At 41.1% G+C, this 144,179-nt stretch overlaps 2 protein-coding genes and 1 pseudogene across 8 annotated transcripts; 1 reads left to right on the plus strand and 2 right to left on the minus strand.

The window, feature by feature from the left end:
* Positions 1-20,472: 20,472 nt before the first annotated feature.
* On the minus strand, positions 20,473-21,938 carry gnrh3 (gonadotropin-releasing hormone 3). Of its 3 annotated transcripts, none has more exons than XM_014154459.2 (4): positions 21,699-21,938; positions 21,367-21,509; positions 21,009-21,089; positions 20,473-20,701 (listed from the first exon to the last, which is right to left on the minus strand). In XM_014154459.2, the coding sequence occupies exons 2-4, from the start codon at positions 21,502-21,504 to the stop codon at positions 20,672-20,674; spliced, it is 249 nt and encodes an 82-aa protein (XP_014009934.2). In that variant the 5' UTR covers positions 21,505-21,509; positions 21,699-21,938; the 3' UTR covers positions 20,473-20,671. The 3 variants fall into 3 exon arrangements, with proteins under 3 accessions (XP_014009934.2, XP_014009933.2, NP_001117139.1); XM_014154458.2 differs by having other exon boundaries at positions 21,367-21,521; NM_001123667.1 differs by having other exon boundaries at positions 20,480-20,701; positions 21,695-21,734.
* Positions 21,939-23,339: 1,401 nt separating this feature from the next.
* On the minus strand, positions 23,340-80,928 carry LOC106577029 (protein tyrosine phosphatase receptor type E). 5 transcript variants are annotated; one of them, XM_014154690.2, is made up of 22 exons: positions 80,676-80,928; positions 80,536-80,591; positions 54,719-54,866; positions 40,708-40,779; positions 40,431-40,524; positions 39,959-40,023; positions 39,230-39,366; positions 38,959-39,049; positions 37,671-37,747; positions 37,506-37,542; positions 37,234-37,331; positions 36,561-36,680; positions 36,260-36,423; positions 35,550-35,685; positions 35,310-35,459; positions 35,094-35,187; positions 34,799-34,875; positions 34,565-34,699; positions 27,289-27,414; positions 26,907-27,058; positions 25,714-25,849; positions 23,340-25,512 (listed from the first exon to the last, which is right to left on the minus strand). In XM_014154690.2, exons 4-22 carry the CDS (start codon positions 40,772-40,774, stop codon positions 25,438-25,440), a joined length of 2,031 nt encoding a protein of 676 aa, XP_014010165.1. In that variant the 5' UTR covers positions 40,775-40,779; positions 54,719-54,866; positions 80,536-80,591; positions 80,676-80,928; the 3' UTR covers positions 23,340-25,437. The 5 variants fall into 5 exon arrangements, with proteins under 5 accessions (XP_014010165.1, XP_014010166.1, XP_014010162.1 ...); XM_014154691.2 differs by having other exon boundaries at positions 54,719-55,012; XM_014154687.2 differs by having other exon boundaries at positions 80,536-80,846.
* A 34,459-nt stretch (positions 80,929-115,387) lies between these two features.
* Positions 115,388-116,400, plus strand: LOC106577076 (DDB1- and CUL4-associated factor 7-like; annotated as a pseudogene).
* The last annotated feature ends 27,779 nt before the right edge of the window (positions 116,401-144,179 follow it).

A 144,179-nucleotide genomic window follows, 5' to 3' on the forward strand; every position in this document is an offset into this window, starting at 1 on the left:
GTTATTGAAAGGAGCACTCTTGGTGGAGCTAAATGTCAACCATCAACTTTTTCTCTGCTATGAACTTAATGTAATTAAGCCTGTTATTGTAAAACTGCCAGCTTCCCTTCCAAATCAACTTTAATGTACTTAACAAGACGTCAACTTCTGACAATTCTGCTTCTGATGTCTCTGCTGGCAATTTTTCTGTCAAATTTTCGATATAAGCCTAGCTAGAACATTATGTATGAGGGAGAGGGGCCCGGAGTGAGAGGAAGTAGATGAGAGAGAGGGAAAGAGAGAATGAGAGAGAGAGTAAAACGATAAAATATACAGACCACAAATTCCAATTGGCTATACTTAAACTCTTTAACATCATCCTTGGCTCTGGCATCTTCCCCAATATTTGGAACCAAGGACTGATCAACCCAATCCACAAAAGTGGAGACAAATTTGACCCCAATAACTACCGTGGGATATGCATCAGCAGCAACCTTGGGAAAATCCTGTGCATTAAAATTAACAGCAGAATCGTACATTTCCTTACTGAAAACAATGCACTGAGGAAATCAAAAATTGCCTTTTTATCAAATTACCGTACGACAGACCACATATTCACCCTGCACACCCTAATTGACAAACAAACGAACCAAAACAAAGACAAATTCTTCTCATGCTTTGTTGATTTTAAAAAGCTTTTGACTCAATTTGGTATGAGGGTCTGCTATACAAATTTATAAAAAAAACACACATTTCTTTCCACGGGTCTGTGGGGTGAGACAGGGAGGCAGCTTAAGCCCCACCCTCTTCAACATATATATCAACGAATTGGTGAGGGCACTAGAACAGTCTGCAGCACCCGGCCTCACCCTACTAGAACCTGAAGTCAAATGTCTACTGTTTACTGATGATCTGGTGCTTCTGTCCACAACCAAGGAGGGCCTACAGCAGCACCTAGATCTTATGCACAGATTCTGTCAGACCTGGGCCCTGACAGTAAATCTCAGCAAGACAAAAATAATGGTGTTCCAAAAAAGGTCCAGTTGCCAGGACGACAAAAACTAATTCCATCTAGACACCGTTGCTCTAGAGCAGGTATTCCCAAACTGGGGTACGTGCAATGCCGTCGGGGGCACGGCAAATAATGTTTCTTTTGGCTTTTTTTTCTTCACATGTTCAAACAGTTCATTTATATTTTCCAACGGGGCTATACATTTGGGTGAGGTTTTCTTCTCACCTGAGTAGCCTCGTTTCACTGCCAAAAATAAAATTAAACCATCTAGTGTTCAGCAAAACAACAACACAAATACAGGTAGCCTAGTCAAATAATTAACATCCAAACACATTAACCATTACTCTCTCACAGGAATTCCACTAACGGTCCGTATGTAGCCAAATGTAGCTACTGCTCATGTTGGTATCTGTACTGATGGCACAAAAGCCATGACAGGGAGACATAGTGGAGTGGTAACACGCATGCAAGCAGTTGCTCCCGACGCCACTTGGGTACACTGCAGCATCCACCGAGAGGCTCTTGCTGCCAAGGGAATGCCTGACCGCTTGAAAGACGTTTGGACACCACAGTGAGAATGGTTAACTTTGTTAAAGCAAGGCCCCTGAACTCTCGTGTATTTTCTGCACTATGCAATGATATGGGCGGCGACCATGTAACGCTTTTACAACATACAGAAGTGCGCTGGTTATCAAGGGGCACGTTTTTTTAAATTGAGAGACGAGTTTAAAGTTTTCTTTACTGACCATAATTTTCACTTGTCTGACTGCTTGCATGATGACGAGTTTCTCACATGACTGGCCTATCTGGGTGATGTTTCTTCTCGCCTGAATGATCTGAACCTTGGATTACAGGGACTCTCCGCAACTATTTTCAATGTGCGGTACAAAATTGAGGCTATGATTAAGAAGTTGGAGCTCTTCTCTGTCTGCATTAACATGGACAACACACAGGTCTTTCCATCATTGTATGATTTTTTTTGTGTGCTTACGGACAATGTCAAATATGATATAGTGAAGCACCTGAGTGAGTTAGGTGCGCAATTACGCAGGTACTTCCCAAAATGGATGACACAAACAACTGGATTCGTTATCCCTTTCATGCCCTGTCTCCAGTCCACTTACCAATATATTTGAACAAGAGCGCTTCATCAAAATTGCAACAAGATGTTCTATGAAAATTGAATTAAATCAGAAGCCACTACCAGATTTCTGGATTGGGCTGCACTCAGAGTATCCTGCCTTGGCAAATCGCGCTGTTAAGACACTGATGCCCTTTGCAACCACGTACCTATGTGAGAGTGAATTCTCAGCCCTCACTAGCATGACAACTAAATACAGGCACAGACTGTGTGTGGAAAATGATTTAAGACTGAGACTCTCTCCAATAAATCAAATCAGATCAAATCAAATTGTATTTGTCATATGCCCCGAATACAACAGGTGTAGACCTTACAGTGAAATTGTTACTTACAAGCCCTTAACCAACAATGCAGTTTTAAGAAAATACAAAAAAAGTAAGAGATAAGAATAACAAATAATTAAAGAGCAGCAGTAAATGGTGGGGCTATATACTGGGGGTACCGGTACAGAGTCAATGTGTCAATGTGCGGGGGGTCACCAGTGTCGAGGTAATTGAGGTAATTATGTACATGTAGGTAGAGTTATTAAAGTGGCTATGCATAGATAATAACAGAGAGTAGCAGCAGTGTGGGGGGGGGCAATGCAAACGTCTGGGTAGCCATTTGATTAGCTGTTCAGGAGTCATATGGCTTGGGGTAGAAGCTGTTTAGAAGCCTGTTGGACCTAGATTTGGAGCTCCGGTACCGCTTGCTGTGCGGTACCGGAGCTTTTTATACGTAAGATGGTTAAATAAAGAGCAAAATTATTGATTATTATTATATTATTACTTGTGCCCTGGTCCTATAAAAGCTCTTTGTCACTTACCACGAGCCGGGTTGTGACAAAAACTCACACTCATTCTTCTGTTTAATAAATGTATCATATAGTGTGTGTGTGGCAGGCTTACAATGATGGCAAAAAACGACATTTGAGAGGGGGTACGCAGCTGTAAGTTGAATGTTTGAAGGTGTACGGGACTATAAAAAGTTTGCGAACCACTGCCCCAGAGCACACAAAAAACAATACATACCTCGGCCTAAACATACCGTAAGTGCCACAGGTAACTTCCACAAAGCTGTGAACGAGCTGAGAGAAAAGGCAAAAAGGGCCTTCTATGCCATCAAAAGGAAAATAAAAGTTTACATACCAATTAGGATCTGGCTAAAAATACTTGAATCAGTTATACAAGCCTACCAGACAAGCTAAATTACTTCTATGCTCGCTTCGAGGCAAGCAACACTGAAACATGCATGAGAGCATCAGCTGTTTTGGACGACTGTGTGATCACGCTCTCCGTAGCAGATGAGAGTAAGACCTTTAAACAGGTCAACATTCACAAGGTCGCAGGGCCAGACGGATTACCAGGACGTGTACTCCGAGCATGCACTGACCAACTGGCAAGTGTCTTCACTGATATTTTCAACCTGTCCCTGACTGAGTCTGTGATACCGACATGTTTCAAGCAGACCGCCATAGTCCCTGTGTCCAAGAACATTAAAGTAAAAGTAACCAGCCTAAACTGACCTGTACGACTCATGTCTGTAGCCATGAAGTGCTTTGAAAGGCTGGTCATGGCTCACATCAACACCATAATCCCATAAACCATAGACAGCACTCCACACTGCCCTTTCCCACCTGGACAAAAGGAACACCTATGTGAGAATGCTATTCATTGACTACAGCTCAGCGTTCAACATCATAGTGACCTCAAAGCTCATCACTAAGCTAAGGACACTGGGACAAAACACCTCCCTCCGCAACTGGATCCTCCTGTACTCCCTGTTCACTCATGACCGCATGGCCAGGCATGACTCCAACACCATCATTAAGTTTGTCGATGACACAACATTGGTAGGCCGACAACGATGAGACAGCCTCTAGGGAGGAGACCTGGCCGTGTGGTGCCAAGACAACAACCTCTCCCTCAATGTGATCAAGAAATAGGAGATGATTGTGGACCGAGCACGCCCCCATTCTCATTGACTGGGCTGTAGTGGAGCAGGTTGAGAGATTCAAGTTCCTTGGTGTCCACATCAACAACAAACTATCATGGTCCAAACACACCAAGACAGTTGTGAAGAGGACACGACAAAGCCTATTCCCACTCAGGAGACTGAAAAGATTTGGCATGGGTTCTCAGATCCTCAAAATGTTCAACAGCTGCATCATCGAGAGCATCCTTCAGTTCTGACTTAGAATATGTGGACAACTATAAATACCTAGGTGTCTGGTTAGACTGTAAACTCTCCTTCCAGACTCATATTAAGCATCTCTAATCCAAATTCACAACAAAGCCTCTTTCACTCATGCTGCCAAACATACCCTCATAAAACTGACTATCCATCCGATCCTTGACTTCGGCGATGTCATTTACAAAATAGCCTCCAACACTCTACTCAGCAACGTGGATGCAGTCTATCACAGTGCCATCTGTTTTGTCACCAAAGCCCCATACACTACCCACCACTGCAACCTGTATGCTTTTGTTGTCTGGTCCTCACTACATATTTGTTGCCAAACCCAGTGGCTCCAGGTCATCTATAAGTCTTTGCTAGGTAAAGCTCCGCCTTATCTCAGTTCACTGGTCACCATAGCAACACCCACCCGTAGCACACACTCCAGCAGGTATATTTCACTGGTCATCCCCAAAGCCAACACTTCCTTTGGCCGCCTTTCCTTCCAGTTCTCTGCTGCCATTGACTGTAACGAATTGCAAAAATCACTGAAGTTGGAGACTTATATCTCCCTCACTAACTTTAAGCATCAGCTGTCAGAGCAGCTAACCGATCGCTGCAGATGTACACAGCCCACCTGTAAATAGTTCATCCAACCAACAACCTACCTCATCCCCATATTTGTTTTTGTTTTTCTGCTCTTTTGCACACCAGTATTTTTACCTGCACATCTATCACTCCAGTGCTAATTGCTAAATTGTAATTACTTTGCCACTATGGCCTATTTATTGCCTTACCTCCTTACTTCATTTGCATACACTGTATACAGATTTTTCTATTGTGTTATTGACTGTACATTTGTTTATCCCATGTGTAACTATGTGTTGTTGTTTTTGTCGCACTGCTTTGCTTTATCTTGGCCAGGTCGCAGTTGTAAATGAGAACTTGTTCTCAACTGGCCTACCTGGTTAAATAAAGGTGAAAAAAAACAAAAAAACGAATCTTGACTGGTTGCATCACTGCCTGGTATGGCAACTGCTTGGCCTCCGACCACAAGGCACTACAGAGGGTGGTGCGTCTGGCCTGGGGCAAAGCTCCCATCCATCCAGGACCTCTATACCAGGCGGTGTCAGAGGAAGCTCCTAAAATTGGCAAAGACTCCAGCCACATAGACTGTTCTCTCCGCTACCACGGCAAGCGGTACCTGAGAGCCAAGTCTATGTACAAGAGGCTTCTAAACAGCTTCTACCCCCAAACCATATGACTCCTGAACAGCTAATCAAATGGCTACCCAGACTTTTGCACCCCCCCACCACGCTGCTGCTACTCTCTGTTTATTATCTATGCATAGTCACTTTAATTCTACCTACATATACATATTACCTCAATTACCTCGACTAACCGGTGCCCCCACACATTGACTCTGTACCGGTACCCCCTGTATACAGCCTCGGCATTTTTATTTTACTGCTGCTCTTTAATGAATTATTTGTTACTTTTATTTGTATTTTTATTCTTAACTATATTTTACTCAACACTTATTTTTCTTAAAACTGCATTGTTGGTTAAGGGCTTGCAAGTAAGCATTTCACTGTAAGGTCTACAGTTGGGTCTACACCTGTTGTATTCGCCGCATGTGACAAATAAAATTTGATTTGATTTGAGAACCCATTGCCCTTTATGGTTGTGAGGTCTGGGGTCCACTCACCAAACAATAATTCACAAAATGGGACAAACACCAACTTGACTCCGCATTAATTTTTTTTCCTTTTTTATATAACGTTTATGTAACTAGGCAAGTCAGTTAAGAACAAATTCTTATTGACCATGACGGCCTACCCCGGCTAAACCCGGACGACGCTGGGCCAATTGTGCACCTACAGAATTCTACAAAAAATATTCTCTGTGTACAACGTAAAACACCAAATAATGCACGCAGAGCAGAATTAGGCCGATACCAGCTAATTATCAAAATCTAGAAAAGAGACGTTAAATTCTACAACCACCTAAAAGGAAACAATAACCTTCCATAACAAAAGCCACCACCTACAGAGAGATGAACCTGTAGAAGAGTTTGCTAAGCAAGCTGGTCATGGGGCTCTGTTCACAAACACAAACAGACCCTACAGAGCCCCAGGACAGCAACACAATTAGACCCAACCAAATCATGAGAAAACCAGAAGATAATTACTTGACAAATTGGAAAGAATTAACAAAAAAAACTGCGCAAACTAGAAGGCTATTTGGCCCTAAACAGAAAGTACACACTGGCAGAATACCTGACCCCTATGACTGACCCAAACTTAAGGAAAGCTTTGACTATGTACAGACTCAGTGAGTATAGCCTCACTATTGAGAAAGGCCGCCGTAGGCAGACCTGGCTCTCAAGAGAAGACAGGCTATGTGCACTCTGCCCACAAAATGAGGTGGAAATTGAGCTGCACTTCCTAACCTCCTGCCAAATGTATGACCATATTAGAGACACATATTTCCCTCAGATTACACAGATCGACACAGAATTTAATTATTTTTTTTGATAAACTCTCTTATCTGTTGGGTGAAATACCACAGTGTGCCATCACAGCAGCAAGATTTGTGACCTGATACCACAAGAAAAGGGCAACCAGTGAAAAACAAACACCATTGTAAATACAACCCATATTTATGTTTATTTATTTTCCCTTTTGTACTCCTACTATTTGCACATAATATGACATTTGTAATGTCTTTATTCTTTTGGAACTTTTGTGAGTGTAATGTTTAATGATCATTTATATTGTTTATTTCACTTTTTTTATTATCTAGTTCACTTGCTTTGACAATGTTAACATATGTTTCCCATGCCAATAAAGCCCTTAAATTGAAATTGAGAGAGTCAGAGTGTGTGTGTGTGAGAGAGAGAGAGAGAGAGAGAGAGAGAGAGAGAGAGAGAGAGAGAGAGAGAGAGAGAGAGAGAGAGAGAGAGAGAGAGAGAGAGAGAGAGAGAGAGAGAGAGAGAGAGAGAGAGAGAGAGAGAGGAGCGAGAAGAGCCTGGACCTGCTAGAGCAGTACTGCCAGACCTGGGCCCTTGCAGTAAACCCCAAAATGACTAAAATAATGATTTTCCAGAGAAAATTCAGATCTCAGGGAATTAGAAAGACCAGAAGATCCAGATCTCAGGGAATTAGACCAAAGTTCTCAACTGGTACAAAATATATAGAGTACTGCACACACTACAATTACTTAGGTTTAAAAATAAGCTCAACTGGACACCTTAATGAGGCAGTGAATGAACTGAGAGAGAAAGCATGCAGGGCATTCTATGCCATTAAAAAACTAATTCAAATTGAAATACCTATTAAAATTTGGCTAAAATGAATTAAATGTGTCATTGAACCAATTGCACTTCATGGCAGCGAGGTGTGGGGTCCACTTGCAAAGCAAGATTTCACCAAATGGGACAAACACCCATTGAAACCCTGCATGCAGAGTTCTGTAAGATTCTCTTACATTTCCAGAGAAAAACTACAAACAATGCATGCAGGACAGAATTAGGCCAATATCCACTAACAATAAAAACTCAAAAAAGACCAATAAAGTTTTGGAAACATCTAAAATACAGTAATGCCCTCATTTCATTACCAAGCTGAGCAAAGAAAAGAGTCCCCTCATCCAGCTGGTCCTGGGGCTGAGTTCACCAACCTGTTCTACTAACACACTGAAGCCTCAGGACCAGAACATCCAATCAATTAGAATAAACCAAATTACAACACAGTCAAAACAAAACTACATTACTTATTGGGAAACACAAGCACAAGCACAAGCACAAGGCAAAATGCAGTGCTATCCGGCCCTAAATCGACAGTACACCGTGGCAAACTATTTGACCATGATTACTGATCAAAACCTTAGAAAAACCTTGACAAAGTACAGGCTCAGTGAGCACAGCCTTGCCATTGAGAAGGGTAGACACAGGAAAACCTGGCTCCCTGTAGAGGAAAGGCTGTGCAACCACTGCACAACAGCAGCACCTGAGACAGAGCTGCATTTCCTGCCAAAATGTCAAAAATATAAAACAATTAGAGAGTGTCTTTTCCCCAAATTTGAAACCCTTATTCAAGGTTTCAAAGACCTCTCTGATGAGAATAGGCTATCCGTCCTGTTGGGGGAGGACGCAGAGAGTTGTGTGTTGGCAGCGCACTGCATTGCTGCCTGCCATAAAATGAGGGACAGTGTCTGACAGACCAACCAACCTGCACATGTCCTCTATGCTCATTGTTCAATGTATGGTTATTTTGACCCTTGGTTATTGTTGTTACTGTTTTCCCGTTGACAATTTTCATTCTTATTATTTTAATATTGTAAATATCCAAAGTAAGCTTTGGCAATACTATGTACATTGTTACGTCATGCCAATAAAGCAAATTGAATTGAATTGATAGAGAGAGAGAGAGAGAGAGAGAGAGAGAGAGAGACAGAAAGAGCGAGAGAGAGAAAGAGAGAGAGAGGGAGAGGGGGGAGAAATTATAAAGAGTGAGCAAGAGAGTTGTTGGAGAAACAGAGGGGGCAACCAGATTACCCAGCACACCTTGCTCACGCTCACATCAAAGCGGTACCCCCATCTGCCCGAGGCACAGTCCATCCCCCATGTCACTCCACACATCCTCCTGTTCATGTTGAATAATTGACAGATCTGTTTTACATGCTCAGCATTTGCTAGGACATGGCAGTGTGACTCCGAATGGGGCATGACTGGCTCCATCAGGGCACGGGGTAGACTGACTTCATTACAATGGAGGCATACTAATACTCTATGGGGCTGAATTCAATCAAACTTGCACTGGGGAAAGGTTGTTGTTACCATAGGAAGAGTAATACAAAAAATAAAGGTTACTTTGATTATGATAACAATTATTTGACAGGGCCCAGAAACATAAAAACTTATTTTACTTATAAAGTGCAGGTTTGATTGAAAAAACACAGAAAATATTTTATTCTTGGCATTTTAACATCATAGATTTAGCCGGTGGTAACTTGTGGAATCGACACATGCTGGAATATGGTTTTAACCAATCAGCATTCAGGATTAGACCCACCCGTTGTATAATGTGTACTTATTAATGATTGTACTGAACTTTTTGGCTGTCTCACAACAAAGACAGAATGTCCATGTATCGAAAAGCACAAAGACTCCCCTGCTATCTGAAGGGGATGACTGTGTTTGTGCCAGGACAATCTCTGAAGTCATATAAGCCATTAGCAGTCTGTCAAGACAGGTCTCTTTCAGGGTCTCTTAATACCAGTTAGAAAGTTTAGCGGAATCCCGTTGACTTTAGTGCAGTACTAGTTTCAAAAACTGGAATGCAACAGTGGATAAGTCGTTTTTGGCGTGCACGAAACAATACCACAATGCTAAGAAAATGATGGTTTAATAAAAGATTAGACTTGTTTCAACTGCTTAGAGGGAGAAAATGTGACCATCATAATTGTGTGATAGAGGGAATTAATCTAAAATCCAAGCTTTGTTGTTATTACTGTGAAACCAAATAGCATAGTTATATCCTGGGAATATGGACTTTAGGATTGAGATAGACAACTGCGTACACAGTACTCAGATCTTTTTTCCCCCTCAAGACAGCGAGGGAAGCCCTGACTGTTCATTTTGATCCTTTACCTTGACCCATGAAGTGTGTCGCCACCACCCTGAGGGTTTGGCTCAGCCCAACCTTTCCCACAGCCCCCTGGGAATGATCATCTCAGTGTGGGCGTTTACTACGGGCGCCAGACACAACACCATTAGCCACAACCCTACTGCTGCTCATTAGGACCCCGATCGATAGAGGCGACCAAAGAGATCGCCACCGCTGCGAAACCACCAGCCAGCTATATCACTGTTCAGAGTTATTATTGTAAACAGGAGTGTCCAAGACTTAGGGCTGTAAATGAGGAAGGTTGACTTGAGTAAGTGAATGACTGTAGCTACCTTAATGAGAATATATACACTACTCTTGTGTGTTATGGTCTGCAAAAGTGTATTGGCACCCTGCAATAAAAGATGGAAGTAATAAGTAGGTGTACTGGTCTCCTGTCTTGTTTATGGGCTTGGTATGTCACATCGTTAGGAAAAGAGAAAACTAGGCTGAGATTTAATGTGTTCGCACATTGTGGACAATGCGCCAATTAAAGGTAATTTCCGATTGAGCTGAAATATGCAGTGTTTACCATGCATGTCGACAGGGTTATATGGATTGAATCCTGGCCCTAGTGAGAGTGCCCAGGACAGTAGTCTAATAATCCCTGGGAATATATGGATTTCATATGCCATGAACAAAGTGTTTGTAAAATTATCATTGGAGATTATTATTTTTTCATGATGATTTGAATTATTATTGTTACAATGGCAGTCATTTGTGTATTTCCAATGGTAACATCAAATGTTCAGAGATACCGGTCCACAAGGTGCCAGTAAGAAGAAAATGAACTACCTAGTAGCTTTATAAAATAATGATTATAGGATCTGTTTTGTATTAATTTCTCTATTTATTTTTCTTTAACTGAGAGCTGTGGACCTATTACTCACAGGAAGTAGTAGATAAAATAAGCTGATCCTGTATTCAGCTGAGAGGTGAATCATATTGAGGCAAAATTGTGAAACTAAGAAAAAGGGGAGATGTATTGATTTTTGGTGGAGCCAGGGAAAGAAAAGAGAGGGAATAAAGAAGTGCTCTTTGGCCGATGTGTCCAAATGATGTCCAGTGGGAGCTGCTTAATGGTGGTGGAGGGGTGAGGGGTGGATAAGGGGGTGCGGTGGGGGTGACGAGGCAGGTGCCTACCCTGACTAAGGCATGGAACTGCCCTCAGGCTAGGGCTAATGGTATTGGCTGAGCTTACTATAAGCAGCTCTCTCCTAATGGCCAACTATGAGTGTGCCACAGGACAGACAGGTATTGATTGGTTCAAATGCTCTTGAGTTGACAACAGCGAAAGTGAAAACCTTTCAGGCATATATAAACTCCCAGCAAATTATGTCATGCAAGGTAATTAAAAACAAGAGCTTAGAGTACATACACTCATTAAAAGTGCATATAATCTTTCATCTATCACATACACACACACACACAAACACGTACGTACGCACACACCATACACATTCTCTCTGTCCTGAATTAATTTGTCTTGTTTAAAATGAACGTCCTCTACTTTTTCACACTGACATCCTAGGTTACCAAGCTATCCTTGAAGAAGTTACATTTGCCATCTGTGAGAACCTTGAGAAAACAAGCACTCTAATACAAATAATTAAAAAGCAAATTGTGTTTTTTTATTTGATGAATGTGTATTCCTTTTATACTCAAACAGTTATGGATTGTTCCACATATTGTAGTGAGTTGGCATAGCGTATCTCTTTGAAAAACAAGCAGTATACAGGTAGGCTTATATTGTACATGGAACAATAACATATATGTTTGCTTTGTTGCCCCCCCCCCCCCCCCACACACACACAAAAAAATGCTGTGTACAAGCTTTTCTCTTATTCACAAGGGGCACTTTCCAGACTGCTTGAAGCGTCTGCTTTGATTGCATAATTCCCCAGAGAAGAACAACACAAAACAAAAATACTGACTGAATTCAGACCTATAATATACCGAACAAATAACAAACCAGCTCTACTCTTCGAATCCATGGTTCCTAAAGAGAAGGAATTGGAAACTAAATTCTAACTTGAAAGCTTTGCTCATTCTGAAAGCACTGGAGAATAATCACGTGATCCAAACTTTCCCCCCCTCTGAAAAGCATATAGGCCATAACCCAGACTGTCTGTTGCCTAATAGGATCAACACTGTGATACAAGCCAATAGGATAGAAAGCTCCACTATTACTGTAAGTCGCCTTCCTAATGTCACATGTCACATCAAGACAATTTAGCAGATCAAAATATTGGGAATAGTTTGGTTTCTGGGAAACAAAACCACACCAATTTGTTTTGCTGATGCAAGATGTGCTCATGTAGGATAAAATGTAAAATATACATATATACAAAATATACATATCCATGTATGGTTTCCTCTGAACTTTCTCTATGTTGTTCTGGGAGTTGATATTTGTTTAAAAATGGGTGGACGGGGACACAATCAGACTGTGTTGTGTGAATGTATCTCACTAAAATGATTAGATAGAACATTTTGAAAAAATCTTACTCATTCTAAGGATAAAGCTTTTCTAAAAGCAGCAGTTTGCTCGTTTTCCATTAAATGCTCTTTCTCTGGCTGTTTGTGGCATACAGTGGAGTGCACTAGCTACATCGCTACTTTTTTCTTTACAGGGGCCCCTGGGCTCCCCAAGCAATAGGAGTAAATTGGAGTGCACCTGTTCCAGCTCCAAGATAAGCCATCTCCAGGGGCTTTGCTCTGAGTAAAATGAAGTGAGTGAAGAATACACAGAATATCACAGCATTAACCCACCAAGGTGAAGTTGCAGCCACTCTGGGGAATGGGCTCGTTTTGCACAACACCCAGTGAAATAATATCATCCATAAAGTCCAATGCTAGACTGGAAGAATGGTCTGTTCTCAGAGCACAGCGAATAGAGCTGTGTTTAGTGTTCTGAGCAAGGCATTCTGTTTTTCTTTCTATTGGCAAGCTGAAGTTGCAACCTCTGGTATAGTGGTAACAGTTTGGGTAATTTGAAACACGTTGGGACATAGAATCAACATACAACATCTCTAATGGTGAAATATTAATAAAAAAATGGTTCACATCTCTCATATTTCTGTACTAATACAAAATATATTCAAATGGGTTTCATTAGCTGTGCAAGGTCAACTGAGAAACGTGTCAGTGGATCTCGCCTTTTCTTCTCAGCAGCCTAGCTGCATGAGCTACCTCTAGAACTCCTTTCTTACAAGAAATAAAAGCTAGAACCCCAGTGTGCTATCTGAAGACCAATGGCCACAGATGGCTAGTATACAAAAAACACACTGTTGGTCCACACATAAAAGGAATGGATAATTAGAGGCCAGAATGTAATTCATCACTGCATACTGTATGTTTGATAATCCCATTCATTTTGTCTCCATATCCCCCTCCCCTATTAGCATCCCCCTCGCCCTCACCCCAGCACGGTTCCCCCCCCCCATCTTTGTTCCACTATAACACATTATCATTGTGTGGCTAATTGCATGGCTTGCCTTGAAGTCGGGTTGGAGACTCGTGATCTGGAGTTGAAACGTGGACAGGGATTCTGTCTTCCCTCACAGCTTGCAATATACTGCTAATTGCTGTGTAGCGACGGGCTAAAACATACTTAGGGGACATGCCATAGAGGCCAGCGTAGGTGGAAGAGTCTTGGGAGGAAGGTTTATGGCATGGGCCCAGTGTTAGATGTGGTGGGTCATGGGAATTGGTGTACCCAAATTATCACGTAAGTACTGTTACTGTTATGACCCATCTCTGAAAGGATCTAAGCGTGGTTTGGCCCTGGCATGGGGGCAGCCACACAGTCAGTAAGGGTAATCAAGCCAGGCACAGAGCTTCCCTCTAACAGTACAGGGACATTATCTAATCTCTGGTCCAAAGGCTGGCATTTCAAGATGAAAAGATGAAAGAGTGGGCAACAAGAGAAGGATATGTCTCAAAAGTACGAGGTCACCAGAATATACTAATGTTTCATTCAAAAAAGTTCATGTGATGATGATATCCCCCTTAATTCAGATTACATCATCAGTTCTACAGTACATTATTAACTTATACCCTCCAATGAGTCACAGCTTATAATGGGCATTAGGAAATGAAAAGCTGCACACGGTGGTAACAATGCCTCAAACACCTCAAACACCTCATCCGCTGTTAAGTGATCTCATACCATATATAGGAACTCTGGCACTACAGCTTGTTCTTAAACCTCATATTCCATTTGTCTAAAAGAGATTTCAAAATCAAACAAAATGAATTGTATTGTTATTTACAGTATACAGTACATCACAATCGTTTTGGGTCAATTCCTTCCACATTCTGCATGTTTCATGTCTGATCTACAGTGCATTTGGAAAGTATTCAGACCTCTTGACTTTTTCCACATTTTGTTGTTACAGCCTTATTCTAAAATGTATTTAAAAAAAACATCTCATCAATCTACACACAATACCCCAAAAAACAGGTTTTTTAAAATATATGCAAATGTATCACATATAAGTATTCAGACCCTTTACTCAGTAATTTGTTGAAGCACCTTCGGCATCGATTACAGCCTCGAGTCTTCTTGGGTATGACGCTAGAAGCTTGGCACACCTGTATTTGGGGAGTTTCTCCCATTCTTCTATGCAGATCTTCTCAAGCTCTGTCAGGTTTGATGGGGAGCGTTCGCTGCACAGCTATTTTCAGGTCTCTCCAGAGATGTTCGATCGGGTTCAAGTCCGGGCTCTGGCTGAAACCACTCAAGGACATTCAAAGACTTGTCCCGAAGCCACTCCTGCGTTGTCTTGGCTGTGTGCTTAGGGTCGTTGTCCTTTTGTAAGGTGAAACTTTGCCCCAATCTGAGGTCCTGAGCCCTCTGGAGCAGGTTTTCATCAAGGATCTCTCTGTACTTTGCTTCGTTCATCTTTCCCTCGATCCTGACTAGTCTCCCAGTCACTGCCACTGAAAAACAACCCCACAGAATGATGCTGCCACCACCATGCTTCACTGTAGGGACGGTGCTAGGTTTCCTCCAGACATGACGCTTGGCATTCAGGCCAAAGAGTTCCATCTTGGTTTCATCAGACCAGAGAATCTTGTTTTTCATGGTCTGAGAGTCCTTTTCATGCCTTTTTGCAAGCGGGCTTTTTGCAAGCGGGCTTGCGTGCCTTTTACTGAGGAGTGGCTTCCGTCTGGTTGGTGGAGTGCTTCAGGGGCGGCAGGTAGCCTAGTGGTTAGATCGTTGGGCCAGTAACCGAAAGGTTGCTAGATTGAATCCCTGAGCTGACAAGGTAAAAATCAGACTTTCTGAACAAGGCAGTTAACCCACTAGGCTGTCATTGTAAATAAGAATTTGTTCTCAACTGACTTGCCTAGTTAAATTAAGGTTAAAAAAAAGATGGTTGTCCTTCTGGAAGGTTCTCCTGCTCTATCAGCGTGACCATTGGGTTTCTTGGTCACCTCCCTGACCAAGGCCCTTCTCCACTGACTGCTCAGTTTGGGTGGGCGGCCAGATCTAGGAAGAGTCTTGGTGGTTCCAAACTTTTTCCATTTAAGAATGTGATATTGGGGCCACTGTGTTCTTCAGTGCTGCATAAATGTTTTGGTACCCTCCCCCAGATTTGTACCTCATGACATGCACTGTCAGCTGTGGGACCTTATATAGACAGGTGTGGGCCTTTCCAAATCATGTCCAATCAATTGAATTTACCACAGGTGGACTCCAATCAAGTCAAAGAAAAATCTCAAGGATTATTAATGGAAACAGGATGCACCTGAGCTCAATTTCAAGTCTCGTAGGAAAGGGTCTGAGAAAGGTACTTTTGTTTTTTTATTTGTAATACATTTGCAAACATTTCTAAAAACTTCTTTCACGTTGTCATTATGGGGTATTGTGTGTAGGTTGATGAGGGGTAAAAAATATTTGATCAATTTTAGAATAAGGCTGTAATACAACAAAATGTGGAAAAAGTCAAGGGGTCTAAATACTTTTCAAATGCACTGTATGTGCAAACAAAACAATGCTAACATACATTGAAAAACTACCACACATTAGGATGGTTGAAAGAATCTCACTGGTAAAGATAATATTTCCAAAACACAGATTTCATTGCCTTTAGCAGTGCCTTGCTGGGGTACTTTGAGACATATCCATCAGAACACAGCTGTATTCATTCATATTTCATACCTACTCCTTCTCCCAGTGCTTTAACACTGTTCTGTGATCAAAGGATAGAACTCGGTTCTCAACAGGAAGGTTCCCTGCCAGCATAGAAGGATAAAGGAGCCTAGTCTAGTGTAATAACTGCCGCATACCGTAGCAAATTCCTCTTGTAGCAAATGTCTGTCGTTACAGTAACTAAGAAAGGAAAATGTGTATTTACAGTACGTATTTTATGTACTTTTGTTCAGCCTAGCAAATCCTTCTGTGAAAACAGCAGCATGTGCCGCTCAAATGGATTGCAAGCGGAGCGCAACCCTACCTCAACAATTAAAAATACACTACACAACCAGAAGTATGTGGACAGCTACTCATTTAACATCTCATTCCAAAATCATGGGCATTAATATGGAATTGCTCCCCCCTTTGCTGCCTTAACAGCCTCCACCTTCTAAGGAGGCTTTCCATTAGATGTTGAAACATTACTGCGGGGACTTGTTTCCATTCAGCCACAAGAGCATTAGTGAGGTCGGGCACTGATGTTGGGTGATTAGGCATGGCTCGCAGTCAGCGTTCCAATTCATCCCAAAGGTGTTCGATGGGGTTGAGGTCAGGGCTCTGTGCAGGCCAGTCAAGTTCTTCTATACCGATCTCGACAAACCATTTCTGTATGGACCTCGCTTTGTGCATGGGGGCATTTTCATGCTGAAACAGGAAAGGGCCTTCCCCAAACTGTTGCCACTAAGTTGGAAGCACAGAATCGTCTAGAATAGCGTTAAGATTTCCCTTCACTGGAACTAAGGGGCCTAGCCCGAACCATGAGAAACAGCCCCCAGACCATCATTCCTCCTCCACCAAACTTTACAGTTGGCATTATGCATTGGGGCAGGTAGCGTTCTAGTGGCATCTGTCAAACCCAGAATCGTCCATCGGACTGACAGATGGTGAAGTGTGATTCATCACTCCAGAGAACGCATTTCCACTGCTCCAGAGTCCAATGGCGGAGAGCTTTACACCGCTCCAACCGCGGCTGCTCGGCCATGGAAACACATTTCATGAAGCTCCTGACGAATAGTTCTTGTACTGACGTTGCTTCCAGAGGCAGTTTGGAACTCAGTAGTGAGTGTTGCTACCGAGGACAGACACTTTTTATGCGCTTCAGCACTAGGCGGTCCAGTTCTGTGAGCTTGTGTGGTCTACCACTATGCAGCGGAGCAGTTGTTGCTCCCAGACATTTTCACTTCACAATAACAGCACTTACAGTTGACCGGGACAGCTCTAGCAGGGCAGAAATTTGACGAAATGACTTATTGGAAAGGTGGTATCCTATGACGTTGCCATGTTTAAAGTCACTAAGCTCTTCTGTAAGGCCATTCTACTGCCAATTTTTGGCTTTGTGCTCGATTTTATAAACCTGTCAGCAATGGGAGTGGCTGAATCCACTAATTTGATGTGGTGCCCACATACTTTTGTATATATAGTGTGTATTCTTCATGTTTTCAACAACATATACAACATGCATGTTGCAATTGGTTGAAGTGACAGCAGTTTGATTTAATTCTTTGTTTGATTTTGAGGAATGTTCAACTTGTATGATTGAAGTGCTGGATGAGGTATAGACCAGATTCATAATCGGACAGCTCAAGAGTGTCACCATGTGGGGAAATGTGGATATGACAAAACGTTAACATAAATATGTGGCATATTATGAAACCATTTTCATTCAGTGAGTAATTTTTTGGGGGGGCATAGTAACTACGTTATTGCAATGGTGCTTCGTTGTTCACAGTCCAAAGTATAACAATAACATAATCATTATTCTAATTTTTTCAGCACCGTAGTTGAAATGCCAAATAATATAGACTGTCTCATTAAATAGGCTAATGATTTCACAAAGTCCTCATACCCCCACATAACCTTGTCATCCCAAGTTCCTTGATGGATATCCTGACTATGAGATGCTAAAATCCCTTTAAGTACCCTCTGAAGTATCGAGACCTCCCTGGCATTTAAACTCTTTCTGAAGACTGACTTTGCTTCTCTCTATAGCCTGCGGGAACATAGTAGCCTACTACCCACATGAAACTTCAATTCATATTCCGTCTCACAGTTACCTCATGGGAAATTCACCAAGCTGTTAATAATAAGAGACATAATAATAAGTCACTTACTATGGAATACAACTTTATCATACACTCAATCTTAACTGGTCTAAATGATGAATGTATGAAAATAGCATATTGAGACAATATGTTATACTGTAGATAATCATCTAAACTGATTATGAAATTATGGATGTTTGTTGGATGTACTTGATTGACGGATACACTTCAATGAAATGCTTTAGCCTTGGATGGACGGGTTTTCAGACTCTTTTTTTCCTGAAGCTATTATCAAAAAAAAGTATTGTTTTGAAGATTAATAAATGGCACAAAGAATCAAAATGTATTGCCCTTCATAATAGTATTCCCTCCGAGCGAGGACAAGTAACAATGCACCATTCTACCTTCCTGTCCTTTCCCTCTCAATGCGCCAATGGATGTGACCTCCAAAGCTTGAACAATGGCCAACCAACAAGCACTTGGCTTTCCGCCACCATCACTAAAGCCCAATAAGGTTGCTTTCATCTCTGTTGTTATATTTAAAGATGACATCCTAGCCTGCCGGCCTCTACCATTGTCTCCACTATGATTATTTGCCAATGTTGTTTAACTCCGGTTGCAGGTCTTTGATGAAAAGGTCACCACTCAATTGGAAAACAGTCATTAGAATGCGGTGGGTACCATTCACCAGTGTGCATAGGGGAGCAAACTCTGCCGAGCTGGTTAATCAAAAGTTAATTATATAATTTTCATGCAGATGAGGGCAACATTGAAATGAATCCCAACACTCCAATCATTACCACAAATAAATTAATAAATAAATCCAAAATGCTGTAAAATGTTCAGGGACTAAGAGGTTGTAAACAATATGAAGTTTAATTTGAGGTAAACAAAGTGAATATCCACCAGGGGGTCTGGGAAGGAGAAAGTGAGGTTAAATCAAATTTGGAAACATAGATACCAGCTAAAAAAATGAAATAAAAATGCATTAAAAGATGTGCAATTAAACTGGAAAAGAAAGTTATATTTTTAAACAAGAGATTGCAAGGGGGATTTAAGAAGCTGGTGGCTACAACTGGAACAATATACAATGAATGTGTGGGTAGACAAACATATTTTAACCAAATATATATATACCACTAACCTGCCTCATGAACCAATTCTGTGTTACTTGAGTGAAAAAGTATGAAAAAAACTAAAATACATGAGCTGGAGAAACATAACCCAAGAATCACACTAGCAAAAGAGGCATAACTACACTATAACCATCAAAATCATAGATGTGTTTAGTTGCAATAGTTGGAGCATGTTCTCCAGCAACAAAAATGAGTAAAGTACGCTTTTAAAGTAAAATACATGTCTTTCCCCATCAAAGAAAAGTATTGCATTATGCAAATTGAACCATGAATATTAAACTAACAGTGTGAGCTATCACAAATGAGGAACCATTGTTCTGAAAGTGCAATGGAAAGTGGTTTCATTTCTTTCTAATTCTATATGCTTTTACGGTTCACCTTTTCCCAAAAGTACCAGTGGTCTGGGTTCATTGGTGTGCATCACAACCACGCGCTAACAGTGTAGGGTGTCCCTCGTGTCAGTACAGTTCATGAATCATGGGCCCCTAATACACTACGTGATTAGTACGGTACCCTGTCTGTGGGGCTTTGCCAGAAATTAGTTCTCTTTAAAACATATGCCCCTGCTAATTCCTTTCCTTGCCTGATATGCAATTCCAATTTTTATAATTAACAGCAATTTATTGAACGACATGAACGTTTTAACACATTTTCTTTTTGTGATGCCTATGGTCCTGGCAAAACTATGAGAAACATGTCAACCCTCATGACATTTCAGAATTATTTTTAACTATGCAAAATTAAATTATTCAACAAGTGACATATACTCTTACAGAAATTTGAGGTGAAACAAATGTCCTGGTATTGTGGATTTTCTCTTTGAAATGATGCATGACTGACAAGCAATAATCTATAATCTAATTACAAAAGGGACATAAACCCCTGTTTCAATCTAATAACACCATAGATGTTCTATAAATTGACTTAATTACCAGCTGTTGTTATGCTAAGATTGTTGTATCACAAGTTGATCATGCTTGTCGGTCATAGAAAAGAAATGCATGGTAATAATCAATTCATGGTCTGTCAACTGCACCTAAAAATGTGGACGGATCACGAATTGATTAATCCAAGATTGGAAATGACACTTAAGCTCCTGTATTGTAAGGACGTTCAATAGACACACAAAGATACTTCTCTTTTTGAATCACTCTTTATTACAATTTTACAGAAGGTTAAAGTGTTATACTTCAAGTAAATAACATCAATCTAAATGTGATGTTTGTTGGAAATGGACAGAACTGTAGTTGCTCCATCATTGATGTTGATAGTGATGCTGAATGTCTGCTTGATGTTGTCTTCTTGCTTCTTTTGTGAATAATGGTCTCACAGTTCTTTATTTATGGGGCATCCATTTCTTCAATATCTAGGGAAATCAAAGTGTTAACTTCAGAAGTCTGCTTTATGTTGTATATCTATATTATACTGATGTGTCAGGCATGAGCAACATTATCTCCCTACATTTATAGCTATCACTTCTCTAAATTCAGGGAAGATTTCCATTTGTCAGCCAATACTCTCATCTAAACATTTATTTCAGATACTTTGGTATATCGTTTACAACATATTTTACAAGGAGACAATTTAGCATCTTCAGATGAAACATAAATAATTGACCATTAGGAATACAATGAATACAATATCTAACCTAATAAATGAATATGACTACTTACTACATCATATGGTCTCAGCCTCTCTGAGACATGGGCACTTGTCTCCTCAGGAAGAGCCACTACACCTCCTGTGTCCATCATCTGGATAGCAATATGTAGGAGGAATGTGCAATAATATTACCCATATACCCTTTATGCAACACCCTTACAGAGTTTAATTAATATACATTGCCTATGTACTCTTGAAAAGGCCTCTTGAACAAATATTCCACACAAACTATCCCTATAAATGCTACATTTAAATGTTCACAGGTTTTCAAGACACAGTAGATTTCCTTAAAGGACAATTACATGCACAGTATGTACATGTAGACATAGTTACTTACAGTAGTTACAGGTAGAGGTAAATAGTACTTGCCTTGATGGTGGCCTCCAGCTCCCCTACACTTCTCTTCCCTCCAGGTAGCCAGCCATACGACCAGTGCTGAGAGAGAGTGACCTGAGCTACCAACGCCAACACCACCACCTGCACAACCGTTCTGTTGCTAAGATCCATGGGAGCTGGAAAGAAAGCTAGTGAAATACAAGCTACATGTGATAGTCAAAAATATTTATTTTTTACATCAAAGATAAGTTTGGGATCATCTTGCAATGATTACCTATTGAATATGCACAGTGTACAGTATATATGAACTACCCACAAATGCACATTAGTTAACAATTTTAAATATAGTTATATGAATCACATACTTTCTCCGTTCTGTATATTCCTTCATACACTGTGGTGGGAATAATCATGAGTCCCTTTTATAGGGGTCGTTAGACATGGAACAGTCTGTGTCATCAGGATTAGAATCCCTTCTCCACAGGTGTGACACACTAAGTGCCTAATGGACACTAAATGTCACTAACGGCACCTGCTTAGTGCATAAGCTTCAAACTGCATTTGATGGAAACAAACATATTTGTAATGTGTTAAGAGGTGAAGTCAGTGAACACTACCGTTCAACAGTTTGGGGTCACTTAGAAATGTCCTAGTTTTTGAAAGAAAAGCACATTTTTGTCCATTAAAATAACATCAAATTGATCAGAAATACAGTGTAGACATTGTTAATGTTGTACATGACTATCGTAGCTGGAAACTGCACATTTTTTATGGAATATCTACATACTTAGGCGTTAAAAGGCCCATTATCAGCAACCATCACACCTGTGTTCCAATGGCACATTGTGTTAGCTAATCCAAGTTTTTCATTTTAAAAGGCTAATTGATCATTAGAAAACCCTTTTGCAATTATGTTAGCACAGCTGAGAACTGTTGTCCTAGTGAAAAAAGCAATAAAACTGTCCTTCTTTAGACTAGTTGAGTATCTGGAGCATCAGTATTTCTGGGTTCGATTACAGGCTCAAAATGGCCAGAAACACCAGTCTCAATGTCAACAGTGAAGAGGCGACTCCGGGATGCTGGCCTTCTACACAGAGTTGCAAAGAAAAAGCCATATCTCAGAATTGGCCAATAAAAAGAAAAGATTAAGATGAGCAAAAGAAAACAGACACTGGACAGAGGAACTCCGCCTAGAAGGCCAGCATCCCGGAGTTACCTCTTCACTGTTGACGTTGTGACTAGTGTTTTGCGTGTACTATTTAATGAAGCTGCCAGTTGAGGACTTATGTAATACACTCTAATGTACTGTCCTCTTGCTCAGTTGTGCACCGGGGCCTCCCACTCTATTCTGGTTAGAGCCAGTTTGCGCTGTTCTGTGAAGGGAGTAGAACACAGCATTGTACGAGATCTTCAGTTTCTTGGCAATTTCTTGCATGGAATAGCTTTCATTTCTCAGAACAAGAATAGACTGATGAGTTTCAGAAGAAAGGTCTTTGTTTCTGGCCATTTTGAGCCTGTAATCGAACCCACAAATGCTGATTCTCCAGATACTCAACTAGTCTAAAGAAGGCCAGTTTTATTGCTTCTTTAATCAGGACGACAGTTTTCAGCTGTGCTAACATAATTGCAAAAGGGTTTTCTAATGATCAACTAGCCTTTTAAAATTATAAACTTGGATTAGCTAACACAACATGCCATTGGAACACATGAGTGATGGTTGCTCATAATGGGCCTCTTTACGCCTATGTAGATATTCTATTAAAAATCTGCCATTTCCAGCTACAATAGTCATTTACAACATTAACAATGTCTACACTGTATTCCAGATCAATTTGATGTTATTTTAATGGTCAAAAATGTTGCTTTTCTTTCAAAAACAAGGACATTTCTAAGTGACCCCAAACTTTTGAACGGTATGTAATGTTTGTAAATGAAACAATATCTGCTGGTCAACAAAAAAGTGACTTTGATACCCATGTTCTGCATCTTTTACAAATATTCAGAAATGAATGGCAAATTTGTTTATTTTCAATGCATTTAATGCGGACAGATTTTACAAATGAAATTTAAACTTCATACAGACTTATGACAAGAGATATACAGGAACAAGATGCTTGAGTGCTACATTATACCTCAATTTCATACTCTGTACACAAGACATATTCTAAATGTTCTGTATGAAGACCCTTATGTGATTACATAATCCTTACACTTGTATCTTTACCTAACAGGCTATGAATCCATAAATGTACCTTTGGCATGAAAAGGATAGTCCTATGGAGTGCCTTAACACTTAATAACTGGGTAACCAGGTAATTTGAATTTAAATTCTATTTATTTATGATCATTGCTAAAATATAGATTTCACAGTAAACTACAGCACAATGAAATTCAATAAAATAATCTTCCTGAAACTTCCATGAATCAATTGCTATTATCAATAACCCAGTTATTTAGTGATATGAGAGCACTGTGGCTATAAACACTTACCAAGCGGAAAATTGCTGCCTGGCTCTAAATTACACTTTTCTAGTTGAGAACTCTATACATTCAATACACATTTTGGGGGGTATATAAGCATTATAATCATTTGCCTTAATCCCAATCATGTTCTATACACTATAAAGATATCATGAAAATCTACTTATTTTATTGAAATCTTCTTCCTTTGTAGGTTAGTCTTGAAAAACATAAAACAATCTGCTGCCTTAGCTATGTATATTGAAGTTGAAGTCACTTGGTGACAATTTTAACTTGATCAGAACATTTTTCTAATCTTTGTATGGCACTGTTTCATTCAAACATGTAAATGCTGAAATGGTAGGTCCAATATAGTTTTAAAAAAAGATGTACAAAAGTTATTACAACCGTGTACATATGAACAGCCATTTGTTAGTGAGGTCAGATCAAAATTGCTGTTTGAAACAGATGGCAATTCAAAGTTGTCCAAATTGATTGTTTTCCATTGGATACTCAATAGACTGTTATGATGAAACTGACAACATACACACCAAATACTGAATGTTCATTTGTTAAGTCACTTGTCACAAACTCTCATGACAGGTTGTGTATTTTTCAACAGCAATAGTTCTACAGTATGTGCCATGGCTACAGTACAGACCACAGGCAACAAAAGGCAATCTCATGGTCATTTTTTCAACATAGACTATCAGTAAAACTCAAAATGTACATAAAATTCTACATTATATAAATAGAAAAAGATTATAGGCATAAGTTAATTAATACACACAGTATGTACATAATAACATACTTTCCAGTATTGTCTTGAGTCCGAGAACCTATTCAATTAAACCCTTCACACCGGTTTTGGTCTTACATTTTCAATTCAAAACATTTGACATATAAATGCTGAGGAGACAAAGCTAGTTGAAACATCCGTGACTAAATAGAGATAATAATACATTTTCATTTGGACTCTTTTTAACAAACAGACAGACAAGCAAACATATACAGGTAACTGCCAAAATAAAGGAAACACTAACATAAAGTGTCTTATTAGGGCGTTGGGCACCACGAGCCAGAAACAGCTTTAATGGACCTTGACATAGATTCTACAAGCGTCTGGAACGACCCCATTCTTCCACAAGAAATTCCATAATTTGGTGCTTTGTTGATGGTGGTGGAAAACGCTGTCTCAGGTGCCACTCCAGAATCTCACATAAGTTCAATTGGGTTGAGATCTGGTGACTGAGACGGCCATAGCATATGGCTTACATTGTTTTTGTGCTCATCAAACCATTCAGTGACCACTCATGCCCTGTGGATGGGGGCATTGTCATCCTATCGGGGCATAGCCATGGTAGCCAAAATAATGGATGAATATACATGACCCTAAACATGATGGGATGTTAATTGCTTAGTTAACTCAACCACACCTGTGTGGATGCACCTGCTTTCAATATACTTTGTATCCCTCGTTTCCTTATTTTGTCAGTTACCTGTATAATAAAATATGGTACAATATGTTTAAGTATTGTGGGTAAGTGCAAAGTGTAAAAAGAGCTCGAAAGAGCTTAGAAAAGAAGGTTCTGACAAAATTGCATATGTTACGTGGAAATATACATGGGTATATAGCAGATATTGTCATTTGAAATTGGCATAGTCTGAGAAAATGTCAACAAAATCTTGAACCACTCTGTAGCAGAAGTCATATTGTTCCTGAAACGACAAACATAGCAACGTGACCATAAATCACTTAAAATACAGTTGGCAAACCAATATTTGAATAAAGCGTCATTGTCAATCTTTTGAAGATAATTTGAATGCATTTCACCTCTATCTCATGCATTGAATCTCTATGACTAAATGGTATCCTACTATGAAAAACAATGTGTTTATACTACAATATATAATACCTACCACAGTCTGAACCATGTGTGGTCTCTTCATGCGTAAGCTCTTGACTGTCTGAAATACGTCCAGTAGGCCCTCTGCTTTCACCCGCTCCAGAATGTTACTCAGGGCGATGAATGTACCGGTCCGACCCGCACCAGCACTGAGAAATAAACCCAGGACAGAACCATCAGTATCTACAGCTACAGATACGCCTGCTCTAAAGCCCAGTAACTACCATTAGAGGACCTTTAATATGTGCTTAGAACTGAACGTGAGTCAGAGTATACTACATTCTGTACACTGTCAGGGGTCTACTAGTTCGCCATCATGCCGATTGCACTTCATTACGATTTTACAACATATTATGTATTTTACAGTGCTGGATTTCCTTAGTGCTCAACAACACAGGTAAGTTGTCTAGTTGGTGGTTGATAGGAGAGATCTCTAACAGTAGAGTTGATGGATCTATAGCTTCCTAGTCTCCCATTCCCCTAGTCATAGGGCTATACTGTGAACCCTACAGCTTACCCCAGTCTTTCCCATTTGTATTGAAAGAAATTAGCTGGAGAAAAGGTGACCTTTGACTAATAGTACTAATAACGCTAACACTAACGCGTCTGGTACCTCTCTCAGTCTCTTTGGATTGAGTCAGTGCTTACAATGCCGGCGAGAGAGGTAGACGAGAGAGGGGGGTTGTAATGGGCAAGCCCCCATTCCCAGCGGAGGAGAAAAAGCTTTAAAAAGCCCCTCTTTAGACAGGCCCTGATGAATGAATATGAGAGAGAGTGAAGACACCATTTCCTGTCGTTAGCTCATTCTATCAGATTAATCAAAGCAGGAGTCGTTGGAGATTTCACTTTGAGAGGTTTTAATTGACTGTGAATCAGTGGATTGGATCAATCCCAGCGGGCCGTGCTGCATTAGAAGTACTTCACCTGGAGCTATGTACGTTCTGATCATAGCTTTCACAGCAAAGTCTTTATAAAGAGTTGGGCTATAAAACAGAGTCTACAAAGGCTAAATGTACTGTATAATGTATTGAAACCGATATTACAGAGTGCCAAAAATGTAAAAAGTGATCTATATTCTTTGAAACATAATTTTGTGTTTGGTATGATCCTAATATTTTATGTCAGAAAAAAAGGTAAGTTGTAAGAGTGATGGGAGTGTTTTCCGGCTCCCAGATTTGGTTTGTGCTTACAGTACCTGTTCCTTACCTGCAGTGCACTATAATAGGGTGGTTTCCAGACTGTTGTTGCTGTCTCTGCACTGAAGCAATGATGTCGATCATTCCCTTTCCCTCTGCCGGTATTCCGATTTCAGGCCAGCCGTGGAAATGAAAGTGCCTGACGTGCCGTGACTGCTTTTCCTGGTGATTGGAAACATGTGTTTCATCATTACATACATTAGTATACCTGATAATGAAAAATAAACATAACATGAACTTGACATGCTCAAGATAAGACACAAATTGGGATAACAGAAAGCCACTGATTAGAGGACCAAACCCAGTCATCCACAAGGACAAAAATGACTTACATCACAAATAATATATTTAAAATGCACATCAGGTAGCTTTTTTATGTGAAGGAAACTCACTGGTCCATATGTGAGCACCATGTCCTTCAGAGTGAAAGTATCACATAGTGCATCCCCCTTCAGCTCCAAAGTGTAGTCTCCAAATGTCACAGTGCCCTCTGCTGGCCAGTACTGGAAACACTTGTCCTGGGGAAAGTGACAGATTGATGAAAGGCAGGTGTGTCAAACATATGGCCCACATATGGCCTTAAAAAAAATGTATTGCGTAGTAAAACTGCATAAGTGTTGCTCTCCACTTTCTGGAAGACTTTCTGGAAGACTTTTGAAATCAGTGGAATTCGAGTATGATACCTAAGGCGATGGAGAAAACACCGGTCTCCGGATTACATCAAACTAAGGGCAACCATGGCATCCGACAGGAGACCATCCATCCATGATGTATACGGGTAAGATAGTCTAGCTAGCTACATTTTCAGATATTACACGTTTCTAATTTTGTTTTTTATTTCAAGTTAAAGTGTACTGTAAGCTAGCTAACGTTAGTTAGCTGGCTAGCTTGCTAGCTAACGTTACGTATATGATCTTATTATTCATATCTTAGAGCCATTTGCTTTGCTAGTTATAGCCTAATGTGAGCTAGCTAACGTTGAACCTGGTTGGTTAGCTACCTGCAGATTCATGCAAGGTAGTAATGTCATGAGTTGAAATTATGGTCCACTGTTTAGCTAGCTAGCAAGCTACATGTCTTAACAAAAGACTCCACTACGCAAGTATCCATTTCAATAGAATGTCACTGCAACAACTGTTGATAAACGTTGGTTAGCTACCTGCAGATTCATGCAGGGTAGTAACGTCATGAGTTGTGATTATGGTTAATTGTTTAGCTAGCTAGCTAACTACATGTCTTAACAAAATACTTCACTATGCAAGTAATCATTTCAGCTGCGTTCGTAAATTCAGTCTGGCCATCTACTCCGATTTCAGAGCACTCTCATCTGAGCGTGCCAGAGCGCAGAATAACTGATGAATGGTCGGTGTCAGTAAACGTCAGCAATTTTTTTTAAACTAAATTGTTACCAGCAGCACAGTTAGTCACCAACATGAAAAGAGCCTAACCAGTTCTGCTAGGGCAAGTAAAATGGTTAGAGTTTGGGTGGGAGCTAAAGGGTAAGAGGGTGTGAACGATGCTGAATGGGTGTAGACAAAGAAAAGCTCTCGTACCAAAATATTCAAAAGACATTTTCTCAAAAGTGAGGTAACAAGTTTAGCAACTTTCAAAGCAGAATTACTTTGCCATTGTTCCTCAAATGCAATGTATGATATTCCGTTTTGTAGCTTTGTGTCTCTGCTTTTAAAAAAATGTAAAAAAAACGTTCAAATGTTGCTACATACAGCGGTTCCTCCTTTAAAAGTTGCGAGCTTACGCTGCGGGACCCAGCGTCACGGCTTCATTGCTCCAGACCATCGCAGGGTAGAGTTAGAGCACCCATTATGCATTTGGTTCCCAAGGTTTTTATACGACAAATCATATCGAGTGGCTCAAGTGGTTCCAAGGACGAATTTGACGTTATACCACCCGTATAGACCACCCAGATGTCTGACAAAATCATTACGGTGGAAGCAAATGTAAGTAATTATAACGTCATAACGAGTCAAGCAAAAAATGTACAATTGAGAGGAATATGTTAGTTAATTAATGTAGAGACAAATGATTGTACATATTCTTTTGTCATAAAGTTAATTTACGAAAATCACTATTTAGCAAGTTTTTTTCAGTCATATCCAATACCAGGTGTATCAAACTCCATTCTTTGAATGATGCTGTGTCTGCATGTATGTATTACAATTATACACTTCAACAGTGTTTACCACTCCTGCTCCTGGGACATCAATGATTACACATTGTAATATGCAATAGACTGGAAACATGATTTAAGTAAAGGCTGATTTGTAATTCATATATACAGAAAAAAACAGTACACTACACTTCCTATGCATATCAACTCCCTTCATCTGCATTCATCTGAGGAGGTTCTCCCAGCCATGTGGACGATTGAAAACAGGGCAGCAAAGTGTGTTTGTCACCAGAGCAGTTTAGAGCATATTACTATTTGCCTGTGAATAACCAGACCTTCATACAAACTTGCTATGCTGAATTCTTGACGCACAACCGAGGGTGCTGCCATATCCTGCCAGCACGCCCACAAGCGAGCCACTCAGGCTGAGAATGACGCGTGGAAGAGAGCAAGGAACGAGATGGGAGTAACAATCCAGGGTATTTGCTCTGAGAACGGCATAATAATGTAATGAAACAAGCAGGGAGCAGGTTTTGCACCCTCAACATTCTAGCCTGAAGTCCAGCACACTATCGACTGTGCCCAAATGTATTAATTGGGGTTGGGGCCGATTGCGGCTAAAAACACTTTATCAATTGGAAGCTTTAACAAGTGGAAAGGGGGAAAAGTATTATTATTCGTTTTTCACAAGCGTAGCAGGCTGTGAATGCTGCTAACAACGCTTCTAGGATGGGCTATTAGCTGAACAATAGACTATTCAACCTCCTTTACTAAAGAATTGTCTAATACTAATAGGCGAGCTAGGTGTGAACCCCCCCACCCAACTTGCAACAAATAATTTGTATCTATCTTTCCACATCTACCTACACACGTATCTACCTACACATGTTCTGAAGAAGAAAAAAAAAAATATATATATTTTTTTCTCTTCTTCAGAACATGTGTAGGTAGATATATATATAAACTCAGCAAAAAAAGAAACGTCCTCTCACTGTCAACTGCGTTTATTTTCAGCAAACTTAACATGTGTAAATATTTGAATGAACATAACAAGTTTCAACAACTGAGACATAAACTGAACAAATTCCACAGATATGTGACTAACAGAAATTGAATAATGTGTCCCTGAACAAAGGGGGGTCAAAATCAAAAGTAACAGTCAGTATCTGGTGTGGCCACCAGCTGCATTAAGTACTGCAGTGCATCTCCTCCTCATGGACTGCACCAGAGTTGCCAGTTCTTGCTGTGAGATGTTACCCCACTCTTCCACCAAGGCACCTGCAAGTTCCTGGACATTTCTGGGGGGAATGCCCCTAGCCCTCACTCTCCAATCCAACAGGTCCCAGACATGCTCAATGGGATTGAGATCCGGGCTCTTCGCTGGCCATGGCAGAACACTGACATTCCTGTCTTGCAGGAACTCACGCACAGAACGAGCAGTATGGCTGGTGGCCTTGTCATGCTGGAGGGTCATGTCAGGATGAGCCTGCAGGAAGGGTACCACATGAGGGAGGAGGATGTCTTCCCTGTAACACACAGCGTTGAGATTGCCTGCAATGACAACAAGCTCAGTCCGATGATGCTGTGACACACCGCCCCAGACCATGATGGACCCTCTACCTCCAAATCGATCCCGCTCCAGAGTACAGGCCTCGGTGTAACGCTCATTCCTTCAACGATAAACGAGAACCCGACCATCACCCCTGGTGAGACAAAACCGTGACTCGTCAGTGAAGAGCACTTTTTCCAGTCCTGTCTGGTCCAGCGACGGTGGGTTTGTGCCCATAGGCGACGTTGATGCCGGTGATGTCTGGTGAGGACCTGCCTTACAACAGGCCTACAAGCCCTCAGTCCAGCCTCTCTCAGTCTATTGTGGACAGTCTGAGCACAGATGGAGGGATTGTGCATTCCTGGTGTAACTCGGGCAGTTGTTGTTGCCATCTTGTACCTGTCCCGCAGGTGTGATGTTCGGATGTACTGATCCTGTGCAGGTGTTGTTACACGTGGTCTGCCACTGCGAGGACGATCAGCTGTCCATCCTGTCTCCCTGTAGTGCTGTCTTAGGCATCTCACAGTACGGACATTGCAATTTATTGCCCTGGCCACATCTGCAGTCCTCATGCCTCCTTGCAGCATGTCTAAGGCACGTTCACGCAGATGAGCAGGGACCCTGGGCATCTTTCTTTTGGTGTTTTTCAGAGTCAGTAGAAAGGCCTCTTTAGTGTCCTAAGTTTTCATAGCTGTGACCTTAATTGCCAACCGTCTGTAAGCTGTTAGTGTCTTAACGACTGTTCCACAGGTGCATGTTCATTAATTGTTTATGGTTCATTGAACAAGCATGGGAAATAGTGTTTAAACCCTTTACAATGAAGATCTGTGAAGTTATTTGTATTTTTGGAATTATCTTTGAAAGATAGGGTACTGAAAAAGGGACTTTTTTTTTTTGCTGAGTTTATATTGGTCATGGCTCCCAAGTAGCGCAGCGGTCTAAGGCACTGCATCTCAGTGCAATAGGCATTACTACAGTTCCTGGTTCGAATACAGGCTGTATCACATCCGACTGTGATTGGGAGTGCCATAAGGCAGCGCACAATTGGCCCATCGTCATCCGGGTTTGGCCTGGGTAGGCCGTGATTGTAAATAAGAATTGGTTCTTACTTGACTTGCCTAGTTAAATAAAGGTTACATTTAAAAAACAACTGGCGGCAACCGCAGCACAATCAATAGGAGGTGAACAGTGGCTGGTGCTGAAAATATAGCTAACTTGTTACGCAAGTGTTGCACACCGACAGACGGAGAAAACCTACACCAGTCGAGCAATTCATTTCAACAATAATCTTCATTTTAATTTGACTTTACAAACAACAAGAGGGCTTAATTGGAGTCTATTTCTTTGGAGCCTAGACCTGTATAATATAACTGAATGGATAATGCCCCTTAGATATTTTTTATATATATTTTTTTGTTTGTTATTATTTAAAATGTTTTTATTGAATATTCAAAACATACAATATACTTGCAGTGAAGCCGCACAACAACTACACCACACCAGTCATCCAACAGACTCCCATTCAGAGCGACACACAGAAGCATCCAGGGTCAACTTCGACAGATCTCCCACAAGGCCAAAAAAAGCAGGGACGCGAACCCACCAAGAACCCCCCCCCCACAGCTGTCCCTCAACCACCCGAGACCCCTCCCACAGTCACCCCCCCAAGAAAAAAATATTAATAATAATAAAAAATATAATTAATTCCATTCCCCAAGAACCCCCAAAATGCACCAACAAGCAAGAAAATGAACTCATGAGAAAAAAGAAAAAGACTACAGTAAAAACAGAAAACAACAATGCAAAAATAGGACATCAATGACAACTAAAATCATAACAGCAAGGCCAACTGTATATGTTTGAGTGCATGTCTGGCATTATTTACATATGTGTGTGTCCGTGTATGTGTGTATTTCAATGAGAGTGTGTGTATATGCATGTGTACAAACACCTGCACAGCATCAGCCTCAGGCAAACCGGCATTAGCAGTAAAAACACTGCCCCTCAGTGTCATTCAAACGTACTTTTTATTATGTTTTATTTTGACTTTATTTTTTATACTTTATCTTTGACCATCATTATTTTTCTTTGACCATCATGTCTCCAATTCCACATCCCAACCCTCAGCTTCCCTTGCCTCTTAGATATTAATTAAGAATCCTCCAATCCTCTAAATGTAATTATTGGCAGAGAGTCACGTCATTGAAAAAAATATTTGTAGATATACTGTAGGCCTACCATAGGTGAAATGAGTCTCACTAGTGTTGAGTAATGTGCTGTTAAAAGTGGTGTAGGTCTTTTTTATTTAAAGAGCATATTGAAGTTAGAAGCAGTAGGATTTGAAGCAAAAGTTATTTTAGCACTATTTCGCGCTGCTCTGAGACAAGCATGGGGACTGGTCTTGATAAATCAATGAGATTTTAATTTTCACTTAATCTCTGTTTGGGTATTGGTTAGACTAGAATTAGAACATTTGGGTGCAGAAATGATATGCTCTTAGTGTAACCTTTCTTTAACTAGGCAAGTCAGTTAAGAACAAATTCTTATTTACAAGGACAGCCTACTCCTTCCTCCCAGTCGGGGAATTGAACCCTGGTCTCCCGCGTGCCCTGCCTGCACGACACAATATCTCTGTACTGTACTGCCTATCGTCACGTTGTACAGCGCCATATTTTCCGTTCCTTCCTAACAGAAACCCAGAGGGTTTTTAATTTTTCTTGGAATATAAACACCATAATAATAATCAAATTAATTAAGAAAGTACCAGTCAAAAGTTTGGAAACACCTACTCATTCCAGGATTTTTCTTTATTTTTACTGTTTTCTACATTGTAGAATAACAGTGAAGACATCCCAACTATGAAATAACACATATTAAATCAGTTAAGAACAGATTCTTATTTACAAGGACAGCCTACTCTTTCCTCCCCGTCAGGCAATTGAACCCCAGTCTCCCGCGTGCCCGTATTCTCTAGTACATACATGGCCTGCTCTCCCTTATGTAAGGAATTAGGCACTTTCCCATGTTTACTACAGTATGTATTGTAGGCTATGTTTACTTGTCAGACTGCACAGTAGGCTAATAAACAAATGCAGGTGGCTTATATCTTCAAAATGTTTTAAATGCTTTATTATCCAAATGTAAAAGCATATACTGCACAGTACTGTATTTCTTCATCAGCATCTTTATGCTTTCATTAAAAAATAAATAATGATAAAAATACTCTTTCAAAATGCAGATGTGGATTTAGTTATGGATCCATAATGAATTACTATGGGAATAAATATCACTGATTTACAGAAATATTTGAACAAAGTTGTCTAATGAAGGCAAACAATTTAGAATCCTCCAATCCTCTTATGCTGTGGCCTACTCCTGACCGTCACGTTGTACAGCGCCATATTTTCTTTTTTTTCCTTTTTTCTCGTAATAGAAACGCCATAATATTAATCAAATTAATAAAGCCAAATTTCTTAAAATCAATCCCATATACTATGTTATTACAAAAAAGGTTTTAAAATCTCCGGTAATGCCAATATGGAAGACTATAAAATGCTTCTCAAAGATGTCCTCTAGTGGTCAAACTAGCACTAACTTGCATTTTCCCGAAAAAATGGCTGACAATGAAATAATGTGCCACAGAATGCTGCAGCAGCCTGCAAGGTGTGCTGCAGTATGACGCAACTTTTAAAAGAGGAACCACTGTAAGACCAAATTAAGATGGTTGGTCACATATGAGTGCATTAGAAAAGCTTTTTTACATTCATCAAAATAGCTGAACTCCATGAATTATTTGTCTGTGTTAGTACAATGTTTTATGTGCTATATTTCTGTCAATATCTGATGGATTTAAAAACATTCAAAAGTTTGGAGTATCTTCATCCATTGTCCAACTGTTGCATTTATTAGAATAGTATTTTCAACTACTAAAGTAAAACACAGCTTTTAATGATTAGGTTGCAGTTAACTCTTGCCACAGTGGGGTCTGTACCTGTTCCCTCTCCTTGAGTTCAGTGAGCATGACGATAGAGTGACACCTGTACTCCCACACCATCCTCCAGAAATCCTCCACCGTGTGAGACAGGGGACCCTGGGTAGCGATGAAGTAGTCCTTCTGTCTGTATCCCTGGAAAATAACATACTGTTTAGCGCATCATATACTTACATAAAGGGCTCTGGAGAAAGTTAGGACTTAAGTCTTAAAATGTGCTCAGTAAATACTTACATCAATAAATGATGCATTGATGTAGTCCGTGAACTCTTGGCCCCTTTTCATTGATAATATAACCCGGTTGAAGTCATCTGTGTTCAAGCAAATAACTTAACAACTTACTTTATTTCCAACAATAGTTTAATTACTTGTGTCATTTAACTACAGTAAATCCATTCCAAAAGTAAAACTACTTCAGAGAGGTAACTTGGTCTAAAATGTATAATATTTGATACAACACTAAAGAGTGTGATGGTGGTAGGGTTGTGATGTATTACTGAAAAGTTAAGAGTGTTAGAGTATTCCTTACATGGAATAATCTGAAGCACACGGTTCTTCTTCATGTTTGCAGGAAGGTTTCCAGTCCTCATGTTCTCCTTCATTATGCGTACATTGGTCAGTTTCTGAGGAGAGGATATGGGGTGAAATTAGGACTACTTGAGAGAGATGGCTACCGTCATTTAAATGTGACTAGAACTGGGAGACAACTTAGAAAAGGAGAGAAAATTGTGTGACTGGGACTTACCCTGAACTCTTCCTCTAGGCCCAGCTTGTCAAGGGGTGTTCTGGTGTTGTGGAGTTTCTGCAAGTGGCCTTCCAGAGAGGACACATCCAGCTCTGTGTCCCCATACATATAATACTCCAACAGAGCGTGGTAGATGAACGAGTACTGCATCTGAACGGGAGACAGAGTGAGATGGGGTAAATGAGGCATCTTTGCTTGTTTGTGCTGCATTAACACATTGAACTGTCAGGGAACACTTACATCGGTCTGGACGAGCTGAGAGCGCTGCTCCCGTATTCTGGTCACAAACCCAAAGACATCCAGCCTCTTCTCTACATGCATCATGTCAATCATGCCGTCTATGACGATGAACGTCCCAGTCCTACCTACCCCAGCACTAGGGAAAGACAAGGGACAGGAGAGAAGAGTGATCCTTACATTGTCATAGACCTCCAAGGAATGTTTGATGATTCAATTCAAAGCAAATGCACTGTATTTCTGTGGCTGAGTTTTCCACAGGAATGTTGACTATGGTACGGCATAAAAATGCTAAATTGCTACATGTCCACAAGCCAACAAGATCCATAGTGTTTTAAGGGCCAGTGACACAGACAGCAGTCAGGGATGCCAGCTTAGGGTGTTGGAGACCAATCAATGAGGCCCATTCAGAAAGCAAAGCCCCAATACCAACACCTGTTTCAACAGCTGTTCCTGCATGTCTCTGACTTCAGTGATGTGGTGGTTTCATATTACATGACATGTGCATTAAAATTCCAGCCATACAAATACAAATAAAGGGAAGAAGGTTGGCATACTTTTTTAGACACCACGATCGGTCAATTTGACACTACGATTGTGTTAAGTTATACATGTCATAAGGAACTAAATGAACTACTATAGCCTTCATTGAGTACAGCTTGTAGACGAGAATTTCAAGTTAGAATCCCCAGTCTCCTCCCCTGGTTCAGTACCTGCAGTGCACCACGATGGGTCCTGCATAGGATGGGTTGACTGTCTTCACCTTCTTAAGGAACTTGAGCATGCCGATAGGGGAGAAGGGCACCCCAAAGTCTGGCCAGCTGGTGAAGTGGAGCTGGGTGACCAAGCGGGGGGCCCTTGGGCCATCATTCCCCTGCTGTTTACAACAACAGGAAAACACATCAATCGTTAAAAAAAATATACTGTAAATGTCACAGGGTTTCTCACATCATGTATTTCAAAGTGAGGGATCCTGTGCAGGGTTGTCACGTAGGCACATACAATGATACTTACATATTGTACACAGAACTTGCGGATGGTGTAGTCCACCAGTACAGTAAAGTCCTCCACTGCCACCCTCACATTCCCATACATCCAACAGCCCTGGTCTGGCCAGTACTGGTAACACTTGTCCTGAAGAGAGGCAAAATGGACATTCAGCAAAGCAAAAAAAATACAAACTATAGTTCACCAATATGAATGGCAGAGACTTTTATGGGAATTCATATTACTGACTAGAAACTCTATTTATAGGTGATAGACGTGACATAGGTGATTGTCTGTCAGTCAATAAGTTCATCACTCTGATCTTCTAGACCGTTAATGAGAGTCTCAGACTAATTATAATCAAGCCTTGGACAACTTTATCAACAATTATTTAGTTATCGATCCCCCATCTCTGTTTGGTGGAGCTAAACCCCCTGTTTTGTTCTTTATTGATCAGCCCCTTGAGGTTCAATAAAATGTGATGCCAAGTAATTTGAGGTGACACATTGTATGGATTGGGAAAGTTAGGAAAGGGTCAAATCAATTATACTCATGACCTTGAGGTGTGAGAAGACAAGAAAGAGCCTAGCAAAGGCCCTTAAGAACATCTAACATGAGAGCCCATTAGCAAATCTGAAGATTCTTTACAGGTTGTATAAGCAGATAATGGAGCAGCCAAAGTGAGAGAAGAGAAACTCACCTCTTTTCTCTCTTTCAGGTTAGTGAGCATCACTATAGTAGCAGTCTTCTGTTCCCAAATCATCCGCCAGAAGTCAGCCACTGTGTCGTGTATTGGGCCTATGGAAAAGAGACTGACACTTACTACATAGATGTAAGTGGACATCCTAGTTATACAATAGGCCTATGGTGCTAGAAAAATTATACGCTGACATAAAATAAGTTTATTTCCATTCAGTAATCCTCTAGTAGTACAGCACTTTGCACAAAATGGTTGTACAAAGTTATATTCACCTTGAGCTGCAATTAATTTGTTCTTCTCTTTATAACCCTGGTTAAAAAGAAAAATGTGTTTTGCTGAGTTTATTAGACCGTAGTGAGAAAGGAAGTTATACTGGACGCATTTAAATTATCTGGAATGGGACGGAACGAAATACATAGTAAATATCAACAACTCACATCTATGTATGAGGCATTTATGTAGTCCGTACAAGAATGCCCATCTATTTGAGTTAACAACACCCTGGAATGGTCATCTGTTTAAAATGGAAGAAAGAGACAAAATTGTACTAGGAAAATAAGTATGCCTGTTTACAATTATTTCATTATGTTATCAAACGGATTTATCTCAAAAAAGTTCAAGCTACTCTTAAAGGTCAATTCCACAATTTTCAACGTAATTTTCATTATCTCCAACACAATAACATGCTGACCAGACCGGACACGTCACGTGCGTTGCAAAATTAATTTAGAAATCCATGTTATTCAATTATTGCACCCACACTGCTCGCGTTGCCAATGAGCGTCTGTGTTGCCAAGGGCTAAAATAGAAGTCCTTCCTATTTCTGACGCAGATCGAGCTGCAAGTCCTGCCTCTCCCATCTCCTCATTGGTTTATAGAAGCAGGTACCCACGTGCCATCTCCTCATTGGTTATATCCACGTGGGTGATTGAAAGACAAACTGTTTTGCCAGTCGTCATGGTAATACTATGAAAGTTTAGATGCCAATCACCATATAAGTTCAAAGATGAAGAAGCCAGGAAGGAGAAGAGATGACTAGAAACGATTCGGTTGACCGTTTTATGTGTGGATTAATTGTCGGAGTAGAGGACCTTGTGCATTTCAGGTAAAATAACAACTCAATGTTTATATCCCAGGACAAATTAGCTAGCAACAGCAAGTTAGCTAAATAGGACAAATTAGCTAGCAAGTGCAAGCTAGCTAGCTAAATTGCCATACGTGTTTAATGCTTTTCGACCTGTCCCCAAATTAATGTAATGGGTTCAGAGTTTGTTTTGATATTTTAACCTGCGTGTCGTGATCGCGTTTGGTGTGGGGGGACAAAATAAATGTATGTACGATGGCGCACGCACGCAGCCGGTTTGGGTTCCATGTAACAGTGTCTACATATTTGAAAATGGCGCATTTCGAAGTTTTGTAGAAAATAAATGAAGTTAAAAGGTTCTACACGATGACATCAGCAAGAAAATACCCTCCCTCTGGCTAGAAATGCATTGCAGGTTTTGAAAAATCCCTGTTCTTACTTTTAGTCCCACCATGTGATGTCACAGATAAGCATTTTGTAGGAGCTTTCTTATTATCTTTTTAACCAGAAATACCATAGAAACACGCCGTTTTCACGTATGCTTTTGAGACAATGAATAGGAAGTAGAAAAGTAGAGGAATTGCCCTTTAACTGGGTTTAATGGTTACAAAATGTATTCCCATAACAATTCCATCACTCACATGGTAGGATGTTTGGATATCTGTTCTTGTCCCTGTTGATCTCCCTGCTAGCCTCCTCAAAGGAGCCGTGATGGTTGCCACAGGTCAGTGACTACACAGACAACACAAACACAGGGGTTCAAACTAAGTCAGTCAAGAAGCCTTCAGACATGCAGCATAATATGTAACAGCATAAAGAAGTATCAACTCTTCATGACATTATTAGGTATCACACTATGAAGGTATCACATTACTACTGTAAGCACTGTGTGTTGTTTGAAAAGGAACCTACATTGAACTCCTCTCTAAAAAGCTTGCAGTCGTCTGCCGAGCGTATTCGGAACTCGTCCTCCAGCGAGTCCAGGGGGATGGGGAAGTACCTCTTGGATGGACAGGGGGATCGTGGGAGGAGGACCACTGTCTGCTCTCCTGTGTGAAACAAAAACATTGGAACGTCAATGTTTTTACATTCAGTACAAGAATTGTGAAATAAATAAATAAAGATCACCTCATTACACGCAGGTGACTACTGCAAGTCGCCCTGGATAAAAGCATCTGCTAAATGACTAAAATGTAAAAAATGATGAGGTGACCTCATACAAGAGATGTATATAAACAACTGTCTGGGCCTTCAACTCTTCACTCACATTTCACTTACTCAACATTGTACTCTACATGTGAAAGTTACATTTATTACAAGGTATTTTGCTTCAACTGTGGCAATGTAGACTATGAATCTTATCATTATTTAGACTTGTTGGTTCATGTCTTGACAGCTCTCAATACCAGCATACGCCAACAGTAGGATATCTCTACAGAATAGACTTGACTTTCTGTTTTGATTGTGATGACTTATGTAGAGCACAGATTCAAATCAGTATGGAATTTCAAAAAGGACTACTGTACACACACAACCTAAGACTTGCATCACATCCCACAACACATACTCAACGGTTCAAATGCAATATTGTATACGTAAGATGTACGTGGCAATGTGCAACATAATGAAGTCGAGACATACCTTGATCTTCCAAGAAGCCATTTGGAGTCTTCTGAGAGACAAGAGCCTTCCTGTGGTTTCTAAACCTAACCAGAGAGTGAGAGAGAGAACAGAAAAAGGAAACGAAACAAAAACGTTATCTGACCATAACCCCAGAAAAAGAATATTTCAGCTCAACAAGTCAGTAGAAATAGAAACCCACCATCTGAACTGAAAGCTGTTCTTTCTCATGAGAAGCAGATAGTATCCTCACCACTGAGAGGAGTTAACATAGTGAGTGAATGGGTGAAAGCATGGTCTGATATGACCCAGCTAGCCATTTGTTTTCTGTTCTACTGGTAGAGCAGCTGTTGAAAACACACACACACACACACACACACACACACACACACACACACACACACACACACACACACACACACACAATGGGGGTAGGCTGGGCTGACAAGAAAACGGTGGGGGTGGGGTGAAGCCATCCAATGCTGCTTGTTACCTTAGGAAGTATACTGTCAGGAGAACGATGATGATGAGAAGAAGAGAGATCAGCGTAGAGGGAAGGACATGGGCACCCTGGGAGGTGGGGTTTTCTGGGAAACAAAGATGCACACATTATTTTGTATACTACATATACAACAAGTGTTGTCAATATTTAGATGTAACCATTTTAATAGATAATTGAGCTATTGGTCTACCAATTGTTTAAAGTTATGATCAAGTTAATTAATGCTGATTGTTCTGTTTAATTCACTATTCGTGCGGGAGTTAGTTACCTGAAGTCTGGTTGTCATGAGAGGAGTTATTTAAGGTTATTGTAGTTGCAATCAGAAACAACACCATTGTGACTGTGGAGATAAACAGAACATGAGTGAATACATAATACTGTAAGAAAATGCAGAAGCTGTGATGCTTCCTTAATTCCTCTAGAGGGCGCCCACGATACAAGCAAATCCTGGCCTGGTGATGACAGTGCTGTCTGTGAAAATAAGGGGATGATGTCAGGCCCTCTGACCGTATGATTGTGTAACTCCTTGTATCCTATCCATTTCCTGTCCTGTCCTAGCATGTCCACTTAGCAGTATGGTGCATCATCTCTGATCTCACATCCCTAAAATACACATATCAAGGTAACAGGAAGCACTATCTCATAGACGGCAGAAATCAGATCCCCTGTAGTCCTAGACAGACTGGAGAAGAGCTAAACAAGCTCAAGGGATGTGAATCTCACACTGCAGTCTCACACAGAGAGAAATAGCAATGAGAAGTGCTTGGATAGGGGGAGTGAGAAACAGTGAAAACAGAGAGAAAAATATAATTTTTCCAGAACGATCCAGCTGAAGGAAGAGGAATGAGGAAACTCCTGGTCCAATTGAGTAGCACTATGTAGCGTGAAGCAATTACAAGGATACATAGGCACTTTAACTGAAAATGGAGAGTTTAATATATGAAACACGGGGTCTGAGAAAAGAAAAGGATCACTCATGTCAATGGGCAGAAGCTGAGAGAACAAGGCCATCTGTTTTGAGCCACATTGAGCCAAGAATCTTCACTCTTTCTTCATACACTGATAGCTGTCCTGTCATCATGGCTTTATTTTCTCAATTTCATCACTATTACCTGCATTGCGTCTCTATCACAAACTATGCATTTCTACCTCTCTGTAGCCTTTATCTTGCTGGCAGTCTGTCTATAATTCCCTCACTCCTGGGCAAATCTATTTAAATGCAATGTATTAAATACGAGAACAGTTATTGCCCAGTGTTTTATCCATGCGCAGACTTGAGAGCATCACTTTATATTACATGTCTCCTTAGCCTTAGAAAAAGCTGTTTGGCATAGACATCATCATTCATACTTCAAATCTAGTAGCTTCACTAGAAGTGGGTCATCCTGAAAGGCCTATAATTCATGACTTTTTGGAAACACATGACTCTCTCAATCTCACCCCCCACAAACACACACATATGTTCAAAGCCAAGGGGCATGTACTGCATATGTGCCACACTGTGTTGAAGGTGCCCAATCTCTCCCCAGTGTTAACAAGCTGACAGTGTCAACACCTGCTCTCTGCAGAACTCCACTGGGCAAAAACACATTCACTCACAGTGTTGGCATTCCACCATACTGGGCTACACACAACATTAACCATGAAGGCATCAATGATTCTGCCATTCCTATACAGCCTAACACTGTATATCACACGGTTTAGGCACATTTAGGTTTCCTTCCCACACTGCAGTCTTTGTTTGCCAGAGTGCATGTTTGATTGAATTCTGCCCTGTTATGAAACAGGTTTGGGCTATGGCAGGATAACTGGGAAAGAAGGAGGACAAAGCTACTTCATTTAAATCCTTCAACTCAGCAGTCCTTCTCAGTGCTAGCAAAAATATGTTAAGAGTTGGACCCAGAACTACAATGTAATTCATATTGCTGATTATAAAAGCTCGCAAACTCAATGAGACTGCCTCAATGGTATTTAGCAAGCTGCAGTAGTTATTACCATAATCAAAAATGCATTTACCTAACAAGGATTTCTCCATGCAGGTAATGTTATTAATACATAATGAAATTCATTAAATATTAATAGATGTATATATCTACAACAATGCATCAAAACCAAAAAGAGAAAGTTGCAAAACACAACATCATAAAGTAACTCAATAAATGAATGGTATTTATAAGAAAGATGCAGGTGGTGGAGAAACGGATGCCAGCTGCATCCAAAAAAGGAACAGCTTGGTCTCACCTCAACTCTTACACGCAAACCTAAGTGAGCATGACAGACCCTGAGAAAAATGCTTGCCATTAAAAATAGCATGCTCATACAAATGTATCTTTACCTACAGAAGACTTGTAACCTTTTCATTTATTTGTATTATTAATTAAAGCAGAGGTGTGCAGTTAAAAGTACGTATTCCATTCCAACTGGAGCTTTCAGATTTGAGAGGTTTTTCCTTCCTGTCCATTACAGCCAATGAACAAGGGTGATTCCACGCCAGGAAGACCCACATTGTTTTGAGTTCTCAGATTGTTCTGGAAATTCTCACATAGAAACTTCATTGGGAGGAATGATGTTTGACATGCTTTTTACATTTGTATCACAAACCAATTCAGAGAAAATTATGATGAAAGTGGCCATTTTAGGCCCTTTTTAAACCTATACACATGCCTCCTGATCTGTTAACCGTACATGATTTTTTAAAATGTATTTTATTTCACCTTTATTTAACCAGGTAGGCAAGTTGAGAACAAGTTCTCATTTACAATTGCGACCTGGCCAAGATAAAGCAAGCAGTTTGACACATACAACAACACAGAGTTACACATGGAGTAAAACAAACAGTCAATAATACAGTTGAAAAATAAGTCAATATACAATGTGAGCAAATGAGGTGAGATAAGGGAGGTAAAGGCAAAAAAGGCCATGGTGGCGAAGTAAATACAATATAGCAAGTAAAACACTGGAATGGTAGATTTGCAGTGGAAGAAAGTGCAAAGTAGAAATAGAAATAATGGGGTGCAAAGGAGCAACATAAATAAATACAGTAGGGGAAGAGGTAGTTGTTTGGGCTAAATTATAGATGGGCTATGTACAGGTGCAGTAATCTGTGAGCTGCTCTGGCAGCTGGTGCTTAAAGCTAGTGAGGGAGATAAGTGTTTCCAGTTTTAGAGATTTTTGTAGTTCGTTCCAGTCATTGGCAGCAGAGAACTGGAAGGAGAGGCGGCCGAAGGAGGAATTGGCTTTGGGGGTAACCAGAGAGATATACCTGCTGGAGCGCGTGCTACGGGTGGGTGCTGCTATGGTGACCAGCGAGCTGAGATAAGGGGGAACTTTACCTAGCAGGGTCTTGTAGATGACCTGGAGCCAGTGGGTTTGGCGACGAGTATGAAGCGAGGGCCAGCCAACGAGAGTGTACAGGTCGCAGTGGTGCGTAGTATATGGGGCTTTGGTGACAAAACGGATGGCACTGTGATAGACTGCATCCAATTTATTGAGTAGGGTATTGGAGGCTATTTTGTAAATGACATCGCCGAAGTCGAGGATCGGTAGGATGGTCAGTTTTACGAGGGTATGTTTGGCAGCATGAGTGAAAGATGCTTTGTTGCGAAATAGGAAGCCAATTCTAGATTTAACTTTGGATTGGAGATCTTTGAGGTGAGTCTGGAAGGAGAGTTTACAGTCTAACCAGACACCTAGGTATTTGTAGTTGTCCACATATTCTAAGTCAGAACCGTCCAGAGTAGTGATGCTGGACGGGCGGGCAGGTGCAGGCAGCGATCGGTTGAAGAGCATGCATTTAGTTTTACTTGTATTTAAGAGCAGTTGGAGGCCATGGAAGGAGAGTTGTATGGCATTGAAGCTCATCTGGAGGTTAGTTAACACAGTGTCCAAAGAAGGGCAAGAAGTATACAGAATGGTGTCGTCTGCGTAGAGGTGGATCAGAGACACACCAGCAGCAAGAGCGACATCATTGATGTATACAGAGAAAAGAGTCGGCCCGAGAATTTAACCCTGTGGCACCTCAATAGAGACTGCCAGAGGCCCGGACAACATGCCCTCCGATTTGACACACTGAACTCTATCAGAGAAGTAGTAGGTGAACCAGGCAAGGCAATCATTTGAGAAATCAAGGCTATTGAGTCTGCCGATGAGGATGTGGTGATTGACAGAGTCGAAAGCCTTGGCCATGTCAATGAATACGGCTGCACAGTATTGTTTCTTATCGATGGCGGTTAAGATATCGTTTAGGACCTTGAGCGTGGCTGAGGTGCACCCATGACCAGCTCTGAACCAGATTGCGTAGCGGAGAAGGTGGGGTGGGATTCGAAATGGTCAGGAATCTGTTTGTTGACTTGGCTTTCGAAGACTTTAGAAAGGCAGGGTAGGATAGATATAGGTCTATAACAGTTTGGGTCAAGAGTATCCCCCCCTTTGAAGAGGGGGATGACCGCAGCTGCTTTCCAATCTTTGGGAATCTCAGACGGCGCGAAAGAGAGGTTGAACAGGCTAGTAATAGGAGTTGCAACAATTTTGGCAGATAATTTTAGAAAGAAAGGGTCCAGATTGTCTAGCCCAGCTGATTTGTAGGGGTCCAGATTTGCAGCTCTTTCAGAACATCAGCTGACTGGATTTGGGAGGAGAAATGAGGAAGGCTTGGGCGAGTTGCTGTGGGGGGTGCGGTGCTGTTGACCGGGGTAGGGGTAGCCAGGTGGAAAGCATGGCCAGCCGTAGAAAAATGCTTATTGAAATTCTCAATTATAGTGGATTTATCGGTGGTGACAGAGTTTCCTATCCTCAGTGCAGTGGGCAGCTGGGAGAAGGTGCTCTTATTCTCCAAGGACTTTACAGTGTCCCAGAACTTTTTTGAGTTTGTGTTGCAGGAAGCAAATTTCTGCTTGAAAAAGCTAGCCTTGGCTTTTCTAACTGCCTGTGTATATTGGTTTCTAACTTCCCTGAAAAGTTGCATATCACGGGGGCTGTTCGATGCTAATGCAAAACGCCACAGGATGTTTTTGTGTTGGTTAAGGGCAGTCAGGTCTGGAGAGAACCAAGGGCTATATCTGTTCCTGGTTCTACATTTCTTGAATGGGGCATGCTTATTTAACCTGTCTGGGCTAGGGGCAGTATTTTCACGGCCAGATAAAATACGTACCCAATTTAAGCAGGTTACTACTCTGGCCCAGAAACTATAATATGCATATTATTAGTAGATTTGGATAGAAAACACTCTGAAGTTTCTAAATTTGTTTGAATGGTGTCTGTGAGTATAACAGAACTCATAGGGCAGGCAAAAACCTGAGAAAAAGTCAACCAATAAGTGGAGGATCTGAGAATTGTAGTTCTTCTTTCTAGTGCCTTTCGAAACTACAGTTTCTGTGGGGTTACGTTGCACTTCCTAAGGCTTCCATTGGCTGTCAACAGCCTTCAGAAAGTGGTTTGAGCCTTCTCCTGTTACTGGGCAGATAATAGGAGCTCAGTTTCTGAGTGGACTGCCTGGCAACAAAGGGATTGGATATGCGCAGGCACGCAAGCGCACCGTTCCTTCTTTTTCTTTTTCTTCTTCAATGAATATGCTATTGTCCGGTTGGAATATTATCGCAATTTTACGTAAAAAATACCATAAAGATTGATTTTAAACAGCGTTTGACATGCTTCTAAGTACGGTAATGGAACATTTTGACTTTCCGTCTCTGGTGCCGCGTTCGCGCGTTATGCCTTTGGATAAGTGATCTGTACGCACGAACAAAACGGAGGTATTTGTACATAAATATGGATTATTTCAAACAAAAACAACATTTCTTGTGGAAGTAGCAGTCCTGGGAGTGCATTCTGACAAAGATCAGCAAAGGTAAGAGAATATTTCTAATACTAATTCTGAGTTTAGGTTGCCCCGAACTTGGCGGGTGTCTGAATAGCTCGCTGTGATGGCTGAGCTACGTACTCAGAATATAGTTGTGCTTTCTCCGTAAAGCTATTTTAAAATCTGACCCAGCAGTTCCATCCAGGAGTAGTCTATCTATAATCCTTTAAATAATTGTTATATATTTTGGCAATGTTTATGATGTGTATTTTTGTAAATTGATGTGCACATCCACCGGATGTTTTGTTGTTTTTGAATTTGACGCCCTGATATTTCACTGGAGGCTAGCGTCCCACGTAGCCCATAGAAGTTAAGATGGTGAGGAAGGCATTTTTTTTTTTAAATAACCAGGCATCCTCTACTGAAGGGATGAGGTCAATATCCTTCCAGGATACCCGGGCCAGGTCGATTAGAAAGGCCTGCTCGCTGAATTGTTTCAGGGAGCGTTTGACAGTGATGAGTGGAGATCGTTTGACCGCTGACCCATTACGGATGCAGGCAATGAGACAGTGATCGCTGAGATCTTGGTTGAAAACAGCAGAGGTGTATTTAGAGGGCAAGTTGGTTAGGATGATATCTATGAGGGTGCCCGTGTTTACGGCTTTGGGGTGGTACCTGGTAGGTTCATTGATCATTTGTGTGAGATTGAGGGCATCAAGCTTAGATTGTAGAATGGCTGGGGTGTTAAGCATGCCCCAGTTTAGGTCACCTAGCAGCACGAGCTCTGAAGATAGATGGGGGGCAATCAGTTCACATATGGTGTCCAGAGCACAGCTGGGGGCAGAGGGTGGTCTATAGCAGGCGGCAACGGTGAGAGACTTGTTTTTAGAGAGGTGGATTTTTAAAAGTAGAAGTTCAAATTGTTTGGGTACAGACCTGGATAGTAGGACAGAAATCTGCAGGCCATCTCTGCAGTAGATTGCAACACCGCCCCCTTTGGCCGTTCTATCTTGTCTGAAAATGTTGTAGTTAGGGATGGAGATTTCAGAGTTTTTGGTGGTCTTCCTAAGTCAGGATTCAGACACGGCTAGGACATCCGGGTTGGCAGAGTGTGCTAAAGCAGTGAATAAAACAAACTTAGGGAGGAGGCTTCTAATGTTAACATGCAAGGCTATTACGGTTACAGAAGTCATCAAAAGAAAGCGCCTGGGGAATAGGAGTGGAGCTAGGCACTGCAGGGCCTGGATTCACCTCTACATCGTCAGAGGAACAGAGGAGCAGTAGGATAAGGCTACGGCTAAAAGCAATGAGAATTGGTCGTCTAGGAGGTCCAGAACAGAGAGTGAAAGGAGCAGGTTTCTGGGGGCGATAAAATAGCTTCAAGGTATAATGTACAGACAACATCATTGTGTCATTATACTCTGTATACTGTGCTCTAAAATATGGAGTATGTCTGGATTCTGAAATACAATTTTATTACATTAATTTATTCAAAATAAAACATTTTATAGACATTGTTTTAAACAATATACTCTACAATGACATTACATTTCCAGAGTGGTTGCACTGCTAATTTTGCAGTTATGATAAAAGTTATGAGCACCCCTAAGACAGTGAATGGGAAAATAGATTCAAAGGGTACTTACTCCCTCTGCTTGTGATTTTCTGTATGTGATTGGTTAATGACCTATAATGTCAATTTCTATGTATAAAACACATATATAAATCTAAAAAAATAAAACACACACAAAAATATATATATATATATATATATATATATATATATATATATATATATATATATATATATATACACACACACATATACATACATATATACACACATATACACACATACACACATATATATATACACATATATATATATACACACACACACACACACACACACACACACACACACACACACACACACACACACACACACATTGCTCAAAAAAATAAAGGGAACACTAAAATAACATAGTTGAATGTGCTTTTTCTTTACATAGTTGAATGTGCTGACAACAAAATCACACGAAAATAATCAATGGAAATCCAATTTATCAACCCATGGAGGTTGGATTTGGAGTCACACTCAAAATTAAAGTGGAAAACCACACTACAGGCTGATCCAACTTTGATGTAATGTCCTTAAAACAAGTCAAAATGAGGCTCAGTAGTGTGTGTGGCCTCCACGTGCCTGTATGACCTCCCTACAACGCCTGGGCATGCTCCTGATGAGGTGGCGGATGGTCTCCTGAGGGATCTCCTCCCAGACCTGGCCTAAAGCATCCGCCAACTCCTGGACAGTCTGTGGTGCAACATGGCGTTGGTGGATGGAGCGAGACATGATGTCCCAGATGTGCTCAATTGGATTCAGGTCTGGGGAACGGGCGGGCCAGTCCATAGCATCAATGCCTTCCTCTTGCTGGAACTGCTGACACACTCCAGCCACATGAGGTCTAGCATTGTCTTGCATTAGGAGGAACCCAGGGCCAACCGCACCAGCATATGGTCTCACAAGGGGTCTGAGGATCTCATCTCGGTACCTAATGGCAGTCAGGCTACCTCTGGCGAGCACATGGAGGGCTGTGCGGCCCCCCAAAGAAATGCCACCCCACACCATGACTGACCCACTGCCAAACCGGTCATGCTGGAGGTTGTTGCAGGCAGCAGAACGTTCTCCACGGCGTCTCCAGACTCTGTCACATGTGCTCAGTGTGAACCTGCTTTCATCTGTGAAGAGCACAGGGCGCCAGTGGCGAATTTGCCAGTCTTGGTGTTCTCTGGCAAATGCCAAACGTCCTGCACGGTGTTGGGCTGTAAGCACAACCCCCACCTGTGGACGTCGGGCCCTCATACCACCCTCATGGAGTCTGTTTCTGACCGTTTGAGCAGACACATGCACATTTGTGGCCTGCTGGAGGTCATTTTGCAGGGCTCTGGCAGTGCTCCTCCTGCTCCTCCTTGCACAAAGGCGGAGGTAGCGGTCCTGCTGCTGGGTTGTTGCCCTCCTACGGCCTCCTCCACGTCTCCTGATGTACTGGCCTGTCTCCTGGTTGCGCCTCCATGCTCTGGACACTACGCTGACAGACACAGCAAACCTTCTTGCCACAGCTCGCATTGATGTGCCATCCTGGATGAGCTGCACTACCTGAGCCACTTGTGTGGGTTGTAGACTCCGTCTCATGCTACCACTAGAGTGAAAGCACAGCCAGCATTCAAAAGTGACCAAAACATCAGCCAGGAAGCATAGGAACTGAGAAGTGGTCTGTGGTCACCACCTGCAGAACCACTCCTTTATTGAGGGTGTCTTGCTAATTGCCTATAATTTCCACCTGTTGTCTATTCCATTTGCACAACAGCATGTGAAATTTATTGTCAATCAGTGTTGCTTCCTAAGTGGACAGTTTGATTTCACAGAAGTGTGATTGACTTGGAGTTACATTGTGTTGTTTAAGTGTTCCCTTTATTTTTTTGAGCAGTGTGTGTGTATATATGTGTATGTATGTATATGTATACACATATATACACATATATATATACACACACATACACACATACATACGTATATATACACATATATACGTATATACACATATATACGTATATACACACATACATACGTATATATACACATATACACACACATATACACATACATACATACATACATACATACATACATACATACACATACATACATATATATATGATTGCCCACGAGATCCTCCCGGTCAGGGCCCGGGGAGTGCATAACGGGTGCCCCCGACCAGGCTGAGGCCAAGAGGAGTCGGTGAGGCACTTGCTCTGGGAGTGCAGAGCCGCCAGGGACCTGTGGAAGGAAGCAGGCCCCCTGATCTCCCCGTGTCTACCAGCAGGGGAGGACCTAACGCCCAGCTCGTGCTGTATGGGGTGGGCCGAAGGCCTATTCCATAAAAGGCCTTCACCAAGCTCTGGCCCACCTTCACGTGTCTGAAGGAAGCACTGTGGTCCTCCCGCAACCTGCTCGTAGCGAAACGAATAGAGTACACCCCCCAGGCAGTGGCCATGGTAGCCATGGAAGCCCTGGGGTGGTACAGAAGAAAGGGGGCCTCGACCCTAAGCAAAGGGTTCCCCACAACACCCAAGGTCCCGGCAGCCATGGCCTGATAGCGCTGCGGTGCCTAGGGCGTTGCGCCTAGGGGAGGGATCTCCTCTGGGCCCCGAAGGACAGGATGGTAATTGATTCGGAAGAGCAGGAGGAGGCGAGTTTGATAAGCACTCACCCCGCTCCTGTACAAAAGGACCGAAAACAGCTTTTTAACAATGTGACTTTTTGTTTTACTTTTGTTAAATCATTTGTACACATTTTAAATGGCTTTTATAGATTTGAGGTTTTTACAAAGAAAAGTACTTTTATTCATGGTTGTTTCTATTGTCTTTAACATGTACTTTTTAACAAATTTAAATGTGTTATGTTTTTATGTGTATAAAATGATGTACAAAAATATATATGAGCTGTTTTTAAAGGAAATGTAATAATACAATTTTTCCAAAAGAAATGTATTTTACATATTATTCGAAAAACGAGTTGTTGGGATCCTGGATGCTGATTGGACGAGCAGCCTTCCAAGCCATGCTGTATTTGCAACACAGGCACACATATGCCTGCTAACAGTTCCATCTGAATTATCACTGCACCTCCATAACAATATAATCTAGTTCATGTTGCTGTTGGAATCACCTCTTGAATTTATCTCAACTTGCACATTAAAACTGCAATATGTAACTTTTTGGATGATGACCAAATTCACATAGATATGCGCTATTTCTATAATTCCGTTCTTAAGTTTCGTTTTTGAGTCTTTTACTTTCGGCTTTGTACATCAGCTTCAAAAAGCTGAAAATACAATATTTTTGGTTAGGGAAAATATATATTCACATCAGTTTAGATGGTACAATGATTATCTACACTATACTTGCTTGTTTTGTCACAAACTGAAAGGCGAACTATTACAATTTTAGCAACCAGGAAATGGTGGAGCGATTTCTGCATAGTGCATCTTTAATTCCCTTTGCTTCTAGGCTACCAATTGGTTTGTATAAGCGGGGGTTAAAATAAGCCTTGCTGTCTGCCTGTCCGACCTCAGAAACAATGTTTCACTTTTGAAATGCAATCTCCCCTGTACCATAGAGTGACTGTTGTCCCGACGAGACCTTAACTTTTCTGAGCCAGGCGAAATCACGCATTAATGTCATTATTATGGATATGTCCAAGTAAACACGGCTAGTTTACTGTAATTCTAGGTGCAATGTTTGACATGACTGTGTTAGCTGAAGTTGGCTACTTGTAAATGACAAGAACGTTAGTCAGCCTGAATAGTCAGCCTGCATTCCCTCCCAAGCAGACACGCAACTGCTCTCAAGGAACTGGACTATGTGCAAACTTGAAACCACCTATCCCGAGTAAAAGACATCTGAGGAAAACACTTATTCTGAGGAAATCTTAGGAAAATAACTTATTCTAATATTTCAACTACAATATATTGTATTTTATTTACACTGTTTATGCACCGCATAATTATTTATATACTGGATTCTTGACATAACTCACTCTAATATATCTACTGCTGTACATATCATTCTTAGTTTATCTTGTGTACATTTCCTCTATATATATATATATATATATATATATATGAATATATATGAATATATTGCATTTTGATACTGCTACAGTGTTATTTGGGCTGTTCATTGGATTTGTCCTGCCTTTCTTGCTTTATTGCCTGTCTTTTTTGTATTTCTGTTTACATTTTAGCTGTTTGCCATTTGACTGCATTGTTAGGAGCTAGTAACATAAGCAGTTCGCTGCACCGCTATAACACCTGCTAAACTGTGTATGCGACCAATACACTTTGATTTGATTCGATTTGCATAGCAACATAAGCAAAAAAAACTGACAACCAGATACTTCGGGTAGAAGAATGAAATTGTATGAATTAACTTATCCAAATTACGGTTCTACTGAAAATATGTAAATCATTGTTATTTTAATATGTTGGTAACAGTTTTATAAAAGCAACAAGGCATGCAAGTCAGTGCTATATAATTAATACACTAAGGTAAATGGATTGACTGGCCTGATGCAAACAACACAATTTACCTGTGACTGTATTCATTACATAGCACTAGCTCTTGTGCCTTATTCTTTGATATATATCTTTTTTAGATTTTGCTTATTTTTATACATTTTCTACACAGAAATTTACATTAGGTCATTCACCAATCACATTGAGCAAATCACCAGCAGAGGGTGTAAGTACCCTTTGAATACATTTTTCCATTCAGTGTGTTGGTGGTGCTGATAAAATGTATCATAACTGCAAAATTAGCAGTGCGCCCACTCTGGAAATGTGATGTACTTGTAGAGTATATTGTTTGAAATAATGTCTATAAATGAACAAAATCTAAAAGGGTACATTTGAGATATTAATATTACAATATTTTTATGTTGAATAAATTAATGTGAAAAATTGTATTTCAGAATCCAGACATACTCCATATTTTAGCGCACACTATATGGAGTATAATGACACAATGATGTTGTCTGTATCATGTACGGGTTCAAAGATCATAGGGTCTTATAGGAGGCATGTGTACAGGTTTAAAAAGGGCCTAAAATTGCCACTTTCATCATGATTTTCTCAAAAATGGTTTGCGATACAAAAGTTATGTGATAATTTCCAGAACAATCTGAGATACCCCAAAATATTTTCGGGCCTTCCTGGCATGGAATCACCCAGAACATTCGTTCATATTTTAGTCACATTTCATCTCATTCGTTCTGGATGGCCAATGACCGGCTTCATTCACTTGATTCACCACTAAGCTATGCAAAAATTGTTCATGTAAATTTGTACTGTGGCCAAATGTACAGTATGTGCTTCAAATGATGTGAAAGTAAGTGTTCAAATGTGATGAATCCACTCTAATCTATTTTGACCTTCAGAAATACTGACGGTTATAGGTGGGTAAATATTAATCCCAGCCATAACCCTGAGTGGAAAATCCTATTTTTCATCATTACTTTACTCCAGGAAGCCCTGAAAAGCTATTGCACATCTGCACACACACACACACACACATCTGCACACACACACACATCTGCACACACACACACACATCTGCACACACACACACATCTGCACACACAACTGAACGGAGCGTTCATCGTTCAAACAGGATGCATTGAATTCCGAATTGCACATGACCACAATATCCACCCTGACATGAAGTGGCTATAGGTACAATATGGTTTACGGCTTGACATGAATCCAAATTAACCCAGCTGAAGAGCACATAGTGATGACTGAACCTTAGATTAAATACATCATGATTTATAAATTATTAAAACATATTTTACGGGTTCCAATGTCAGAGGACAATGGATACTGTACTCACAGGCATATAAATATGTTCTGTGTATGTTCTTTAACAATGGACATGGTGATACAAGCATACAGGGATTGTAAAATTTGATCCAAGCATAAAAAAGGCACCCAAAATATAGCAATCCATTTACTGCCCTTGAAATCTTTCCTTATCTCCAATTTCAAAGAGATTCCATCGGACAGGCTAGACTAGTGTACCCTTTGTCTTAGGAAACAAAGAGAAAACATTCATCTTTATGTGACATCCCAACCCACATCCATTGAAGTTCAGGTTTCTTCATGAATCAATAAAACCTAAAAGCAGCATCTTTGCTTCAGGGATTAAAGATGGATGACACACAAAATGTTAGTTTTTTACAAGGAGAGAAAGAACAAAGACAGTGGAGAGCAACCACAGAAGCATGGCTGTCTGCTAGAGCAGACACTGGACCTGGAGAACAAATACATGTCAGTGGAGCAAGTAAAAAGAGGAGGGGAGGATGAGAGGAGAGATGAGATGAGAGGCTTCAGAAGCTATGTATTAGCAGCTATAATGAGAAACGTCCCTATTAGACAAACAGCAACAGTACTAAAGCGAAGGGTGGCTTCACTGGCAAGTAGCAGGCCATGCTACAGATAAGTATCTGGATCACCACTCCACGCTTCATAACTCGATGAAATCCATTGTCGTAAGAACGGCTATATTTCTGTTGTTGTGGTATGAAGGAAGGTTGAATATTTGTCTATTCAGAAGCATGATACTGTATTGAGCCTCTCGGTTATGGGCTTTGTTTTCAGCCAACATGCGCTAAGCTTATCCATACATGCAAGTCATCACAGCATAAAATGCATTAATATTGAAGCTGTGACATAATCTTATTTCCATAATCTCCTATACATCACTAATCATTATGGTCGGGAGCATGGTCAGGGTCAAAAGTCAATTCAGGAATTGAATTGAAATCCTAACTGAAAACAAGGGTCCCTTTACATTAAAATAATGAATTTAGATTGATGTCCTAAATTGCCTGAGTTGAAATGAAATCGACTCAGGGGTTACTCACAGTTTAAAAGCAGAGCTGACCGGATTCAGTAGGAGTTAATCCAATAGTCCATAGCAGCCAGAAGGTCTGATTCTCTTCCTGACCGGCCCCCTGGGATTCTGTACCCACAACCCAGTCCACATTCACATTGTCTCAGGAGGTACTGGGTCTGGTGGGAGAGTAGTAGATGTGATTAGGACACACTATTCCTGTAGCTAAGGTCCAGTAGCTGGGTTTCAGGGGACTTCAGGGTTTTAGGCCATGTCACAGAGTAAAGTAGGCTCGAGTTCAGTGACCTACATAAATGCATACCACCTGAAGAAAGACAGGACAAGAAAAAAGGTTAGATCCCAGTTAATACCATGGTTGCTGCTTTTAAAGGAGCTATAGAAAGCTCTATTGCTTCCTCACCATGGTGAGACCCCCAGAAATAGTACATTCAAAGTAGCTTTAGAAAGACCAGGGAAGTAAATGAATGAAGTCATGACCTGGACTCCACTCTGTTTGCTTGTTAGTCATAGGGATTTTTCTCCTGTTCATTGTTTGGGCCTGACAGAGGAAAAGTCTAAGGGATGAACAAACTAATAACGCTACTTCCTGTGTACAGAAGGAGTGGGAGTCTGTCTATTTGAGTGAACTGTACCGTAGAGAGAGAGAGATTGTACTATTCTAGACATTGTGGGTGAGAGAGAAGGGAGAGTGGTAAAGCGAGAGAAAGAGAGAAGTGGTGTAGTGTTCACACGTGTGTGTGTGTGTGTGTGTGTATGTTTGTGTGTGTGTGTGTTTCTGTGTGTGCGTCATTCTGTTTCTTTGTCTGGACTGTGACAAACCACTTTAATCTAGCCCACACAGCATGGCAAAGAAATACATGTCAATTTCAAGAGATATTAATTGTTAAGTTTACCAATCTAATCCCACCCACGGACAGAAATTCAGAGGAAAAGTGTGAGGAATATACAATCCGTTATGTTAACTCTCAACAATAGAGACAATAAATACTCACAAAAAATATACACAATAGCCAAGACTAACACCTTTACAATACTGTGATTGTCATGGCATAGACAAAACACATCCAATTCTATACATATTTGGAATTGGCAGTGCTTCATTCCAATATGGTCTAAAAAGCTAAGTATTGCTACACATTGTAGCATTTTGGAATCTGAGTGCCCAAAACAAAGCCTTGACTATGACGTTACTCTATGGCTCTAGCCATGTATGAAGGAGAGAACATGGCTCTGAGTGCCCACATACTCCCTCTCTCCCAACACAGGGTTCCTCTACCCACAGGTGGAGACACAAAGCCAGATTGTTTAGCGACCGGCCACTGAGTCAGAGCAGAGGTGAACCAGTGATCCCAGTTGGAGAAGCCCACTCATACAAAGCCGTGATGGGTGAATGGGGCCTCTAGGAACAAGGGTGGGACTAGGGTTGCAAAGCTACCGGTTGTTTACTAAAGCTACCGGAATATTCAGTAACTTTGATAATTCACATGGACTTGATGGCAATCTTTTGTAACTTCGGTAATTTATATTTGAATCCTTTAAAAAATATATTTATTAATATTTTGTTCACATTATTTACATCTGTGTCCATCTTGTCCATGAGTAGATAGATCATATAGAACATCATGAATTTTAACTACTGCCACCAGTGCAGGCACAAAACATTTGCAACTAAGATATATCCACATAGTAAAATAAAAATAGCTTTTAGAAATACAGTATACAGGTATTTCTGATATATGGAAATGGTGGCTTTTCTTGTTGAAAATAATCTTAAATTAAATAAAATATATAAAGTTTTTTTTTTATTGCATTCTCCTTTCCAGACATTAGTTCTCGGGGGACTGGCCTCCATCATCCTTATTTCCTTCCGAGTCACTTTCAAGTGTATCTTTTGTCACTTTCAAGTGTACGTATATTCTTCTGAGTCACTTTCAAGTGTATATTCTTCTGAGTCACTTTCAAGTGTATATTCCTTTGAGTCACATTCATCTTGTGTTGTGACATCTGTTATTGGCTCAAACAGTTTCAGATTGGAATGAAATGCCACCATTTGCTGGACCCTTTCGGTGGTCAGCTTATTGGACACCAAGAAAAGATGCGTACAATACATAGAACACCAAAAAATACACAAATACAGTGACAATAAAACCAGCACATCATCAATTCATTATAAAAACTAAAATTACCTTGGCGTGCGCAATCCCAAAGAGTGACCAATTGTGCTCTGATGCAGCAGATGTAGGTAGCATCTGCAGTATAATTGAGGCAATGGAGGACAAGGCTTCAAAGCTACAGAGTACCTTCCACCAGCTTGACGCAGAGATGTGTTCAGCGGAAGTCCAAAACCCATCATCTTTCCACAAGCCATCCTACGTCCTGAATATGGCCAAACTCCCCAGAACCGTCCCCTCATCCAGCTGAAGGTGGTGTGCCATGGATGAAGTCATGTCGTATGCTGACATTATCTGCGCTGCAGATACAATTGGAGGCTTTCAGGCACATTTTGTATTCAGCAAAAAGGCAGCTGCATGGATGAGCTTGGTGCAGAAGTCTTGCCCTTTGTCAATAATTTCCAAAATTGCCTCTTCTTCTGCTTCATCCAGCAAAGACGTTGTCAGTGCAGCACCAATCTGCTCACGCAGATCTGTGAAGAACCATTAAACATCTGACAAGACTGCCCCATCTCCCTCCACCTGGTTAATGGCAGATGCAATTGGGGTGAGTAAGGTCAGGTTGATGCCAACGTGCTCCCAAAACACATCGTCAAGGAATGTCTTCTTGATGGTAGAATTCATTTCTATGGACTCTGAGATGGCCATATCTTGCAGGGACACTTTCCCTTCTAGAAGGCTTGTGCACATTATTACAGAGGAGCCCCATCTGGTTTTGCAGGGCAGTTTGAGAGGTGTTTTTCTGGTTTTCACACTGTTTTTCTCCAAACATTGCTGAGGCCATCCATTTCCCTTTGACATATTTCACTACCTTGTAGGCTTTATTGTACAAGGTCTGCATGGTTTCCAGGCCCATGATGTCTCCCAGGAGACCATTGAGACCATGTGCTGCACAGCAAATTGGAGTGATGTGAGGGAAGGCTTCTTCGACTTGTCTCCAATCTGCTTTCATATATACCACATTGTCTGTAACTACGGCAAAACATACTTATCAGCTCATCTGCAATGAATTTGCTTATGTGTCTGTTGATTTTTGTGTCAATGCTTTTGTAAAACACTGGCTGGGGAGTGCAGAAAATGTCATCGATAATACCTTCCCCACATACATTGGAGCATCTATCATAGCAACACATTCTGCCTTGTCAATAATGACATTGACCTTTTCTTGCACTGACATGTTCTGACTGCAACAAGTTGGTTGACAAACATGCCTGGTTGGAGGGGAGTATGCAGGACATAGAATGTTCAAGAATCTTTTCCAGTGAACATTGATTGTAAGCATGAGAAGGGAGCATGTGGCATAGATGGCTCAAGCCAGGCATTCATCTGCTTTCTGCTTGTTTTTTTTAAATAATTTTTTGTTTTTATATTTAACCTTTATTTAACTAGGCAAGTCAGTTAAGAACAAATTCTTATTTACAATGTCGGCCTACATCGGCCAAACCCTGCGGCAATTGTGCGCCAGCCTATGGGACTCCAAATCACGGCCAGTTGTGATACAGCCTGGATTCGAACAACGGTGTCTGTAGTGACGGCTCAAGCACTGAGATACAGTGCCTAAGACCGCTGCGCCACTCGGGAGCCCTATCCATACCATGGGTAGTTGCTGCTGACTCAGATGTTGATGTTGTGTCATCTTGGTTGTCTGTGCTGAGAGTTGAAGGTTAAGTAGAGGGTTGTAGTGACTTCTCTTTAAAGCTTTCTGGGCAATTTTTACAGTTGTTCAAATGAAACTGCAACTTTGTATCATTTTTGCAAAACTTTTTTGAGCAGTAATTGCACATTAACTGATACCCTCCATCTTCATTAACTTATTTGAAATGCCTCCACATGAAAGGGCTTCCGTGTTCTTAACCACTGGTATCCAGAATGCTGTTCATTGACTACAGCTCATCATTCAACACCATTATGCCCACAAAGCTTATCACTAAGCTAAGGACCCTGAGACCCTCTGCAACTGGATCCTGGACTTCCTGACAGACCGCCTCCAGATCGTGAGAGTAGACAACAACTCATCTGCCACGCTGATCCTCAACACGGGGGCCCCTCAGGGGTGCGTGCTTAGTCCCCTCCTGTACTCCCGGTTGAACCCATGGCTGCATGGCCAAGCACGACTCCAACACCATCACTAAGTTTGCCGACGACACAACAGTGGTAGGCCTGATCACAGACAATGATGAGACAGCCTATAGGGAGGTCAGAGACCTGACAGTGTGGTACCAGGACAACAACCTCTCCCTCAAAGTGATCAAGACAAAGGAGATCATCGCGGACTACAGTAAACGGAGGGCCGAGCATGCCCCCATTCTCATCGATGGGGCTGTAGTGGAGCAGGTTGAGAGCTTCAAGTTCCTTGGTGTCCACATCACCAACAAATTATCATGGTCCAAACACACCAAGACGTTCATGAAGAGGGCACGACAACGCCTATTCCCCCTCAGGAGACTGAAAAGATTTGGCATGGGTCCTCAGATCCCTTAAATGTTATACAATTGCACCATTGAGAGCATCCTGACTGGTTTGGCAACTGCTTGGCAACTGACCGCAAGGCGCTAAAGAGGGTAGTGCATACAGCCCAGTACATCATTGGGGCCAAGCTTCCTGACATCCAGGACCTCTATACTAGGCGGTGTCAGAGGAAGGCCTTAAAAATAGCCAAAGACTCCAGCCACCCTAGTCATAGACTGTTATTTCTGCTACTGCACAGCAAGTGGTACCGGAGCACCAAGTCTAGCTCCAAAAGGCTTCGTAACAGCTTCTACCCCCAAGCTATAAGACTGCTGAACAGCTAATCAATTGGCTACCCGGACTATTTGCATTGACCCCCCCCCCTTTCTTACGCTGCTGCTACTTGTTGTTTATTATCTATGCATAGTCACTTTACCCCAACCTACATGTACATACTACCTCAATTACCTCGACTTACCTGTACCCCCGCACATTGATTCGGTACAGGTGCCCCCTGTATATAGCCTCGTTATTGTTTTTTGTTGTTTTTTTTACTTTAGTTTATTTAGTAAATATCTTATTTTTCTTAAAACTGCATTGTTGGTTAAGGGCTTGTAAGTAAGCATTTCACGGTAAGGTCTACACCTGCTGTATTCAGCACATGTGACAAATAACATTTGATTTGATTTGATATTCAATCTTATTCCCTGGAAGTGGGTGTGCAGATATTTTAACTGCCCTAACACACCTGACTCTAGGTCTTGGTGATTAGCAAATTCATTTCATCAAGTGTTTTAATTGTAGGATGAAACAATCATCTCAGAGTATTTAATGCTGAAACGCCGATATTAAAACAGCTTTAACTGATCAACGGTATTCATAAAGTTGATGCGTATATTTAGGATCATGTTTTAAAGCTTGGTATTGCATTTTCATATTAAAGTTGCGATATGTAACTTTTTGTGCAAGCTTTTTGTGCAAGAAAAGTTAGTTATAGATTTGTCACTCTCATTGAGTCTAAGAAGTCTAAGAAAAGTTAGTTATAGATTTGTCACTCTCATTGAGTCTAAGAAGTCTAAGAAGTGCTAATTATATGCTTCCAGTTCTTAAGTTTCATTTTTGTGTTTTTTACTTTTGGTTTTGTACACCAGTTTCTAGTTTCATTTTTGTGTTTTTTACACCAGCTTCTAACGGTTGAAAACACAATATTTTTGGTTATGGAAATATTTCACAGAGGTCGGTTTACAGTGCATTCGGAAAGTATTAAGTATCAAGGGGTCTGAATACTTTCCGAAAGCACTGTAGATGGTACAATGATTCTCTACTAGTGTTCCCTCTAATTATTTGGGGCACTGAGCAACTTTTAGGTCTTGCTCTTGTATGAAGGAGTAACTCCCCATTGCTGATCTACTATATACACTTATCTACAACTGGGCTAATAACTCGCTAACAAGCAAATAATGTCAACAAATGTGCACACTTGCAGCTCTGCACTCTGATCGGAACTGATCTGAAAAGCACATTCACTTGCGTGTAATTGAAATACAGCTCCTAATAGAATTCTACTCCATTGTGCTCTGGCTTTGCCTACAACAAAACAGACTAAATCCTGCAAAGTTAGATTTGTTTTGGTTTGTTGCATTGAAAAGGGGCTGATATAATGTTTATTTGATGACAGAAAAACATTTGATCTATATAGTAAAAACATATGGGGCGAACTCAGTGAAGTTCAAACTCTTGCGTATCTGTGCGGCCTGGCATTTCTTCTGCGTGGCAGTTCTGGAGGAGGTGCACGGCTGTGCACGCGCACAGCTTAGAGGGAGCATTGCTCTCTATACAATACTTGTTTGTTTTGTCACATGAATGGAAATTAGGCGAACTATTAGAATTTTAACAACCAGGAAATGGTGAAGCCATTTCTGCATAGTGCATCTTTAAAATTGTAAATCAAATGAAAACCTACTTTATTATATGCTATGTAGCCATCACTTCACTGCTATTTTCAGGTCTCTCCAGAGATGTTCGATTTGGTTCAAGTCTGGGCTTTGGCTGGGCCACTCATGGACATTCAGAGACTTGTCCTGAAGCCACTCCTGCATTGTCTTGGCTGTGTGCTTAGGGTCGTTGTCCTGTTGGAAGGTGAAACTTTGCCCCAGTCTAAGGTCCTGAGTGTTCTGGAGCAGGTTTTCATCAAGGATCTCTGTACTTTGCTCCATTCATCTTTGCCTTGATCCTGACTAGTGTCCCAGTCCCTGCCACTGAAAACCACCCCCACAGCATGACGCTGCCACCACCATGCTTCACCGTAGGGATAGTGCCAGGTTTCCTCCAGATGTGACGCTTGGCATTAAGGGATTTGAGTTCAGTCTTGGTTTCATCAGACCAGAGAATCTTGTTTCTCATAGTCTGAGAGTCTTTAGGTGCCTTTTGGCAAACTCCAAGCGGGCTTCATGTGCCTTTTACTGAGGAGTGGCTTCCGTCTGGCCACTCTACCATAAAGGACTGATTGGTGGAGTGCTGCAGAGATGGTTGTCCTTCTGGAAGGTTCTCCCATCTCCACTGAGGAACTCTAGAACTCTGTCAGACTGACCATCAGGTTCTTGGTCACCTCCCAAGCTCTAGGAAGAGTCTTGGTGGTTCCAAACTTCCATTTAAGAATGATGGAGGCCACAATGTTCTTGGGGACATTCAATGTTGCAGAATTTTTTTAGTACCCTTCCCCAGAGCTGTGCCTCGGCAGAATCCTGTCTCAAAGCTCTACGGACAATTCCTTCGACCTCATGGCTTGGTTTTTGTTCTGACATGCACTGTCAAATGTGGGACCTTATATAGACAGGTGTGTGCCTTTCCAACTCATGTCCAATCAATTGAATTTACCACAGGTAGACTCCAATCAAGTTGTAAAAACATCTCAAGGATGATAAATGGAAACAGGATGCACCTGAGCTCAATTTCGAGTCTCATAGCAAAGGGTCTGAATACTTATGTAAATAAGGTATCTGTTTTTATTTTGAATAAATGTGCAAACATTTCTGAAAACGTGTTTTTGCTTTGTTATTATGGGTTATTGTGTGTAGATTGCTGAGGATTTTTATGTATTTAAAACATTTTAGAATAAGACTGTAACGTAACAAAATGTGGAAAAAGTCAAGGGGTCTGAATATTTTCCGAATGCACTATATTTAACTACACAACATAAGACAGCTGTTTACATTCTTCAATGTATGAAAACATAAAACTTACTTTATATTCTTAAAATGGTTTTAAGCGGATTGACCCTGGCTGAATGTTTCCCATCTTTGTACACTGACTAATCGCAGAACAAAAATACATAAACTAATAAATCTACATATTCTTAATGCAATCATTTTTTGGGCTGGAGTATACATTTTTCGAATTGAAGCAGTGTGGATTAAGTCCATATCTTAATCTGACCAGTTTACTGATGAGACTACAACATACATGTCTGAAATAAAGCAACATTACTAAAAATCACAATGAGGTCCTAGTATATGTCCTAAGAATTTAAATATACACATTACAACATTGTGTCTGTTTCTATACCATGACAAAGGATGTTTCTAACAATTAATGAAATACTCTGAATAGCCAAAGCATACCTAATCTCCCTGGACCCCCCACAAAAAAAGATGGATGTGATTTTACATTCTGTGAGTTGAGTTTTTGTAATGGCAACATAATTACATAAAAAGGATTGCCCCATGACAAATAAGTGAGTTTTTCAAACAAGTACAACAGCACTGAAAGTCACAAATATAGTAATTACTGACACACTCCATACAAGACTGTGAAAAACTAAATTGTAGATGAACAATAACAAGCAAGGAAAAACATGATAAAAGCTGATCAGGTCATTTTACTTAATCAAAGGAGTTCCAGTCTGCTGGGGAAGAATTCATCCACGTATACAGCTAACATTAGATTTGTGTACAGATATTATTTGTATCTAATTTTGTTACAATGTTATTTGCATTGCTAGTTAAAGCCTACTGTTAGCAAGCTAGCTAACGTTAACTGACAGGCTTGCTAACGTTAACTGACTGGCTAGCTAATGTTAGCTAGCCGACATTAAACATAGCTAGCTAGCTAATGTTAGTTACTTGGTATCTAACGCCAGCTAATGTTATAAATCGTATCTCATTTTGTCAGAAATTCGTTTGCATTGCTATTTAAAGCCTACTGTTAGCTAGCTGGTTGGTTAACTTTACCTGCAGATTAATACTGTGTGATTTATAACAATCTGAAAGACACCCTCATTAGAATCACAATTGAACAGGTAAAGAGGTATGCTTAGATAACCTATGCAGAAAAATATAAATATATTTTTTTACATAGAATTAGGCATAATAATTGTGGCTCTAGATTGGAGGAAAATGCTGTTTCAGGTGTTTGAAAATTCTAAAATCTCCAAACACCCTCCCTCCATCCTCACGTACTTTGTGCCACCTCTAAAATAATTGGTGCATGACACCCCTGAGTGCGGCAAGTGCCGCTGATTGTTGGTTAGCCTCTTCGCTCCGAGAGATCTCTACAGATCAATGTGTAATGTTATACATGTCTCCCATAGCAAAGAGGCTAGCTGCTGGTAAGCTTTCTTGACTTGAACATACATTTTTGCCAACACATGGCTAACCTATAATTAACCAGCTAAACAGCTACTCTAAGTGAAAATGTGTTTGGGGTTAACAGTCTCGCTAATAGGCTATGTTAGAGTTACACTTCCTCTTCCAATTATAATGTGGTGAGTTCAAAATAATGAAAAACTATCTACCAATTCAATTCATTTTAAAATGTTGATTACTCCTTGAAATTATCATTCACCTGATGACAAGACATGTGAAAAAAATGTTTTGCTAACGTATGATGGGTGTCCCTAGGTCGCTGGTTTGCCTGGGAGGGAGTCCCTGGCCAGGAAAAGGTTTAAGACCCCTGAGATGTCACGACTTCCGCCGAAGTCGGTCCCTCTCCTTGTTCGGGCGGTGTTCGGTGGTCGACATCACCGACCTTCTAGCCATCGCTGATCCATTTTTCATTTTCCATTCGTCTTGTCTTACATCACACCTGGTTCCAATCTCATCAATTACATGTTGTGTATTTAACCCTCTGTTTCCCCTCATGTCCTTGTCGGTGATTGTTTGTATGTGATGTGCAAGTTATGTTCTGGTGCGCGACGGGTTTTTTACCCACTTATATTATTTTGTATATTTTGGTTTTCGGAGTTTTGTGAGCACTTATTAAACAACTCCGTTTATACCAAGTTCGTTCTCTTGCGCCTGACTTCCCTGCCACCAGCATGCACCCATTACATGAGATAGTGAATTTTAGCTATATTAGCATAGACATGTCATCAGTCAAAACACCTGAAAACAAGACATGTTATTTACATTTTACTCATTTAGCAGACGCTCTTATCCAGAGCGACTTACAGTAGTGAATGCATACATTTCATTTCATGCATTTATTTTTGTACTGGCCCCCCGTGGGAATCGAACCCACAACCCTGGCATTGCACACACCATGCTGGCGTTGCAAACACCATGCTCTACCAACTGAGCTACAGGGAAGGCATGTTATCATGAACAAGATAAAATTAGCCGAAACGAGCCACCTACGATTCCTCATATGGCAGCTTCTTGTCATTGTTGCTAGCTATCTGGCCCGATCTTGCCATTCAAAAATCACAACACACTGGCTTCTGCCCCATTGAAGCGTGCACATCGTTTTCAGCAGCTAACACGTCTATTTGCCATGTCCTTAGTTTGTTTTGCCCTGTAGTTACGGCAACTTTGGAAGCTTTTGTTAAGGCCTCTAGAAGTACAAGTGAAATTAAAGACCAAATATTCATGTGTATACACAGTGCCTTCAGAAAGTATTCACACCCCTTGACTTTTTCAACAATTTGTTGTTACAGTCTGAATTTAAAATGGATTAAATAGATTTTTTTGGTCACCGGCCTACACACAATACCCCATAATGTCAAAGTGGAATTCTATTCTTCGAAATGTTTACAAATTGATTAAAAATGAAAAGCTGAAATGTCTTGAGTCAATGAGTTTTCAACTGTTATGGCAAGCCTAAATAAGTTCAGGAGTAAATATTTGCTTAACAAGTCAAACAAAAAGTTGCATGGATACACTCTGTGTGTAATAATAGTGTTTAACATGATTTTTGAATGACTACCTCATCTCAGCACCCCACACATACAATTATCTGTAAGGTCCCTCAGTCGAGCAGTGAATTTCAATCACAGATCCAACCACAAAGACCAGAGAGTTTTTCCAATGCCTTGCAAAGATGTGCACCTATTAGTAGATGGGTAAAATAAAAAAAGCAGACATTGAATATCCTTTTGAAAATGCTAAAGTTATTAATTACACTTTGGATGGTGTATCAATACACCCAGTCACTATACAGATCCAGGCGTCCTTCCTAACTCAGTTGCCGAAGTGGAAGGAAACCGCTCAAGGATTTCACCATGAGGCCAATGGTGACTTTAAAAAACAGTTACAGAGTTGAATGACTGGGATAAGAGAAAACTGAGGATGGATCAACAACATTGTAATTATAATATAATATTAACCTAATTGACAGAGTGAAAAGAAGGAAGCCTGTACAGTATACAAATATTGCAAAACATGCATCCTGTTTGAAGTAAGGCCCTAAAGTAATACTGCAAAAAATGTGGCAAAGCAATTCACTTTTTGTCCTATATGCTAAGTGTCCAATACAACACATTACTGAGTACCACTCTTCATATCAAGCATAGTGGTGGCTGCATCATGGTATGCATATGCTTGTAAACGTTAAGGACATGGGGAGTTTTTCAGGATAAAAAAACAAACGGAATGGAGCTAAGGACAGGCACAATCCTAGAGGAAGACCTGGTTCAGTCTGCTTCACACCAGACACTTGGGAGATGAATTCACCTTTCAGCAGGACAATACTGCCCTACCAAGCAAAACTGCAGTAACTGCTCATTTGGTCGAAAATGAGCTAATGTCATTTTTGCTACACTAAATACATGTTTAATCATGTTTAATCCTGCCTCTATTGTATTGTGTTTTGGAGAAAATTCGGGTCATGTTAGCAGTAACTGCATAATGTTAATGTGAAACCAAGGTAAATAAAAGCCATTTTCTCAGGACCAGGCTATGAGCAATTACTGCTTTTTTGCTTGGTAAGGCAGAACAGCCTAAAAGACAAGGCCAAATATAAACTGGAGTTGCTTACTAAGAAGACAGTGTATGTTTCTGAGTGGGTGAGTTACAGTTTTAACTTAAATCTACTTGAAATCTATGGCAAGATCTGAAAATGGTTGTCTAGCAATGATAAACAACGAGAGCTTGAAGGATTTTTAACAATCCAGGTGTGGAAAGCTCTTGGAGATTTACCCATAAAGACTCATAGCTGTAATTGCTGCCAAAGGTGCGTCTATGTTAGAGGTCGACCAATTAATCGGAATGGCCGATTAATTAGGGACGATTTCAAGTTTTCATAACAATCGGAAATCGGTATTTTTGGACACCGATTTGGCCGATTTTATTTTTATTTTTACACCTTTATTTAACTAGGCAAGTCAGTTAAGAACACATTCTTATTTTCAATGACAGATTCAATGCCTTTCTTAAAATCAATACACAAGTATATATTTTTAAACCTGCATATTTAGTTAATATTGCCTGCTAACATGAATTTCTTTTAACTAGGGAAAATGTGTCACTTCTCTTGCAACAGAGTCAGGGTATATGAAGTGTAAAGATTATTTTTTCCAAACAAAGACAGCCGACTTCGCCAACCGGGGGATGATTTAAGAAAAGCGCATTTGCGAAAAAAGCACAATCGTTGCACGAATGTACCTAACCATAAACATCAATGCCTTTCTTAAAATCAATACACAGAAGTATATATTTTTAAACCTGCATATTTAGCTAAAAGAAATCCAGGTTAGCAGGCAATATTAACCAGGTGAAATTGTGTCCTCTTGCGTGCAATGCACGCAGAGTCAGGGTATATGCAACAGTTTGGGCCGCCTGGCTCGTTGCGAACTAATTTGCCAGAATTTTACGTAATTATATTTACATTACATTTAAGTCATTTAGCAGACGCTCTTATCCAGAGCGACTTACAAAATGGTGCATTCACCTTATGATATCCAGTGGAACAACCACTTTACAATAGTGCATCTAAATCTTTTAAGGGGGGGGGGTTAGAAGGATTACTTTATCCTATCCTAGGTATTCCTTAAAGAGGTGGGGTTTCAGGTGTCTCCGGAAGGTGGTGATTGACTCCGCTGTCCTGGCGTCGTGAGGGAGCTTGTTCCACCATTGGGGTGCCAGAGCAGCGAACAGTTTTGACTGGGCTGAGCGGGAACTGTGCTTCCTCAGAGGTAGGGGGGCCAGCAGGCCAGTGGTGGATGAACGCAGTGCCCTTGTTTGGGTGTAGGGCCTGATCAGAGCCTGAAGGTATGGAGGTGCCGTTCCCTTCACAGCTCCGTAGGCAATCACCATGGTCTTGTAGCAGATGCGAGCTTCAACTGGAAGCCAGTGGAGAGAGCGGAGGAGCGGTATTATGAGATTATTATGAGATAACATTGAAGGATTTGCAATGTAACAGGAATATTTAGACTTATGGATGCCACCCGTTAGATGAAATACGGAACGGTTCCATATTGCACTGAAAGAATAAACGTGATAGTTTCCGGATTCGACCATATTAATGACCTAAGTTGTGTGTTATTATGTTATAATTAAGTCTATGATTTGATAGAGCAGTCTGACTGAGCGATGATAGGCACCAGCAGGCTCGTAAGCATTCATTCAAACAGCACTTTCGTGCGTTTTGCCAGCAGCTCTTCGCAATGCTTCAAGTATTGCGCTGTTTATGACTTCAAGCCTATCAACTCCCGAGATTAGGCTGGTGTAACCGATGTGAAATGGCTAGCTAGTTAGCGGGGTGCGTGCTAATAGCATTTCAAACGTCACTTGCTCTGCATGGGTAACGCTGCTTCGAGGGAGGCTGTTGTCGATGTGTTCCTGGTTCGAGCCCAGGTAGGAGCGAGGAGAGGGACGGAAGCTATACTGTTACACTGGCAATACTAAAGTGCCTATAAGAACATCCAATAATCAAAGGTACATGAAATACAAATCGTATAGAGAGAAATAGTCCTATAATAACTACAACCTAAAACTTCTTACCTGGGAATATTGAAGACTCATGTTAAAAGGAGCCATCAGCTTTCATATGTTCCCATGTTCTGAGCAAGGAACTTAAACGTTAGCTTTCTTACATGGCACATATTGCACTTTTACTTTCTTCTCCAACACTTTGTTTTTGCATTATTTAAACCAAATTGAACATGTTTCATTATTTATTTGAGGCTAAATTGATTTTATTGATGTATTATATTAAGTTAAAATAAGTGTTCATTCAGTATTGTTGTAATTGTCATTATTACAAATATTTTTTATATTTTTTAATTAAATCGGTAGCGGCTTTTTTGGTCCTCCAATAATCGGTATCGGCGTTGAAAAATCATAATCGGTCGACCTCTAGTCTATGTAAATACTTATGGTGGATACTTAAGTAAATTAGATATTTCTGTTGTAAGATTAAGTCTGTGATTTTGTTCCAGGCAGAGCCAGAGCGCAACAGAGTAGAATCCTATTGGCTGGGGTAGCCCACTAACGGTCTTTCAATCACCTGTGAGTGAATGCGCTTTTCAGATCAGTTCAGATCAGAGCGTAGAGCTGTGCATATGCACATTTGTTACAGAACAAGTAAAAAAAATCCTGAATTAATGTCAAGCCCTTTATAATGTAAAAAGGTTTTTAAAAGTCTCATGCAATGTAGGCCTGCATTGAACATCACATACAGGCTACTGTATGATATTATAGAAATCAAAAGCTATTTCCATGTGAAAATGTTATGAGATTTGCTCCATTGGTTTTGTTGGTAGGCCTATATTATGCTCAAATAGCCAGAATAGCCTATTGGCTACGGTCTTCTTACAACATTCAAGTTTCCGCTCACAATACCTAAAATTGGCTCAGGGCCCCCAAAAATTGGAGGGAACATTAATGCTGGCCCATGTTGACTTCAATGCTTCCCACAGTTGTGTCATGGATGTTCCTTGGGCGGTGGACCATTCTTAATACACACACCCAGCAGCATTGCAGGTCTTGACACATTCAAACCGGTGCGCATGGCACCTACTACCATACCCCATTCAAAGGCACTTAAACATTTTTGTCTTGCCTATTCACCCTCTGAATGGCACACATATGCATCCATGTCTCAATTGTCTCAAGGCTTAAAAATCCTTCTTTAACCTGTCTATTCCCCTTCATATACTGTATTAACTGATTGAAGTGGATTTAACAGGTTACATCAACAAGAGATCATAGCATTATACTGGCAGCAGAGTTGCCAGCAAATGACTGTAATTATATAATATAGCTGTGTTACTGTATTCGTTTACAATATAATGCTATATTGTATAATACAGCACTGTTTTTTCACTGTAAATCATTTTACAGCATCCCTGCTGTAAAGCAAAATTACAGTATTTAGCTGGCAACTCTGCTGCCAGTATACTGCTGTAAATTTACAGGGAAAAGTTTTACAGTGTACAGTAGGCATGTGCTATAGCCCAAAATAATGAATCAATTTGCCCATTGACGAAGAGAGAGGACATGTGGCAGTCATCATGCAGCACTCCTCTGTGACTCGATTATTAATTCATACTCACAAGCACGCAGCATCAAGTAGTGCACAAGCCATGCGTAGCCTACACATAGCAGCCAAAATATGTTGGGAAATATTTCTGAATAATGGTGACATTTTACATGCCGGTGATGGATTAAAAAGGCATTACAGCCTTCTTAGCTAATGACATACGATTCTGTTTTATTTTATGAGAAGTGTCTTGCTAGTTGAAGTAAGAGTTAAAAGTGCTATTCCATGTGCAATTGTCCATACGTTTCTGGTAAGCAGAATAGCAAATCAGGCTATAGGTTCACAGAGAACTGCTGATCTTATGGTAAGTGTTTATGCAAGTCACATGATTCCATACTTTTGTGATATAATCTCATGTAATATTAATATATTACATTCTCACATTGGTGAACTTCTAGCTTGATCAAGAGCGTGGCATAAAGTATACTTAGAGAGGTTACCATAATTTGGTAACCTAGAGGCTTCTAAACAGCTTCTACCCCCAAGCCATAAGACTCCTGAACTTCTAATCAAATGGCTAACCAAACTATTTGTATGGCCGATTAATTATCAAAATCGGTAATAGGCCTTTTTGGACGCCGATTATTGCCGATTACATTGCAATCCACGAAGACACTGCGTGGCAGACTGACCACCTGTTACGCGAATGCAGCATGTTTCATTATTTAGTTGAGACTAAATTTATTTTATTTATGTATTATATTAAGTTAAAATAAAAGTGTTCATTCAGTATTGTTGTAATTGTCATAATTACAAATATATATATAAAAAAATATATAATAATAAAAAAATAATAACAAAAAAATTGGCCAACTAATCGGCATCGGGTTTTTTGGTCCTCCAATAATCGGTATCAGTATCGGCGTTGAAAAATCATAATCGGTCAATCTCTACCCTGTATATTTCCTCGCCATTGTTATTTTACTGCTGCTCTTTAATTAGTTGTAACTTTTATTTCATTTTTTTACAGGCATTTTTCGTAAAACTGCATTGTTGGTTAAGGGCTTTTAAGTAAGCATTTCACTGTAAGGTTGTATTCGGCGCATGTGACAAATACAATTTGATTTGCTATTTTACTCATGGTCCAAACCTCAATGACAAGATAAGAACTGCGATATTGATTGATGCGTGTATATAATTGCATCCTGTGAAATTATAGTGAAGATTGACAGCAAAAATGGCGTAGCAGTTACCAAGCAGAATTTGTGACATGTAAATAAACAAGTTACACAGTAATTTACTGTAAAATACAGGTTCAGATTCTCCTCATCCCAGTACATGTATGAGGAGAATCTGAATCTGTATTTTACAGTAAATGACAGGTGTATAACATAAGCTACTAACAACATCTGTAGTTGTGGTCTGCCATTTCCAGAGAGATACTGAACACGGATGTGTGGAGAAGTTTGTGGAGTTTTTGCAAAGTGGATGTGTGCATTTGAAATGCTAATGGTATACATATTTATCATCACAGATATTGCATATCATGTCATGAATGTCTGTGATTGAGTTAGAGTGTGAATGGAAGAGCAAACCTCAACCATTGACTCCAGAGATCCCCACCCTTGAGTTTCAGCGGACCAAAAATGACACTTCTAGGCCACAGCCAAGGCAGGACCAGGAACCGGAAAACATGATCATTAGCATAACAACTGAACAAATCATCCTACAATGTGGGTTTCAACTTTAACAGAAATGCATGGTAACTAGTGTCATAATAATAAAACACACTTTACAGTTTCAGTCTCTAATGTTCCAAGTTAGCTTCTCACAGTTGGGATTCATGACTGCTAAACAGCTCTTCGTGTTATGATGCAGACGGGCTCATTAAAGTGAATAGACATTTCCTTCTCTCCCCCATCATTTACTCATTGAAACCACTGGCATCCCCTATTAATGAACATCCTCTCCACTGAGTCAGATCAGCACACATCAAGTTGGTGAATGATATCTGATGTAAAACACACAACATGAAATCACGACTTGACGGTGGTCATCCTGTTGATGACCTTGCCCCTCACTGTGATGCTGCTACTAACTGTCTATTAAAGTAATGTTATGGCAAAGTCCATTTATTATACCAGAGGATATAGGGTTGGTATACCAACATGTCCCAGTCCCACAATCCATATAAGGAACATAGGCAAATCCATTCCCACACAATGTATCATTATGACAACAAGGAAACTTTGTTGTGTGTTCCTTTGGCAAGCCAACCTCCTCCCACGGCTTATACTCCAGGGACAGTGCAAGGCCAGGCGTACCTCATCAACTCGGTTTGCTCCAGGGTGACTAATGCATTGTAAAATGCACATTGAGGTTGATACTTCAACGCGTCATGTTTTCACTCCCCCATAAACAGATGTAGCCTATGCACGTGCATACAAGTGCATACAAGGTTTCTCTCCCTCTTTTCTCTCACGCGAACAGGCCTCCTATCGACAGGAGCAACTTATTTCAATGACGCAAGGCAGACTAAATCAAATGCGTAACAACATTCTAGAGCCTCTTAACTTTATCCTCCCAATTTTAATTACCAGCCGCTCAAAGACAGATTTAAAGTAGCAATAAGCTCAGATGCACCCCCTATGCCAGCTTTAGTAGAACACATACCAGGGTGGTTTGCAAGCGTCACTCAATACGTATGGTCTGCAATATTTTGCCAAATTGCTTACTACCAGGGGTTGAAAAATAAACAGTGTGGATTGTATCAGCACCTTTGTGTATACAGGGCAGTTAAAAATAAAAAGGTCAATTTTCTTTGAGAATTAATCAATTTTGATATAAGCGAGCCACCTTAACACTTCCTGCCAATACTATGCAACTTAATCTTTGCAAAGATTTGAATGACTGAAACACAAAATCCTTCTGCATACTCTAAAATATGAATAATGACAGATGGATGAGGTAGCCTCTGTGTTTATTTTCTGCCATTTGCAGACAGTGATGTCAACATGGTTCCCAGTGTTCCCTAGTGTTATTGTCTGTAAATCTGATAACACTGACAACATATCATGGAATGTTAAACAGTATACCACTTTGTGACATCGGCTGATGTAAAAAGGGCTTTATAAATACATTTGATTGATTGAGTTTACAGCCAATTCCCATTTCAGATTAGCATGGAAAATGGCTTGTTTGACCTCTCTCTGGACTCATTCTCCTTAGAGATGGCCAATTCATCGATATCCACTTCCTCTCATCTAATCTCTCCCTCTCATCCTCCCCTACCATACCTTTTTCATCCATCCAACCCTAATGCTCTATTGTCCAGCCTCATGCCTGATGGGACTGTAAAGGCAGCAGGAAGAGATTTTATAGCTGTAATATAATTGCACATCTATGGCAACCATTGAATTATTCCTTAGACAGATTGCACTCTGAATCTTTCCAGCAAACAATGTCAGAGCATGGAAGTGGATCTTGAAATTCATATAACAACTCTGTGCAACCATGGGAATGTTCTGTATGTGTTTCAGTGTGATTTATTTCAGCTTTTATTTCTTTCATCACATTCCCAGTGGGTTAGAAGTTTACATACACTCAATTAGTATTTGGTAGCATTGCCATTAAATTGTTTAACTTGGGTCAAATGTTTCAGGTAGCCTTCCATAAGCTTCCCACAATAAGTTGGGTGAATTTTGGCCCATTCCTTCTGACAGAGCTGGTGTAACTGAGTCAGGTTTGTAGGCCTCCTTGCTCGCACACACTTTTTCAGTTCTGCCCACAAATTTTCTATAGGATTGAGGTCAGGGCTTTGTGATGGCCACTCCAATACCTTGACTTTGTTGTCCTTAAGCAATTTTGCCACAACTTTGGAAGTATGCTTGGGGTCATTGTCCATTTGGAAGACAATTTGCGACCAAGCTTTAACTTCTTGACTGATGTCTTGAGATGTTGCTTCAATATATCCACGTAATTTTCCGTCCTCATTACGCCATCTATATTGTGAAGTGCACCAGTCCCTGCAGCAAAGCACCCCCACAACATGATGCTGCCACCCCCATTCTTCACTGTTGGGATGGTGTTCTTTGGCTTGTAAGCCTTCCCCTTTTTCCTCCAAACATAACAATGGTCATTATGGCCAAACAGTTCTATTTTTGTTTCATCAGACCAGAGGACATTTCTCCAAAAAGTATGATCTTTTGTCCCCATGTACAGTTACAAACCGTAGTCTGGCTTTTTTATGGCGGTTTTGGAGCAGTGGCTTCTTCCTTGCTCAGTGGCCTTTCAGGTTATGTCGATATAGGACTCATTTTACTGTGAATATAGATACTTTTGTACCTATTTCCTCCAGCATCTTCACAAGGTCCTTTGCTGCTGTTCTGGGATTAATTTGCACTTTTCACCCAAAGTACATTAATCTCTAGGAGACCGAATGTGCCTCCTTCATGAGCGGTATGACGGCTGCGTGGTACCATGGTGTTTATACTTGCGTACTATTGTTTGTACAGATGAACGTCGTACCTTCAGGCATTTGGAAATTGCTCCCAAGGATGAACCAGACTTGTGGAGGCCTACAATGTTTTTTCTGAGGTCTTGGCTGATTTCTTTGGATTTTACCATGATGTCAAGCAAAGAGCCACTGAGTTTGAAGGTAGGCCTTGAAATACATCCACAGGTACACCTCCAATTGACTCAAATGATGTCAATTAGCCTATCAGAAGCTTCCAAAGCCATTACATAATTTTCGGGAATTTTCCAAGCTGTTTAAAGGCACAGTCAACTTAGTGTATGTAAACTTCTGACCCACTGGAATTGTGATACAGTGAATTATAAGTGAAATAATCTGTCTGTAAACAATTACTTGTGTCATGCTCAAAGTAGATGTCCTAACTGACTTGCCAAAACTATAGTTTGTTAACAAGAAATTTGTGGAGTGGTTGAAAAACGAGTTTTAATGCTTCCAACCTGAGTGTATGTAAACTTCCGACTTCAACTATAAGTATTCACAGCCGTGAGTCAATACATGTTAGAATCACCTTTGGCAGCGATTACAACTGTGAGTGTTTCGGGGTAAGTCTAAGAAATTTGCACACCTGGATTGTACAATATTTGCACATTATTATTTGTTTTATTCTTCAAACTCTGTCACGTTTGGTGTTGCTCTTTACTAGGCAGCCATTTTCAAGTCTTGCCTTAGATTTTCAAGCTGATTTAAGTCTAAACTGTAACTAGGCCACTCAGGAACATTCAATGTTGTCTTGGTAAGCAACCCCGGGGTATTTTAGGCCTTGTGTTTTAGGTTATTGTCCTGCTGAAAGATGAATTTGTCTCCCAGTGGCTGTTGGAAAGCAGACCAAACCAGGTTTTCCTCTAGGGTTTTGCCTGTGCTTAGCTCTATTCCATTGTTTTATCCTAAAAAACTCCATAGTCCTTGCCGATGACAAGCATACCCATAACATGATGCAGCCATACAAATCATTCAAATCCAGACAGAAAATATTTACACAAGAAGCAACCTATTATCACACAGTCAAAATCTCATTCAATTTAGTAAGTTCACCATTCACCATGCTTGAAAATATGAAGTAGTACTCAGTGATGTGTTGTGTTGGATTTGCCCCAAACATAACACTTTGTATTCAGGACGTAAAGTTAATTTCTTTGCCATTTTTAGTTTTTACAGTTTTACTTTAGCGCCTTATTGCAAATAGGATGCATGCTTTGGGATAATTTCCTTCTTTTCACTCTGTCATTTAGCTTAATATTGTGGAGTAATTACAATATTGTTGATCCATCCTCAGTTTTCTCCTATCACAGCCATTAAACTCTAAGTTTTAAAGTCACCATTGGCCTCATGGTGAAATCCTGAGCAGTTTCCTTCCTCTCCGGTAACTGAGTTAGGATTTTTAGTGATTGGGTGTATTGAGACACCATCTAAAGTTTAATGAATAACTTCAGAATGCTCAAAGGGATATTCAATGTCTGCTTTTTTATTTTAACCCATCTACCAATAGGTGCCCTTCTTTACAAGGCACTGGAAAACCTCCCTGGTCTTAGTGGTTGAAATGCACTGCTAGACTGAGGGGCCGCACAGGTAATTGTATGTGTGGGTTACAGAGATGAGGTAGTCATTCAAAAATCATGTTAACCTGTTGAGGACAGACGTTCCGCTAGCGGAACCCCTAGCCAACAGCCAATGGCATCGCACGGCGCGAAATACAAAACCAACTAAAATACCACAATTCAATTTTGTCAAACAATTAACTATTTTACACCATTTTAAAGATAAGACTCTTGTTAATCTAACCACATTGTCCGATTTCAAAAAGGCTTTACAGCGAAAGCCAAACATTAGATTATGTTAGGAGAGTCCATAGACACAAATAATCACACAGCCATTTTCCAAGCAAGCATATATGTCACATAAACCCAAACCACAGCTAAATGCAGCACTAACCTTTGATGATCTTCATCAGATGACACTCCTAGGACATTATGTTATACAATACATGCATGTTTTGTTCAATCAAGTTCATATTTATATCAAAAACCAGCTTTTTACATTAGCATGTGATGTTCAGAACTAGCATACCCACCGAAAACTTCCGGTGAATTTACTAAATTACTCATGATAAACGTTCACAAAATTCTTAAAAGAATTGTTATGTATTATAGATACATATAACTCCTTTATGCAATCGCTATGTCCGATTTTAAAATAGCTTTTCGGCGAAAGCACATTTTGCAATATTCTGAGTACATAGCTCGGTCATCACAGGCTAGCTAATTTGACACCCACCAAGTTTGGGGCTCACTAAACTCAGAATTACTATTAGAAAAATTGGATTACCTTTGCTGTTCTTCGTCAGAATGCACTCCCAGGACTTCAACAACAAATGTTGTTTTGGTTCCAAATAATCCATAGTTTTATCCAAATACCGCCGTTTTGTTCGTGCGTTCAGGTCACTATCCGAAGGGTGACGCGTGAGCGCATTTTGTGACAAAAAAATTCAAAATATTCCATTACCGTACTTAGAAGCATGTCAAACGCTGTTTAAAATCAATTTTTATGCTATTTTTCTCGTAAAATAGCGATAATATTCCAACCGGGCAACGTTGTATTCATTCAAAGGCTGAAAGAAAAAAATGGAGTAGTCTCGTGACCGCGCATCTCCAGTCTCACTGTCCCCAGGCTGACCACTTATAAATTCTGCTGCTGTTCTTTGCCCAGAGACAGCAGACACCCCATTCCATTTCTGGCGGCTTTAGAGAGCCAATGGAAGCCTTAGAAAATGTCACGTTACAGCACAGATGCTGTATTTTCGATAGAGATGCAAAAGAAGGACAACAAATTGTCAGACAGGGCACTTCCTGTAAAGAATCTTCTGTTATACTCACAGACACCATTCAAACAGTTTTAGAAACTTTAGAGTGTTTTCTATCCAAATCTACTAATTATATGCATATTCTAGTTTCTGGGCAGGAGTAGTAACCAGATTAAATCAGGTACGTTTTTTATCCGGCCGTGAAAATACTGCCCCCATCCCAAAGAAGTTAAACAATATTATTGCACACAGAGTGAGTCCATGCAACTTATTATGTGACTTCTTAAGCACATTTTTTGCTTGCCATAACAAAGAGGTTGAATACTTATTGACTCAAGACATTTCAGCTTTTAATTTAAAAATAATTAGTAAAAACGTCTAAAAACATAATTGCACTTTGACATGATTGGGTATTGTGTGTCGGCCAGTGACACCAAATCTCAATATAATACATTTTAAATTCAGGCTGTAACATAACAAAATATGGAAAAAGTCAAAGGGTGTGAATACTTTCTGAAGACACTGTAGGCTTACTCAATGCTAAACCATTTTGAGGAAACTCAAACCAATAGACACGTCTGCTAAGCTGTTTCAATCAGCCTTTCCTTCTGCTTTCTTGTAAGAGTAGACATAGTATATTGAATGCTGAGGAGATACCAAACCAGTTGGTAAAATCTTTTGTCCAAACAAAAGCATAAAGGGTATTGTTGTTACTCCATGGGAATAGTACGCATTTGCAAAGGTCCAAGTTCCCCACAAAATACACGTACTATGCCATGTGTTTGAAATGTCTCAGATAAAGTATTTAAGGCTCCAATCACATTTTCAGAGCTGATCTGATTGGTCAAAAGATCAATTAGCAAAAACAAACTATCAGATTTGGGCTGCCTGTCTAAACGCAGCCTAACTGGATTGCAATTGAGAAAAAGACAAACCTGCAAGACACTGTTATTGAAGTGATTACCAACCCCCGGACTGTGAATCAGGACATGGGAAAAAAAGTAATCATGAAATTAATAATCTCCATTTGAGCAACACATTGTATCTAATCCCATCCCACATATCTCCAGGTCGAGAAAGAAGGTCACAGCCAATATATTATTCATAGACTTCTGGATAAAGCGTCTGTATATCAGTCTAAAATTATCTAGCTTTATTGGGTCATTTGATCAGGGATAGTGCTGAAGGACATTACACTGATATTGTGAATGAACAACATCTATAATTCATGCATTAGAACATTGATTCATTTGAATGCTAGGCCTATGTCAAATAATGGACCAATTACTGCCAAATATGGCCGCATAGTCTATTTACTGTTATACAGGCTAATAGAGTTTACCTTACATTACACAGAGCAATTACTCGTTGCATATGGTATATCCTTTCAATTATGTGCCTTTGTTAAGAGGATTGGATTTTAGAAAGGTATGCAAACAAATCCACTCACTCATTCAATCAACCAATCCCCCCGAAAGCTGTCTGATAGGCTAAATGCAGGCTCCTGTTATGCACAAGATGGAAAAGTCAACATTACCTCACTGATGAGCACACATAAACATATGCAGAGTTGAGCACAAGTTATTGCTGAAGTATTTACACAATTCCATGTCCTTATGTATTATGTACTCGGGGCTCCCGAGTGTCGCAGCGGTCAAAGGCACTGCATCTCAGTGCTTGAGGTGTCACTACAGACACCCTGGTTCAAATCCTGGCTGTATTACATCCGGCCGTGATTGGGAGTCCCATAGGGTGGAGCACAATTGGCCCAGCCAGCGTTGTCCGGGTTTGGCCGGTGTAGGCCGTCATTCTAAATAAGAATTTGTTCTTAACTGACAAAAATGAAGAGTAATCATTTGTATAATACTTATTTGACAATAACATATCTACTGCACCCCTAACAATTTACAGTACCAAGCACATTTTTAGACGCTTTAGGCAACCTGCGGTATTGGGTAGCCTACTAATAAATATGCATTAATGTGTTCTCTGCTCCTCACCCCTTCACAACTCTGTCTAGACCAGGTGGACTAACCTCAACCTCCTTCACTGAAGGTGTGAGCAGGGCTGGCTCTAGCCTTTTGGGGGCCCTAAGCAATATTTGGTTGAGAGGCCCTCCCACCAAGCGGGCAAATATTTTTGTGGTCCCCCTCTTGACGGCGGAGAGAAAAATGTACATTTTAAGTTAATTTCCTGCAATTGTACATATTTTGCCATCGGGTGGAGACATATTTTTGCAGTTTTAAAGCAAATTTCCTGCAATTCTAACATTTTGTCACGACTTATGCCATACTAATGATATCTGAGTGAGATAACTCACAAAATCAAAATGGGGACCCCCTGGATGTCAGGGCTCCTGGGCATGTGCCCTGTGCCCGGTCAGTATTAGGGCATGATTACTAAAAGTGTAGATAATTGGCTAGACTAACTAACCAATCTAAAAATTGGTAGCTGACATGGCTAATTGAGCGACTGTCAGTAGCTGACAAAACAAGAGTACAACTTCTGATGCACAACCAAATTCTGAACTTGCACTTTGTGTACTCTCCTATTCTAACTCTCAACTGTAAATGGAGACCCCAACTGAGTTGCGGGGGCCCAAAGAGACCGCTTATACCTGGAGCCGGCCCTGGTTGTGAGAGTCTACTGCTGGTGAATATGAGCTACTGAAGGCTCAGCAATGTGCCATTTAAAAATGTTTAGATTCACAGTTATCAAACGTTATCAATTAATGCATTTGTGAATATTCTTGGTGGGAGCAAGCGGCGCGGGCTTGCTCCACTAACCCACATTTACTGTAGCGTAGGCTGCTACTGTATGGCTGTGTGTAGGCGTTGCCTACATGGGGTAACCTCTGTCTCATGCCAATTTAAGGAACAGCGGTATGCAAAATATCGATTGATTCATGTTGCATTCGAAGATAGCACACAATATACCTAGGCTACATGGACAATCTGATAATACATGTTTTGACATCTGCCATATAACGTTAGCCTTAATGCGGTAGGCCTATTTACAGAGCTCGTTGACACGGATTTAATTGTCAAACATGATTGGGTGGACTATGGATAGCCTACATTAGAGTGATATCTCAATAATACAATTTCAATTGGTTTTATGCTAACGACGCTCAGGCTGGCATATGAATAACAGTGGCATCATCAAAGCAGAGGCATTCTTACCGTAGATGTAGAAAATGTGATCTCGCGGCGTCTTGAGGTATGATATGGTTTCTTGTCTGAGGAAAAAAAAGCTCCGTTAATGTTTTTATTCACGGGTGTTTATGGATATGAAAATGTAGCCTATCTTCCATGACGCAAACCTCTTAGGAGAGGATTTCTCTTGCTATTCGGCCGATAGAGAAGTCTTCTGACAGTCCCTACGTTAGAAATACGAGCGAACTAGTCCCTCCCCGGGGTGCATACATTAATCAGTAAGTGAGCACCGCAGCAGAGCAACGCATCATCCACATTCCTGATGTTGATAGGATCTTGGACGTTCCATGATAATAATTTCTCTATGATTAAGTATTTTTGCTGTAACCACCTTGCCTTACGCTTTGAAGTGATATCGTACGAGTACCAGCATAAGTGTAATAAATATATTATAAGCAGGCACAAGGCACACGGGCCTAGCCCAAAGTGAAGCAAATTTAAATGAGATTATTATTTTGGTAGCCTAAATGTGACGTTTTATGTAAAGGCCTATCTAAAGTTTTTGTATATTAATAAGTAATTAAGGCTACACACTTAATTATTAGCCAACATCAAGTTTATTCAAGTATAATTAATGTTGTCATCCAGTTCTCATACAAAACCTATATTACAATATCAACAGAGCCATCTGCTGGTAGGATTAGGCCTACTTAAATCGAGAGCAACTATACAACACACACACACTTTCTATTCATATGCTATCCATACTGTCTATACACACACACCATCATCCAATCGCCTCCTTCTCAAAACTGATTGGATGAGGAAGCCAGTCCCTCTCTTCTGATCTTCTCCTACAATGGAGTTTAAGAAGGAGGTGAGGAGAGAGGATGCGAGGAGAATGCAATTGAGATTCTCCCACAGTAGGCCTACAGTGTGTGTGTGTCAAATCACATTTTATTGGTCACATAGGCTTACACATACACTGTATATAGGGTTCCCGAGTGGCGCATCGGTCTAAGGCAGTGCTAGAGGCGTCACTACAGACCCTGGTTCGATTCCAGGCAGTATCCCAACTGGCTTTGATTTGGAGTCCCAATTGGCCCAGCGTTGTCTGGGTTAAGGTTTGGTGCGGATGGCTGTCATTGTAAATAAGAATTTATCCTTAAAACTGACTTGCCTAGTTAAATAAAATAAAAGCATATATACAAAAGTATGTGGTCACCTGTTCAAATGAGTGGATTTAGCTATTTCAGCCACACCCGTTGCTGACAGGTGTATAAAATCGAGCAAACAACCATGCAATCTCCATAGACAAGCATTGGCAGTAGAATGGCCTTACTGAAGAGCTCATTGACTTTCAAAATGGCACCGTCAAAGAATGCCACCTTTCCAGCAAGTCAGTTAGTGAAGTTTCTGCCCTGCTAGAGCTGCCCCGGACAACTGTAAGTGCTGTTATTGTGAAGTGGAAATGTCTAGGAGCAACAACAGCTCAGCCGCAAAGTGGTAGGCCACACAAGCTCACAGAAAGGGACTGTCGAGTGCTGAAGCATATAGCGAGTAAAATTGTCTGTCCTCTGTTGCAACACTCCCGAGTTCCAAACAGCAAAGTCAGCACAAGAGCTGTTAATCAGGAGCTTCATGAAATGGGTTTCCGCAGCCGCACACAAGCCTAAGATCATCATGCGCAATGCCAAGCGTCGGCTGGAGTGGTGTAAAGCTTGCTGCCATTGGACTCTGGAGCAGTGGAAACACGTTCTCTGGACTGATGAATCACGCTTCACTATCTGGCAGTCTGACAGACAAATCTGGGTTTGGCAGATGACAGGAGAACGCTACCTGCCCGAATACATAGTGCCAACTGTAAAGTTTGGTGGAAGAGTAATACTGGTCTGGGACTGTTTTTCATGGTTTGGACTACTGTAGGCCCTTTAGTTCCAGTGAAGGGAAATCTTAACACTACAGCATACAATGACATTCTAGACGATTCTGTGCTTCCAACTTTGTGGCAACAGTTTGGGTAAGGCCTTTTCCTGTTTCAGCATGAAAATGCCCCCGTGCACAAAGCGAGGTCCATATAGAAATGGTTTGTCAAGATTGGTGTGGAAGAACTTGAATGGCCTTCACAAAGCCCTGACCTCAACCCCATCGAACCCCTTTGGGGTGAATTGGAATGCCTACTGCGAAGCCAAGCCTAATGGCCCAACATCAGTGCCCGACCTCACTAATGCTTATGGCTGAATGGAAGCAAGCAGCAGTTGGTCCCCCGCAGCAATGTTCCAACATCTAGTGAAAATCCTTCCCAGTAAAGTGGAGGCTGTTATAGCAGCAAAAGGGGAACCAACTCAATATTCATTCCCATGATTTTGGAATGAGATGTTAGATGAGCAGGTGTCCACATACTTTTGGTCATGTAGTGTATTTTGCCTATGCTATCGCAGGTGCAGCGAAATTATTAGTTTTCTAGCTCCAACAGTGCATTAATACCTAACAATACACATTTTTTTAAATAAATATTAGAATGAGTAATGTCCGAGTCCGGAATATATATACTGTATATAAATAAAGAAAAACCCTTGAATGAGTATGTGTGTCCAAACCTTTGACTGGTACTGTCTATATATATATTTTTTTAAATTTTTTAATTTTATTCCGGACTCGGACCTTGCTCGTACTGATATGTTTTTATTTATTTGTGTGTATTGTTAGGTAATACTGCACTATTGGAGCTAGAAACATAAGCATTTTGCTGCACCTGTGACAGCATCAGCAAAATACAGTATGTGTAAGCCTAAGTGACCAATACGATTATATTTGATTTGACACACACACACACACACACACACACACACACACACACACACACACACACACACACACACACGATAGGCCTACTGTGGGAGAATCTCAATTGCATGTGTCCTCTCTCCTCATCTCCTTCTCAAGACCCATTGGAGGAGAAGGTCAGAGGGGAGGGACTGGCTTTCTCCTCCAATCTGTTTTGAGAAGGTGAGGAGAGAGGATGTGAGGAGTATACAATTGAGATTCTCCCAATCTTCCAGTGTCTCAGGACCAAAGGAGGTGATAGGTTGGTAGAACAGGATGCAAGAGGATTTCCAATAGGTGCCGAATTTATTGAACAAAGGTTTAGGGAGCTATCATTGGCAACTGCATTAATGTGCTTAAGACCAAGGAGAAAGCAAGAAAAAAAAAGAGCAAAATAAATTGGCCTAACTTTACATAGGCCCTACATTGGAGGTGTCATAATACTCATAAAATCTAGTGGTCAAACAGGGGAATGGTTCCAATCATTTTTCCACCATTCCTTTATCCCATAGGAGATTTTAGAAACACTTAAAATAAGGGCTGTGTTTCGTGTAGACTTACCCTGGCATGACGTTTTGATAACCATGTAAATCTCTCGGACAAGGTTACTTTTATCAATATATTCAGCTCTATTTAATCTCAGAATCCAAAATACTAATTGATATCAAGGATATCCAAGAGAGATTTACACGGTTATCAAAACAGAACACCAGGGTAAGCCTACACGAAACACAGCCTTTATTTTAATTATTTCTAAAATCCCTTAATGGAGAAATATTTTTGGAACCATTTCCCTGTTTGACCTTTTGGTTTTATGGATATTATGACTTATACTGTGGTACTCTGTAGGCCTACTATCCCCATTCTGTAAACAGGTTGCATCAGGTAGGCTAAGTAGCAGAGCTGCCAACTCTCCCGCATAGGCCGTGAGACACGCATTTGACCCTCTTCTCACGCTCTCACGGCACACCTCTTATATCTCACGCATTGAAAACTACTGCTTTTATTTTTCAAATTAGTCCATTTTATAGTAAGCGCATTAACTTTTTCAACTGTGCTCCAAATCGTTTTGAAACAGAGCATCTGCGCCTGAAATGTAATAAATATGCCGAGCGGAACGTCTATCATTGTCCTGTCCTGGCACAGCACTGTCAACCATGGTACATTGAAGCATATGATTGGTCTAGTTATGCAAGGGATCAAGGGGATTGGATGCATGTTTTAAAGAAATGCCCCTCAAGACTACAGAGGAGCTGAATGGAGTGAGAGAATATTCTCAGCTGAGTTTATAAAACTGTAAAAAGAGTAGCACATTAGCGCTGTTTTATACAGAAGTCCAGAGAGGACATGAATTTAAAAAATGATTCCCTCGTTATGTCGAGATCAAATTATTTATCATGATCACAACATAACAAAAGTTGTTTTGTCAAGATCAGAAGATAACTTTTGTTATGTCTTGATCACGAGAAAATTATTTTGTCGATCATGAGATAAACTATAAATAGGAGTGGGCTTATTGATGATAGATTGACAGTATGGCTGAAGCAGCAGAGGCCACGGTGGATCAGTGCATATGTTTTTATTGATTGCCACAGTGGGATGGTACATTTCATGCTAACATCATGCTTTCATTTGTGTTTGGAGCTCATTATCCGTTTATATTGTACGTTAGAATGTTAGCAAGTTAAATGTCCCTTACCTTGAGCTAAGAGCTCATGGGGGAACTAAGCCCTCATGGGGCATTTAAGCAGTGAACATGTCTGACATGCAGCACTGTCTCCCAGGCTGTGTGCCACCCCGAAGACCACAGTCAATCACATGCAAGCAAACATAGCTAACTTGGCTAGTCTTATGAGCGAGCTAGCTAGCTAGGTAATCTTGTTAAACAACTAGACAAAATAACTTTTTGTTTTGTCGTGATCATGAGAATTAAATTGTGATCTCGACATAACAAGGGAATCATTTTTTATTTATATTACCTCTCTGGACTTCTGTAGTGTTATGTACAATGTTGTCAACAAAATTAGGTTGCTGTTACTCCCGTCCCTATTGCAGAATGCAGCCTTTTGACAGCATGTACTAAAGTCGATTTAATCCACACTTGCATTTAGGGGCTCCCGAGTGGCGCAGCGGTCTAAGACACTGCATCTTAGTGCATAGAGGTGTCACTGCAGTACCTGGTTTGAATCCAGGCTGCATCACATCTGGCTGTGATTGGGAGTCCCATAGGGCGGTGCACAGTTGGCTGGGGTAGGCCATCATTGAAAATAAGAATTTGCTCTTAACTGACTTGTCTAGTTCAATGAAGGTTAAATAAATACAAAAAAAATTGTCAATTTCTCCCCTTGTTTGGTGATTGGCAGTTAGGCTGAGACAACAAAAAAGGCAGCAGACAGAGACCTGCTGTATGTATTAGCAGGGAAGTTTGGTAGGGTGACCTGATTTGTAACAATGAACATAATTTTGGCTAACCCAAAAGTATACGTTTCTAGAGGGGGGACAATAAATAGAACAATTATTTGGTTAGGGTGAGATGCAGATTGTCATCTTGTCATCAGGAGATTTTAATATTTATTTACTTTATTTCGTCTGATCAGTGGAACAATTTCACTCTTAACAATGGGCTAAAATATATGGTAATTAGTGTGCTTGTCAGCAAGAACATTCCTGTTATTCCCCACACTTATTTTATTATTCCACTTCTTCACAATTTTGCCATAATAAATGTATTTTTGCAGCCGTTCATGGACAGTTTTGAATAAGTCATACAAATAAGCATTGGATATTAAATGTTCCTAGAATCAAATATAATTTGACATTTTAGTATTGTACACATGCTAGGCAGAGATGGTAAGGGGACTCACAGAGTAAGATCATGGCAAGGATCTTCAACTAGTAGGCATGAACCACTTGAATATTGATATTCATTATATTTTTCTTGAAGGTTAGGTGATTTAGAGAAATTAATTGTTATAACAAGAACATTTTCAAACACCTAGTACTTGGGAAACATAGATCAGGCGTGGCCAACCCTCCTGGGGAGAAAGCAGGATTTTCTTACAAAATGATTGTGTCCTTACTTTGCAAGCAGTCTATGGCCAAGGAGACTGCAATCTATGATTTGGTTACCCACTGCCAACAACCATTAATACTAGCAGGGCTATTTCCTGTGCAGAGCCTTGAGGTAGTGGTAACACTCCCCGGCACATATGGCATAATTTCCACCTGAGAACCGGATCAGTCCCTACTTCCAACCTCCACACTTACTCCCATTTGCCTGTCTTATTTCATTACTGTTTGAATAGTGTCAAACCACCTAAAAAAATATTAGCATATTTTACATTTCATTCCCCAAAAATCTAAAAGTAGTCACATTTTGTGTGTTCATTTAATGTTCCAAGAATCCTGAATATACCTAACCTGTGGTTTCTATAAAAAAATGTCCCACCCTGGTCATAGGCCTAAGCCATGTCAAAATACGTAGAATTGCAGGACTCGGATCTACAGTTGCGCTGGTTTGCTGTCGAGTAAGTTTGAGAGGTGAATACAGCACATGGGGATGTGTGTGCCTGAACTGTCCCCACTTGCACTAGCGAATAGCTAGTTTCTGCTTGGCACCGACTGGTACTCGCTAAGCAAGCAGCGTGGCATCCTTTACATTAGCCTTTAGCAGTCACTTCTTCTAAACCTGAAAGGGACAACTTCTACATGAATCTTCTTTTACCAGACTGGGTTCAAATGACTTCTGTTTCCTTTTTTCTGTATGTATGTATGTATGTATGTATGTATGTATGTATGTATGTATGTATGAATGAATGGACCAAAGCGCAGCGTGGGAATCGTTCCACATATTTTATTTTAATGTGAAACTATGCAAGACATACAATAAACCATAAAGAAAACAACAAACCATGATGAAGAGGCGCTACATGCACTAACTCAAAATAATCTCCCACAAAACAAAGGTGGGAAAAACTACTTAAATATGATCCCCAATTAGAGACAATGATGACCAGCTGCCTCTAATTGGGGATCATCCAAAAACCCCAACATAGAAAAACAGAAACTAGAACCAAACATAGAAAATTTAAACTAGAATAAACCCCCCAGTCACGCCCTGACCTACTCTACCATAGAAAATAAGAGCACTCAATGGTCAGGATGTGACAGTATGTATGTATGTATGTATGTATGTATGTATGTATGTATATTATTTTACTGCTCTATGGATGTTATTATTGTTTGGATAACCTTATTTACTATAATGTATTGATTTTTACCCTTTTTTTCACTTTTTATTTGATGTGCAATGTAGAGAACACCAGAAGAAGAATGATCATTTAATTACCATAGTGAATTATTGTAATGTTTGTTTATGTGTCAATTAATCCCATAAGGGATGGGTTGCTAATTGGCAATTTGACACGAATAGAAAAATATTAATTCATTAATTCCATTCATTGTTCTGCAGTGAAAACAGGCAAATATATCCAAATCGGACTTAAACGGGATCGGTGTCCCTAAACCGGGACATTTGTTGCTAACGTGCGCTAATGTGGCTAGAATGACGTTGAAAGTAACACACAACTTTCCAGGACATAGACATGTCTTATATGGGCAGAAAGCTGAAATTCTTGTTAATCTAACTGCAGTGTCGAATTTACAGTAGCTATTACAGTGAAAAAATACCATGCTATTGCTTGAGGAGAGTGCACAAAACACTTTTATCACTGCAAGGTAAATAATGTACTTACATTCAGAGGCCTGATTTGTCATCCTGAGGGTCCCAGAGATAAAATGTAGCATAGTTTTGTTTGATAAAATCAATTGTTATATTTAAATGTAGGAACTGGGATCAACAGTTTGGATCCCTGCTGTCTGCCATGCAATGCTGACTCTGTCTTACCCTGAAAATAACACGTTTTGATATCAGTGGAACACAACAGGCCAAACAAGCTGTGCAAACTAAACGGAAACACAGGATGTCTTATGAAAGGGGTTGCAGCCTGCCGTGAAGCTTTCATCCATGTATACAAGTAAGAATCTAGCTACAGATGATATGCATTTCTAATTTTGTCAGAAAGTTGTTTTCATTGCAGGCTAAAGCTTGCTGTTAGCTAGCGAGCTGGAGTTTGATGGATGGCTGGCTTGCCAACTAACATTGAACCTAACGTTATTTGAACCTAACTTTAACTTACTATGACAATCGGTTTGTATTGCTAGTAACGTTACTCTATGGATTGAAATTATAGTTCATGTTTTAGCTAGCTAATGTCAACGTGACATATCTAAACAAAAGACCCCAGCTTGCTGTTAGCTAGCTAACGTTAGCTGAGGTTAGGTAGTTTGCTTGCTAGCTAACATTAACTTATGTGTATGAGGTGTGTGTGACGTTAGTGATATTTTCTCAGAATGCCATTTTGCATTGCTAGTTATAGCCTAATGTTAGCTAGCTAACTAGCTAACATTGAACCGATTGGCTAACTTTAGCTAGCTATGACAATCAGTTTGTATTGCTAGTTAATGCTTGCTGTTAACTAGCCAGCTGACGTTAGATGGCTGGCTAGCTACAGTAGCTAACATTACTTGTATGAACTGTGTGTAGTCATATCTCAGAATGCCATTTCACATCTATTTGTATAATAATGCTAAAATATTTGTATCTGGTATTTGTCTTTCAGCTTCAATTAGTAGAACATGCCTGACTCTAATCCACCAGCCATACAGTCATCAAAAAGAAAGCTGGCGCAAGCAAGCAAAGGCAGCAGCGCAGTCATCAACTATGCATGCAAGTATGGAGTTGGGGAAAACACATGTGGACCTGAAATGTGATAACTGCAGTGGCCAAAACAAGAACAAGTTTGTGCTCTGGTATTGTGCCTGGTGGACCATGCAAAAGCTCCACCACAATCTGGACCTTCACCAAGTTTGTCCCTGACTGGTGCTTCGGCCTCATCAAGCAGCGCTTCAGAAAGATTAGAGCGAACACTTTGTCTGAGATTGCTGGTGTTGTGAAGGACAGCACTGTGACGGGGTCAATATCCCACAGCTGGTTGGACTGGAGGATGGCACGGTGCTGGTGGAAAGCTATGGCTGGAAACAACACCTGACTCTGTACTTCAAGCCGCTGCCACAGATCAAGCAGTACCAGCACTTCAGGTAAAAAAATATTTTCATTGTATGAGGTTATTCTTATCTAAACTTGGGAGGTGAATTGATGTTGTACAGGATTGTAATGTCTCCTGATTTTGTTTTGGTATTCCCTGTTTTACAGCTTTCATGCTCTGGAGCCTGGTGTTGTCGCCAAGGAGCTTTCGGACTGTCCGCACCAGGTTTCAGCTGCTGCGCAACGCTGACATCCTTCCTCCCATAGATGGTCTGCCTTTAAAAGCACCACCTGGACTGGACACAGCTAGACAAACTATATTTTTGACAAGATCAGGGACAAGATCACATGCCCTGCACCAAAAACAAGGGCAGAACAGAAACAGGCTCTCCAAATATAGATTCCCTTGTTCATGCGTGGTTTGGACGGACCAGTCATCAGCACTATCTGCAGTACCTCTATTCACATGACTCTCTCTTAACACACGCCATACGTTGCTGCTGCTCTTTGTTTTTATCCTGCTGCTCAACCACTTTACTCCTGATTGTATGCATATAACTACATCATCTATCACTGATATCGTTATTCATATTGTTCTTGTATATACTGTATATTTGATTTATATTGACACTATTTCTGATATTGCTACTATGCAAGTAACCATTTGGCTGTACCGTTTACACCTTCTGTAGACCCTCCACTTAGCAAGACTTAGCTAAATATTGATATATAAAATGAATATTGATATGTTTGGTCATAACATGATTTTGTGTTATGTATACCACAACAATATCATGTGACCGTATCAAGTGTCCACCACATAAATATATGGTGCATGCATCTGTTTATATACTGTACGTGTGCAAAAAAAACAACTCACTCCCGTTTCAACTCAGGTTGCATGGCCTTAACTTATGTTTGGAATACTATGTGATAAGTGCATGTGTAACAGTATATAAAGCATGCTAATGTACTGGTGTGAAGGCATTTGGGCAGTGGTGTAAAAATACTTTAAAGTGCTACTTAAGTAGTTTTTTTTTGTATCTGTACATTACTTTACTATTTATATTTTTTGAAACTTTTCACTACATTTGTAAAGAAAATAATGTACTTTTTACTCCATACATTTTCCTTGACACCCAAAAGTACTCGTAACACTTTGACAGGAAAATTGTCCAATTCACTCACTTATCAACAGAACATCCCTGGTCATCCCTACTGCCTCTGATCTGGCAGACTCACTAAACACAAATGCTTAATTTGTAAATGATGTCTGAGTGTTGGAGCGTGGCCCTGGCTATCCATCAATGAAAAAAATAAAAATTCAATTGTGCCATCTGGTTTTGTTAATATAAGGAATTTGAAATGGGTTATATTTGTACTTTAACTTTTGATACTTAAGTATATTGTGCCCCTGGCTATCTGTCAATAATAAAAATAATAAAAACAATTGTGCCGTCTGGTTTAATATAAGGAATTTGAAATGATTTCTACTTTTACTCAAGTATGACAATTTAGTACTTTTTCCACCACTGGATGTGGCTGGGGGTTATAACATATATTTCACATGACCCATCAATTTTGACAAGTGTATTTGGGTCATTTTTATCTGGACACTTTCCATTTACCTGGAATTTTTCCTTATTGTAGGCTACTACCAATTTTAATCTTAATCTTTACTACACTACTCACTGTTTATGTGAATCCTTAAAGAGATGGGTGGGGCTGTCTTAAGAGGATCTGAACAATGCTGAATGGGTGTAGACAAAGGAGAGCTGTCCAGTATGTACCAAAACATTCAAAGGCCCTTTTCTCAAAAGTGAGTTTACAAGTGTATCAACTTTCAAAGTAGAATTACTTTCCCATTATTCCTCAAAAATGCTGTGTAGGATATATAATTTTGTTGCTCTGAGTCTCTACTCTTATCCAATGTAAAACAAAAAACATTTCACATTTTTCTACATCAGACCGAATCCAGGTGGTGAGTCACATATATCAATTGACCAATTTGGCACATTTGGGCAAGCTCCTGGCAGACTTGATACAAAATATAGTGTAGTAATGTAATGCTTCACAGGATCAGTCAGACTAAATTATACCTAAACACGTATCTAATTGAATGGCCTTTCTCTTGCATTTCGAAGATTAAAATAAAATTGAAAACAAATGTTTTTTTGTTTGTATTATCTTTTACTGTATCTAATGTGTTATATTCTCCTACATTAATTCCACAAAAAGTGTTTCCTCCAAACGGTATCAAGAATATGCATATCCTTTCTTCAGGTCCTGAGCTACAGGCAGTTAGATTTGGGCATGTCATTTTAGGCGGAAGTTCTGGGCCAGTTACAATACATAAATCATGACAGATTTGACGAATATCTACTTCGCTAGATCAGATTTGTTGACTGTGCGCCAATCTGGTCAATGGAACGTCTGCGTTCCATTGACTCCGCCTCTATTCCCAAACGACTTCCTGCGCTCTTCTGGGAGTGCACGCCAAGGAAATTACCTCTGGCGAACCAGGTAATGATACAAGTAATTTCTTGAATACTGGAATGGTAACTCAAATGACTCAAATGCAATTAGTGTTTCAGTATGATATATCAACAAAAACATTACTGTAATGGGCTACAAAGGATATGGCTGAGACATGATGTTGCCAATCGCAGTCTGCTCATATTAGTTGCAAAAAGCATTTGAAAAATCTATGCAAACTGTAGCCAAAATGTTTTCAGTGTAAAGTGTAGCTTACACAGAGTAGAGAAAATGGCGCACTAGTCACACACACACTTTATTTATGTAGGCTACATCAGAGGCCTAATACTTAGTCAATTTACATTGGTCATGGGCCTGTGGGCAAGTAACTAATGCATAAGTAGCTTATGCATGTTTCAATCTGCTTGGTGGCAAATATAAGTGAAATGGATGACGTTGCAGGCCTACACTTCCTTCTCAAATTGTATAGGCCTAATTTAAACCATACCAACCATGATTTTCTCATATTGAATATTCTCATCCTTACTCATATTAAACATTCCAGATGAATCTTACTGAAACTGGGGAGATTAAGTTTCACCCACTGCATCATTAGTATCATTTTGCAATTGCGTGCGGCTTGAAAAGCAGTCATTCTATGAATATTCACAGCATCAGAGTTCAGTAATTATGCGTAATGCTCATATGCGGTTGATATGCTTTTTAACCTGAGTGAGAGGGTGGAGCATGAAATTGCTCCAATCCAAATGTATAAATGCATGATCACTTTTTAGAGCATCATTTTCTTAGTCGTACGGAAGCAACAATTTCACCCGACGTCCCCTAGAATCTTAATGGAGAGAGATTCTGTACATCATAACTTAACTGTAGATTCCTGTATGTTCGTTTTTTATGCACAAATCAACCATCTTTAAATCCAGAATATAAGTCTGTATGAAAAGGTGGAGAGCACACATCTATGGCACCAAATAACCTTCATAATGCCAACAGAAAATAACAGATTCAATGCTTACTATCAAGCAGCAGAGCAGTTATTCAAACACTGATACAGAGACTGAAACGTCAACCCGGCTCCTAATTCGGACCCCTTCAGACATACACACAGTTTGCTGCCTTAATCAAATGGACACTTTGAGGTCAGACCACAAGTGGGTTGGTGTTACACCATCACTCTCTTCATGTCCGGTTAGGAATTAAGCCATCATGTTGAGTTTGTCCCCTTAGAGTTGCCACAACACCTCCCAATTAACACTTGATGGATAGTAGATGCAATTGTGACATGCCAGGTCAAATGAATGCTTTGTTGTGGTCAGTATTTAGACTGTTTTTTGTTGTTGTTTAAATTTTCATAAATTTTTTATTTTATTTAACCTTTATTTAACCAGGTAGGCTAGTTGAGAACAAGTTCTCATTCACAACTGTGACCTGGCCAAGATAAAGCAAAGCAGTGCAACACAAACAACAGTTACACATGGAATAAACAAACATACAGTCAATAACACAATAGAGAAAAAGTCTATATACAGTGTGTGCAAATGAGGTAAGATAAGGGAGGTAGGCAATAGGCCATAGTGGCTAAATAATTACAATTTAGCAATTAATCACTGGAGTGATTGATGTGCAAAAGATGAATGGCAAGTAGAGATACTGGGGTGCAAAGGAGCAAAAAAAATAAACAACAGTATGGGGATAAGGTAGTTGGATGGGCTATTTACAGATGGGCTATGTACAGGTGCAGTGATCTGTGAGCTGCTCTGACAGCTGGTGCTTAAAGTTAGTGAGGGAGATATGGGTCTCTAACTTCACTGATTTTTGCAATTCGTTCCAGTCATTGGCAGCAGAGAACTGGAAGGAAAGGCTGCCAATGAGGAATTGGCTTTGGGGGTGACCAGTGAAATATACCTGCTGGAGCGCGTGCTACGGGTGGGTGCTGCTATGGTGACCAGTGAGCTGAGATAAGGCAGGGCTTTACCTAGCAAAGACTTATAGAAGACCTGGAGACAGTTGGTTTGGTGACGAATATGAAGCAAGGACCAGCTAACGAGAGCGTACAGGTTGCAGTGGTGGGTAGTATATGGGGCTTTGGTGACAAAACGGATGGCACTGTGATAGACTGCATCCAATTTGCTGAGTAGAGTGTTGGAGGCTATTTTGTAAATGACATCGCCGAAGTCGAAGATCAGTAGGATAGTCAGTTTTACGAGGGTATGTTTGGCAGCATGAGTGAAGGATGCTTAGTAGCGAAATAGGAAGCCGATTCTAGACTTAATTTTGGATTGGAGATGCTTAATGTGATTCTGGAAGGAGAGTTTACAGTCTAACCAGACACCCAGGTATTTGTAGTTGTCCACATATTCTAAGTCAGAACCGTCCAGAGTAGTGATGCTGGACGGGCGGGCAGGTGCAGGCAGCGATCAGTTGAAGAGCATGCATTTAGTTTTACTTGCATTTAAGAGCAGTTGGAGGCCACGGAAGGAGAGTTGTATGGCATTGAAGCTCACCTGGAGGTTAGTTAACACAGTGTCCAAAGAAGGGCCAGAAGTATACAGAATGGTGCCGTCTGCATAGAGGTGGGTCAGAGAATCACCAGCAGCAAGAGCAACATCATTGATGTATACAGAGAAAAGAGTCGGCCCGAGAATTGAACCCTGTGGCATCCCCATAGAGACTGTCAGAGGTCCGGACAATAGGCCCTCCGATTTGACACACTGATCTCTATCTGAGAAGTAGTTGGTGAACCAGGTGAGGCAGTCATTTGAGAAACCAAGGCTGTTGAGTCTGCCGATAAGAATGTGGTGATTGACAGAGTCAAAAGCCTTAGCCAGGTCGATGAATACAGCTGCACAGTTTTGTATTAGAGTTAAATTAGTACTAAACCTAATTTGCTGTAGGCCTTTATGCAATAAGGGATAACACAAACCATTGAGACTCCAATGTCATAGAACGATTCTCTAGTAGTCTGTAGCCAATCAAGGTGCTCTTCTCAGGGTCATTCTGATACCATGAGTTAATTCCAGGTTGTCTGGTTTCAATTCAGCATATCTACCTACCAATCTCAGGCAGAGACAAAAACATAACAATAGGACAGCAATGGAGATGAATGACAGGGAGTGGAAGTATTATACATCCAGATCAGTTTGAAATATGTGCTATATCAGACTTGGAATGATTGATGTTGTACCTGTCTAATGGCTGACAAATTCAACATTCATTCAGGGCATCGGTATGATTTTGTCTGTAGTACATAACATGTGCCAGACGAGGGCAGTGTTAACCTAGTAAAACTGTTTTCAACAGTATGTTCAGGAAGCACTATTTATTTGAGAACCTTGTGATAAGTAGGTTACTCATTTTGATAATGTATTTTGATGATGTAAGGAATTGCATAAGGGATTCCCCTGAGTATTTTGTATAGTTCCATGTCAATGCAGCATTTAGTAGAGGTCAACATTTATGTGACACTAAAATGGCTTTCGTCTGTAAAATGAGAGCCACAATGTCAGCTGATTCCATATAATTACATATTACAACTCTAATTCCATCTCTTACTTGTGATGAACTAATTAATGTCACTGACGGCCAGAGAATCAACACCGCTGCTCTAAACGCACAACATTAACCCATGATCCCAATATAATGTAGTGTAAGAAACTTGTAATCCTTCACACAGTTATTTACAGTGGCAAACCTTGTACTGGTAAAAGTCAAAGGGTTGCAACGTTGTCCCCGGCTGACACAATTACGGTATAACTGATGGTTATGGATGAAGACCATGAAAATAATAACCATCATAACCGTAAAAAAACTGATGGGACAGCCGGGCATTCGTGCGGTTGAATCCTTTCTGCAATATGGACTCTTAAAAACATGATGAAACTTTGCTGCCCCTAAACAAGCCAGGGGTTGTAGCAAATTATTAAAATAATAGGTTTGGAACTTCTAACCGTGGAAAATTGACTGTTAAACTCATGGGTACACCGCAATGGCTGACTGGTATTGTGAGGCAATCATTTCCGTAATAATGTAGAATGTTCATTCAAATTGTTAACGAATCTGGCACATGCAATGGAATGTATTTTTTGTAATGTCAGTTGAGTTGAATCAACAAATCACAGCAACGATTTATGGGTACAGTTCCTGCTTTTACTTCCTGCTTTGCTCCTATGGGTACATTCGCAATGGCTGCCAGTCCACCCATTATGTCATCATTGACTTGAATGGGGACCTCCGTTCAATTCATTATATTTCTATGGCAGCAGATGCAGTCAGGAGCGGAGGAAAGGAGGATATTCAAACATTATTAATGAGACAGCGGTCATTTGGCTGGCTAATGAACATCATCCAAAATCCCATGACTGTCACAGCCCTACCTATCATAAACAGTTAGATGCAAATTTGAAGGATTCAGACTTTTGTGGAGACATCCACACTGTCATCACAGTGACACAGCACTTTGGCTCTGTGGAAATATCACTACAGTAGAGAAAGACATGGTCTAGAAAGGGATTGAGATGCAATGGAGTACATCCACTCCCCTAAGGGCCCAGGAGACCTTTTGAGAGGGACATACATTACCAGTCAAAAGTTTGGAGACACCTACTCATTCAAGGGTTTGTCTTTATTGTTACTATTTTCTTCATTGTAGAATAATAGTGAAGACATCAAAACTATGAAATAAAACATATGGAATCATGTAGTAACCGAAAAAAGTGTTAAACAAATCAAAATATATTTAATGTTTTAGATTCTTCAAAGTTTGATAGCTTTGCACACACCTGGCATTCTCTCAACCAGCTTCATGAGGTAGTCACCTGGAATGCAAACAGGAATTTCTTAGCTTCTTAATGCCTTTGAGCCAATCAGTTGTGTTGTGACAAGTTAGGGGTGGTATACAGAAGATAGCCCTATTTGGTAAAAGACCAAGTCCATATTATAGCAAGAACGGCTCAAAAAGACAAAGAGAAACGACAGTCCATCATTACTTTTAGACATGGTCAGTCAATCCGGAAAATGTCAAGAACTTTGAAAGTTTCTTCAAGTGCTTTTGCAAAAACCATCAAGCACAGTGATGAAACTGGCTCTTGTGAGGACCACCACAGGAAAGGAAGACCCAGAGTTACCTCTGCTGCAGAGGATAAGTTCATTAGAGTTAACATCCTTAGAAATTGCAGACCAAATAAATGCTTCACAGAGTTCAAGTAACAGACAAATCTCAACATCAACTGTTCAGAGGAGACTGCGTGAATTGCTGCAAAGAAATCACTACTAAAGGACACCAATAATAAGAGACTTGCTTGGTCCAAGTAACAAGAGCAATGGACATTAGACCGGTAGAAATCTGGCCTTTGGTCTGATACGTCCAAATTTTAGATTTTTGGTTCCAACAGCCGTGTCTTTGTGAGATGCAGAGTAGGTGAACGAATGATCTCCGCATGTGTGGTTCCCACCGTGACACATGGAAGAGGAGGTGTGATGGTGTGGGGGTGCTTTCCTGGGTGACACTGTCGGTGATTTATTTAGAATTCAACGCACACTTAACCAGCATAGCTACCACAGCATTCTGCAGTGATACGCCATCCGATCTGGTTTGCGCTTTATGGGACTATCATTTGTTTTTCAACACGACAATGACCCAAAACACACCTCAAGGCTGTGTAAGGGCTATTTGACCAAGGAGAGTGATGGAGTGCTGCATCAGATGACCTGGCCTCCAAAATCACCTGACCTCAACCCATTTGGGATGGTTTGGGATGAGTTGGACCGCAGAGTGAACGAAAATCAGCCAACAAATGCTCAGCATATGTGGGAACTCCTTCAAGACTGTTGGAAAATAATTCCTCATGAAGCTGGTTGAGAGAATGCCAAGAGTGTGCAAAGTTGTCATCAAGGCAAAGAGTGGCTACTTTGAAGAATCTCAAATATAAAATATATTTTGATTTGTTTAACACTTGTTTGGTTATTACATGATTCCATATGTGTTATCTAACAGTTTTGAGGTCTTCAATATTATTCTATAATGTAGAAAATAGTAAAAATAAAGAAAAACCCTTGAATGAGTAGGTGGCGCCAAAATTGACTGGTACTGTATGTTTCACTTGCATATCAAATAGATTACACTCCCAAATAATCCCTGAGTTATATCTATTTTTTATTTCTAAAGGGGAGTGTTTTCAGTGTAGGAGATTGCAAATTCAATTTGCTTTACATTTTTATGTGTGATATAAAAGGCACAATGACACATGCTGCATGTTTTGGCCTCAGCAAAGAAACAAACCAGTGGTCCAAAACTGATTGCTTTTTGGTAGAATAAACTGTTGTTTAAAGACCTCAAATATTTAGCTGAACTACTTGTAATGCTCAATGAAAGTATTCAGAAGTAGGGTGCTAAGACAAGTGGTTCTGAAGTGACCATTGTCACCGAATCCCTCTTCTTTAGCTGCATGTCGGCGCAAATGCCAGATCAGACATGAGTTACTGTGATGACAAAGTGCTTTCTTAACTTTCACAGTGTGGGTATATTTGAATGTGGTGTCCAAGGTGGGACACAGAACCAGTTAAGGGGGGCCATAACATTTTGAATCTTAATCAATGCGAGGTGGACATTTCAACATAATTATGATGATTCAACATATTAAATACTTCAGCTTAGGTTTGTTACATTTCTATAGGATTATAATAATGACAGAACTATGAGTTTGTATTTGGAATTTAGTGGTCACACATTGAGATTCGTGGTTGCAAGTAGGATTCGCAAATCATGTATATCATGTGTATCATGATGTGTGAAAGATTTAACAACCGTTGCAAACTTGTAACTTCAAATTCGAATAGATTCAATAAGATATGTAAGAGCAATTTATTTCCAGAATTTAGGCCATTTACCTCTATGAATATTCTGCAGTGAATCAAAAATACACTGCAAATTTTGAATCTGAGCACACTCGAGTTCTGTCACTGTTGCCACGTTACCAACAGATTCGTAAGCTTGTAGAAAGTTTTGTACGTTTGTAGACATAGATTTGCAAGTGAAAATGTGCTTTATGCTGCTCGGGGGGCAGGGCCTTTTACTCATGACCAATTCATCCCCACTGCCAAAACCATTGGCTGGACAGTTCCATAAATCAAATCTCAGGAAATAGCTGCCCACATGAGCAAGAGGAAGGGGTAAATAAAACCAAAACGATCTTGAAGGTAATTGTCTCTTTTTTTGTGAAAAGCCTTGACAGTAGTTTGTTTATCATGTAAAATATAATAATACATTACAGACAAACTCCAGACCAGTCATTGCATTGACAGCCACTACTGCATTAGCTAGCTGGCCTCTGACATTCATCCTAGCCCCTATCAACTGGCTAGCTTCATCAGGCAGCTTTACTAGATGCGAGGGGAAAACAAATGTATTTGCTAGTTAACCATGTGAATGATAAAGTAGATATACAGTGTATTTGGAAAGTATTCAGACCCCTTGACTTTTTCTACATTTTGTGACATTAGAGCCTTATTCTAAAAGGTATTAAATCGTTTTTTTCCCTCATCAATCTACACACAATACACCATAAGGTGAACCTTTGCTCCAGTCTGAGGTCCTGAGCAGGTTTTCATCAAGGATCTCTGTACTTTGCTCCGTTCATCTTTCCCTCGATCCTGACTAGTCTACCAATCCCTGCCGCTGTAAAACATCACCACAGCATGATGCTGCCACCACCATGCTTCACCGTAGGGATGGTGCCAGGTTTCCTCCAGACGTGACGCTTGGCATTCAGGCCAAAGAGTTCAATCTTGGTTTCATCAGACCAGAGAATCTTGTTTCTCATGGTCTGAGAGTCCTTTAGGTGCCTTTTGGCAAACTCCAAGCAGCCTGTCATGTGCCTTTTACTGAGGAGTGGTTTCAGTCTGGTCATAAAGGCCTGATTGGTGGAGTGCTGCAGAGATGGTTGTCCTTCTAGAAAATTCTCCCATCTCCACAGAGGAACTCTGGAGCTCTGTCAGAGTGACCATCGGGTTCTTGGTCACCTCCCTGACCAAGGCACTTCTCCCTCGATTGCTCAGTTTGGCCGGGTGCCAGCTGTACGAAGAGTCTTGGTGGTTCCAAACTTCTTCCATTTAAGAATGATGGAGGCCACTGTTTTCTTGGGGACCTTCAATGCTGCAGAAATATGTTGGTACCCTTCCCCATCGACACAATCCTGTCTCGGCGCTATTCGGACAATTCCTTCGACCTCATGGCTTGGTTTTTGCTCTGACATGCACTGTCAATGGTGGGAACTTAGACAGGTGTGTGCCTTTCCAAACCATGTCCAATCAATTGAATTTACCACAGGTGGACTCCAAGAAACTGAATACTTATTTACGTAAGGTAACTTTTTTTTTTACATAAATTTGCACACATTTCTAAAAACCTGTTTTCTCTTTGTCATTATGGGGTATTGTGTGTAAATTGATGAGGATTTTTTTCAACTGTAATTCATTGTAGAATAGGCTGTAACGTAAGGCAAAGGGGTCTGCATATTTTCCGAATGCACTGTATTGTCATATTTTTGTGCACAGATCCCTACACATTTGATTATACATGCATTTTACTAAGACAAAAATATCAGACAAATCTCTCTTTTTAGGCAGGATCACACACTAATCCGTCTTGTATGTCTCACACACACACACACACACACACACTAGTGCATATAGATCAACAAATCAGAAAGGAAATTCCGTTGGCGATGCGTCTGGGCACCCATGAAAATGCAAATGGAAGCGTGTGATCTGTGGTTGGGGGACAATGCAGCCTCCTCATCAGAGGCCTTCATTAGAGCTGAGCGCTGTCCATAATCTCCCTAACAAACAGCTTCACACAGCCATTGACGACCTTGAGATTGCCAGGCAGGACAGGGGCCACGGAACACTTTCCCTGATAGTAAACAGTCTTGTCACATAGTTAACGAATTCTAAAGAATAAGATATAAATGTGAGAGGCACTTGGTGACTGTCTGCGGGCAAAGATTATTTGGGCGTGTGGGAACATTGTTGTTGTGACACTTAGATAATGGTATTCTGTATACCTCTGGTTCTGAAGTGTAGGTTTCCTGCTTGCGGAAGCGTAACTCCTGCTCTATAATCTATCAACAAATGAAGAACTCTTAAACTCGAAAGATCTGTATGACAGTGTGATTTGCTCAATGTAGTATAAGATGAGCTGTTAAAAACCAGGTGCATTTATTTTATTTGTCTCTGAGCTGATCATCAGGATTCCGACAGGCAGCTAGTTTTTATGTGTCTGTGGAAGGCTTGAGGAATGACCATTACTGGCTTAATTTGTTTTCTATAGACACTTCTGACCTTTCCAATTGGCACATCCTCTTATGAAAATGACTGCTTTTCGTTCCTGAAACCAGGAGTGATCTTGCATTAAAGATCCAAATGTAGCAGTTAATATCTTAATATCAAATAATTTCTGAGTAACAATGAAGTACCTTACTGTGATTGCTTTCAATTAAAATTATCAAAAAGAAACAAAATAGCTTCTTAGCAAAATGCATTTTCTCAATCAAGAATTTTGCTAGGACTGTCTGGGAGTGGTCTGAGGGGCCTAACTGTAGGATCCTAATAGGAGGGATGTGTAACCTGAAAACGAGCTGTTATTGGCAGTGCAGAGGGCAAACTTTTTGTTATTGGTCTATTAACTAATTTACCGCATGGTCCAAAACCCCACCCAGCCAAACAAGATGAAATTTCAGGCGGTCTTTTCAAACAGCTCTTACTGTTAAAAGTACATTATCATCATTTTCACAATATTATTCCAACCTCAGTGTGGTAAAATCTAACACATGGAAATTACATTTTTGACTGCACTGCCCCTTTTGGTACACACAAATTCAATTTTCCCACTTGGAACCTGGAGATGAAAAAACTGTAAGAAGCGTGACCCATTTCACATTTGGTTATCTTTGGCTTAGTGGTCTGTGCAAATTCACAGTGGTTCCATTCGACTGTCCTTGAGCTCCATGCCAAGATGATGATTAACTTTTCAACTTCTGTGCAAGTACCTTTCAACTGTGTGATATTCATAAACACATTTTAATTTGAATTAAAGGCGCAGTATGTAGCTTTTTGGCGATCCAACCAAATTCCCATAGAATGCGAGTTATAGATCTGTCATTCTCATTGAAAGCGAGTCTGAGAAGCATTAGAGCCGTTCTATGTGCACTATTTCTTTCAGTATCTGTCTTCATCAATGTAAAGATAGGGTACATTAGGCACAAAGATAAGGTATATTAGACCAGTTCATTTTTACCTTTTTAAAAAGCACAGTTAAATAAGAGAGGGTATTCATACATAGCATTTGAAGCACAGTCTCTGACTCCAAAACCATACAATATTACAATCATGGATTCACATCATTGTTTCTCCACTATCATCATAAATCATGTATCAGGGCATAAAGTTATGTATGCAAATCTACCAGCTCGTGTTTGCTGCCAATATATTAAATCCACTGCTTATTTGACTATATTTTTGGGGAAAACAGGGCAGATATTGGGCCAGAAAGTTCTCATACCCTTTGACCTATCCCACATTTTTGTTATGTTACAGCCTGAAACACCAATCTACACACAATACTCCATAATGACAAAGTGAAAACATGTTTTTATACATTTTAGCATATGTATTGAAAATGAAATACATCTCATTAACATAAGTATTCACACGCCTGAGTTAATACATGTTAGAATCACCTTTGGCAGCTATTACAGCTGTGAGTCTTTCTGGGTAAATCTCTTAAGAGCTTTGCACACCTGGACTGTATAATATTTACACATGATTTTTTTTTAATTCTTCAAGCTCTGTCAAGTTGGTTGTTGAGCATTGCTAGACAGCCATTTTCAAGTCTTGCCATAGATTTTCAAGCTGATTACATCAAAACTAACTCGGCCACTCAGGAACATTCAATGTTGTCTTTGTAAGCAACTCCAGTGTATATTTGGTCTTGTGTTTAAGGTTATTGTCCTGCTGAAAGGTGAATTTGTGACTCAGAATATGTTTGATAGCTAAATGAACCAGGTTCCTCTAGGATTTTGCCTGTGCTTAGCTGTATTACATTTATTTTTTATTTATTTTAAACTCCCAAGTCCTTGCCGATGACAAGCATACCCATAACATGATGCAGCCACCAATATGCCTGATAATATGAAGAGTGGTACTCAGTGATGGGTTTTGTTAGATTTGCCCCAAACATAACACTTTGTATTGAGGATATAAAGTTCCTTTCTTTGCCACATTTTCTGCAGTTTTACTTTAGTGGCTTATTGTAAAGAGGATGCATGTTTTGGGATATTTTTTCATCTTTACAGGCTTCCTTATTTTCACTCAGTCATTTAGGTTAGTATTGTGGAGGAACTACAATGTGGTTGATCCATCCTCAGTTCTCTCATACATGGTGAAATCCCTGAGTGGTTTTCTTCCTCTCCGGCAACTGAGTCAGAAAGGATGCTTGTATCTTTGTAGTGACTAGATGTATTTATACTTCATCATGCTCAAAGGGATATTCAATGTATGTTTTTTGTTATGTTTTACCCATCTACCAATAGGTGCCCTTCTTTGCGAGGCATTGGAAAATCTCCCTGGTCTTTGTGGTTGAATCGGTGTTTGAAATTCACCGCTCGACTGAGGGACCATACAGATAATTGTATGTATGGGGTACAGATGAGGTAGTCATTCAAAAATCTTAAGGATCGTACCCTTTTTTTCAATTTTCACCTAAAATGACATACTCAAAATCTAACTGCCTGTAGCTCAGGACCTGAATCAAGGATTTGTATATTCTTGATACCATGTGAAAGGAAACAGTTTGAAGTTTGTGGAAATGTGAAATTAATGTAGGAGAATATAACACATTAGATCTGGTGAAAGAGATAATACAAACAACAAAAAAACACGCTTTTTTTTCATCATCTTTGAAGTGCAAGAGAAAGGCCATACCCCCAGAATGCCAAGCGTGTGCAAAGCTGTCATCAAGGCAAAAGGTGGATACTTTGAAGAATCTAAAATATATTTTGATTTGTTTAACACTTTTTTTAGTTACTACATGATTCCATGTGTGTTATTTCATAGTTTTGATGTCTTCACTATTATTCTACAATGTAGAAAATAGTAAAAATAAAGAAATACCCTGGAATGATTAGGTGTGTCCAAACTTTTGACTGGTACTGTACGTCTATGATAGGTTCAGATTTGGTCCAGTCTGGTCCGTATGTGGACATTAATATCAAGTCCAGGGTGGACTGACCAAATTTCAACTACTTTTCAGCGTCCATGGGCGTCTGGTGTCGGTGCTCAGTGGGTGAGGATGCTGGTTAAAATAAATGGAAAGAGAGGGGGCTCATGGGTAGGTGTCAGTAAGAGCTGGGAGAGGTGACATTAACTGGAGAGAAAGAAAGGCAGCGCGCAAGAGAGGGAGAGACTCAGACGGTTTAAAGTCTCTTGCTTTGGCCACCAGAAGACAGAAAGAGAAAGAAAACCGTTATCTGCTGAACATAACAGTATGCAAGTGGAAGGGAGGAGAGCAGCAAGTGATCAATTCAGTTGCAGTAATTCCATTACTGATTTTGTAACACAATTATCAGTTTTAATCACTCAGTAATTCATAAACAAAACAGATATCAGTAAAATCACTAACTGATTAGTAGGTCAACCATTACTTGTTACTTCTGTTAACTTTCAATATCCTCCCTCCTCATGAGGGTGAGAAATTATAAAATATTTTAAAGATATGTGGCTTTTTGGTAACAGAATTACAAGTGGAAGGCAATATTTCTTAAACTTACACAAGGTAAAATGGAATATAAGTGTTGATATTAGTTGGCAGGGGTCTTTGCATCAACATTGTATTTTGATCTATTTATGATACCTATTAGGACTTTTTCTGGTAGATGTTTTCTTTTCTATCTGTTTATCCAGAAATCAAAGCCTTTACTTATGCAAAAAAAAATTGAAGATGGAAAATGTTGTTAGAAAAATGCACCTATGCCTTCATTTCACAGATATGTATACTTAGCTTTCATTTGACACCCAACTTGATATACTCCTATGAACTTCACATGTTGGTGCTCATGGGTCCTTTTACATGGAAATGCCCATAGGTTTATTGGAGGTGGGGCATCCTACTTGAGTGTTCTGTGTTTCCTTCATGTCAATTTAAGAAACACCAAGATTGAAATATATTCAATACACTCACAAAAGAAGGAAACATAATGGCTGAAAATTTGCCAGAGCCATTAAAATGCTTCTTAGCAGTCATGCCACGCTGACTGAAGAGAAACATCGGGTGCCTTCTCCTCTGTGTGTACACAGCAAGCCTTAATAACACCACTCAAAACTGTCAAGGAATTGTACCAAAGGCAGGCCCTGTTCAAGTTATTCATTTGGAGTAGAATGGATTCGGATTACTTCAGATTGTTATAATATGTCTAGTCTGTTCCAAAGGAATGTTTTATTACTTGAAATAATGTCAGTCATTGTTTGTTTTCAACAATGTAGCACATAAGTAAATGTACAATATAACTTTTTTTTGTATAAAAAAAACATTGCTCTATAGTCACAATTGTATTCATAATCCTTGATTTGAGAGGTGTATGCAAGAATATATTTATGAAGATAGAGAATGGTAGTTTATTTTGTGTTGTTTTAATGTGTTACAGTGAACAACAGTTTGGTGATTTAGTCCGCACGACAACGCCTCTTCCCCCTCAGGAGGTTGAAAAGATTTGTCATGGGCCCTCAGATCCTCAAAGTTCTACAGCTTCACCATTAAGAGTATCTTGACTGGCTGCATCACCGCTTGGTATGGCAAATACTAGGCATCCGACCGCAAAGCGCTAAAGAGGGTAGTGTGTACTGCCCAGTACATTACTGAGGCCGAGCTCCTTGCCATTCAGGAACTCTATACCAGGCGGTGTCAGAGGAAGGCCCTAAAAATAATCAAAGACTACAGCCACCGAAGTCATAGACTGTTCCCTCTGCTACCGCACGGCAAACGTAGTCTAGGTAGCAATTGGTTAACTATTTAACTATCTGCATTGACAATTTTTGCACAAACTTTTAACTCATCACATACACTGCTGTTACTGTTTATTATCTATCCTGTTGCCTAGTCACTTTATTGTTTACAAAGCATGTGACAAATATAAATTGATTTGAAATCAGGATACAATGTAATCAGACCATTGTAATACCTTAAAGGTTGTACTACAACCTGTGCACAGAGTTACCAATACCTACAGCACAATATTTGAGTTCTTTATTCAATCTTTTACCATGAGAACTAGAGCTGTATTGACTCCTTATATGCCTTTATTGTCTGCCTACATTGTTACAGCAGCCTGTTCATTGTTGTGTTTTTTAATTATTATATGTTTGTTTTACCAGAAAGGTGAGCTTTGTATCTTTCTGGCATTATGCAACATTACTAGGTTATTGTTCATGGCCCTCTCAGGAAATGTATTAAATCCGGGTATAGCCACACACCCATCTGGAAGATCAAGCCATTATTCCTGAACAGGTTAAAACACCTCACTCTCTCTCCGTTCAGGTGTGGCTGGTAAGACATGATGTGAATGGATAAGGACAAGCCGAAGGGGGGTCATACTGCAGATGACTCACCACACTCTGGTTTTATACAGCCCTTTAATACCACCCGTGAGCTGTTCCACTGTTTCAGATAAAAGAGCAAATACAACATCGGAGCCTCCATTACAACTGTCACATACTGTAGAGAGAGGGTGAATCTTTCAGTCAGAAAAATACATGGAAATCGCAAACTCTTTCTTTTGGCTCGCAGTGAAATCTTTTCAGCTTCGACCCCTTTAAACTGGTACTGCAACAGCACTAAACACACTGATAAACTGTAGATACATCACTAAACAGCCAAATAGGAGGCAATAATACTGGACATATAATTTGGCTTACAGCGAGTACCATTAGGCCTACCCACACCGCTTGTGTACTGAGGTGAAGTGGGCTAGATTGCATCACAGAACATGCATTGCTGTGAAATTGGGGACAGCGTTGATGGGTGAAGGCCAAAACCATTGTTTACCCAGATGGATTAACTTTCAGTGTATCTGTGAGGGGGGTACGGGCATAGATAAGAGGAGATTTTTATGTCAAATGAACTTGCATGGGTATTGGAACAAGTAACTCAAACATTGAGGGATGTGAATGTTTCTGTTTGATTTGGCATCAATGACAACCTGACGGTTTTGAGGGCTAAATCACCAAACTGTTGTTTATCAAACCTTATCTGGAATGAACATTGATGGAATGCAAACATTTTGAGATTTATGAAGCGGTATCAGCAGTATCCAATATTGAATCAATATTATTTACAGAGAGCAAAACTGCAGATTCCTGCCAATGTCTAGACTAGATATACAGTAAATACATAACTCCAGTATTGTTAATGAAACTGGGAATCTTGACAGCAGAGCAGAATGGAGTGGAAATAGAAGCAAGCTCTGATGTGAGTGTTACAGCCAGGAAATGGTAGGTTGTATTGACCCGTGAGTATGTATAGCTGATGAGTAGTATCACAAGTACAGTGCAATGCAAAGACTTGATGAATGGCCTTTGGTTTTTGCATTACACTGGGAGGAAGAATGGAATTTGAGGGGGCTGAATAGAGAGATTCATCTTTTCAACTGCGCGGAGGAAGAGAGAAAAAAGAGAAGTATTTCCAAACGGCTCATCTATGGGAGTGATAATGTTTTTAGTTTTTTTTGCAGTTGTCCCTGTTTGTTGCACAATGTGCAGGTTGATCAATGTCCACTGCCTCACTGTCTGTAGAGGCAATCTATGGTAATGATAATCTAAAGGTTACCCTTACACTCACGCAAACACATCCTGCTTTATCATCTCGGTTAACAAGCACTGGCATGTACCTATGTAAGCCTTTTAACTCACTCTACCTGCCACGTCACAATTCCCATGTTCCAACAGCAATAGCAGGTAATGTAGTGGATACCTTCAATCTAGAACATTCTAAACTTGGGTCTTGGTAATGATGACCGGAGGCACGTTGACCATCTGCAGCGAGTCTGTTCCTCTCGTCAGAGAACTGGAGAATGATGTGATGTCAGTCTAACAGGGGAAATATATGTTCCCATTAAATAACTCTGGCCTGTCATGCAAGTTATTTACACTACATGACCAAAAGTATGTGGACACCTGCTCGTCGAACATCTCCAAAATTATGGACATTAATATGGAGTTGGTACCCCTTTGCTGCTATTACAGCCTTCACTCTTCTGGCAAAGCTTTCCATTACATGTTGGAACATTGCTGTGAGGACTTGCTTCCATTTAGGCACAAGAGTATTTGTGAGGTTGGGCACTGATGTTGGGTGATTAGGCTTGGCTCGCAGTCGGTGTTCCAATTCATCCCAAAGGTGTTCGATGGGTTTGAGGTCAGGGCTCTGTGCAGGCCAGTCAAATTCTTCCACACCAATCTCGTCAAACAATTTCTGTATGGACCTCGCTTTGTGCACAGGGTCATTGAGATGCTTAAACAGGAAGAGCCTTCCCCAAACTGTTTCCACAAAGTTGGAAGAACAGAATCATCTGGAATGTCATTGTATGCTGTGGCTTTAAGATTTCCCTTCACTGGAACTAAGGAGCCTTGCCCGAACCATGAAAAACAGCTTCCAGACCATTATTCCTCCTCCACCAAACTTTACAGTTGGCACTATGCATTCGGCAGGTAGCGTTCTCCTGGCATCCGCTAAACCCAGATTCGTCCATTGGACTGCCAGATGGTGAAGCGTGATTCATCGCTCATCATTTCCACTGCTCCAGAGTTCAATGGCGGAAAGCGTTACACCACTCTAGCCGACACTTGGCATTGCACATGGTGATCTTAGGCTTGTGTGAGGCTGCTCAGCCATGGAAACCCATTTCATGAAGCTCCCGACGAACAGTTTTTGTGCTGACGTTGCTTCCAGAGGCAGTTTGGAACTCCATTCCCATTCTGTGAGCTTGTCTGACCTACCACTTTGCGGCTGAGCCGTTGTTGCTCCTAGACATTTCCACTTCACAATAACAGCATTTACAGTTAACCGGGCAGCTCTAGCAGGGCAGAAATTTGACAAACTGGCTTGTTGGAAAGGTGGCATCCTATGAGGGTACCACATTGAATGTCACTAAGCTCTTTTAAGGCCATTATACTGCCAATGTTTGTCTATGGAGATTGCATGGCGGTGTGCTCGATTTTTATACACTGTCAGAAATGGGTGTGGCTGAAATAGCCGAATCCACTAGAACCAGAGTCTCTACTCTGGTTCGCTCTTCTCTCAATGATTAAGAACAGGGACTGTCCCCAAGTGAAATGATAGAGGGATGTAATCATCACATCCATCAACTACTGTCGCTGGGTAAGTCTAAACCACTGAGGGGAACAGTTCTACACTTGGTTTCTACTTTGTACAGTGAAATGGTTAATTTGCAACAATGCAGTATTCAATATTAAAACAGTATAACAAAAACATGTTTTAAAAGTGGCATAAGTTTCCGGTTCCGGTGGCATGCATTGAAACTCGTGGCATTCTCGTGGTTTCATTTTGCAAAATAAGGGACAGTACATTATTTATAACGTGGATACCTGGAGAAAATTGGACCTCTCTGAAATTAAAATGGATGGCACTCCCTTCAGTAAAATATATATACTTGAAAAAAAAAAAAAAAAGCAACCCTCCCCTATACCCAAAATAAGTGGACAGCAGAGAACATGCCTACCGTTTACCCTCACTCTTAAGACAGACCAGAACCTTAGATATGCAGTTTTACAAACTGTTCTTCATTTTGTAAGTATTACATGGCAAAACAGCCAGAAGGTTGTGGATTCACAGACAAGGGTAGGTGAAAAGATTTCCATTATAATCAATGGACTTCACGAATCTATCACTTTACTTGTGAGTCCTTTTATAAATGCATTTCATACAATTCTACGTCACTTTACATGACTGAAGATGACCAGAATATTTTGTAATACCAAACAGAGCATGACAACGAATAAGCGCATGCTACAGCCCTTTTTTTTAATCTGGGAAACTTTCATGTTCTAATTTATTCCATTATATTGTTGTTACAAAATAGATATGTTGACTGATTAGGGCATGGGAATATAAGAGCAAACAAACCAAAGACTGGCCAAATTCCTGTTTCTAGAAGTACATTTAAAGGCAATGTAAAACGTCTGTATAGCCTAATAAGTCATTTTTCGTTTCATTATTTAATTCTAAGTAATACTTTTTAAAATTACATTTTATATAGCCTAAATGCAAAATGTATAGGCATGTTGTTGAAGTGCTGTTATTAATGTGTTGTTGAAATGCTGAGCGCTCTTCTGAATGTCATAGACAAAGCAAAGATATTCCATATGCATCAGTCACATCTTTCCCAGGCATTTTACAGCTTGTTTCTAGCATTGCGGACTAAAGCATCAATATAGATCGATTTATATAATCAGGTCCAATTTTTTCTTCTTCTAAATCTTAGGCCTTAAGCTATGCTTTCAGACATTTTGTTTAACAAAAGCCAAACTACCCTCACATGCCCCCTCAATTTTAACTTAACACACCAGCCGTTCACTGACACGGAGATATGCTTAGTGACTGAAGGAATTGGCTGACAAAATCTATGGACTGCAATTTTGTCTGTCAAACAAGTAGGCATACCTATTATTTCTTGAATAGGAAGAAATAGGCTCCAGCACAAAGCCCTCGTTAGTAGCCTAAAGTCAAATTAAAATGAAGACTGTTTAAACTAATTTTAGCACCCATGCTCTGTCCATCCCCTCGGCTGCCGCTTCATAGTAATGTAAGTTGCATAAATTACTCAAATATGGCTTATTCTAAGGTCAATAACTCTGATAAATAGCTTCATTATGGGCAACAGAACATCTAGTTTTATAAAAATCTATTATAGCTTACCTCTGGTTATAGCTTACCTCCTGATCTCCTTCTCATCTTCGCTCTCTCCCTCTCAAACTGAACAGGACACCTGTAGGCCAAGACCGCGCACACAGATATTGCATTTTTGGACAAATGAAACAATTCTTTTCAGAAGAAGGCTGTGACGCGCCTCCTGAAGTACACAGCACAGTTATTAGTTTTAAGCAGCACAAAAGGGTTTACATCAGCAAGAGCAGGGCAGGGAACTCCTATCCAATGTAGTGTGTAATGCAGTGTAGCCTAGTTTTATAAAACACCATCCCAGCAGTGCAAAAAATAGGGAAGAAAGTACCTTTTCTTAGAAATATAACTTTGCCATGTGCTTCTGAGAGCATGCTCTTCATATAGCCTAGGCCAGTTTTTCCAAAACTCGCTCCTGGGGACCCCAAGGGGTGCAGGTTTTGTTTTTTGCCCTAACACTACACAGCTGATTCAAATAATTAAAGCTTGATGATTAGTTGATTATTTGAATGAGCTGTGTAGTGCTAGGGCAAAAATCTAAATGTGCATCCTTTTGGGGTCTCCAGAACCAAGATTGGGAAACGCTAGCCTTGGCCTATAGTATACCAGGGATATTCAATGCATACCCTACAAGGTCCGAAGACTACTGGTTTTCTGTTCTACCTGATAATGAATTGTACACACCTGGTGTCCCAGGTCTAAAATCAGTCCATAATTAGAGGGGAACAATGAAAAAATGCAGTGGAACTGGCTTCGATGTCCAGAGTTGTCAAACTCATTCCACCGAGGGCCGAGTATCTGCGGCTTTTTCCTCCACCATTGTACTTGATTGATTAATTAAGGTCACTAATTACTAAGGAACTCCCCTCACATAGTTGTCTAGGTCTTAGTTGAAAGGAAAAACCAAAAACACGCAGACACTCGACCCTCAATGGAATGAGTTTGACACCCCTGGTATGGGCTATGGATCTGAGACCACACTGAGACCACACTACACGCACTTGATATTGGGCACCCAGCAGAGAATCAGGGATGATGGGCAGCACTCTGCACACATCGAGATATAATAAGCAACTAATTATCAAACACTGAGCAATATAACATTTAATTAATTACAAATTACATGACCCTCCCCTGGACTAAATAAAAAAAGATACTAAACCCTCCTGCTGACTGAAATTGAGAAAGTATAATACCCCCATTTTCCTCCAGGTAACAATTGCGTAAATTTCGACCACTCCCTAACTATGAATTAACAAACTTATTTTCAAATAATTGTCAACCTATAACACCATATTAAGGTGTGGGATGTTCACTGTATTACAAGGAACAATAGCAGGTATATTTCGCTCCAGCAGCTGGCATATTCTGTCCATCACAACTCACGACTCCCGACAACAGAAAGAGTTGGCCACTACTATTCTAAAGATTATTTGTGAGGAAATTACCTCTGCCCTCGACTTACCCGGTAAATGAATATCTTGCACTGCTCACTTCTAAAGTTGATTCCTACTCAACTAAAGTAGAAAGTTTGGAGCCAGCGGCCAATGTGTCAGAGGGGCGAAAACAGCATGAACTAAGCTAGAAAGTGAAATCAGTCTCCAAAAAAAACAATCACTCGAAAATCCTTCCCATAAATTCAATGTGCGGGTCACAGGACTTGAACCTGGTGTGGAAGCGTCAACCCAATTTCCTTCATAAGCAATCTTTTCTATAAATTGTTTGGGCAAGAGAAGCTGGGTCCAATGCCACTGATAAACATTGCGCACCACATGGGTCCTCTCCGCAACAGATCTAGTGTAGGATTGTACGAATCCACAGTTTTGAAGTCAAACAGCAAATTGTTCAACTCGCAGCAGAATCAGGCGGCTCTGATCTATGCAGAGAAGCGGATCAGCATCTACCCAGATCTGAGTGCCGAACTGCTGAAACAAGCTAAATCTGAGATGGGGCTTCATCCACTCAGCAATACTCATCTTGATCTTCCAGAATACAACATACACGATTTCCACTGCCAAGGAGGCTCAAGACTTCTTTGAGAGGCACATCACAAGGGGACAAGCCGACAGATCTAAGCTAACCCCAATTTGACTGGCTCATTATTCAGGTATACTATCCATGCACAATCACACAGCTTAGCCTATGGACAATTATTATTATTATTGCTGATCATTGGTCTTCATTATTATTATATTGCCTATTGTCCAGGACATTTAGACAATGATGACACCACGCCAATAAATGAACAATTGACAATATACAGTGCCTTCAGAAAGTATTCACACACCTTGACTTTTTCTACATTGTTGTATTACAGCACAATAATAACCTAATTGACAGAGTGAAAAGAAGGAAGCCTGTACAGAAGAAAAATCTACTTGAAAATCTAGGGCAAGACCTGAAAATGGTTCTCGCAATGAACAACCAATTTGACAGAGCTTGAAGAATTTTGAAAAGAATAATGGGCAAATGTTGCACAATCCAGGTATGGAAAGCTCCTAGAGACTTACCCAGAAAGAATCACAGCTGTAATCGCTGCCAAAGGCGCTTCTACAAAGTATTGACTCAGGGCTGTGAATACTTATGTAAATAAGATATATTTCTGTATTTCATTCTCAATAAATTTGCTAAAATTTCAAAAAATATGTTTTTCCTTTGTCATTAATGTAATCCATTTTGAATTCAGGCTGTAACACAACAAAATGTAGAATAAGATAAGGGGTATGAACACTTTCAGAAGTGTCACGTTCGTTGTAAGAAGGAGACCAAGGCACAGCATGCGTAGAGTTCCACATAGTTTAATACATTGAAACTCACCAAACAAAACAAAGCACAAACGAAACGTGAAGCAAATGGCGTGCTCACAGGCAACTAACCAAAAGAAAAGATCCCACAATCACAGGTGGGAAAAGGGCTGCCTAAGTATGATCCCCAATCACAGACAACTGCCTCTGATTGGGGACCATACCCGGCCAAACAAAGAAATAAGAAAACTAGATTGCCCACCCAAATCACACCCTAACCTGACCAAATAGAGAAATAGAAAGGCTCTCTATGGTCAGGGCGTGACAAGAAGGCACTGTATTGAAGTGTCAAACAGACTGGGGCTGCTTCCTTGTGGGACACCAGCACATTGCATCCCTATAATATGGGCTAAATATGCCAATATAAATTCGAGGTTATTCCCCTACTATTTTTACTGTACTACTGTGTACAATAGATTCCTTTTAGTTTTTTCTTCCTGTTGATGGCTGTCCACCTCTGTTTACGCTACTGAATTTATTTCCCATGGAGGACTTGGCCTACTGGCCATGATTCATTATTGTGAAGATTTTTAACCGACTGCATTTCAAGTACATACATTCTTTTTTTCCTATTTTTGTTACATAGTATAGAGCAAATAAATGCTTTATACAAAATGACCTAAACATGTTTTAAGGTCATTTAAACCTTATTGCTAATAATAATGAGAATAATGGATCAAGGGTTATTGCTCCTACAGCCATCCTATTTGACTGTTGAGACTTACATTTCTGTTTTATTTAGCCTACTAAAGAAAACAATTACATCATTAATAATATGTTTTTCAAAGGCAACGCAGCAAATGCAGTCTATTCTCTTGGAATTGAAAGGCCTCAATAGTCCTATGAAAAGCCTTGCATTTTATCACTGGAAACAATTTTTGTACACATCACTGTCAGAAGGGTGCAACATTGGCTGCTATTTGTATATAAAGCAGTACTCTAGAAACTCCCATACTACCTCACCTCATTTCTTAATTGGAAATCCAGCCACCGTCAAACTCGCTCTCAACACTGGCTGGTTGTAGAGGTTCCGTGGGTCTCCACAGAGTCCAGAAAGATTACTTTTAGTTATCGTGACCCTAGCGCATGGAATGACCTGCGGGTTACTTTAAGGCTTGAAGTCGGGGTCGGGTCAAAGCTAGCACGGGTCCCAATTCGAAAGCAGGCTCACACACCCAGATTGTCAAAATCAAATAAATAGCAAATTCAGACTATTGCCCGTCAGCTAACGGGTGTCTTGAAGCTTAATTTAAGCATGAACCTCACTTTTGTTGTCTAACAGCGATAGCTATCACACGGTACACCATGCTACTAGCTAGCTAATGGTGTTAACTGGGCTAGTATCCACTAATTTATAAATGTATTTTACTAAGCAAGTCAGTTTAGAACAAATTCTTATTTTCAATGACAGCCTAGGAACAGTGGGTTAACTGCCTTGTTCAGGGGTAGTATGACAGATTTTTACCTTGTCAGCTCAGGGATTCGACCTTGCAACCTTTCGGGTACAAGTCCAACCACTAGGCTACCTGCCGCCCCATGTAATAACTGTTAGCCAGCTGAACTGTTCAAATCTTCAATTCAGAAGTCTAAACTTCTGCCGTGGGGTACTGCCGTGGGGTATATTTTGTTCCAAGGAAACAGCTGTATTTTTTCATAGTTAAGGATTTGATATAACAGCTCGTTTATTGAGCTATGTCGCTCCACTGTAAGCGAAAAGAGATCTACAAACACGAACCGCCATGGACGGTGTATGCAATGAACTGGAGCGTTCGTCCTGACAAGCGCTTTCGCCTGGCCCTTGTAAGTTAAGATAAGATGCAGATTGTGGGTTTCGAGGAGGAGAGTTCAGAGTTCATCTGCAGGAACACCTTTGACCACCCCTACCCCACCACCAAGATCATGTGGATCCAGGACAGCAAGGGTGTTTACCTAGACCTGCTTGCCACTAGCGGGGACTACCTGCGCATCTGGAGGATCAGTGACACAGAGACGCGTTTGGAATGCTTGCTGAATAACAACAAGAACTCTGACTTCTGTGCACCATTCACCTCGTTTGACTGGAATGAAGTGGATCCTAATCTACTGGGCACCTCCAGCATTGACACCACCTGTACTATCTGGGGGTTGGAGACTGGCCAGGTACTGAGCAAAGCCAACCTCGTATCTGGCCAAGTCAAGACCCAGCTCATTGCTCATGACAAAGAGGTGTATGACATTGCGTTCAGCCATGCAGGCGGTGGTCGGGACATGTTTGCGTCAGTCAGAGCAGACGGCTTAGTAAGGATGTTTGTCCAGCGGCACCTGGAGCACAGCGCCATCATCTATGAAGACCCCCAGCACCACCCCCTACTGCGCCTCTGCTGGAACAAACAGGACCCCAACTACCTGGCCACCATGGCTATGGACGGCATGGAGGTTGTGATTCTAGACGTGCGTGTTCCCTGCACGCCGGTGGCCCGCCTCAACAATCACCGGGCATGTGTCAACTGATTCGCCTGGGCTCCCCACTCCTCCTGTCACATCTGCACTGCAGCCAAAGACCACCAGGCGCTGATATGGGACATCCAGCAAATGCCCAGGGCCATCAAGGACCCTATTCTGGCCTACACAGCAGAGGGGAGATCAACAACGTCCAGTGGGCCTCCACCCAGCCTGACTGGATCGCCATCGGCTACAACAACTGCCTAGAGATTCTGTGGGTCTAAAGCCAACCTTCACCTGAGGCGTGGATGTGAAGGGGTGGAGGATGAGGACAATGTGTGTATTCAGAACTTGGACTTGTTTTTTTGAGTGGAAGTAAATTTTGCAGGACTGCCTCAACCCACTGCTCTGTCCTGGCTGATTGATGCGCGCATGGGAGACGGTGTGATCTCTTTGTTCCACTCCACAATCTCCTGGTTTACTCTGTTTTTGATATAACTAATCCTGTGTCAAAAGGAATAGATTGTCCTCTTTATTTATTATTTAGGTCATCATCAGTGTCTGTACAGCGTCAAAATGCATCAGTGCTTTCACTGGGTTCAACCATCCTAGATGAATTCTTTATGGAGTGAAACAGTGCAGTTCCAACTGAAGACTGCCTCTTGGTGGGGTTAACTTGTTGTTTTATCCAGCTATGAGATTAATATGAATATGTTTTGGGTTTAGGAGTGTTTGATATGACATATAACAACATATTTAGGGACAGGAACCTGGATTTAAAATGACATTTAGTGTCAGAAAATGTAATTTAGTGTCACTTTGCAACGGATGATTCGGGAGACAGGCGCAGGAATGCGTAATAGGGTTTTTTATTCAGGCCAAATTACGGCGTACCGTGTAAAGGCAAGGGTGACCAAGACAAAACAAACACATACACAAAACACAGGGTTGAAACCCAAACAAAAGAGCGAGGAGTACCTCGAATAAATACACACGCGCACAATGATTAACAGACAGGACGAGACCCATAATCATCTGCGCAATCCACAAGGGCACGAAAGCCAAAACACACAGCACAGGTACTCACACGCACCAACGGACATTGTAACAATAATCGACACCCCAATGGAAACCAAAGGGCACATATATACAAATACTAATCAGTGGGAATAGGGGATAGGTGTGCGTGATGAAAGTTCCGGAGTGATCCATGACATTTAGGGTCATCTGGGTGTCTTTCTGAACTTGTTTAAATCCAGTTGTAGACATTGAAATCATAATTATTTTAATGTGAAAAAAAAACATTATTTTTTAAATGGTTTGCTGGTACCAGATCCCTTCCATGATTATACTGTGATAATCTGACATGTAGGGAAGTGACTGAAGTGTTATGCTCCAGAGTGGCGCAGCGGTCTAAGGCACTGCATTTCAGTGCTTGAGGCATCACTACAGACATTGGTTTGATTCCAGGCTGTATCACAACCGGTCGTGATTGGGAGTCCCATAGGATGGAGCACAATTGGCCCAGCGTCGTCTGGGTTTGGCCGGTGAAGGCCGTCATTGTAAATAAGAATTTGTTCTTAACTGACTTGCCTAGTTAAATAAAGGTTAAAAAAATTATGGGGGATAAGAGGGAGGGGTGAGAGTGAGAAATGTAGGGAGGGTGAGGACCCTGGTGTGTGACAGTCACAAGTAAAGTGGCAACCAGAATTTCTTATTGAGGGCCATTTAGTAAAGCTATCTTGTACACCTTTCATGATACACCAACAAGTGTTATTAAACTATGCATTGGTTATATTCTTAAAAAATGTTGTACGTTTTACCCCTTTTTCTCCCCAATTGGTATTTGCAGTCTTGTACCATCACTGCAACTTCCGTACGGATGCAGAAACATGACCATGCCAAGCCGCACTGCTTCTTGACCCACTGTTTGATTAAGCCGGAAGCCAGCCGCACCAATGTGTCGGAGGAAACACTATTAAGCTGGCAATCGAAGTCAGCGTGCATGCGCCTGGCCCCCCAAAAGGAGTCGCTAGAGCGTGATGAGACAAGGGCATCGCGGCCGACCAAACACTCCCCTAACCTGTACGATACTGGGCCAATTGTGCACCGCCTCATTTGTCTCCTAGTCGCGGGCGGCTGCAACACAGCCTGCGATCGAACCCGGGTCTCTAGTGATGCCTCAAGCAGTGCGAATCAGTGCCTTAGACCGCTGTGCCACTCATGAGGCCCACATTGGTTATATTCTTTACAGGACAATGATTAGCAGGCGTGATAAACACATCTGTAATTACAGATGCCTCAAGTGTGACCTATGTCAGCAGTTTGTTATTGACATCATATTTTTGCTTATATTATGTCATGGCTCGCTTCATCCAACAGATGGGAATTCACATCACTGCTCACCAAAGCATCATTTTGTAATTTTACTGCACCCACAAACTGCTACATTATCCATCAGTTTGTCTTTCTTCTGTTACATTGAAAGTGCATTACAACTTGTAATTGAAATAGATTTTTTATGCAGATTTCATGTAATGGACATACACAAAATAGTCCAAATTGGTGAAGTGAAATGAAGAAAATAACTTCTTTTTTTTTTACTGAAAAATGGTGCGTGCATATGTATTCACCCCCTTTGCTATGAAGCCCCTAAATAAGATCTGGTGCAACCAATTACCTTCAAAAGTCACATAATTAGTGAAATAAAGTCCGCCTGTGCGCAATCTAAATGTCAAATGATCTGTCACATGATCTCAGTATATATACACACCTGTTCTGAAAGGCCCCAGAGTCTGTAACACCACCAAGCAAGGGGCACCACCAAGCAAGCAAAACCATGAAGACCAAGGAGCCCTCCAAACAGGTCAGGGACAAAGTTGTGGAGAAGTACGGATCAGGGTTGGGTTATAAAAAATATCAGAAACTTTGAACATCCCACGGAGCACCATTAAATCCATTATTAAAAAATGGAAAGCATATGGCACCACAACAAACCTGCCAAGAGAGGGCCACCCACTAACACTCACGGACCAGGCAAGGAGGGCATTAATCAGAGAGGCAACAAAGAGACCAAAGATAACCCTGAAGGAGCTGCAAAGCTCCACAGCGGAGATTGCAGTATCTGTCCATTGGACCACTTTAAGCCATGCACTCCACAGAGCTGGGCTTTATGGAAGAGTGGCCAGAAAAAAGCCATTGCTTAAAGAAAAAAAAAAAGCAAACACGTTTGGTGTTCACCAAAAGGCATGTGGGAGACTCCCCAAACATATGGAAGAAGGTACTTTGGTCAAATGAGACTAAAATGTAGCTTTTTGGCCATCAAGGAAAACTATGTCTGGCGCAAACCCAGCACCTCTCATCACCCCGAGAACACCATCCCCACAGTGAAGCATGGTGGTGGCAGCATCATGCTGTGGGGATGTTTTTCATTGACAGGACTGGGAAACTGGTCAGAATTGAAGGAATGATGGATGGCGCTAAATACAGGGAAATTCTTGACGGAAACCTATTTCAGTCTTCCAGAGATTTGAGACTGGGACGGAGGTTCACCTTCCAGCAGGACAATGACCCTAGGCATACTGCTAAAGCAACACTCGAGTGGTTTAAGGGGAAACATTTAAATGTCTTGGAATGGCCTAGTCAAAGCCCAGACCTCAATCCAATTGAGAATCTGTGGTATGACTTAAAGATTGCTGTACACCAGTGGAACCCATCCAACTTGAAGGAGCTGGAGCAGTTTTTCTTAGAAGAATGGGCAAAAACCCTAGTGGCTAGATGTGCCAAGCTTATAGAGACATACCCCCAGAGACTTGCAGCTGTAATTTCTGCAAAAGGTGGCTCTATGAATGGTCTAGTTTTTTTTGGTCTTATTTCTTCAAAAATATTTTGCATCTTCAAAGTGGTAGGCTTGTTGTGTAAATCAAATGTTACAAACCCCCCCAAAAAATCTATTTTAATTCCAGGTTGTAAGACAACAAATAGGAAAAATACCAAGGAGGGTGAATGCTTTCGCAAGCCACTGTGTGTATCTATATATCTCATATTCAGTGGTGTAGTTGGGGCTATATGCAGGAATACACCGTATACCCACCTTTTTTTGCAGTGGGAATTGTGTATACTCACTTCTTAATCCCCACTGATTCGTAACAAAGTAGAGTAGTGGAGGTATACACCATATCAATTATGTAGTTCAATAGAGAAATCATGCAAAAAGTAGCTTTCACAAACGCAAAGCACTTCAAATACTGTATATCTGACAGGCAGCTAACAAAAGATCGGTAGGCGAACATTGATTTCCATAAGCATCTTTAGATTTTGAAGTTTGGGGAAGCTTTCAATTTATCTTACCATTTCTACCTATCTGCGTGCCAGTTGAGATTATTTTTATTTGCGCATTTTTGTCTAACAGTTTGTATTTAATAATACCGCTTTCTTTTCATAAAATAATTGTTACGCGGTTAATCATAAAAATCTGAATTAAAATGATAAAACTCAAAAAGTTAAAAGGAAACTATTGCGAGAGTACCAGCCTGTGCTATATGGACACATTGATACACTGTGACCCATTGGCAGCTGAAGAAATTAGAGCATAGAACTCATAGACAGCCTATAGACCAATTCAGCAGAAGGCCTATAACTTCCATCGTCAATTAAGTAAAATATACTAAACAAAAGTAAAATGCAATATGCAACAATTTCAAAGATTTGACTGCGTTACAATTGATAAGTAAATCAGTCAATTGAAATACATTTATTAGGCCGTAATCTACAGATACCTTAAAAAAAGGTAGGTGCGTGGATCAGAAAATCAATCAGTATCTGGTGTGACCACCATTTTCCTCATGCAGCGCGACAGATCTCCTTTGCATAGAGTTGATCAGGCTGTTGATTGTGGCTTGTGGAATGTTGTCCCACTCCTCTTCAATGACATGTGCGAAGTTGCTGGATATTGGTGGGAACTGGAATACGCTGTCTTACACGTCAATCCAGAGCATCCCAAACGTCGAAGTGCAGTCAGGTGAGGAAGATGAGCATGGAAGACAGTTTGTGCAAACCCACAGTTTCATTAGCTATCTGGGTGGCTGGTCTCAGACGATCCTGTAAGTGAAGAAGCCGGATGTGGACGTCCTAGGATGGCGTGGTTACATGTGGTCTGCGGTTGTGAGGCCGGTTGGATGCACTGCCAAGATCTCTAAAACAACATAGGCTTATGGTAGAGAAATGAACATTGAATTCATGTTGCACCTGTGTAATGATCATGATGTTTAATAAGCTTCTTGATATGCCACACCTGTCAGGTGGATGGATTATCTTGGCAAAGGAGAAATGCTCACTGACACAGATGTAAAGAAATTTGTGCACAAAATTAAGCTTTTAGTTCATATGGACAATTTTGGGGATATTTTATTTCAGCTCATGAAACATGGGACCAACACTTTACATGTTACGTGTATATTTTTGTTCAGTGTACATGGGCCTAAAGCCCACAAATAAAAACAGTAGAAAATACCTTGATGAAAATTAATGTTCTTTCAATCGCATTCATCTCTCTACTCCGCCTGTCTGCCTCCCTTTCTTTCTGTCTTGACTTGAGCTATAGCTAGTGAAGTGCAAAATTGTAACAAATCAATCAACTGGGTCCTGCCAGAAGCTGTAGCCAGAGAACTTGCAACATTGTATCAACTAGCCTATTCTGGGCCCAGCTCCAGACAGCTCAGGACAGACAGCTGTTTACGACGTTTCCCCTGGATATATGGGATCATCAGATCAAGATATTTTCCTCTTTCACACCGAGTCTTGGTGATTATCGAGGCTGGAGAGTGTTGGAAAGATTTTTCAAATACTGTGATGAACTATTATGATTGCAATGTATGTTCAAAAAACAGACTTCGTTGACTTACTGTGTGAGGTGAAGATAAAATGACTGAGAAGCTCAGCTTATTAGTGATGGAGTGGTGAGTTTAGACAATCAGAAATCAGAGATCCCCCAAAATGGGCACTTTCCTAAATTTGCTCGCAGCGGGCACACTTTGCCTACTTCTATGCGTGCTCCCTCAATGTTATCAGGACAGAGAAACCAGACACATGCTCATTGCTCCCATTGCTCATTGCTCTCCAATCAAAAGACAATGAAAACACTTTCAAAACTTGTAAATGATGGTTATGAAATAAACCAAAACTTGTTTCTCACAAAATGTAGCAGGTTGTGAACTCTGCAAACAACATTTCCACCACGAGAATGAGAACCGTAGGCTAAATGACTGTAATTAATTAATAGGCCTACATGCATTAACAGAAATGAATGTAACCAAATGACAGGGATTAACAGCACATTTACTAGGTTTACTGGTGACATACAGTATGTAAATTGGGAATTGATCAAAATGAACAATCAAAAGGGAAAACAATGAACAATGAATGTGCAAGAATTGGCAGGAGACAAGCCAGGTCACCCGTGATACAAATCAGTATTCGACTTCCGTCCATGTCTGAGGACGTTGGGAGATTACGTGGAAACTGGTCACTAGGGGCAGCAGTGAGCGCTGTTACCTTGAAGTAGGTTTCGGTTTTGTAATAAGCATCTGCCTATGGTTGCAAGTTCAAATTCAGTGATAGAAAGTTGTTTTTCATATTTTTTGTTTTGAGCCTATTCCAAACCTTAACCATTCAGAGTTAATGCCTAACCTTAACCACTTAGAAATTTGATGTTTGGAACAACTTAGAAATTTGACGTTTGCGAAACATGGATGAACATCTAATTCTGACATGAGACTATGAGAGCTGCTTGGGGAGACAGCTGAGTGCATTCTGAAGAGACACATGCCATATCTTCGCCACGCACCCCTCCCCTTCTTCTTGTTTCAACATTTTAAATTATACTCAAGACACATAATCTTCACAAATATTTTAGATGCTTTTCACTGACAACCACAACTCAATAACCAGCTAGGCCTATTACCATGCGTGCTGCCCAAATTGCAGGCTTCCAAAATAGGCATAGGTCTATGCACTTGTGATTTGAAACAAACCACAACTCTTTTTTTTTTAAAGAAGCTAATGATCCTCTGTGGCATGCTCTCTGGTGAAGTATTTTTAATGATTTTATTTAGAAGGGAGTCATTCATATAATTTTGGCAAACATCAATTTACTTTAGGGGAAGCCAGCATTCGAACAGTACACTGTGCACACACCAATTCGCCACGGTCTGAAACCAGAGATCTGTATATAATGACGAGATGATCATGTCTCCGTCTTAACAATTGGAGTCGTCCCAAAGTCGGGATGGCAGGCGACAAGTTTAGGTCTGCATATTATGCCCATAAAAAAAAATCATTGGCTCATTTTGGACAGATTTTGGCGAGAGTGAGCCCTCTCGCTTCGCCTCTTCCTCTCATCTGAAACTATCTCACTGGAGAAAGAATCTAAGCGAGCAAAACAGCAACCCTCTGTCTTACTGCAGTATATGTAGCCCATGTAGCTGATTCTGTCTGGACAGAAATAGTATGACATCAAATCCAAATGTCATTTATCACGTGCCGAATACAACAGATGTAGACCTTTACCGTGAAATGTGTACTTACGAGCCCTTAACCAACAGTGCAGAGTTTTAAAGTAAGAAAAATGTCCCAAAAAAACTAAACTACAGCGAAAATAGTATCATAATAAAATAACAATAACGAGGCTATGTACAAGGGGTACCGCTACCTAGTCAATGTGCAGAGGTATGGGTTAGTCGAGGTAATATGTATATGTAGGTAGCGGTAAAGTGACTATGCATAGATAATAAACAGAGAGTAGCAGCAGCAAATGTGAAGAGCATGAAGGAATGTGAATATGTGTGTGTGTGTGGCGTCAATATGCATGTGTGTGCTTGTATTTTTTGTTTGTGTGTGTTGGAGTATCAGCGTAGTGTACAATACTGTTTTTGTTCAGACAGCATCAGATACACATACTGAGACAGAGGGGCACTGTTTTACCCGCTTGGATGCTTTAATCTGAGATTGATGCATCTTTCTGTCGGAACGCTTCTCGGTCAAATAAATAATTCATATTTCAATATTTTATTTGGACAGTGGCCCTGCGGTAGAGTAGGTAGGAAATAAGTTAACTACCAGTAAATGCTAACTAAGGCAGCAATGGGTATGCAAACCAGGTATTGAAAAAGTTTGGTCCGAAGGCTTGTCTGAAAATCAGTCATCATGTGCTGTTTGAATGAACATTTCTAAAGGCTTTCCCAAAAAACCTGCCCAATTAAATGTTGACTAAAAAGTAGGCCTACCTGTCAGAATGATATCATGATGATTTCTATCAGTCGGGAGGGTAGCCAGTCTCTTGCTATGTGCACAATTGAATTGAAGGGAAACTACACCCTCCGAATGTATTTTATTCTTATTTTGCCCAGACCTCAAATATGGTCTTCTGATGTGGGTTAAGCATTGTTGTGGACTTAGAACATCACATTTTTGTTGTTTATCAACAATAAAAAAGTGATTTTCAGCGTGAAAACATAAAAAAAGTATAGGAAAACATCATTTAAACAGGTTTAAATGCATTCCATTCCCTAACCAAATTGAAGGCTGCTGCAACTTCAGTTGCAGACATCCCAGTGCTTTAAAATCCCCCTTTCTTCTCACTACACAGTAACGATCGGTTTGGGCGTAAAATCATGGGTAATCAATGAGTAATTATTCTCTCAATGTGAAACAAAATGAATATTCAAAGTGAAGAGACAGAGTGGCTCAATCTTTTTTAATTGAGTTAATCATTCTGATGAAGTACTGTTACTGTATGTACTCAGAAGAAGTGGAATCTGTGCATCTCTGTTGTGTAATACAGGTTCATCACAGGGGCAGCAACCACAAATGCTCCCATGTCCTTGAGATCCCACGATAGAGTGAAACTCATTCATCAGTGCGCGCGCGCACACACACAATCAGGGAACACTAGAGTGATGAAGAGTGACCTCTGATTCAGTTGATGTAAATCCTGTTCTTTGAATTATTGATACAGTACAGTCTGCAGCTAGCTAAGCTGTCTACTGTAGGTACCCAGGCATACAATCAAGGCTTTGATTAAGGCAATGCAGGGAAAATATGTTGCAGGCTTAACACAGAGAACACAAAAACATGGTCTGACAGCAAACTCCCTAACAGGGCTGTCAATGAATGAGTCATATCAGTTGGGACTTGGAGACTGAGAATCAGAACAATCCATAAGTCAAACAATAGACATGAAGGAATATATGTCTGTCAACATCTCTCATACTCAGTCACAATACAACACGAAAACAAAGCTCAAGCGTCCCATTCAATTTGCCTCCCACACAGCCTCCCTACTATACAGCAGGTCCCGTGGGGTTGGACTGGGAGAATGAGGGGTCAGAGCCGTGCTGCCCGCCCCTGCCCTGCTGCTGGGGAGACCCTGGAGTTCAGGGCTCAGCTCTAATTGCAGTGCTGAGCGGGGATGGGATCTGACCTTTACTGATTTATTTACTGACAAACATCTATATCGCTGCAGCTATGGCTGGCTGTCTTCCCTGGGAGAAATCCCAGCAGCCTCAGGGAGACAGGAAACCTCTTCTGTTCAAAGGTCGAAAAGTCCCCGTCATTAAACAGTAGGCTGCCCACTTCTCTTTAATAGGACACTTGCGCGCGCGCACGCACGCACGCACGCACGCACGCACGCACGCACGCACGCACGCACACACACACACACACACACACACACACACACACACACACACACACACACACACACACACACACACACACACACACACACACAGTGGAAGAGCAGGAAATTAGAGTCATTTGGCATTTGTACAGAGGGAGGATAAATAGATATCTAAAAGTTTGAGGGTTACATTTGAAATGTCAGTCTCTAAATATAGAGCCTTGTCTGTAGAACACTATACCGTAATGCTCAGAGGATTTTCCATTTCAAGTGAAGGATACCCATAGATTTATAGCTTTAGAAATCAGTGGTCAGTGATTTCAGTACATTGTGTGGGATGGGATCATCCAATGTGTTCAAAGTCTGATGCAATCCCCTTACTAAGCACTATGTGTCTCTCTATTTTACACTTTTTACCTCATAACTCTAGGTCTAGTAGAGATTATTCCCTTTGTCCTCAGGATACGATTTCACCACATTTTTACCGCTTTCTGATGAGGATTTTTATTCTCTCTCTGAATCAGGATGAGCTCATATAATATTTACCATGTTTGAAAAACACATTTGAGGAATCCCTCAGTTTCAAGGCTGTATATTAAGACAGTGATAACATGGCTGTAGAATGATAACATAATGTTCTATGTTTCATATGGTTTTATCAATAGTTTAGTATCACATTACTATTATCCCCATTTATCAGCAATTTACTATACCAGGCACACATTCTCGCTATAGAACACCACGACATGTGATTATTCCCAATCCCAATACAGGATGTTATCACTTACTATACAATTGTAACAAAGAGTATGACCATGGCCACTCAAACTACATTACCATAGGAACCAATCCTGGGAAAATCTTTTCAAATGTCATAAGACAGATTGGAATCTCATTTGTGTGTCCTTTCCAGACTCTTCACCCTCCTTATTGAACTTGCTGTGATTCGATAAAGGCCTCTGTATTTGCTGAAGTCATCACTTTAAGACACTGACTCTGGGTTGGCTTCACAAATCCCTCTGTGACACTTGATTGTGTCATTTGAAGTCATGTGGTGCATGCAAATAGTTTAATTACTTGTAGCTATTGATTTGACCATATTAGGGGATTGATGAGAAAAGGGGTATGAAATTAACAGTGTTCCTTGCTATTTAGCACAAACATTATGGTTAATCAACAGCCAATAAATGCTTGGCTAGTGCTTTCATATATCCAGCATAATCGCTTCTAAGTATCACTAAAGCAATATATCTGATCAATCAAAGCATGTCTGGTGCTTTTATCAGAAATGATAGAAAGAACAACAGAGCGAGGAGAGATAAAGATGGTGAAATGAGACAAGGGCCTCAAGGTACAAATGAGTTGTGTGGGCCTTCCACTATCTCACTTCAACTCACTCACTCCTCTCTAGCCCCTTCCCTCACTAGTCCTCTCAACTCCTCACTAGCCTAGTCCTCTCCCTCTCAACTCCTCTCTAGCCTAGTCCTCTCCCTCTCAACTCCTCACTAGCCTAGCCCTCTCAACTCCTCTCTAGCCTAGCCCTCTCAACTCCTCACTAGCCTAGTCCTCTCCCGCTCAACTCCTCTCTAGCCTAGTCCTCTCCCTCTCAACTCCTCACTAGCCTAGCCCTCTCAACTCTTCACTAGCCTAGTCCTCTCCCTCTCAACTCCTCACTAGCCTAGTCCTCTCCCTCTCAACTCCTCTCTAGCATAGCCCTCACACCTCCTCTCTAATCTAGCCCTCTCAACTCCTCTCTAGCCCTCTCACTCTCTCTCAACATCTCCCCCCTTTGTCAGCTCTGTCAAAATCATTAGACCGGTGCCAAGGGAGGGAGACAGCACCATGGCAGGTACGTAGAGATCAAGATTGCTGACAGGCAGCAGAGGAAGTAGGCTAGGCAGACCGACAAGGAGTGGGCGTCAGTCAGAGGAACATTTCAGATCACCCACCTCATCTCCTTGTCCCTCTTGTTTAGGATTCATGGAACATCAGTGAACAGAATGCGTTTGCTCACATCAAATGTCCTAGAGATCGAGGAGGACCGTGAATATTTTTGAAACTTCTGATACTGCAATCTAAGTGCTCCCCCTCCCCTCCAAGATATTGAAACTGAAGACGACAGAATATTTCTGTATTATTCAGAGTATGAAAAAAATGCACGTTTACATGGTGCCTAAAGCATATGCCAGTTATGCTGAATCACTGTTGAGTCATCATTAAAATACAATGTTTTTTAGTGGAGAAAATTAGAGGGATGACAAAATTAAAAATATAAAACTGTTCATGCAAGGGACAATGTAATTGGATCGGGCCGATCTACAGTGGCAATCAGAGTAATTAATGGCATTATAACATCTAATGAGCTATAGAAAAATGCAAAATAATGTTGATTAGGCCCAAAATGATATAATTACATAGCCAGAACTGTTAGGCTAAAAACAGTTCACAGCATTTATCATCTTAAACTCATTGCTTATTGTCAAATACATTAATGTTTTATTCCAGGGGATATGACTAGCAAAGATTAATCTAACTATATAAAAATCTACCTCTGTAGACGTGCGTCTTTAAGAAAGGCTGAATATTTATAACTCTCTGATCAAAGCAAAAAGTTGAACGTTTGTAATTTTCAACACATTTGGGAGACAGCTAGACTTCAGTCAACTTTTAACTGAAGTTGAACATTGTCCACATGTCATATATAGATAATGAAAAAGTTCCCACTCAAACTGTCACTTTCACTAAGCAGGAACCTCAAGTTGTCAAATGAATGGGTATTGAATTTGAGATGTCTGCTGGGAGACGTCCCACTGTGTGTGTGTGTGGGGGGGGGAGTCTGTGTGAAGGACACAGTGAACAGCAATAAAGGAAGATGAGTGAGAGATTTGGATAAGTCTCCCAGGATCCCCCCCATTATATGAGCTATTGCTTTCTAAACCCTCATCAGCATTGCAGGGGATTTCCACTGCGGCCCTCTAACTCTGTCAGGACCACCGCCTCGTCCATCTCCCAGGATACCAATATCTTTTTATAGCCCTCCTCCTTGGTACTGTCATTTATTGTTGCATGGCAACGAAGGCCATTTAGGAGGTTTAACATATTCCGATGGTAACTCTTTGTGTAACAGTGTCATCTCTAAATGGTTGGAAAAAGGGATCCTTAGTTAGTCAATCTATAGTAAGTGTATAGATTTGTCAATACTGAATCATTTGTCTATAAATTGTGTACAAATTAATTCATTAGGGCTTATCCTGAAGCCACGAAAATGTGCTTTTTTTAAATCCATACTACGAAATGTTGGAACCGAGTTTGGTGGTGCAGGTGTCAGGGGACTAGTGAAACAGTGTCAAACTTTTAACCTCGAGGTCATAAGATTAATAGGTTAATGTAGAACTATTCATTCTGGGTCTTAAAAACGGTGCAATGTATCCCTCTTATGGAGGAAGAGCAAATTAAATGGTTGGATATTTTAACAGATTCCAGGAAAAACGGTCAGCTTTATGTATCTGTTCTCTAGGGCCTAATACACCTTGAAAATCTCACAGTGACTTTGCAGTACACAAACAAATAGTAATGTGTAATAGTTCCCTCTCCACTGTTCAGGTCCAAGATGCAGATTATTGATCTCAAAGTTGTGATTGGTTGCCATGGTAGAATGTGCCACCCACAGTTTCGGTATTGTCTCCCAAAAGATGGCATCATTCTAATGCGACCTCGTTGCCAGGAACCATCTGTCTTGCCAAACATAGAACTCATATGATTATAATTCTAAACTTCTGAAAATTACTGCACTCCCCCATGACTCGCTATGGAACACCGACAGACACACTGGCTACTATGGCAAACCCTGCTCAATCAGCTGAGCAAACTTGTTCTAGTTAGCAGCTTACTACTAGCTTATTTTAATGACCATTACGGTAGCTAGTTTGCCTGTTTGCTGATCAAGTTTTCCTTCACCAAAGTTACGAGACTGTCCTCAGAAATCTGCATGTCTCTAACTCTGACAGCTGGCACTAGTGTGGCTCGCTACTTTCTGACATTTGTCCTACGCATTAACGTCGTAGCTACAGCAGTCAGCTACGAATCTTGGCAGAACAGCAACTGCCTTATCATGGTAACTCAGTGTTATTAGCTCGAATTTTACTACATGAGAGGTATTTACTCAGCATTTCATGTGTAAACCAGCATTGTTAGCATCCGTTTTGTTTTATTTGGATTGGAGACTGGCTCAGCTAACTTTACATAATAGCCAAATCCTGATTCCATGTAGCTCCAAATGTTGTGCACTTCAAATGCTCATTCTGCCATTCATGTGCCCATACTTTTTTTTTTTACCAAATTATTTACTTGGAAAATGTATAAACAAGTTATAAACAAATGAGCCAATTGTCAATGGCTTCACACGACTACATTTCTCTGACCGACAGGACATGGTTGAAAGTCAAATGTAAAAGTCACAGTCCTCTGTTGCATGTCTGAGTCGCACTCTGGTTATGCATTGTTGTGTCTCTCGCTATGGGAGCCACATTACAATTCCCACCAAGTGGGTTAACCCTATTGGCACGATGCATAGGGTATTTGCCTTTCACGATAGCGACCCGGGTTTGTGTTTCCTGCTCTGCCATTGGCTACTGTATGTACAGTAGTTACAGAAGGTGCAGGGACAGCTTTTTACTCTGACTGGCTGGCACACTAGCATCCATTTTCTCTATAAGCCTTATAATGTAAGAGTACATATTCGTGTGATTTTTGGTCAAAGTATTTGAATAATCAATCCCTCTGCTCGACTAGAAAAAGGGTTTATGATTATATGAATGGAAATAATCTTAATCATGTTTCTGAAAAAGTGAGAAGAAAGGTTACTAACGTAATGATATACCGCTATAATAGAACACTTGTAGTCAAGGAAGCTAATAACATCCTCTACAAGTCCTCTGCACTTGAGGTGAACTTCGGATGTGTTCGACAAAGGAGAGAGGCAATTAAATATTGATAAGACTTGTTTGAGAGGAAACTTTAACGGATGCAGTCATCAGCAGTCAGCAGAACAGAAAACCTCACATTCTTCCAATGATTAAGTAACAACGGAGTTGCAGTGGATACGATTTATCACTTGTGCTGCATTCTTTATAAATAACATGTAGAGTGACTCATTGCTTCATATTCAAGGGTTTAATACAGTGGATATGTCTCTTAAGATGGCTTTATAACCAACCCACTTCAATGCTGTGTACTTGACAAATATACTATAGGGAATTGTGTGTCATGAATGTGCCTTAGGTGGAGCTTTTTAGACATGGGGAGGGAGAGTAAGTGAATACCAATGGCATGGACGAAGTCAAAGTCCCATTGTAATCCCATGATACTGTAAAGTAGAAGGACAGAGGGATTTCTTGCTGCTCTTCCTCAATGATAGTGAGGGACTCTCCATTCTCATATGGAGTGAAAACCATCATACTGTATACTGTACTGTTCTGCCCATCACTTAGGATTGTATTAATTTCCTGAACCTTTCACAAACTGAGCAAAATGTAATCCATTTGTCATGATTGTTGTAAATATTCTGACATAGTACAGAGTAAATGGTTTAGATATACTGTACATTGTAACACTGCAAAGCACATAATACATAGATGAGACTGCAGGTACTATCTCCACTTTGTGGTTGACCTCAGACCAAGGTCCCTTAGCCAAATCATCAGGCCTGATTCCTGTATTATCTTTCCTATGGAATTTAAAGCACAATGGCACCTGACCCTCGACTGCCTCCGCTGGCTATCGATCCAGCTCATCCTTAGTAACTAAGGATTCACAGGTATCCTGCTCATACACCCAGCACAGGCCCAAGGCAGATTAATGATGCTGTGTAAATTGCATTATAAATTGGGTGGTTCGAACCATGAATGCTGATTGGCTGACAGCCTTGGTATATCAGACCGTATACCACGGGTATGACAAAACATGTATTCTTACTGCTCTAATTACGTTGGTAACCAGTTTATAATAGCAATACAGCACCACATATGGCTTTGAGTGAGAGCCAGACCCAAATGTCACACTAGCTAAGGGCTTCCCAAATTTGCCCCCTCCCCCGGGTGCACGTTTAGTTTTTTGTCCTAGCAGTACACAGCTGATTCAAATAACCAACTCATCAAGCTTTGATTATTAAGCCCCCTACTGTGGCCTGGAAACCGTAGGGGGCTTGTTCCAATGCACCAATAAACAGGAAATTAACAGGAAAACCAAGAGAATTGTTCTGTAATTTTAGAGTTGATGTCCGACCTAGTGGAGGTAAAGGAAACGGTGTACATGCAGTAGCTAGGATTCAGGCCTGATGAGTTTGATGGGGAAACCGACCACAACGTGGAAAGAGAACAAAATGAAAGGATAGATGTTGTGCTGGGAGGTAGGTCAATAATACGGCTGGTTGAGACACCGCAGAGAGCAAGGAACAGCTAACTTTTACCTCAAGAGCAGTTCAAGAACAACACAATACAACCCCAAAATACAATAAGCGTTGCTGTGTGCTAAATAAACCATTCCAGATTAGTATTTGAGTAGAGAGCCTAATAATGGCATGAGGCCCATTTTCTTTCCCAGTTCCATGGAGACTAATCACATTATGTATAACATTTTATCTGAATACAAACAGGCTTTACTACCATCACAGGGGCACAGCGCAACGTGTGGGGCTCAATCAATTGTATGCAAATACCTGTGTTCGGCAGTGAGGGTTTTTTATCAACCAATGGAGCACAGACAGATGTGTACGCATACAAATATGCACACATATTTACGGTGTGTCTGTGTTGCAGCATTTCCTAAGTTCAGTGGGTATAACTGATTTGAGTGTTCAGCACATGACAAAATAAGCGACCAGGGCAGCGACTGCAGTCAGCTCGTCTGCTCAACACAGATACAACATTGACGTTATATGCCACTTAAAGAATTATACAATGACCAACATAGCCTTACATGTACTGTTACTCAAATATGACAACCCTGAACAGCTGAGACCTACTGCTTCAGCTCAGTCATATTGAACTGGTCTGAAGCTAAGACAGTACAGGTTACAGGGGTTAGTACAGGAATGATGAGTGACACAGGCAATCAACGCTCCATCTCCGCAGCGGTCGGAAATTCCCACAGCACTGTATGTGTTCATTATACGGCCCGTCCACATCACTCAAGTGGGCTAACCCTATCGATCCCTCTCCCCTTCTTAGCCACCCGCAGGTAGGGATTTCATTACTAAGACAGTCCCATTGCTCATGCATCACACTTACTGCACCAATCAGAGAGAATTGACCACAGGCCCTCACTGAATTCCTAAATGTTAGATAAATAAAGCCATCAGTCCTGCTCATATTCCGTGAGGGGAGAGGGGCTTTGTTGGATAGAAAAAAATAAACATTGAGGAAACCCAATGATGTACAACTTGTGGCGAGGTCACATCTGACTTACGTAGCTAATCATTGCAGTTTACGGCAACAATCTTAGTTTGTAAGTGGTGTAGCAAATCTATGAAGCTAGAATTCAGGGTTTGACTGAGTGAAAAGCAAATGGGGGAAATGTTGGTAAATGTATACGTTTCAAAGGCAAAACATTATCACATGTGGGTCTGTGTCTGTAGCGCATGTGTGGAGCTATAAACCATCATTGATGAAGGCTCTTTCTGCCAGTGAATTGAAAAGGTTCATTGCATCACTTAAGACTCTTCAACCGTCTCCCTGACCACCTTCCTCTGGTCAAGCCATGAACTGCAATCTCCATATTTGGAAGATGCATGGACTCAAATACTTGGACTCTATTGGTTGATCTAGCTAACTATAGCTAGGCTTCTCATGACGTATTGGTTGACCTAGACAAATATAACTAAGCTACTCATTTATTGGTTGACCTAGCAAAATATAACTAGGCTACTCATGACGTATTGGTTGACCTAGCCAAATATAACTAAGCTACTGATGTATTGGTTGACCTAGCAAAATATAACTAGGCTACTCATGACGTATTGGTTGACCTAGCCAAATATAACTAAGCTACTCATGATGTATTGCGTGATCTAGTGTTACAACCTGGCTCAAGATTGGAACAATGGGAAATTACACACTGAGTAAAGGAATAACAAAATGAATTTATTCCATAAATAAAGTGGGCTCCTGAGCGGAGCAGTGGTCTAAGGCATTGCATCTCAGTGTAAGAGGCGTCACTACAGTACCTGGTTCGAATCCAGGCTGTATCACACCTGGCTGTGATTGTGAGTCCCATTGGCCCAGAGCTGGCTGGGGTAGGCAGTCAATGTAAATAAGAATTTGTTTTTAATGGATTTGCCCAGTTAAAAAATAAAATAATAATTCTCACAATAATCAGATGAGGCATGAAGGTCAGTAAATTAGGGGTCAACTGCAACAACCAAAGGTATGCATGGAGAGAGGAATCTCTTGCTGAATGGGGAAACAGTGGCTTTATGCCCCATCAGCACTAATGACCCTCCCAGCTCTGTCCACCAACCTCCTGCAGCAAGTAAGCACAGCAAAACCAAATAGACAGAGCAGGGAGGGGCAGTCACACCCCCACCCATAAAACAGGGACCTCCCATGCCCCTGAAACAAAATCAAAATGTTTTAATAAAAACAAAACAAACATACTTTCACTCCCTGGACGTCCAACCACCCAGGTCCATCACTTAACCCACACCTCCAGCAACCATGGTGCCTGGATGCAAATTAGGAAAAGGAGCAGAAGAGAGACCAAGTTGTCATGGAACAAACACAGTACTAAACAGGAAGGCTAAGGAGAGGGCACACGAGACAATGCATCTGCCAAAACATTGTCCGCCCCCTTAATATGACGAACCTCGAGGGGTAAAGCTTGAAGGTACAGACACCACCGCATCAACCTCTGGTTCGGACACTGCGTCGAGTGTAAAAAGGTGAGTGGGTTGTCGGAAGTTTACATACACTTAGGTTGGAGTCATTAAAACTTGCTGGAGATCTTTAGTGGTTGGAGGTGGGTAGTGATCAATGGCCAAAACATTAACGCGTCCCGGCCGTACTTCCCCCTGACTGACAACTTCACCAAGGTATGTCACAGTTGCCTTGACAAACTCTGACTTTGTCTGGCCTCCATTATGTCAACGGTCCTTTGAGGATGCTAAAGCTCTTCTCAGTACTGCTCCTGTGTTGGCCCGTCCTCGGCTGGGGCAACCTTCTAAACTGCAGATGGATGCTAGTAATGTGGGGGCCGGGGCGGTTCTGCTGCAGTCAGATAGCCAGGAAATTGAACATCCTGTGGCATACTATACCTCTCCAAGAAGTTCAACAGTTATCAGCCAAACTACAAGTGGGGGCTCCCACTTGTTACAACCTGGCTCAAGATTGTAACAAACAATGGGAAACCACACACTGAGTAAAGGAATAACAAAATGAAATAATTCCATAAATAAAGTAAACACACACCAATAATCAGATGAGGCTTGAAAGTCAGTAAATTAGGTGTCAACTGCCAAAGTCACAACAAAACAACCAAAGGTATGCATGGAGATAGGAATCTCTTGCTGAATGGGGAAACAGTGGCTTTAAGCAACAGCTGAGCTTTCACAGGTGTGCCCCATCAGCACTGATAACCCTCCCAGCTCCTCCCACCTCTCCTACTCCACCCACCAATCTCCTGCAGGAAGTAAGCACAGTAAAACCCAGTAGACAGAGCCGGGAGGGGCCGTCACACTAGCAAGATATAACTAGGCTACTAATGATGATGTATTGGTTGATCTAGCTAAATATAACTAGGCTACTCATGATGAGATATTGCTTTTTTTCTTGCTTTTTGTTTAAAGTGCTTTAAGATTGTGAAAAGCGCAATATACATTTTATAAATTATTATTATTGTCATCCAATTTAGAACAGTGGCATGTCTGAGAACCGTGTTCATTTCCTCAGCGGAGGTGTGAAATGAGAGCTATCGATTCAAGAGAGGGCATGCTGTGCTATCAATGTCAAGTACAGCAGGGGAGAGAGCATCAGGGCAATGGGGAGAAAGCAGAGGAACAGTGGTATGTGGCAAGGATGTGGTATGGTGAGCACACTGGAAAGTAAAAATGAAAACATACCGTACCTCCAAACACACAACGTAGAACGATATACAGAATCAAACAAAATCTTGGCTGTGATTTCAAACCTTCACAGGGAATGTAATTTACACAGCAATTACTTGAGTCCTAAAGGAGGAATATTTTTTACAGTAGAGTCTTGTCATCTTTATAGTGGCACACTTACAAGCTTGTGTTGGAGTTCCCCTTAGTTCCTTAAAGGCAAAATAACATATTTATACACAGGCAAAGCGATTTCAAAATTACCCAATTTCTATAATGTTGAGCCTCTATCAATAACACAGCACAAAAATGCCAATCTGAGACGGGTTTGTATCAGGCCTGCAAAAAATATGACTTCAATAAAAGTAGGGCGAGTGAACATATCAAATACAAATTATAAAATGAGATGAATTCATTTGGTGATTATGACCGTAAGTAGGCTCCCGACCGATCGGACACAGTCGGGGGAAAAGAACCATGTCATTGTCTAAAATGAACCTGCAACTTGGGGTAAATAAACTTTCAAACTCAGAAAATGACAATCTAGTATTCTATTACTAATGTGTCCTTTTCCAACACACAGTTTGTTGAATAGAAGTACATAGTATTTGCCAAGGGGAGAGCGCTTGATGTTTGACTTTTTATTTTACCTACATAAATATGTCTCTGTAAGCTACTCTTATAGAAATGTAATTGTAGGTCTTAATGTGCTTTATTAATATAAGGTAAGGAGATTCTTACATTTCTGTTGCCATGTGCAAGGATATTCCACTACTACACCATATGGTTTGCAAAACATGAGTCAGAATTCATTATCAAAATACCCCACATGAAGAATTACTATAGGTTACTATGGAATAATATAGTACTTACTATAGAATTCTACTGAAGTCTGAAGTAAACTGTAGTATATTGTGGAATATGATTCTCCACACTGTAGTATCCCTTGATCATGTGTAGTAAAGAATTTCTTAGTATACTGTAGAATACTATACTACACACATCGTCTGTCCTCGGTTGCAACACTGTCTCTGGAAGCAACGTCAGCACAAGAACTGTTCGTCGGGTGCTTCATGAAAGGGGTTTCCATGGCGAGCAGCCGAACACAAGCCTAAGATCACCATGCACAATGCCAAGCGTTGGCTGGAGTGGTGTAAAGATCACTGCCATTGAACTCTGGAGCAGTGGAAACATGTTCTCTGGAGTGAGGAATCACGCTTCACCATCTGGCAGTCCGACAGACAAATCTGGATTTTGCAGATGCCAGGAGAACGCTACCTGGGGTCTGGGGCTGTTTTTCATGTTTCGGGCTAGGCCCCTTAGTTCCAGTGAAGGGAAATCTTAACGCTACAGAATACAATGACATTCTAGACGGTTCTGTGCTTCCAACTTTGTGGCAACAGTTTGGGGAAGGCCCTTTCCTGTTTCAGCATAACAATGCCCCTGTGCACAAAGCAAGGCCCATACAGAAATGGTTTGTCGAGATCAGTGTGGAAGAACTTGACTGGTCTGCACAGTGCCCTGATCTCAACCCCATCGAACACGTATGGGATGAATTGGAACGCAGACTGCAAGCCAGACCTAATTGACCAGCATCAGTGCTCGACCTTACTAATGCTTTTGCGGCTGAATGGCCATGTAGTGTACCACGGCTATATATCACACCCCCTCGGGCCTTATTGCTTAAGTATACTACAGTAGTTTGTGGGACTAGCTGGAATATGTCCAATAAACAGATATTTTGAAAAGTCTATAAAACACTGTAAGATTGGAGTATTGGTAAAGCATCTTGTGATGCAAACAAATGATCATTAATAACAAATGTATTCCGTAGAGGAGACAGCCCAGAGTTAATCCATCTGTAAGCATCTCTCTTTTCATCACACACCCATTGCAAACTACACAACAGACTTTAGAAAAGCCTTCAATCTTCATTCAAAACACAAAGATCCATCCTAAAAGGGCCACATGTATAGCCTACAAATCAGCATTATAGACTAACAACTCACTGACACCCTCCCTAAAGGCAACAGCGAGAATATAGCCTAGCATTGGAAATGCCAGGTGTGATCTTTCTCGAAATGTGCTGCAGTACTATTTGTCCAGTTTGTTTAATCCTTATGCAAAACAGTACATGTTATTCATGCCGTGGCTCGTATCAGACAGCATCTCCGAATCCAGGGCTTGATTAACTGAATAACCCGTGTAGGGAGGAGGGAGATGGCTGCGGGGATGCACTCAGGGCTTCTGCATAAACAGATGTGGGCTCTGACTTCATCCACTATGGATCTTCACCTAATAAGAAATGCTGAGAATGTGAGAGGCAACACATTCAGTCACTGATGTCAGTGAACAAGAGCGAACTCAAGAATGATGATATATGTATTTGATTATGTCTGGAAATGCAGTACAACTGGAAAATATACATTTGATAGGTATATATGCAAGCACACGCACACAAAAGTACAAAAAGCATGTCTGAATCTGTCCTGAAAAGAAATATGCAATCCGACCTCCAAACCTTCCAAACAAATTGCTTTTACGCCAATAATCTCTGACCCCAACTATCAGACCCTTTCTGATACTTTTCCATAAATGGGATTTATTGGACTGACAATAATAGGATATGAACTAAGGACAAGCCATTTAGGAGAAGGAACACATAACTAAGGTCATTTAGCATGACAAATGTGGAACACTTAAGAGGTTATTAAGGGTCACCGTCATGACAAGTCAATACAAGAGGCCTTTTACCCTCTCTTCAACACAACACACAATAACATCATGGAGTTATCTAATTTATGAATAACACAAGACACAATACACAATAACTTCAAATAAAAAGTTACTTTGGCCCAAATATCTGGAATGCATATTTAATATGGATGAACATATTTAATATTGATTTAATATGGATGAACATATTTAATATGGATGAACATAATATCAATGACATGAATTTCAAATAACAGCCTCTGCTTTGGAATCCCTCCATCAGTTTGCAGAGGTCATCAAAGCATTGTAGGATGTTGAACACACTTCAAACATCTGCAACAATGAGGACGTATCTGTCACATCCTGACCATAGAGTGCTCTTATTTTCTATGGTAGAGTAGGTCAGGGCGTGACTGTTTTTTTTTTGTCTAGTTAAATTTTTCTATGTTGTGTTCTAGTTTCTTTTTTCTATGTTGGGGTTTTCGTATGATTCCCAATTAGAGGCAGCTGGTCATCGTTGTCTCTAATTGGGGATCATATTTAAGTAGTTGTTTTTCCCACTTGCGTTTGTGGGAGATTATTTTTGAGTTAGTGCATGTTGCACCTCTGTTGTCACGGTTTGTGTTTTGTTTATAGTTTATTTATTTGTCTTGCAAAGTTTCACATTCAAATAAAAGATGTGTCACGACACCTACGGAAGGTGGCGCCCCTCCTCGCCCGGGCGGCGCTCGGCGGTCGTCGTCGCCGGCCTATTAGCTGCCACCGATTTATGTTTCACGTTCTGTTAGTTAGGCCTAGGTTAGTTACGCACCTGTTTTGTGTTAATTGTTAGTGGGGAAGGGTATTTAGGCCAGCTTGTTAGGTTTGTGGGTTGTGCGGGATTGTTCGTTGTCAGGGTTGTTTGTTTGTTATGAAGTTCTGTGTTTTTCCCTCTTGGAGTTACGTTGTATTGTTTTTGGGCTGCGTCCCTGGTGAAAAGTTCTTTAAAGGGTGGTGCCTTTATTTTTGCACACCCTGCACTCTGTTCTTTGCATATTTTTCCGTGTGAATATTTTATTAAACTTTATTCCCGGAAACATCCGTCTCCTGCGCCTGACTCCACCTGTCCTGATTACTCAAGCCACCCTGACAGAATCCCGCACCAGAACATGGAGTCAGCAGGAGCTTCAACACCAGCCCCGTCCATAGAGAAGCGGATTGACCAACATTCCACCCTCCTCCACCGTCTGGGTACTGCCATGGACCAGGTGCTGGCGCGCCTAGAGAGATGGGACCGAAGCGCTTCCGGCCCCACTAACCAGCCGGTTCAACAGCCGGCACCTCAACCAGCACCTCCAGCCCGTGGGCGTCCGAACCGGGCCCTGCTCATTCCACCCCCTAGCCCTCCTGCTCCCACGCCTATGGAGATAGGGGGGGCTGCCGCCAGGAAGGCCAGAGGGGGGGGGTCTCTCCTGTACCGCCTGTGGTCGCAGAGGACACACTGTGGACCGGTGCTGGAGGAGCTCACCCGGGAGTCTAGATGGCAGGCAGAGCACTTCTTTGACACCTTAGCCTCACCCAGACCCCCCTGTCAGTCACATGTATGCATTAGTGTCCTTTCCCACTTTTTCCCCTCACTCCCGGCTTAAAGCACTAGTCGATTCAGGTGCGGCCGGGAGTTTTATGGACCGTGGGGTCGCCACTAAGTTAGGGATTCCCTTGGTTCAGCTGGGCCAACCTTTCCCCATGCACACCTTAGATAGTCCACCACTAGGGTCCGGTCTGGTCAGGGAGGTTACCGTGCCTCTGGTAATGGTAATGCAGGGGGGTCATGAGGAGAGTATCAGTCTCTTCCTCGTTGATTCCCCGGCGTTTCTGGTGGAACTAGGGATCCCCTGGCTAGCCACTCACAACCCTAAGATTTTGTGGAGACAGAGGGCTCTTAAGGGGTGGTCAAGGGAGTGCTTGTGCAGATGCATAGGGGTTTCCGTCGGTGCGACTACGGTGGAGAGTCCAGACCAAGTCTCTACCGTGCACATTCCCTCAGAGTATGCCGATTTGACTATCGCCTTCAGTAAAACGAAGGCGACTCAATTACCACCTCATCGACGAGGAGACTGTGCGATAGATCTCCAGGTAGGCGCTGCACTTTCCCGTAGTCACGTGTATCCCTTGTCTCAGGAGGAGACAGTGGCTATGGAAACATACGTCACTGAATCCTTGAGGCAGGGATACATTCGGCCATCTGACTCACCCGTCTCCTCAAGCTTCTTCTTTGTGAAGAAGAAGGAGGGGGGTCTGCGCCCGTGTGAGTTCTCCAAACCAGCCATCTCTTTCCTGGGATATCGCATTTCCACGTCCGGGGTGGAGATGGAATGTGACCGCATTTTGGCCGTGCGTAATTGGCCGACTCCCACCACGGTGAGGGAAGTGCAGCGATTTTTGGGTTTTGCCAACTACTATCGGAGGTTTATCCGGGGCTTTGGGCAGGTGGCGGCTCCCATTACCTCACTGATGAAGGGGGGCCCGGTGCGGCTGCGGTGGTCGGCGGAGGCGGACAGGGCCTTTAGTCGGCTGAAGGCTCTGTTCACCGATGCGCCGGTGCTGGCGCATCCGGATCCCTCTTTGCCATTCATAGTAGAGGTGGACGCGTCCGAGGCTGGGGTGGGAGCTGTGCTATCACAACGCTCGGGCGCGCCACCGAAGCTTCGCCCCTGCGCTTTCTTCTCTAAGAAGTTAAGTCCGGCGGAGTGTAACTATGACGTGGGGGACAGGGAGTTGCTGGCTGTGGTAAAAGCCCTGAAGGTGTGGAGACATTGGCTTGAGGGGGCGCGTCACCCTTTTCTGGACCGACCACCGTAACCTGGAGTACATCCGGGCGGCGAGGAGACTGAACCCTCGTCAAGCCAGGTGGGCGATGTTCTTTATGAGATTTCAGTTCACAATCTCGTACATCCCAAGCTCCCGGAACACTAAGGCCGAAGCACTATCTCGTCTCCATGACCCTGAGGAACGGTCCACCGAGTGCACCCCCATACTTCCAGCCTCCTGCCTGGTGGCACCAGTGGTCTGGGAGGTGGATGCGGATATCGAGCGGGCGTTATGGGCGGAACCCACTCCTCCTCAGTGTCCCGTGGGTCGTAAGTACATCCCGCTCGGTGTCCGCAATCGGTTGGTAGGCGAACACGCTACCCTCCTCGGGTCACCCGGGGATTGAGCGTATGGTGCGTGGTCTTAGTGGGAAATACTGGTGGCCCACCTTGGTGAAGGACGTGAGGCGCTATGTCTCCTCCTGTTTGGTGTGTGCCCAGAGTAAGGCTCCTAGGCATTTGCCTAGAGGGAAATTACAGCCCCTCCCGGTTCCACAGCGACCATGGTCCCACCTGGCGGTGGATTTCCTCACCGATCTCCCGCCGTCTCAGGGTAACACCGCAATCCTGGTCGTTATGCACCGGTTCTCTAAGTCCTGCCGTCTGCTCCCTTTACCCTGTCTTCCTACAGCCCTGCAGACCGCGGAAGCACTATTCACCCATGTTTTCCGGCATTACGGGGTGCCTGAGGACATCGTTTTGGATCGAGGTCCCCAGTTCACGTCCCGGGTGTGGCGTGCATTTATGGAGCGACTGGGGGTCTCGGTCAGTTTGACCTCAGGTTTTCACCCCGAAAGTAATGGGCAGGTGGAGAGGATAAACCAGGATGTGGGCAGGTTTCTGCGGTCCTACTGCCGGGACCGGCCAGGAGAGTGGGCGAGGTTCGTGCCGTGGGCCGAGTTAGCTCAGAACTCTCTTCGCCACTCCTCGACCAATCTGTCACCTTTTCAATGTGTGTTGGGTTATCAGCCGGTCCTGGGGCCCTGGCATCAGAGCCAGACGGAGGCCCCTGCGGTGGAGGACTGGGTCCAGCACTCAAGGGAAACCTGAAACGCCGTTAAGGAGTCACTGGAACGGGCCAGGGGACAACAAAAAAAGAGTGCAAACCTTCGCCGCAGTGAGGCCCCAGTGTTTATCCCAGGGAGAGAGTCTGGCTCTCAACCCGGAACCTGCTCCTCCGCCTGCCCTACCGGAAACTGGGTCCGCGGTTTGTAGGGCCATTTAAAGTCCTGAGGAGAATAAACGAGGTGTGTTACAGGTTACAACTTCCTTCTTATTATCGTATTAACCCCTCGTTTCATGTGTCTCTCCTCAGGCCGGTGGTAGCTGGTCCGCTGCAGGAAGATGAGGTGCTGGAGGTCCCTCCGCCCCCCCCTGGACATTGAGGGGCCCCCGGCGTATACAGTCCGGTCCATCTTGGACTCCAGGCGCCGGGTGAGGGGTCTGCAGTACCTCGTGGACTGGGAGGGGTACGGCCCGGAGGAGAGATGCTGGGTACCGGTGGGGGACATATTGGACCCTACGCTCATCCAGGACTTCCACCGCCTCCATCCGGATCGCCCTGCGACTCGTCCTCCAGGGCGTCCTCGAGGCCGGCGTCGGCGCGCTGCGGGAGCCGCGCGTCAGGGGGGGGTACTGTCACGACACCTAAGGAAGGTGGTGCCTCTCCTCGCCCGGGCGGCGCTCGTCGGCGGCGGCCTATTAGCTGCCACCGATTTATGTTTCACGTTCTTTTAGTTAGGCCTAGGTTAGTTACGCACCTGTTTTGTGTTAATTGTTAGTAGGGAAGGGTATTTAGGCTAGCTAGTTAGGTTTGTGGTTTGTGCGGGATTGTTCATTGTCAGGGTTGTTTGTTATGAAGTTCTGTGTTTTTCCCTCTTGGAGTTATGTTGTATTGTTTTTGGGCTGCGTCTCTGGTGAACGTTCTTTAAAGGGTGGTGCCTTTATTTTTGCACACCCTGCACTCCGTTCTTTGCATATTTTTCCGTGTGAATATTTTATTAAACTTTATTCCCGGAATCATCCGTCTCCTGCGCCTGACTCCACCTGTCCTGATTACTCAAGCCACCCGTTGTGACAAGATGTGTAACGATACTCACGCCGCGCCTTGGTCCGTTCCTACACACAATCTTGGCAGTATGGAGTACTACAAATATAGGATCATAATTTGAGCCAGTTTGCTACAGCAGGAAAATAAACCTGCAGCAACTGGAAGTGTGCATTATTATGTTGATTATAATTCATGTTAATTTTTGTATGGGTTGATGGTACATACAGGGAAAATCAAGTCTGAAATTTCAAAGAGGAAAATTACAAAACATCAGAAGCTTTTTCTTAAACCTCAAATATCCTACAAGTTCTCATGGAACAGGGTGATCAAATTAAGATCCTACAGCTGTAGCTATTATTATCAACTGCTCTTCAGCCAGAGCTTGAGTGGTACCATTAGTATAACCAGATAATGCTAAAAGTACTTTATCGGTATTGGTAGCAAGACACCATGCACTTAAAGCTCTTTAATATCATTTGAAGCATAGGGGCTAACATTTTCCACTTGGTGCTGGCTGCTTGTTATCAGGAGGCCAGTCATGGGTTGATTAGTAATTACATAATTGCCGATTCTGAGGAGCTCTTGTTCATTTGGAAATGCAATCATCATTATAGAGATAATAACTATCTATACAGAGACCTTTTATGCTGAGACAGAGGCTTAACAGAGTAATATTGAAC

The sequence above is a fragment of the Salmo salar genome, chromosome ssa18 (genome assembly GCF_905237065.1).
Source record: "Salmo salar chromosome ssa18, Ssal_v3.1, whole genome shotgun sequence".
NCBI classification, from domain to species: Eukaryota; Metazoa; Chordata; class Actinopteri; order Salmoniformes; family Salmonidae; genus Salmo; species Salmo salar.

Coding starts and splice junctions, on each gene's coding strand:
- gnrh3 (XM_014154459.2), bottom strand. CDS start 21,504: ATGGATCTTAGCAACAGAACGGTTGTGCAGGTGGTGGTGTTGGCGTTG. Junction 21,090..21,366: donor AGCTGGAGGCCACCATCAAG/GCAAGTACTATT, acceptor ATTGCTATCCAG/ATGATGGACACAGGAGGTGT. Junction 20,702..21,008: donor GGCTGAGACCATATGATGTA/GTAAGTAGTCAT, acceptor TGATTTCCCTAG/ATATTGAAGAAATGGATGCC.
- LOC106577029 (XM_014154690.2), bottom strand. CDS start 40,774: ATGGTGTTGTTTCTGATTGCAACTACAATAACCTTAAATAACTCCTCT. Junction 40,024..40,430: donor CTGACAGTATACTTCCTAAG/GTAACAAGCAGC, acceptor CTCTCTGGTTAG/GTTTAGAAACCACAGGAAGG. Junction 35,188..35,309: donor GCCTAGAGGAAGAGTTCAGG/GTAAGTCCCAGT, acceptor TCCTCTCCTCAG/AAACTGACCAATGTACGCAT.